The sequence below is a fragment of the Plecotus auritus genome (assembly GCF_963455305.1).
Source record: "Plecotus auritus genome assembly, chromosome: 4".
Taxonomy (NCBI): domain Eukaryota; kingdom Metazoa; phylum Chordata; class Mammalia; order Chiroptera; family Vespertilionidae; genus Plecotus; species Plecotus auritus.
Window position 1 is genome coordinate 116,429,361 of NC_137775.1, and position 132,444 is coordinate 116,561,804.

A 132,444-nucleotide genomic window follows, 5' to 3' on the forward strand; every position below is an offset into this window, starting at 1 on the left:
GTTTGTGTTCCATGCACAGCCCGTGTTGTGTTCTCCTTGCCCCGTGGCCATGCACACTTCACCTGGTGAATCAAACCTGTGTGCTGAGTAGACACAAGTAAGTGGCACCCGGAGTAGGTGCTGAAAATGAGGGAGAAGCGGTGCCTCGAAGACATTCCCATCACACAGGTAGGCTTCTGCTCTGCGATAGTGACAGCGCGGGCTGTGCTAGGAACTCACCTTGGTGGGGCGTGCGGGGAGGGCCTAGACATGCGTTTGAAGGAACTGGTCTTGCATTTCTGCCTTTTGAGAGTCAAGAATGGCTGAGGTCGAACAGACGAGAAATGTCTGAAGAGAGGAAATGTCCAGCGACCTTCAGGTGTGTCTGTATTTCGAGTGGTAGCTGTAATTCTCTAGCAGGAGCGAAAAGGACAGAAAGGACACCATCTCTCTTCCCCTTTCTCTCTAGCTTGTCTCTTATGTCCAGCTGTAGCCGATTGCACAGTCCCCTGGGGCCTCAGCCTTGAAGTTTGTGTGTGACCAGCCTTAGGCAGAAAACTCTGGAATTGAAAACCTCAACTGACCATCATCAAAAGGCAAGAAAAGCTCAGTGTGTGTGCTTGTCTAAGGAAGGGGCAGTACGTTACAATTTTAGAGAGTGAACAAGGAATGGAACTTTAAACAAAACCGTGTCCTGCTTGCCCGTGACAGTGCCGTTATCTGAGCCTGCACTCCCCCTAAAGTCTGGTGGCTCTCTGCCTCTGCGGCTCGCATGGGCTGTGGGACCTGGGTACCCACCTGCGCCAGGCCCCCCATGTGTACCTAAGCCACCTTTTCTAAGACCTAGGTGCTGCTCACAGACTCACACACCGTGCCCCATGCCTCTCAGCTTCTCCGCTCTCCCTCTGGCACACCCAGGACCGTCTCTATAGTGGGAGCAGGTCCTTTTTTGATAGTTATCTGGGGCAAAGAACTGCAAAATCTGTACCTTTAACTGGAAATGATAAAGGAAGACATCAGGGATAAAATATGAATGAACATCACAAAGATATGTTGTCCCTCAAATCAGTGATAACCTCCTGCACATCAGCATAAACTCGCTCATTTGTTCACTCTTTCCTTTACTCGGTTCAATGGACTAGGACCCACTTTGTGCCAGGGGTGTCATCACGTTCTCCTGACGGCACTGTGTTTCACTTGTTCACTCCTGCCTCCCCACTGGGCCACAGGGAATCCGAGTTCCACATTATGATATTCATCTTCACGCCCTTGTGATCTAGAACAAGCTATTCTCTATTCTAGAATAGTAAAGCTCAACCAATGTTTGCAGGAAGGAAGGACAGATGGAGTAGAGAAGAGGATGGTGCTAAAACAGAAGTGAGCATTGTTTTACAGAAATCTGTAAAACAGACTTCTAGGGGAAATATTACAATGAAATAACATTCATTCTATTTTGGAACAGCCACTTTTAATGAGGAGCTTTTGTAAAAAACGTTGCCAAATCGTAATTTTATTGGGAACGTATTATTTCTTTGATGTTCCTCAAATCATCATTGTTCTTTTTTACTGAGCATCAGGTACTCGTGTGCATGATTGCTTTCAGTTCTCCAGACCCCTCTGTGGGGTCGGTGCTAATGCCATCACCACTGCGCAGCTTCGGAGGTAAGGAGGTTTGAGCCCGAACAACTGGACACTAGCCAGGACACAGCCTCTACCTCCCTGCCTGGCTGGTCTCACAGCTGTGAGCTGATTACTCAGCAGCTGATCTGTGACACTGCAGAAAGCACCCCAGGGACACTGCTTCTCAAAGACCCGGGAAAGGTGCGAGCCTGAGCAGATCTCAACAGAAAAGGTGACTTTGCCTTTTTCTTCACCACGTGTGTTATGATAGGAGATAGGGAGCTAATGTTTCTAGAATACACAACAGCACAAAAACAAGTGGAATGCTGCGTGGATTTGAAACAGGAAGAGGATCCCTGTAACCAACACAGACAAGCGTTTCCCACATGGGTGTGAGAAACGTTAGTCTGGTAAAATGCTCTTTTGGGAAACATTGCACCTTTTGCCATTCTCTTGGAAGTCACAGTGTGAGGAAGTCCTGAGAATAAAGAAGTCTGTTCAACTAGCAGTTCTGATAGATCATAGGCACGTTTCTCCTTTCTGAAGATTACTTATGAATATCTCACAACATTTATTTTGGAAGACATTGGATAAGGCCAATGCTGAATCCAAAGGAGGGTCCCACAAACAAGATGTGTGGTCTCTCTTGAGCATCTTGCCCGTCCTGACCAGGTGGGGCCTGCCAGACAATTTCAGGAGGAATCCAGGCTGTATCCAGCTGTGAGATGATGTCATGCTCCCCAGCTGGGCATCGTGTACTCTACTCCCACTCCTGGCCTGCCTGCCAGTTCCACTGGGACTGGTCATGGACTCCCAAGAGGGTCCTGGGACCTTATAATTTTCCATGGATACCAATACAGCTGAACAAAATAGAGACGTTAAGTACTGGTGCAGCCGTGCAAGTGCAAGTGTTCTGTTCTTTCTCCAGTCATTCAAGGACATCTCAGTGATGGTGTCTGAGAGAGCCTGTTAAGAGCTGATTTTTTTTTGGCCACAGCGACCAGTTAATTACTATCACACTCCAGGGGCCCCACCAAGTGGGGTTTTTCACCAACCCAAGCCTCCGGGTCTTATAGATAACAAATTATATTTTACATTATTTTTCAAAAGCTGGCTAGTGACAACTTAGATGGTCCCTCTGCAATTGGAATCTAATGTCGGAGTGAGAAACTTGCCCGTTCACGGAACTCCCATATCACTCATGCTGTATTAGTGATATTTATTCCTCCTCATTGTTTTATCCTTTAAAAATGGCTCCCCTGGTTGCAATATTAGTTCAGCATATTACAGGTTACTCCAAAGTCAGTTCATATATTACAGGTCGTTACACTCCTGGGTATACATTTCTGAACAGCGATCACTCCACAGTTCCAGTTCCACATTGAATACGGGTTGCCAAGAAGGTTGTCTGTTCATTTCTGGCTTCTGGTTTTCCCTGGGAAAATTCTTCCCCCTCTCCTTTATACTCCTCGGGGAAGATGTGGCCTCTAGTAAGAACAGTCTACCTGGAGAAGGTAGAAAGTATTTTTCTCTTAGGTTTTCTGTAGGTGAGGTTAGAAAGGGGCAGCTGTTTGGGGCAGTGGGCTTGGAGCATCCATGGAGGCCAACAACTGGAGCATGAGTGGCCACACTGATTCCAGAGGCAGGGAATGGGCATGCCAGCATCGATCAAGACCACTGACCAAGAGCCACACCTTTTTACAGCAACACTAACATCAGAGTGAGTTTTGTCCTCTTTTGTGATAGGGTTTTTGTCTTCTGACATGCTCATAAGCACCAATGTTGTAGCATTATTAATAGACAGTTTTAGGAATGTCACATGGTCTAATCTTTTTTGTCACTTCAATAAAATCCATAATGATAACATATTTTTAATCCTGTCTGCTTCAAGATCCAAGCACAAAACTCTAATGAGCCACCAGCTTCTGTCTTTGCTCCATGCATTTATTCATTCAACATATATTATGCATTGAGTTCCATCAATACACAAGAAAAAAATCACCATGCAGGGGTCACAGCCCTTGAGGGGAAGTGTCTGGGTTGTAGCAGCGGATGCCAGGCAACACCAGTGACCCGCCCCTCTGGTGTGGCTCTTCTGCGGAGTAAACAAACAGCATTGGGTAGCCAGCATGTCACGCCCGTGGGGGCGTATGGAATTATTCTCAGTGGGTCCCAAAGACTCCAAGGTGAACAAGTGAGGAGCCACTTCTCTCCTGGGCAGGTTTGCCAGTTCTGACCTCCCCACACAGCTCCTTTCAAACTATCTTAGTCGCTGCCCTACACAGTGTGACAAGCGCCAGGCACCTCTCTTCTTCAAGATAAGGGAGAGTCTTCAGTGGAAAAGTGACGGCCACGGGGCCAGGGTACGAGAGCCTCTGGAGCCCACAGCGTCGCCCTCAGCCGCAGAGGCAAAGGCCTGAGACCCGTGAGAAATAAGGATCAGATTGTGTCCAAATACATCGCAACCTCTTGGGCTGTCTGTGGCCATATAAGGAGCTGGCCAAGAGCTGTTTATCAGAAAGGTTCTTGAAGGCAACGAGAACCTACACGGCACTTCAATTGGCTGAGCAGTCCCCAGCTCAGCTTTCGTGTGTCTATAGCTGTCAGCAGGAGGGACATTGGCGATTCAAATGGCACCGCTATGATTTCATATGCAAGGACTGCACAGGGCCCCTTTCTCTCGCCTCACTTCTTTAAGCATCTTTGCCCATATTTGCACAGGGGCTTGGATGCCAGGAAATGGTCTAAAAATAGCCAAGCTATAGGCAGGTAGGTGTTTTAATCACCTGCTTCAATCAAAGTATCAAAAAAGATTGCCCAACAATCACTGGTCACCAGAGCCAAAGACATGTCTTCAAAGGGTCACTCAGGTAATCTACCTGCTTTGCCTGTGCGGTTCAAATGAGAACAGAGAATGGGAGTCATGACAGGTGCCCCAGGCGCTCATTTCTCTGCCTTGCTCCACTGCGATTATATCCACTGACAGCCTCAAACCCAAGGGGCCTACGGCGTTGCCAGCAAGACTAACCAGTTCTGTTTGAATAACAGTAAGAAATGTTTTCATAAATGCAGTTTTTCAGCACTCATAAGAATATTTACCTTCAAAAATATCCCTCTCAATGGCTTTTAGTTCAGAAAGGGCTCACCTGGTAGTTAAAGAGCACACTGGATCATCAAAAATCAGGCACTCCACACCCCTCGCAGTCCGTGTTTGCCGCAGGAAAAACTGAGATATTTTTTCAGTTTTATGTCTGAAGGATGCTTTCTCCATCTCGCCTATGAAATGTCTGGATACTGATTCATTTGCCCTGTCATGTGAAGGAAGCTTTTTCAAAAATTCTCTCTCTGGCCCCAGCTGGCGTGGCTCAGTTGGTTGAGCATCATCCTGTGCACCACAAGGTCGCTGATTCAATTCCCAGTCAGGGCACATGCACATACCCAGGCTGTGGGTTCAACCCTCCCCCGCCCCCTCAGGGTGCATGTGGAGGCAACCAATTTATGTTTCCCTCCCACTCGCTTCCTCCCTCCCTTTCTCTCTCTATAAAAAAAATCAATAAAAACATTTTTTAAAAATTCTCTCTCTGTTGATACCATTATAGCAGCACTCAAACTTAGCATGTTAATGTCTCTTTCTATCCTCCGATCAGATTTTGAACGTATTTATCTTTGTGTTCCCAATGTTCAGCACAGTGTTTGCATTGGTGGTGGTCAGTAAATGCCGAGCAGAAGGAAGGGGGGAGGGTAGAAGGGTGGTTAGGGTCAGAGAAGTATTTTCCTCCCACAGTGTCTCATGTGGGAGCTTAAGCTCCTGGGGTTCGTGGCTTGGGTTCTGGCACCCTTTGTGCAATGTTGTTTGGTAGTCGAGATGGAAATATTTTATTCGATGTGTTCAGAGCCAACTTACAGCAGTCACCTGAAGATTTTTTCCACATGTGAGTGGTAAAGAGCAAGACCGGCCTAAAGAAAGGTGTGAGGCTGGGGTTCTTTAAAAATCCCGGATCCTTTGCTCATTTCCCACATCTTATACCTAGCCCATATCCTACTGTAAACCGCAGGCTTCTGGCACTGGAAGACATATACTAGTAAATAGCATGGAAGGCAAACAAAAATGAAAAGGAATAAAATACTTAGGAATAAACTTAACCTAGAGATGAAGACTCATGCACTGAAAATGACAAAATAATGATGAAAAAATTAAAGAAGACATAAACTGGAAAGACATCCCATGTTCATAGACTGGAAGACAATATAGTTAAAATGTCCATACTGCCCAAAGTGATCTACAGATTTCATGCAATTCCTGTCAAAATTTCAATGACAATTTTTACAAAAATTTTTTTAAATCCTAAAACTCATGGAATCACAAAGGACTCCAATGTAGTCAAAACAATCTTGAGAAAGAAGAACAAAGTTGGAGTCATTACACTTTCTTATATCAAAATATATTACAAAACACAGTAATTAAAACAGTATGGTCTGTAAAGACAGAGATATAGACCAACTGACCTGAATAAAGAGCCCAGAAATCAACCTGTGCATATTCAGTCAGTTGATCTTCTACAAGGGTGCCAAAAATACACACTGAGGAAAGGATAGTTTCTTCTAAATGGTGTTGGAAAAACTGGATGTACACATGTAAAAAATGAAATTGGACCCTATCTTACATCAGACATAATAATCAACCCAAGATGGATTAAAGACTTAAAAGTAATACCCGGCGTCCGAGGACCTGTGCTCCAACAATTGGCGTAGTGGAGCAGGATCAAGGAGGAAGTGCTCCGACAGAGGGTTGTTGCTCTACCCGGTATCCTTTCTCCTCTAGGTAAGAGGAACATTTTGAAAGGCCAGACTACTGCAGCCATCCTACCATAGCTTCTTGCTCAGCTGGAGGACTCTTGCCCTGGGGCGAGCCAGTTGGTTCCCTCAAGGCTGGGAATGCAGCCTCGGGGCTAACATGGGCTAGTATCCTACACAGTGTTCATGCAGCCTCGCCCTGTCCTTCTTGTCTGTAGCCCAACTCCTGCCTCCTTGATCTACCATGGCCACCCAAGGTGTAGGCCCTGCCACCCAAATACTTTATCCTCTTCCTTGGGCTCTCTGTCCTGTCCTCTGCCAAACTTCCCTTAGGTCTTTTTCACTATGAATTTCTTTAGGGACTTCCCATACCCCCTCCACCTCCGGATTAGTGAAGTCTTGACTTTCCTCTTCAGCGACACACGCCCAACATTTCCATTCTGCCTCTGCCAAGTGTACCTGAACCCTAGGATGCTTCCCAGGAAAAGAGACACCTGGCCTCTATGCAACCAACCCAGAGGGGGCAAGAGTCCCTTGACATGCCTGGTGAGAAGGAATTAGTTGCTTTCTCTCACTGAACCAGGAAAGGGAGAGAGGGACAGGATGTGAGAAGTGTGAGGTTATGAGGAAGAGTTGGAGTCAGCAATCATGTTGGGCCATGTGAAATTTAATCAAGTGAAAGAAGAGGCTAAGAAAGAGGAAGAGAAAGCTGAACTACAGAGAAAAGCAGAGGGGTCATCAGCATGAATGAAAAGTGAAGAGTAGCTACCTTAGTCTCCAACATCTTTCTCGAAACAAATGCCAGTTCATTTGAAATCCAGCTGAACTTTGCTTCCCGTTGAGAAATTCTGTCAGAGCTCTGTATTCTTACAGTGACCTGCTGTGTTTTTGGATGTGTGTGTTGCTGTTTTGAGTGGATTTCTGTTTGTTGCCATCAAAAGAGTATTTCTTGAACATTTATGATGATTATATTGCCTTCAACATCTATAAAGTGGATATTTCCCCCCCATGCCCAGGAAGTATTTCTCTCATCCCGCAGTGCTGTTTCCTAGATGATTCTGCAACACCTTTTAAAAATATATATATTGTTACTGATTTCAGAGAGGAAGACAGATAGATAGATAGAATCATCAATAATGAGAGAGAATCATTGATTGGCTGCATCCTGCACACCCCCAACTGGGTTTCGAGTCCGCCAACCCAGGCATGTGCCCTTGACTGGAATCAAACCCTGGATCTTTTAGTCCACAGGCTGATGCTCTATCCACTGAGCCAAACCAGCTAGGACAATGCCTTTTTAAAACAAACCAACCTTCTATTTAGGTCCATGTCCAACATGAGGATGGACTATTCTCTTCCCTGTCATCCACTGGTATCTTGTTCCCTAATAAACATAGGAAGTTCCCTAGCCCTTCCTTCCCTTGCTATCATCTTGGGCAACCTCAGTGTCCACAGGGATAATTCATGCACCAGGTAAGCCCTAGAGTTCAACACATCTATTCCAAAAATAATGAAAATAATATGTAAAAAAGGATTTGTATTTTATAGCTTAGGAAATACTTTCCTGGTCATAATCTCATTCTGTTTTGATTTTTGAACTATACTCCCAAAGCCAAACCTTATACAGCCTTATTTCCAAAACCTGATGTCATAATTTTCCTTGCATTGAGGACCATTTCTTAGGCTCCTATTCTTTCCCTTTAGTTTCTCAGTCTCTTAGGATTCATCAAAACCCTTTGTCTTTAATCTTTTCTAATCTCATAGGATCCCAGCTCTTTTGGGGTTTCCTTACCAGGCCAGCCAGAATCCCAGGGTTGGCCTTTGAAATGCTGCATGGCCAGCACGCAGTCTCTCGTCCCTTGATCTACACTGCACTCACTTTGTTGATCCTCGAAGTTTGCTTATTGCAAACACCTGCTCCTGCTGCTCAGCCTCTGCCCATGCAAGCTCATCGTTCTCTCTCTCCTCTCAGCTGGGCCTTCAGTGCCATTTACAAATATTTAATTAAGTTTCCATTAACTCCTAATCTTCATTTTCTTCTTCCAAATCTTGCTCCTTCTACCTGCACTCTAATTCTCCTCACTCCAATCTCCTCCAGGTTTTACATTTATTTTTCATCTCTTTCTCTACTGTTTCCCTAGCAGGTCCCCCCGCCCCTCCATCCCCTTTTTCTTTGGTTAATCCTCACCCAAGGATATTTTTTTATTGATTTTTAGAGAGAGTGGAAGGGAAGGGGAGAGACAGAGAGAGAGAGAAACATTGATGTGAGAGAGACACATCGATTGGTTGCCTCCTGCATGTGCCCAGATTTAGGCTGGGGATTAAGCCTGCAACCAAGGTACATGCCCTTGACCGGAATCAAACCCAGGACCCTTCAGTCCAAGGGCCAATGCTCCAACCACTGAGCAAAACCAGCTGGGGCTCAGGTCCCCTTTTTATTGCCCTAAATCAGTGGTTGGCAAACTGCGGCTCGTGAGCCACATGCGGCTCTTTGGCCCCTTGAGTGTGGCTCTTCCACAAAATACCACGTGCGGGCACGCACGTACAGTGCGATTGAAACTTCGTGGCCCATGCACAGAGGTCGGTTTTTGGCTCTCAAAAGAAATTTCAATCGTTGCACTGTTGATATTTGTCTCTGTTGACTAATGAGTTTGCCGACCACTGCCCTAAATGAATGGTCAAATATTTTTCATTTGTTTTTATTTTCCTTATTATTGAATTTATTGCGATGACACTGGTTAACAAAATTATACAAGTTTCAGGTGCACAGTTCTACATCACATCATTTGTACACTGTATTGTGTGTTCACTATCCCAAGCAAGTCTCCTTCCACCACCATTTATCTGGACTGTATTCTCACCCTCCTTCCCCACCCCACCTTCTCCTGGAAATCACCACACTGTTCTCTAAGACCATGCGTTTGTCTCTTTTTTTCTTCTTTGTTCAATCCCTCCACACCCCCCAACCCCACCCACTGATAGCTGTCAGCCTGCTCTCTATCTACAAGTCTGTTTCTATTTTGCGTGGTAGTTCATTTTCATCATTAGATGTCACATATGAGTGAAATCATATGATACTTGTATTTCTCTGATTGGCTTATTTCACTTACCACAATGCTCTCCAGGTCCATCCATGCTGTGACAAAAGGTAAGAATTTCTTTTTTTAAAAAATATTTTTTATTTCAGAGAGGAAGGGAGAGGGAGAGATAGAAACATCAATGATGAGAGAGAATCATTGATTGGCTGCCTCCTACACATTCCCTCCTGGGGATTAAGCTTACAACCCAAGAATTGAAGTGTCACCTCCTGTTCATAGGTCGATGCTAAACCACTGAGCAACACTGGCCAGGCAAGATTTCCTTCTTTATTATGGCTGAGTAGTGTTCCCCTGAGTAAATGTATCACAGCCTTTTTATCTACTCATATACTGATGAACACTTGCCTCCAAATCTTGCCTATCCTATCTAATAAAAGAGTAAGATGCAAATTAACCATCACTCCCTTATGCTACCAGCCAATAGTAGTGAGTATGCAAATTACCCAACAAAGATGGCCACGCCCATAGCCCAGGCAGCGGCACCCAGCAGCTCCAAGCCCTGCCATGCCAGCGCTGGAGCTGTGGGGCCGGATGGGGACACAGACCCGCAGGGAGGCCGGCACTCCACAGCCCCAAGCCTCCCCATGGCGGCGCTGGGGCTACGAGGGGCCAGATGGGGGACAAAAACCTGGATCAGGGACACAAACCAGCAGGGAGTCCGGCACCCACAGCCCCAAGCCCTGCCATGGCCGCACTGGGAATGCGGGGGGCTGGATCGGGACACAAACACGCAGGGAGTCCGGCACCCCACAGCCCCAAGCCCCACCATGGCAGCACTGGGGCTGGGGGGGGGGGGCGGATTGGGGACACAGACCCGTAGGGAGGCCGGCACCCCACAGCTCCAAGCCCCATCATGGTGGCGCTGGGAATGCGGGGGGCCAGATCCGGACACAAACCCTCAGGGAAGCCGGCACCCAGCAGCCCCAAGGCCCGCCACCATGGTGCTGGGGCTGCTGGGGGGGTGGGGGGGCAGCGGAAACACAAACCCGCCAGAAACCTGTGGAAAGGGAGATAAACTATCATAACTTCATCTCCCTTTCCACAGGATGAGAAAACTGCCCCTGGACTATTTAGTGATGCGGCCCACACCTTTCTACAAGCACAGGGTATGTTATGACCACTCCCAGGAAGGTCTGGTCAGAATACTGTCTCCAGGGAATAATGCTGCTGTGGCAAATCATCTAAGAGAGGAAACAAGCTTTTGTTGGGTTTATTCTGAAGGTCAGAGAACATGCCACCCCAACATATGCTGTGTTGTTATATTGATGATCTTGAGCTGCAGATGCTTGAAAAACAGCAAATGCATGCAGAGGCTTTCACTGAAGTCTCCTGATCTGCCTAAAATCGGACCCCCCAAAAGGAGCTTAAATGTCATAGGTCCCTTTGATGGGAGAAGTGTCATCAGGCAGAGAAGACTGACTCCTGTCACAGGACAGGAGAGTAGAAGTTGACATCACACCCAAACTTTGTTTACAAACTATCTCCCCCCACACCATTCATCTTTCCTAAATATCATTTACTCCCTCTAAGAGGCCTACATCTCCTGTCCCCTTTCCCTAGGAAGAAGGTATTTAAATCTGGATTCTAAGCCACCTTGGGGAGTTACTCATTTTTCCCTGGGATCTCCCACATATACACGAGGTACACATGTTAATGAACTTTTGTTTTTTTCTTGGTGATCTGTCTTTCATTACAAGGGCCTCCACTAAGAACTCAGAAAGGTAGAGGAAAACTATTTTTCCTCCTCCATAATTCTATCTCAGGAAATCAAGGCCCCAGCTGAACAACGAGGTTGGCTCCAGTACCAAGCAGTCCCGGCTGACGAGAGGGAAGCTTCTAGGGAGAAATCAATGATATTGGCACCAAAGTGGGATGGCAGGCACACGCATGGTTGATGGTGGGAGTTTAAAGTGGTTCAACATTTTTGGAGGATGATTTGGTAAATTCGATAGAAATGTTCAAGGTACATCCAAGAGTCTTCTTCTAGGAATCACATCTGCTGAGATAAAGCACAAATGCATAAGCCCAGGTCAGAACCCAGGATGCTACTGTGGGCTCCCCTTCCACAATAGGAAAACCTGGGAACAACCTGCATTTTTAGGACAAGGTGGCATCTATACTAATAAAAGGGTAATATGCTAATTAGACTGAACATCTTCCAGACAACCTTCCTGACAAAGCCATGTTGGCAGGGCCAAGGCAGAGGAGGTTAGAGGTGATCAGGCAGGCAGGGGAGAGCAGTTAGGAAGATCAGGCTGGCAGGCAGGTGAGCAGTTAGGAGCCAGGGGTCCTAAGGGGTCCCAGATTGGAGAGAGTGCAGGCTGAGTTGAGGGGACCCCCTTCCCATGCATGAATTTCGTGCACCAGGCCTCTAGTCCTATATAATAAAAGGCTAATATGCAAATAGACAGAATGGCAGAACAACCGGAACAACTGAACAACCGAACAACCGGTTGCTATGACATGCACTGACCACCAGGGGGCGTGCGCAGAACATGGCGGGTGTCGGCCACAGTGGGATGGTGGAGCAGGTGAGCAGGGGTGCTAGACCAAGGCAGGGCACTGGTCGTCATCATCGGGGTGAGCCTCTGGTGGTTACTGAAAATTCTTTGCTCCCAACCAGTGATTGCGCCTGCCACCAGCGCCAGCCGTGCTCACACCTGCTGCCAGTGCTGGAGCCGCCCACCACTCGCACCCACTTACAGCACCCGGCGCTGGCCTCGATCACTGGGCTCTGTCAGTGGGTGTGAGTGGCAGCTGCCGGTCCCAATTGCCCCTGGGGGCTTCTCCACCTCCCCCTGCTCCTGAGGGGCGATCGGGGCTGGCAGCTGCCTCTCATATCCGCTGCCGGTGACGGCCCTGCTCTTACCCGCTGCTGGTGCCTGGCGTGGTCCCGATAGCTTGGCACCATCAGCGGGTGCGAGCGGCAGCTGCTGGCCCTGATTGCCCCTGGGGGCTTCTCCACCTCACCCTGCTCCTGAGGGGCGATCGGGGCAGCAGCTGTTGCTCACACCACTGATGGCACCAGCCCCGCTCGCACTTGCTGCTGGCACCAGCCCCAATCGCTCCACACCTTCAGCGGGTGTGAGCGGGGCCAGTGCTGTCAGCGTGTGGGAGCGGCGGCAGGAGCTGGGCTGCCGGCAGACAGGGGACTGGAGGCCATGGCAGGAGGGGCCAGGCGGGAGCACAGAGGATGGGCCAAGACCAGCCCCTGTGCCTAGCACAGCCTCACAGCCCACAGTTCCTTTCAAAGTACACAAATCCGTGCACTGGGACCCTAGTTGTAAATAATGCTGCAATGAACATAAGGATGTACATATTCTTTTGAATTAGTGTTTCAGCTTTCTTTGGTTAAAATTCCCAGAAGTGGAACCACTGGGCCAAACAGCAGTTCCATTTTTAATTTTTTGAGGTAACTCTATACTGTTTTCCACAATGGCTGCACCAGTCTGCATTGCCACCAACACTGAGCAAGGGTTCCTTTTCTCCACCTCCTCACCAATGCTTGCTGTTTGTTGATTTATTGATGATAGCCATCTGCAAGGTGTGAGGTGATATCTTATTTGCATCTCTCTTATTAGTGACGTTGAGCATCTTTTCATATGTCAATTGGCCATCTTTGGGAAAGTGTATAGTTAGGTCCTTTGTCCATTTTTTAACTGGATTGATTGTCTGTTTTTGGTGTTGAATTTTATAAGTTCCTTATACATTTTGGATATTAACCCCTTATCAGATATATCATTGGCAAATATGTTCTCCCAGTCAATGGGTTATCTTTATGTTTTGTTCATTGCTGTGCAAAAGCTTTTCAGTTCGATGTAGTCCCATTTGTTTATTTTTGTTGGTTTGTTTCTCTTGACCCGAGAAGATATATCAGAAAAAATACTGCTATGAGCAATGTTCAACATTTTACTGCTTATGTTTTCTTCTAGGATTTTTATGGTTTTGAGTCTAACATTTAAATCCTTAATCCATTTTGAGTTCATTCTTCTTTTTTTTTTAATTTAATAAATCTTTATTGTTCAGATTATTACAATTGTTTCTCCTTTTTCCCCCCACAGCTCCCCTCCACCCGGTTCCCACCCCACCTTCTGCCCTTAGCTCCCTCCCACTGTCCTCATCCATAGGTGTATGATTTTTGTCCAATCTCTTTCTGTACCCCCCACACCCCTTTCCCCCTGAGAATTATCAATCCACTCTCATTCTGTGCCCCTGATTCTATTATATTCACCAGATTATTCTGTTCCTCAGATTTTTTATTCACTTGACTTTTAGATTCACTTGTTGATAGATATGTATTTGTTGTTCATAATTTTTTTTTAATATATTTTATTGATTTTTTACAGAGAGGAAGGAAGAGGGATAGATAGTCAGAAACATCGATGAGAGAGAAACATCGACCAGCTGCCTCCTGCACACCCCCCACTGGGAATGCGCCCGCAACCAAGTCACATGCCCTTGACCGGAATCGAACCTGGGACCCCCCAGTCCACAGGCCGACGCTCTATCCACTGAGCCAAACCGGTTTTGGCTGTTGTTCATAATTTTTATCTTTACTTTTTTCTTCTTCTTCCTCTTCTTAAAGAATACCTTTCAGCATTTCATATACTACTGGTTTGGTGGTGATGAACTCCTTTAGCTTTTTCTTGTCTGTGAAGCTCTTTATCTGACCTTCAATTCTGAATGATAACTTTGCTGGGTAGAGTAATCTTGGTTGTAGGTTCTTGCTATTCATCACTTTGAATATTTCTTGCCACTCCCGTCTGGCCTGCATAATTTCTGTTGAGAAATCAGCTGACATCGTATGGGTGCTCCCTTGTATGTAACTAACTGTTTTTCTCTTGCTGCTTTTAATATTCTCTCTTTGTCTTTTGCTCTTGGCATTTTAATTATAATGTGTCTTGGTGTGGTCCTCTTTGGATTCCTTTTGTTTGGGGTTCTGTGGGCTTCCTGAACTTGTAAGTCTATTTCTTTCACCAGGTGGGGGAAGTTTTCAGTCATTATTTCTTCAAATAGGTTTTCAGTATCTTGCTCTCTCTCTTCTTCTGGCACCCCCATAATTCTGATGTTGGTACGCTTGAACTTGTCCCAGAGGCTTCTTACACTATCTTCAACTTTTTGGATTCTTTTTTATTTTTGCTTTTCCGGTTGAGTGTTTTTTGCTTCTTTGTTTTTCAAATCTTTGACTTGCTTCTTGCGTTCCTCTAGTCCGCTGTTGGGTCTCTGTATAATATGTGTTATTTCAGTCAGTGTATGTTTAATTTTTAGTTGGTCCTTTTTCATATCTTCGAGGGTCTCGCTAAATTTATCTGCCTTTTCTAGGATATTCTTGAAAAGCCTTATAACCGTGGTTTTGAATTCTTTATCCAGTCATTGTTTTCCTCCATTTCTTTCATTTGTGATCTGTTTCTTTGTCTCCACATTTTCGTTGCTTCCCTGAGTTGGTAGGGTAGCTTTGGTGCTAGGTTTCCTATATGGCCCAGTGGGTCGGCCTCCCCAGTTAAGCTGATGTGGACTCTCTTGGTGCACCCCTTTGTGGACTGTGTGTACAGCCTTGTTGTAGTTAAGTCTTGATTGTTGTTGGTATCACTGGGAGGAATTGACCTCCAGGCCAGTTGGCTGTGAGGATCAGCTGTGTCTACGCTGGGAGAAGTTCGGTGCTGGAGACAGCCTTATAGAATTAGACTTGCAAAATTGCAAAAGCCTCTGTGCTCAGCTTGGATGGGTTGGAGCCTCAGGGTGGAGCAGACAGTCTTGGCTTCCCGTCGGCCCTGCCCTTGCGTGCGCACCTCCAGACCTCTGCCTTCTGCGGCTCCCCTGAGTTTCTGCCTGACAGTCCAGATTCCCCCCATAAGAGCATGGGTCCCCAGGGGCTCACCTGGAACTACGGTTCAGTGCAGTCGGAACTAGAGTCCAGTGCAGTCAGGAGCTTCTGATTCCCTTCCGCAAGGAAATGCCTGCAGGAACCTCCGCATTCAGCCTTCTCTGCGAGCACTCGTGCAAGAGCGCCTCCAGACCCCTGCCCACCGCAGCTCCCCCGGGTCTCCGAGTCTCTGGGTGCCTTTCTCTCTACCTGACAGTCCAGACTCCCCCTGTATGAGCCTGGGTCCACGGGGTTTTGCCCGGAACTGGGTTTCAGTGCAGTCGGAACTGGGGTTCAGTGCAGTCAGGGGCTTCCTTCCCCCTCCCGCCAGAGAAAGTCAGCCAGGCACTCAGTCACCCTTCCTCTCTGCATGCGTTTCTCCATACCTCAGCCCTTTGCCGCTCCTCTGATTCTCTGTGAGCTTTTCTCTTTCCTTCTAGTTGTAGAATTTCCACTCAGCCAGCCTTCCTGTGGTTCTGGATGATGTCCGTTCTGTCTTTTAGTTGTAGTTTTGAAATTGTTGTGCGAGGCAGCAGTTTAGGTGCTTACCTATGCTGCCATCTTGGTTTCTGTGTAGTTAAGTCTTGATTGTTGTTGTTGTCACTGGGAGGAATTGACCTCCAGGCCAATTGGTTGTGAGGACCCGCTGTGTCTATATTGGAAGAACTGCTGCACTGGAGACACACTTAGGTGGCAGGACTTGCTTCAGTGGGGCTTTGGTGCTCACTGAGTCTGCCTCTTGAATGTGTCACTTATGGATGTGAGTAGTTGAAATCTGGTGTCGTCTCACACTGACCCCTAGGTACACTAGCTTCTGGATCTCCAATGGGGTGCTGGTCAGCTACTGACTGAGGCCACCCAGCAGGAAGTACAGTGAGAACTACAGTTTTCTCCTCTTTGCTTGGGGTTTGGAGGTTTTGGAGCTGTCTGACCAGAGCTGCAGTTTGTTTGGCTAAGCTGTGATAGGGCAGGCCATTTATATGCAAAAGCCACTGTGTGCAGCTTGGGTGGGTTTGTAAATTGAGTGGGGTGGGGTCTCAGGGAGTCACTCAGCTAGGGTGTGGCAAACAGCGATGGCTGCCAATCAGCTGTCTCTGCGTTTCCGCGTTTCCAAGTCCCCGCGTCCCGCGCCCCAGCGCAGTAAACAATGATTGCTGGGCACACCTCTGTAAGAAAGTCACCCTCACTTTCTGATCCGATGGTAGACAGTCCAGCTTCTCCCCGTAGGAGTTTGGGTCCCCAGCGTCTCTCCAGAAACTGGAGCTCAGAGTAATCGGGAGCTTGTCTCCCTTCAGGTTGAAAGAAGCAGCGCACCCAGACACCCACCACCAGCCCAATTCACGTGCCTCCGTACCTCAGCTTTTTGGCACTTGTGCATGTCTCAGTGCTCTTTTCTCTTTCCTTCTAGTTGTAGAACTTCCACTCAGCCAGCTTTCCCGTGGTTCTGGGTGATAGACGTTTTGTGTTTTAGTTGTAGTTTTGAAATTGTTGTGCGAGGCAGCAGTTTAGGTGTTTACCTATGCCGCCATCTTGGTTTCTCCCCTGAGTTCATTCTTGTGTATAATGTAAGAAGGTGGTTTAAATTCATATTCTTGCATATATCTGTCCAATATTCCCAACACGATTTATTGAGTGAACTGTTTTCATCCCAGTGTAGGTTTTTGCTTCCTTTGTCAGATATGAATTGACTATAAAAGTATGGATTTATTTCTGGGCTCTCTATTCTTTTCCATTGACTATATGTCTGTTTTTATGCTATTACTATTTTTATTACTATGGCCTAGTAGTATAGTTTGATTCAGGTAGCATGTTTTCTCCAACTTTGTTCTTCTGTCTCAAGATTGCTGTACCTATTTGTGGTCTTTTGTGGTTCGATATAAATTTTTGGAATATTTTTTCTAAGTCTGTAAAATACATCATTGATATCTCAATAAGAATTATACTGAATCCATAGATTGCTTTGGGTAGTATAGACTTTTTAATTATGTTAATTCTTCCAATCCATATACATGGTTTATATTTCCACTTGTTTGCATATTCTTCTATTCCTTTATTCAGTGTCCTATGGTTTTCTGGGTATGAGCTTTTTACTTTCTTGGTTAAGTTTATTCTAGGTATCTTATTTTGTTGTTGTAATAGTAAATGGGATTGTTTTCTTGGTTTCTCTTTCTGAGAGTGTTATCCTATATAATAAAAGGCTAATATGCAAATTGTTCCCTTAGGAGTTCGACCGACCAGGAGTTCGACCACTCGCTATGACATGCGCTGACCACCAGGGAGGGGATGGTGCGGAATGAAGGAAGGTCCTGGCTGGCAGCTGGGGGAAGGAAGACCCCTATTGGCCCTGATCGCCAGCCAAGCCTAGGGACCTACCCATGCATGAATATCTGCACTGGGCCTCTAGTTGGTGTATAAAAATGCCACCAATTTTTGTATTAATTTTGTATTGTGCTATTTTGCTGAATTCATTTATTAGACTTACTAATTTTTTGGTGGAGACTTTAGGGGTTTTCTATGTACAGTACCATGTCCTCTATGAATAATGACAGTTTTACTTTCTCCTTTCCAATCTGGATGCCTTTATTTCTTCTTCTTGTCTGATTGCTGAGGCTAAGACATCTGGTACTATGTTGAATAAGAGTGGTAAGAGTGGACATCCCTGTCTTTTTCCTGATCTTAAGGGAGATGTTTTTAGTTTTTGCCCCTTGAGTATGATACCTTTGCTGAGAGTTTTTATAATAAATGGGTTTTGGATTTTATTGAATGCTTTGTCTGAATTTATTAATATAATTATGTGATTTTTATCTTTCGTTTTGTTTATGTGATGTATCATATTTATTGGTTTGTGGAAATTATACCAGCTTTGCATCCCCTAAATAAACCCCAATTGGTCATGGCATATGAGTTTTTAATGTATTGCTGGATTCAGTTTGCTAGTATTTTGTTGAGGATTTTGGCATCTATGTTCATCAGGGATATTGGCCTATAATTTTCATTTGTTCTATTGTCTTTATCTAGTTTTGGAATTAAGATAACATTGGCCTCATAAAAAGAGGAGAAGTGTTTTCTTCTCTTGAATTCTTTAGAATAGTTTGAGAAGGATAGGTATTAATTCTTCTTTGAATGTTTGGTAAAACTCCACCTGTGAAGCCATTTAGACCAGGACTTTGTTTGCTGAAAGTGTTTTTATTTTTTATTTTTTATTACTGCTTTAATTTCGTTAGTTGTTTTTGGTCTATTCAGGTTTTCTGATTCTTCCTGATTGAGTTTTGGAAGATTGTATGTTTCTAGGAATTTGTCCTTTTGGCCCAGGTTGTCCAATTTGTTGGCATATGTTGTTCATACTATTTTCTTATAATCCTTTGCATTTCTGTGATGTCAGTTGTTACTTCACCTTTTTCATTTCTGATTTTATTTATATGGGTTCTCTCTGTTTGTTTCCTGGTGAGTCTGGCTAAAGGTTCACCAATCTTGCTAACCTTTTCAAAGAACCAACTCTTGGTTTCATTGATCTTTTGTATTTTTTTGTTGTTGTTAATCTTCATGCAAGGATACTTTTTCCCCATTGATTTTTAAGAGAGCGGAAGTGTAGAGGCAGAGGGAGAGCCCAGGGGTCGGGGAGGGGGGGTGGGGTTGGGGTGAAGAGAGGAAGAGAGAGAAAAACATTTGTATCCCACACATGCCCTGACTAGGGCCTGGGATTGAACATGCAACCCAGGTTTATGGCCTTGACTGGAAATTAAATTGGCAATCCTTCAATGTGCAGCCAATACTGTAACCACTGAGCAACACTTGCCAGGGTGACTATTGTATAGTTTTTTAATTTAAAAAAAAATTTATTCTTTTTATATTTTATTTTAATTTCTTAATAATTCTTTACTGTTGAAAGTATTACACATGTCCTCTTTTGGCCCCCATTGTTCCCCTCCAGCCCCCTCCTTGCCCCCCAACCCCAGTTCCAGGCCTTCAACACCCTATTATCTGTGTCCATGGGCCATACATATATGCATACAAGGTCCTTGGTTGATTACCTCTCACCCACCCACCCTCCCCCGCCTTCTCTCTGAGATTCCATACTCTGTTCCATGCTTCCATGTCTCTGGATCCACTCAGTTCATCAGTTTATTTTGTTACTTAGATTCCACATATGAGTGAGATCATGTGATACTTGCCTTTCTCTGACTGACTTATTTCACTTAGCATGATATTCTCCAGGTTCCTCCATGCTGTCTCCAAAGGTAAGAGATTCTTCTTTTTTTACTGCTGCATACTATTCCATGGTGTAAATGTACCACAGCTTTTTTATCCACTCATTTGCAGATGGGCACTTGGGCTGTATCTATATCTTAGCTATTGTAAATTGTGCTGTTATGAACATAGGGGTGCATACATTCCTTCTAATTGGTGTTTCTGATTTCTTAGGATATTTTCCTAGAAGTAGGATCACTATTTAAAATGGCAGTTCCATATTTAATTTTTGGAAGAAACTCCATATTGTGTCCACAGTGGCTGCACCAGTCTGCATTCCCACCAGCAGTGAAGAAGGGTTCTTTTTCTCCACATCCTCACCAGCACTTTTCGTTTGTTGATTTGTTGATGGTAGTCATTCTGATAGGTGTGAGGTGATACCTCATTGTCATTTTAATTTGCATCTCTTGGATGATCAGTGACTTTGAGCATTGTTTTGTATGTCTCTTGGCCATCTGTATGTCCACTTTGAGAAGTGTCTATTTAGGTCCTTTGCCCATTTTTTAATTGGATTGTTTGTCTTCATTTTGTTAAGTTGTATGAGTTCTTATATATTTTGGATATTAATGCTTTATCAGATGTATCATTGCCAAATATGTTCTCTTATACAGTGGGCTCCCTTATCATCTTGTTGATAGTTTCTTTTGCTTTGCAGAAGCTTTTTATTTTTATGTAGTTCCATTTGTTTATTTTGTCCTTAGTTTCCTTTGCCCTAGGAGACGGTATCCATAAACATATTGCTACTCGAGATGTCTGAGATTTTGCTGCCTATGGTTTCTTCTAGGATTTTTATGGTTTCCTGACTTACATTTAGGACTTTTATCCATTTTGAGTTTATTTTTGTGTATGGTGTAAGTTGGTGATCTAGTTTCATTTTTTTGGCATGTTTCTGTCCAATTTTCCCAACACCATTTATTGAAGAGACTGTCTTAACTCCACTGTATGCTCTTGCCTCCTTCGTCAAATATTAATTGACTGTAATGGCTTGGGTCGATTTCTGGGGTCTCTGTTCTATTCCCTTGATCTATATGCCTGTTCTTGTGCCGGTACTAGGCTGTTTTGATTGTGGTGGCATTGTAGTATAACTATATCTCTCCACCACCATCTTGAAATCCCCCTGAAAATGTCTTTATTTTATCTTTGTTCAGATGAATACAGTTATAGATTGATATTATTTTCTTTCAGGGTTTTAAAAATATTATTCCATTACCTTCTTATTTCTATCATTGCTTTGGAAAAGTCTACTTTTGATAACTTCTCTTTTTCTTTTAGTCTGTACTTTGTATGCAATATGTTTTGGTGTGTATTTATTTTCTTTATCCTAATTGCAACTTCTGCTTCTTAAATCTGAAAGTTTCTATTTTTCATCCATTCTGGGAAATGCTCATCTTTCTCATTTTCTCTCTTCTTTCATTCTACCTTCCATCTTTTTTGCCTCCTTTCATATTTTACATTTCCTTATATCTTGGGCAGCATTCTGAGTAATTTTTTTAGATCTATATTTCGCTTCACTAACCTCTTTAGCTGTATCTACTTTTCTGTTTACCACTGAGTTTTTTTAAACACATTTAATCAGCTTCATGATCAAATTATTACATTTAGCAATCAACAAGTGAACAAAAAAACCCTTAAATTTATTTTTAAATTAAATTTAAAAACCCTTAAATTAAATTTTTGTTGTTGTCATGCTTTGCACTTTTCACAGACAGAAACTAAAATACCTGTTTTATAATTAGTAATAAATACTCCTTATTTTTGTTGGAACCATAGGAGTATTTTCTAAAATATATCTCCCTGTAGCAGTTAGGTTTTGCCACTGTTTGGAAACTGGTTGTAACTTGTAGTTTTTCTGTCACTTCTCTGTCTCTCCTCTTCTGATAAGGTTTTTTTTTTTTTTCTTTCTTGGAAGTAATTAAAATCTTCTGCCACTGCCATATTTACTGGTGTTGCTGAAACACCCATAACCACCTTGATTTGGGGGTTTGGCAAAGTACAGACCTATACCACCATAAAGAACAGAGCTTCTGCTTCCAAAACATTCTCGCTTCCTGGGTCCAGAATTTGAAGACTGAATATTGTAATTGCCAAAGTTGTAGCTTCCACTACCTCCAGAATTTGAAGACTGAATATTGTAATTGCCAAAGTTGTAGCTTCCACTACCTTCCATCATGACCCAATTCACTACATCCACCAACACCATGGCTGCCGCCACAGCCATCACAATCACCGAAGTTTCCTTCATAACAAAAGTTGTCATTCCCTCTAAAACAGCCTCCACAAACCACTGCCAGTCTTCAGGACTACTTTTTTTTTTTTTAAATATATATTTTATTGATTTTTTACAGAGAGGAAGGAAGAGGGACAGATAGTCAGAAACATCGATGAGAGAGAAACATCGATCAGCTGCCTCTTGCACACCTCCTACTGGGGATGTGCCCGCAACCAAGTCACATGCCCTTGACCGGAATCGAACCTGGGACCCTTCAGTCCGCAGGCCGACGCTCTATCCACTGAGCCAAACCGGTTTTGGCAGGACCACTTTTGATGAGACTCAGCCATCTCTTGCTTATCCAGGGTTCTCCTTATTTCACAGTTATGGCTATTCATGGCATGGTACTTCTGAATGACAGTCTTACCATGGAGTTATCACCGTGACCAAAGGTTACAAAAGCAAAGCCTCTCTTCTATTCATTGCCTTAGTCATTAATAATTTCAATCACCTCAGTCTTCCTGTGCTGTTCAAAGTCTCTTACCGGATGTTCTGCAGTGTCTCATTTCATGCCACTGTGGTATAGGTAACTGGGCACCTGGCCTTTGACACCTTCTCTTGAGACAGCCATCTTTGGTTCCACAGTGCTGCCATTTACCTCACGTGGCTTGCATTCATGCCTATGTCTGCTTGCACCACAGTGGCATATGTGACAGACTCAAAACTCCTGGAATGCTTGGTGTTTGGATCTTCCATTACCACACACTCTGTGAGTGTTCCGCTGGCTTAACATGGCTCCCTAGTCTCTGGTTGGTTATCTTAAAGTTCAGACCTTTAATGAAGAGTTCCTGCAGCTCTTTGGGAAACTTCGAATTAGACACAATGGCAGCAGGAGAAAAGACTTCAACTCTGTTTCCTCTGCTGTGGCCACAGGCAGAAACTCACTAAGTCTGTAAAATCAGTGGTTATATTTTTCATTTATGGATGTACTTTTTACTTTTTCAAATATCTTTTAGCTTAATTTTCCCTTTAAATATTAAAAATCTTATTCATGTTTATTATTCCATTTGAAATTTTCTTTTATCATGCCTAGCAGATTTGTTTTATTGTCTATGAATAATAATTTTATCATCTGATATTCTTGGGAGTCTAAATTTATGGTTTGTTTTTCCTTAATGCTCAATCTTGATGGCTTACTTTTGGGTGTGTTTTGTAATTTTAGATTATGAACTCAGGTTTGGTGAAGCTTTGTCAGTGAAAATCCTTGTAGCCTGGTTAAAAATGTGACCCTCAAAGTGGTTTTGTTCTTGCATCTGCCTGGCATCTCAATCTAGAACTGTTTTGTTTTGTGGAGGCTATTTTTTTTTAACATTATTTTCCTGCTTACACAATTTCTGAAGCATACAAATCATGTAATTCTAACATCAAGCTAAGGTGAGGAGAGGCTGGGAGCTGTAAATGGTCAGAGCTGTAAGTGCATTGTAATTAAATAACTAATTCATTAATTTACTTTTCCCTACCCTAATCCCATTTCATAACAAACTAGTTCCCAGTTTATTCCATGTGCTGGTGGTCAGATTTTTCCTTTATTAAATGTAGGTTCCGACTTTATTTTTTTAAAAAGATATATTTTATTGATTTTTTTTACAGAGAGGAAGGGAGAGGGATAGAGAGTTAGAAACATCAATGAGATGTTGGACTCTGTTGTAAGCCAGGCACTGAATCATCTTCAGGGAAGAACAGCCATTATTCACTCACCGGGGATGTGCCCGCAACCAAGGTACGTGCCCTTGACCGGAACCGAACCTGGGACCCTTCAGTCCGCAGGCCAACGCTCCATCCACTGAGCCAAACAGCTTAGGGCCCGACTTTATGTGGGAAGGGATGGTGTGGTGCATCCTTATTCCAATCCTTCACTTTAACAAAGCCCAAGACCTTGTTTTCTGCACTGACAGGGCCTTTAGAACCCAACCTTCTAGAAAGGAAGATTACCAAAGCTTGAGTTTTTAGCTTCCTCTTCATTTTTTGGCCTTTGGAGCTTTTCTGTATTTGAGGGTAGGAGTAGAAAGAGTTCACTTATACATATCAAAGAATGCTTATTTTACCTGATGTCAAACTTGTAGGGATTTTAGAGTAAGAGGCTTCTTTTTTGGATATTTAGTTGCCATATTACCAGAAATAGAAGTCTCATTTGTTTCATTTACCTTATTCAATGCTGTTTCCCCAACACAGGGGGAAATATTTAATAGATGAAAAATTGTGCCAGGTGTTTGTTGAATAAAATAATTGTTGGATTAAGGAATAGAATGGAATATTATTCACTTACTTTAAAAGAAAATTTCCTAAAATAGGTTCTTAATCTCTAGGTAGCATTGATGAGGGTCCCCACTTAAGGACCATAAAAAGAAAATGACAAAAAAAAGAAAGAAAATGACATTTGTGGGTGAATTGTTCCCCCATCCAGCCATAGTTGGCAATATAATCTACCCATAGATCTGATTCTGACATAGTAGTTATAAGGAAAAATGTTTACATGTCCAAGAAGTAGGAAAATTGCTTTTGGACATAATAGCATTCTACTTACTGCTCCAAAAGAATGAATTACATTTTAGGCAGGATTATATTCCCCCTCGATTATGTTTATTTATTTTAAGGACCATCTTCTCCATGATCTTACATTTCCTAGCAGCTTTCTCACAAATTAAAATGCATATCTGGGGACAGTTTCTTCCTCGTGAATAAACATAAGTGTAAATCTATTCCACATCCTTCTAGAATAATTGTAATAAAAATTCTCCACCATCTCCCCTGACTCGTCACTTAAGATTCCCTTTAGACAAAGATTCTCTTTCACTTTCTTACACGCATCAGCTATTCATGTAAGGACTTGTCTTTGGTTCCTTACATTCTGAAGAGACGTTTGTTTTGCTGATTTGGCCACCATCACAAACAATCATAACCACAAGGCTGGACTAAGTGAGCAGTCAATAGAGATCAACTGAAGGTCAGTGATAGCAACATGAATTGTTCCAATCCCACTGGGCTGCTTCTAGATCAGAAGATAGAGGAGAGATCACCTGTCACTCCTAGAAATGGTATCTAATAATCTAGGACTATACAAATCTTCCCAGTTTGCTTTATGGAGCGGAAGACCAAGCATACTTCATGTTAAACAAGGTGAAAATATTATTGCTAGTAGAGGCTCATATCCTATTTACATATATTTTATACCTTCAAAAATACACTGAGTGGCCAGATTATTGTGATCTCTGAGCGTATAATAATCTGGCCACTCAGTGTATATCCTATATAATAAAAGGCTAATATGCAAATTGTCCCCTCGACCAGGAGTTCGACCAGCAGGCAGGCTGGCCAACGGCCCATGTCCCCTCCCCCTGGCCAGGCTGGCCAGACCCCACCCATGCATGAATTCATGCACTGGGCCTCTAATATATATATATTATTATGTGTTCAGAGATCATAATAATCTGGCCACTCAGTGTATTTTTAAATATATGGTTACATTTGAATACAATTCTGAAAAAAATAATTCTTTGGCATCATTGCTAAGAAAATTTTTACTGCTCTCTTCTTCCCAGTGTTAACCAATGGTCATTGGTGCCAATCCAATGCCAACAGGAAGTCCCAATTTGGGGTGTAGTGAAGAAGAAAACTTTATTCAGTACAAAGAGCTCAACAGTGATACAGTATGGCTATGAGGACAGCACTGCTGTGGAGACTAGCTCAGTGGTGATGTGGCTCTTCTCCAGCTAGACAGCTCCTTGCAGGTGTGCCAGGCCCCTCTTCAGGGTCTCTCTCTAGCTAAGCAGCTCTATGCTGGTCTGCTCCCTGGTAAGGGAAAGCATGCTTCCCTAGCCAGGGGAACTGGCTTATGTGGACAGGAGACCCCTCCATCCTCATGCAAATGAGGGCTCTGAATCCAGGCAGTTGTGGGGGACCCAAGCCTGCAGGGGAGGGCAGTTGTGGGGGACCAGGCCTGCAGGGGAGGGCAGTTGGGGGGGACCCAAGCCTGCAGGGGAGGGCAGTTGGGAGTATGGAGGGGTGGGGGGAGGGGAGCTATGCAGTTCTGATTGAATGGGGAAAGCCTCAACCCTAACAGTTGAAATAGTTCCAGGAAACCTTTATAAGGGCTGGCTCAGAAGGCAGGAACACAGTGCAGGCCTGCAGTTTAGCACAGAGGTCTCTCCAGGAAGTGCTGTTTGCCTGAGAGACCCCTATGCAGAAATGCCTGCTGGGCTCTGCTTTTTAAATGTGAACCCAGTTAGCCACCAGGAGCCTTTCTTAGTAGGTGTCTTTTTTCCCCCTCATGGTTAACATGGGTAAGAGGGCAAGACGTATGAAAAATATTTTTTAAAATTATTGACATGTTAATTCAATGTGGGTAATCAAACATTAGGTAAGAGTTTGGGGAAAACTCTTAATAAATAAATCATGATTCATGCCATGTTTGAGTTGATACATAATATTTTTGAACCATCTTCAATTGTGTATTGGATCAACACATGGTAAAGTAGATTTCTTATGATGAAGTATGTCAGATTTTCTAGGGGAATCTCAAAACTAATTTATCCTATATAGTAAAGAGGTAATATGCAAATTGACCATCACTCCAACACACAAGATGGCCTCCCCCATGTGGTCAAAGATGACTGCCCCCATGTGGACACAAGATGACCTCCAGGGGAGGGCAGTTGTGGGCGATCAGGCCAGCAGGGGAGGGCAGTTGGGGGTGACCGGGCCGACAGGAGAGGGCAGTTGTGGGGGTCCCAAGCCTGCAGAGGAGGGCAGTTGGGGGGTACCAGGCCTGCAGGGGATGGCAGTTGGGGGCAACCAAGCCTGCAGGGGAGGACAGTTGGGGGTGACCAGGCCTGCAGGGAAGGACAGTTAGGGACAACCAGGCCTGTAAAGAAGGGTAGTTAGGGGTGACCAGGCCAGCAGGGAAGGGCAGTTAGGGGGGACCAGGCCTGCAGGGCAGGGCAGTTAGGGGCGACCAGGTCTGCAGGGGAGGGCAGTTAGGGGTGACCAGGCCTGCAGGGGAGGGCAGTTAGGGGTGACCAGGCCTGCAGGGGATGGCAGTTAGAGGCAATTGGGCCAGCAGAGGAGCAGTTAGGCATTGATCAGGCTGGCAGGGGAGTGGTTAGGGGTGATCAGGCTGGTAGGCAGAAGCAGTTAGGGGCAATCAGGCAGGCAGGCAGGTGAGCGGTTGGGAGCCAGCAGTCCTGGATTGTTAGAGGGATGTTCGACTGCCTGTTTAGGCCCAATGCCACCAGGATTGAGCCTAAACGGGCAGTCAGACATCCCTCAAGGGGTCCCAGATTGGAGAGGGTGCAGGCTGGGCTGAGGGACACACCCCTCCCCATGCACGAATTTCGTGCACCAGGCCTCTAGTCTACACTAATAAAAAAGTAAGATGCAAATTGACCGTACCTTCGTGACACCCACCAGCCAATCTGGAGTGAGTATGCAAATTAACCCAACAAAGATGGTGGGTTAATTTGCATACACAGGCGCTGAGCGGCCGGGAGTTGGTGGGGCGATGATGCAGGCATTCCTCACCGCCTCAGCCGCTCCGGGCCTCTGGGCAGCATGGGAAGGTGGAAAGGTGGTCCAGCCAGAGCGAAGGCGGTGCCGGCAGCCAGGGGAAGGAAGGCCCATTCTTGCACAAATCTTCATGCATTGGGCCTCTAGTTTTAAATAAAAGTACATTGTTACCTGTATAACTAAAAGCCTCTTGCTCCCTGGTAGGACTTTGTTAAACCTGTACCTACATATAACTTACTGTCTGGGATGCACAAAAATGAAAGCAGAAATCCCAGAAATTTCCTTGCAGTGCACCCATCCTCATTTACATTTGGGGAATATGGTCATGAAACCAACAAAGTAATTTTCAACAGCCCATTGGGAAGAATGCTTCTCACTGAGGGATCTCTGGTATACTGGAAAGGACACTGGAATGAGAGTTAGGAGATAAATATTTGAGCCCAGGTTCTGCCTCTTATGAGTCTTTTTATGACCTTGGGAAAATTACTAAATCTTTCTGAAACTTGCCTTATTTCAAAAAAGAGGATAATTACATTTATATCTAAGGGTGGTTCCAAGGATTAAATCCCATCATGCATGTGAAAGGACTTGTAAAGTAAGAGTGTTCATGCTCCATGCCTGCCCTCCCGGAGGCTCTGAGCAAGGGTACTTGTCTTAGTCACTGTTACATTTCCAGTATGTAGCACAGCAGCTGACTCACAGGAGATGTTCAATACAGACTGATTGAGTGAATAATGGCTGTTCTTCCCTGAAGATGATTCAGTGCCTGGCTTACAACAGAGTCCAAACTATAAAATTTCTTTTTGTTTTCCCATGAATCAAATGTGAGGAGGTTGGAATAACTTAATGTGCATTGTTCCTTCCAAATGTGACATTCTGATTCCATGAATCCTCGCTTTCGGGATCCTGGAAGTGTCACGGAACCTCACTGCTCTGCTGAAGTTCCACATCCATATGACAGAACAACATAAGTTTCAGAAACTGTTTAATAATATGTCTATAAAGGCAAACCAGAGGGATCATCTTGACCCAATTTTTCAGTTAGTTCAGAAAAAAAGAAAAAATCCTAGTTAATGAATGGTTAATAACCAGAAGAAGTCAAATGCATTTGTCTGTATAGACAGTCAACTAAGTAATTCTTACTCCAGTTACCAAATCCTGTAGAATAGGGAACTTTCTCATCTATGAGTCATGATTCTAATAAAATCTCCAAGGGCTGGTGGCAACACTTATAAAAACACTAGTGCTTATTATTTCATGAGGGAAGAGATAGAGTTATTTATTCATCCAACTGGATTTCAATCATGCTATATGAGAGTTGCTGAGAGGATGAGATATTGTTTATAGTTACAGCATCATTCAGGGAAATTAATCCTTGCTCCTTCTAGTTGTATTATTATGCTCAGAATATTTGTCTTGATTATTCATGACTTCACGTTGATGACTCCAAGTTCAAGGTCCTTCATTAAGTCGTCATTGCTATTGGAAAATAATGCTCAAGAGGCAGATAACAAAGTTTACATGGGTAGGTAGACTTTTAGAGACTCCGATTCAGATTTCCTTTTCTGTGTTTCCTGCTATTCGACTGGTGTATGACCTTCACCTGTAACAGGAAGCACCTAAACAGTTACAGATGGCTTTGCCAAGCTTCCCAGCCTCTGCTGAAGTAACCAGTGTGAGCAACCCAACTAAGCAGATCCTGGATGCATCTTCATCATTTATTATTTGAATTGGGTGTACGGGCAGTAATGTGAGTCCTCTCATTGGCAGAACGTAGGAAAGACTGCAATCCTATTACCATAGGATTGGGTGGACGGCCTGGGGAAACCCAGAGCCTGTGACTCAAGCACAGGGGCTTTCACCGGGCCAGTCACTACTTGGAAATTAAAAAATCAAGTTAAGAGTCCAAAAATAGTCTGGTCAGTTGATCATGTTGGTTGGATTTCAGTCCTGCTCTATTATCTAGAAGTAGATAATAGCACGAGGGAACAGACCAGTATTTATTCATCCAAGTGTTTCTCATCTGCTCTTCACTTCTATGGGCAATCTAAAATACAGATTCGGTTTGGCCCATAAAAATTTGTCAAGTAAAAGACGACAGGCTTTCTTCGTCCTTCTTTCAGCCAGTTAGCCACCCCAAATTCTTCAGCCCTTGGGGTTACTCTTTATTTGGCCAGTCACCCAGGCGTCCTTCTTTCTGCACTCCACCCCATCTCGCATCCAGCCTGTGCTGCCCCTTCCCACCTTCGTTGGCACATGTTGGACAGCACTCTGATTCCTTCCTGCCACTAAAATATCACCCATACAAGGCTAGTGTTACCTGGGATAGGGACATCTGGCAGTGTGTGCGTGCGTGCGTGCGTGCGTGCGTGCGTGCGTGCGTGTGTGTGTGTGTTGGGGGTTCTTTCAATGAACAGCCCTCCAGATGACCCCCTTACCCCACCTTAAACTGGAAATTCTCACTGTCTCGTTGCTTGAAACTCAGACTTCCTCCATCTCGCAGTGTTCCATCTTTGTTATTACCCTCCTTTCTGTCCTGAGAAACTAAAAATTACTCAACTATATTAGGCAGAGCTAGAGCATTCTCACTCCTCCGCCTTCCAGGCCGTATCTTGGGCTTGTTTTTCCCGCTGAGTGTTGTGAAACTGGGGAGTTCCTAAGAAGAATTCTGCTGCCAGCTCCTAAAACCACATTGTTGTTTCCCTTTGCTAAACTTTCCTCCTTCCTGTGAGTCCCACCGTCTGGGGACACACAGTGCGGCCTAGTGAGCTTTAAGTCTCAGCCCATCTCATTCCGCCCATGATGTGAGGGGTTCTAATACTATATCTTTTCCAAAAGATTTCTTCCCAAATGGTCTGTTACGCTCATACTGAGAAATCATCCCATTAAACTAATATGTCCCAGTGAGGCATTTCTAACTGAAAATGGCAGTTTCACTCTCCCCCTTTGCCACCGCCTTCCCTCACTGGGGACATTTGGCAATGTCTGGGGACACGTTTGGTTGTCACAACTGGGGAACAGGGGAATTGCTTCTGGCATCTAATGGGTAGGGGCCAGGGTAGCTTCTGCAGATCTTACCAGGAGCAGCACAGCTCTCTTACACAAAGGCTAGGTAACCGGGAAATGTCATTGACAATGTTCAGGCAGAAATGTTTGGGGGAAATGCCCTTTGCAAAACACACACAGACACAGGGGACACCACCTCTTCTTCAGACCATCTGAGCATGGACGGAACAATGGAATCCTAGAGAGAGTGAGCAGTCTGACCATGGAGCCACCTTGGGGTGCATACAGTGCAGAGTAAGCACCTTGCTTAGTTAGGTCAATCCCAAAACAGTTCATCAGGGAGGAGAAAATGGGGATGGATTTCCTTTGCTGGGAAGCTTTTATTTCCATATTCTGAGCTTTTGCTGCATGCATATAAGCAGCATACACAATCAGGATGCACAGATCTCAAAAAAAAAAAAAGAGGGGTTTTGTATGTTTTTAATGAAGCTGAAACTATCATTTCAGACCAGAGCAAGCACATACTTGGGAAGCAATGATTCAGAGAAGTCCTGGGGGGGGGGGGCGGGGGGGGTCTGGCTGCTGTGGAGACTTATAAGCACTGCCAAAGCATGCTGGCACCAAGAGGGCATAGGCCCTTGCATGATAACCACAGGGAGACACAGGTTGAAAACCTGGAATAATTTTTCAATCCACTAAATGTCTTGCCCACTCACTCACTAGAATAGTTATCAGTAAGATATGTCAGTGGTCTTCCCTGAAAATCTTTACAAACTTGAAAGACACCCCTTGACCAAGTTGTGTTGAGTGTGGTCCAGAGAAAGACAAGGGGATGATTCCCAGAACCTGCAGGGATTTCTTTTCACCAGAGGCTTTGGCAAAACATCACAAGATTAAAACAACAAAGTCAACACTGAAAAGTCACTTTATTATGTTTTGATTTCACAGAAAATGTAGACTTGTAAATAACAATAGTTCTTTGTAACAATCTGCGTGACACTTTTATTAGCTTGTGGAAGTGGGAGGTTTGGTTAAACAGGAGTCCACGTGAATATCAGGGGGGAAAACCCTAGAGCTGGAACGACAATGATTTAGAAAAATAAGGATCATGTTGGGCTTTGCAAACCACCTGTCAACTCGCTGATCCCCAGAAAAATGTAAAGAACATTCTCATGGATGACTGAAATGTTCTCTGCCGGGGGAAGGAGGTCAGGATCAGCATGCCTCAGCTGTCACCTCCCACCATGCATCGCTCTCAGAAGGTCAGCACAGACCTGACAGAAGCAATTTACCAGCTTTGGAACCAGTGAGATCTATTTGTTAAGAGCATAACTCTTGCTCTTAAGATAAGAAAAGCCAGGTTGAAGTACAGTAAACAAATACAAAAGAATGGTTCTGGTCCATTGGATGCCTCTCTGAGCCTTTATGTTGAGAGTGAGCAAGAGGGGAGATGAATGTTCTTCAGCTGAGTGAGAAAACACCAGCCCTGGGCCAGCCTTTAATGAATGAGAAGTAATAACAAAATCCTGGCCTGAAAATGCCAGCAAGCGCAAGCACATGCACAATCCTGTTGCCTGCCTCGGAGAGAGAAAGTCCATACTGTAGGTCTCATGGAGTTACGTAAGGTTCTTAGTAAGTTAACACGGTTGAGAAATCTCAATGCGAAGGTAGATTTTCTGACTTTAAAGCTCTCTTCTTTGAAAAAGAAATGTGATACCTGACATTTTAAGGCTACATAGTAACTCCAATAAAAAGAAATACGGTTGGGACAATTGAAAACATCTCTTAAAATGAATGTCATAGACTCTAGCAGAGCCACACAATAGGTACAGAGGATCTGGGCAAGGGCCTGAGACTCTGAGCCTCGAAGAAGGTGCTGGGAGGGGACGGCGGGGCGGGGGGCAGGGGTAGAAGGGGGCGGCTGCAGCAGAAGGAAGGGTGGAGGTTACCAACAAGAGCTCAGCTGATCACTTGCCAACAGCTACACGCTCTTTCCCTCTCACTCCCCTTCCCATCATCTGGCTCCATGTGGAGTACATTGCCATTTGATAGATCCTTCCGGGATGCTCATTTCAATCTGGCGACATTTGTATAAGATACTCAGTGCTCTGGGGTGCCCTATGCCCCTCCCACATCCATCCTGAATCCTCTATGGTCTAATAACATGCCAGGCTTCCCCTCCCAAGGGGCACAGGGCCAGAGCTGAGTGTGGTAATTGCACTGGGGGCTTTTGTGCTTGAGCTTAAGGCAGCAGGTAAGCTGGTCTCTGAAGGCAGGGCATCGAAGCTTTCAGAGCATGAGGCTGTCCAGGGGGCTGTAACTACAGTGTACTTGACAAGTGTGTTCCCAGAGAATAGATCAGTCTGCACCACAGACTAATCCAGGGAGGCAAACTATTGAAGAGAACAACCCATTTGCTAAGTCTCAGAGTCACGTGCAGACTTTTATCTTTATTGAAGACACTCCAGTGAATTAGGATCTCCTATGGTGTGGAACTTTTTCAGAGATTGTAGAAAATTAATGGATATCATCTTGGGCCTAAAAAATTTCAATTTATAAATATTTTACCAGGAGGTAATTTGTAAGAGGATTTGACCTGAATAGAATCTCTTATTTTGTTTTGTGTAATTTATGCCATGCATTCCCTTAAAAGCCTCAGCTATCAAGAGTTTAGTACATTTTAGATTCAAGGAATATCAGCCCTCACTAAGCCCCAACAAAACTGAATTTGAATTATCTTCACCATCCCCCCTCCCCATTTTTTCAAATAATGGAGATTTTCTCTATCAGAAGAGCAGATAAAAATACTTCACTCTCTTATGCCCTCCACAATGGCCACATCCACTGCCACTTCAGGTGGTTGGCAGAGTCTCCTTTACAAATTAGGACAATTTATGCAGATGTGAACATGGACATGCCTTGTCCCCTTGCTCCTTGTCAGGAAGGATGCACTTCCACATGAAAAGAAAGTCAGATTTAAACATCCCAGGAACATTGCCTTTGGATGCTAAAATTATTTAGAATCTACTGAGTTGATCCTGAGACAAACTAGTTTCATGTAATAGATAAAGTGCTTAACTTTCTGGAATATTCAGAGCGTGGTCCTGTTTGTAATGGAGCACTAGCGTAAGGGCTGATACTGGCACAGATCTCTGGTCTCCGTTTCCCAGATATAAACTGGGGGCAGCTGAGATGTCCTCTAGGCCCCTTTCCATGTCTAAATACATCCCTGGATCTTTGACTTCACAGTTCATCCAGCAGGAAGAAGGGCTAATGGCTTTGGGATTCCATGAAAGTCCCTTTGCCCTCCCAGCGAGGCATTCATAGCAAGCTTCAGTGTAACAAAGACAGCCCACTTGCCTGGCCTTCCCACTCCCCACAGACCCCACTAAACTCAGAGTAGCTACTGTCACACTCTACTCTTCCCCGTCTAAATCCATAGGATAAAAAGAGGGAAGAGCCTCTTTGGAAAAAATAGACACCTAATTGTGGGGTTTGGGGCTGAGGGAAAAGAGATGGATGCAGTCGTTTTTAAGAGGGCTGGGAGGCGACTGTCACATATGACAAAGTACTCCAGCAGGCTGTTTCCCACAGGCCACCGTCTACATGTCCTGCTGTGAAGTGAGGATAGAGAAACCAGAGGCCAACGACGTAAAGAATGAGCAAGTATTAATAATTTGATGTCAGATGCATGTAAGGAAGCTTCCTGTGACTCAACATAGCTCTGTGAAGCGATCACATTTTGAACAAGAACCAAATTGTAGGAGGGGATGAGAAGGTCCTTCATATATTTCACTTTTTTTTAATGTAATACACAAAATGGGACAGGCAGACTCTCCATTTCCCCCAGATAGTCATCTTTTTGCTCAGAGCAGAAGCCAACCACAACCTGTATATTGATATTCCCATGATAGCTGTGCCTCTTACATATAGTCTCCAAGTTACGATTTGTGTGCAATAGAACATACCAGGGTTACCAACTTTATAAGCAAGGCTACGTGTCATTTGCTTTAGGCCACCTTATTTTGTCATCTCGTCAGCATCAAATGAACACAATTACATATGTCAGGTCTTTAAAATGCATGAAAAGTGGTGAGTACTAGCTGGTCCTCCTCTGCACACGTGGCCAGCCATCTGCTTATGGTAGAGGCTGTCTGGGCAGGACTTAGCTCTGGACACCTCTCAGTCAGCATTTTGGTTCCCTGCTCTTATCATCCCCGAAGTTCTCATTCTCAAAGCCATCTAGTTACAAAATCCCAGAGGTCACATGCATCATCCCGGGTAGGAATTTGGTCCCCTCCCCTTTTCCTTATCTGTACAGACACATTTTCTGATACTCTAGTCCATGGGTGGGCAAACTTTTTAACTCGAGGGCCACAATGGGTTCTTAAACTGGACCGGAGGGCCGGAACAAAAGCATGGATGGAGTGTTTGTGTGAACTAATATAAATTCAAAGTAAAGGAGCGGAGGGGAGAGCAAGAGAACCAGATAGAACAGCCGGATCCGGCCCGCGGGCCGTAGTTTGCCCACGGCTGCTAGTCACTATGTTCTTTTCCTCCATCTTCACTCTACAGTTGTAGAATTCTGACAGAGTGTCCGTTTTCTCAACTCTTCCGATCCTAAGTGAGAAAGAAGGCTCATTCCCCACCAGTTCTTTATATTGAGAGGACAGACATACAAGGCATTCCTTTTCTGAGGCTTCTGCTATTGCTGCTCCCAATGCATTTCACCCCTAAAGTTGATTGAAAGCCGCCCTTCTCCAGGTAATTGCTGATTGCCCCTGGAGGCTGTGGCAATCGCTGCATCAGGAACAAGCCTTGCTTGGTCTTAGAAATGGAAGCTAATTCAGTGGCAGTTGGTCCTGCTTTCCTCCCGTTACCCTCCAGAGAGAAGCATGGGATTTTACATGAGCATTTGTGGGAAACAGAGAAAGCTCCTTTGAGACATTGGTTCCCCCAGGACCCCCTAATGGCTCTGGGAAGAGGAACCGACTGGTGGGTGTAGACAGTGACCTGGGCCCACACCCCTCCCCCTGGAACAGCCTGTTCCTACCGACCAGGAAGAGAGGTGCCTAGAAAGCTGGGGCAGAGAGGGCAGGGCGCGCTCTCCTGCAGCCTGTGGCCCCAGGCCCGGACCCCAGGCAGGCGGAGAGGCTTCTGCGGAGACAAAGGCCTCACGCCTCCTGAGAGAAGCCAAAGGCCCAGTGTCCCTGCGGATCCGGATCCGGGGAGTCCTTGGAGGGAAGGTGGATGGCGACCGCCACTGGGGTCATGTGGGCGCCGCCCAGTCGGCGCTCTTCGGGGCCTTGCACGTGTGCACGTCCAGGGCCTCCAGGCAGTCCTGGCAGCGCACGGCACAGCACCAGTGGAACTTGCACTCGCACTTGGTCATCCGCGTGACGCGGGACGTGTCGTAGCCTCGGCCGCAGCACATGACTTCGCAGCTGTCCATGCCCCGAGAGGTCAGGTTGCACACGCGGCCGGCCGTGCCCAGGGAGCCTGGAAGGACAGAGAGGCGTCACTGGGGAGGTGGGGGTGGCTTGGAGCTGCCTCCAGAAGGAGAGTTACAGAGTCATCCATCCTCCAGAACAGCACCCTGACGCTCCATTCCGGGGGCCAACCCCAGGGGACATCGTGCTGCCGAGGGCCAAGTCCAGGAAGGATGGAGCAGAGCGCAGCTTCGGATCTGCCCTGGGCACCCTGACTCCAGCGCCCCACTTCTGCCTGAGATAAAGGTGTCCGGTGATTCCTACCGAGCCTTGGATTGATGGATCACCGAGTGGGCAAGGCCAGACCAGAATGAAAGAAGGATCTATCCTAGTCCCCTCTCTCCTGACCTAAGAAGCACAGTAAGGAAACAGTGGCCAAAGCTAGCTCTCTCAGGAGGAATTTGTCAGGGTGTGGAGCCCTCAAAGGGCGGGGTTCTGTCCCCAGACCTGGTTCCCAGGGCTCATTAGAATGAGGAGAGAACCCTGGTTGATGATGGGGAGGTGTGAGTATCATTTGTTTAAGACCTGGAGGAGGGAGCAATGCCCAGCCAGGTTGTCTTTGATGCTGTGGTGTCACAGGCCTTCCAGATGTGTGTGAGGCACCTGGTTGAAGCCAGGAGCCTAGACCTTCGATGAACACAATTAGTATAGAAAGACCATTGGAACATCATCTGAGTTATTGAGGGTGATTCATATTTATGAATTTGTTCCTGAAAAACAGTCTCCATGATAGGAAGTCTCTTCATTTGTTCTGTTTTGTGGGAAACACCTGGAATTCTTTCACAAGAGAACCAAGTATAGTGTACATTTTCGGAGCATCTGCTCAACTTATAATGGTCCTTTCTGCTTCTTCCTCCTGGACAGAGATGGGGGTCTGGCAGCCATAATCATCCAACATAACCTGTTCTGTTGGTGGCAGATGATTGGACCAGGGGAGGGCACCTGACTTGCGGTGAGCCAATCAGGTATATTTCCCTGGGGAATTGTGGTGTTTTTTTAAAATTGTATTTTTCAATGACAGTTTGCATTCAACATTATTTTGTATTAGTTTCAGGTGTACAGCATAGCAGTTAGTCATATTCTGTGTGATTATTATAGAGATAATCTTGCCAAGTATAAACGCAGTAGCCATTGGTAGCCACACGCCACAATGAGGTCTGTGGACTAGAAGAGGTCCAGAGAGAGAGACCAGAATGAGACAGATGTACAGTCAGCAAGGATAAGACATGGAAAGAAAATGCTGCTCAGATCCTGGGCTGTTTTCCCATCTACTTCTATCTTTACCTGAGGTCGGGCTGCATTCCAAGCTTTGGGCTCATAGCTTTTACTGGGATGAAAAAGACAGTAACTTAATTCACTTCCCCTTCCTTCATCATGTAACTAGCCATTTCTTCCTGTTCAGAACTCCTCCAGTGCCTCCTGACTCTCTCTGTGTTTATCACAATCTGCACTGCATTCCAATTATCTATACAAATGACATGTTGCTCTGACAGTCACGAATGACTGGGGAAGCAGTCAGGTTCAAGCAGAGTGTGGGGTCAAGAAGAGAAGAGGGAGGGGCATAACTTGCTCTGCGTGATCAGGCCACCGACAGCAGGAAGACAGGCAGAGGAGAGGAAGGATGGCAAGGGCTGGGGTCAGGGTGGCAGGGGGGTCAGCCAGGGACATCCCTGATCCTACATGGTGCTGAAGAAGCAAAGGTTAGAAGAGGCAGCATCTGGGCTGAGATTTGCAGCAACAATCAGGACAGTGCTCAGAATTACTGATTGTGCAAGAAGGACTCACTGCCAAATGCTGCCTCTTAAACAGCACACCCATTTTTTTTTTAGAAAGTTCTTTTTTTTTATCCTCACTTGAGGATGTGTTTTTATTGCTTTTAGGGAGAGAGGAAGGGAGAGGGAGACGAGAGAGAGAGAGAGAGAGAGAGAGAGAGAGAGAGAGAGAGAGAGAGAGAGAGATGGGAGAGGAACATTGATCAGTTGCCTGGACTAGGGATCAAACTGCCACCAACGCATGTGCTCCAATGGGGAATTGGGGCATTGAACCAGCGACCTTTCATTGTAGGGATGATGCTCCAACCAACTGAGCCACATTGGCCAGGGTAGCACACCCATTTTTTAATTCAATAAACACCTGGTGAACACAAACATGTCTGAGACATGTGCTACCTGCTTGGAGAATTTGCGGAAAACCTACTGTAGCCTACAGTAAAGTTTTACACAAAGCACCACTGTAGAGAAAGCTCAAAGGAGGCAAGTGAGGGTATATAGGGCTTGAACATATCAGGGATCAAATCCTAGCTTTGTTACGTATCAACTGTGTGACCTTGGGCAATTAAGCTTCAGTTTCCTCTCAGGCAAAATTGGAATAAATACAGTTCCTTCCTCATCGGGATGAGGATGGAATGAGATAATCACAAAAGTGCCCTGCATAATAAGTGCTCAAAAATATGAACCATTCATTCAATTAACAAGGGTTTACTGAGTGCCTACTATGTGCTAGGCACAGTTCTGAGAGCTTAAAATTTATCAGCAAACAAAACAAAGATCTTGTCCCAAGGATCTTATGTTCTAGGGGAAGTAAGCCAAGCACCCTCCTATATAATAAAAGGCTAATATGCAAATAGACCAAACAGCAGAACAACTGAACAACTGGTCGCTATGACATGTGCTGACCACCAGGGGCGTGTGTGGAACATGGTGGGCATTGGCCGTGGCGGGATGGTGGAGCAGGTGAGCGGGGGTGCCAGACCAAGGTGGGGCACTGGTCGCTATCATTGGGGCGAGCCTCTGGTGGTTCCTGAAAATTCTTTGCTCCCATGCTGCAGTCCTGCCCAGCGCTCAGACCTGCTGCCAGTGCCAGCCCTGCTCTCACCCGCTGCTGGTGCCCGGTGCCGATCCCGATCACTTGGTGCCATCAGCTGGTGCGAGCGGCGGCTGCTGGCCCTGATCACCCCCGAGGGCTTCTCCACCTCCCCCTGCTCCTGAGGGGCAATCGGGGCAGCAGCCGCCGCTTGCATCTCTGATGGTGCCGGCCCCGCTCGCAACCGCTGCTGGCGCCAACCCCAATTGCTCCGCACTATCAGCAGGTGCAAGTGGGGCCAGCACTGTCAGCGCATGGGAGCAGCGGGAGCAGGGCTACCGGCAGACGGGGGACCGGGAGTCATGGCAGGAGGGGCCAGATGGGGGCGCGGAGGATGGGCCAAGACCCACCCTTGTGCCTACTGCAGCCATGTGGCCCACAGTTCCTTTCAAGGTGCATGGATTTGTGCACTGGGCCCCTGGTATTATAATAATACTAGAGGCATTCTGAACAAAATTCATGCAAGAGTAGGCCTTCCTTCCCCTGGCTGCCAGCACTGGCTTCCCTCTGGCACCCAGGACCCGGGCTTCCCTCACAGCCCCGGCTTGGTTTGGAAAGTCGTTCAGTCTAATTCGCATATTATGCCTTTTTATTATATATTTATTGGTATTAATATTAATAGTAGCAATCAGAATCAGAAGAGAAGCTGTTAATAGCAGTTTTGTAGAGGAGATGGCATCTGAAATCCTATATAATAAAAGCCCAGCGACCAAAATGGCGGAACAACCAGAGAGCAGAACGACCGCAGCCTCTTGCCCCAGCCGGCTCTGCCCCCCCGTGGGGACCCCCACCCCAATCGGGGGCATGGCCAGCTTGCAAACCTCCCATGCGGCCCCTCGCCCCAGCCATCCCCACCCATAGCGGGACCCCCACCCTGATCTGGGGTCCCCATCAGGGCAGGCTGGCCAGCCCCCACCCATGCACCAGGCCTCTATCCTATCTAATAAAAGAGTAATATGCAAATTAACCATCACTCCGCTACACCCACCAGCCACGCCCACCAGCCAATCAGGAGTGAATATGCAAATAAACCCAACCAAGATGGCTACAGCCACAGAGAGCAGGAGGGAGGCATGGGTTTCCCCGGCAATGGAGGACGCCAAGCTTTCCGCCTGCCCTTGCCGGCCTAGGCCTCCACTCAAGGCTACAAAGTTTCAATGATAGAAGATACATAAAACCAAACAGAAATGGCGCAGCCACAGAGCTGGAAAGAGCAGGAGGCTAGGGTTGCCCGGGGCGATGGAGGAAGCCAAGCTTCTGCAGCCCTGGCTGGCCCAGGCCTCCGCTTAAGGCTACAAAGTTTCAATTATAGAAGATACATAAATCCCAACAGAAATGGCTGCCTCCAGGGAGCAAGCAGAAGGCTTGGCTCCGCTCCAGGCTACAAAGTTTCAATTGTAGAAGATAAATAAGCCCCAGATACCAGGGCCTCCGCTTGGGTCACCAGGGGGTGTGGCCGGCCTGCAAACCACCACAGGCCCCTCGCCCAGGCCGCCTCACGCCCCAAGGGAACCCCCACCCTGATCCGGGACACCCTTCAGGGCAAGCCAGCTGGCCCCCAACCTTGCACCAGGCCTCTATCCTATCTAATAAAAGAGTAATATGCAGATTGACCATCACTCCAACACACAAGATGGCTGCCCCCATGTGGTCAAAGATCCTGCCGCCATGTGGACACAAGCTGGCCACCACAAGATGGCCAGCAAGGGAGGGCAGTTGGGAGGGACCAGGCCTGCAAGGGAGGGCAGTTGTGGGCGATCAGGCCTGCAGGGGAGGGCAGTTAGGGGTGACCAAGCCAGCAGAGGAGCGAAGTTGGGGGCAACCAGGCCTGCAGGGAAAGGCAGTTGGGAGGGACCCAGGCCTGCAGGGGAGAGCAGTTGGAGGGGACCAGGCCTTCAGGGGAGGGCAGTTAGGGGTGACCAGGCCTGCAGGGGAGGGCAGTTAGGGGCAAACAGGCTGGCAGGGGATCAGTTAGGCATCAATCAGGCTGGCAGGGGAGTGGTTAGGGGGTGATTAGGCTGGCAGGCAGAAGCGGTTAGGGGCAATCAGGAAGCCAGGCAGGTGAGCAGTTGGGAGCCAGCAGTCCTGGATTGTGAGAGGGATGTCCAACTGCCAGTCGGACATCCCTCGAGGGGTCCCAGATTGGAGAGGGTGCAGGCTGGGCTGAGGGACACGCCCCCCCCCGTGCACGAATTTCGTGCACCAGGCCTCTAGTCCTATATAATAAAAGGGTAATATGCAAATTGACCCTAACAGCAGAATGACCAAAATGACTGCTTGACCAGTCACTATGAGGTGCACTGACCACCTCTTGGTCCCTTTCCCAGGCTGGCAGGCTCTGATCATCTGATGGTGAATGGGGAACCGGGGTGGGTGGCAGCAGGGGGCAGGGCCAGCTGCGGGAAGCCGGAGAAGATGGCCCTGATTGCAGATCAGGCCTAGGGACTGTTCCCACACACAAATTTTGTGCACCGGGCCTCTAGTATGATATAAATAATGAGTAGATTAGCAGGGGAAAATGCGTTGAAAGGCATTCCAGACAAGAAAGAACCTCCCACTCACTGAATTAGGGAGTGGGTGGCTGGGGTGTCAAGTAGGAAAAGACTGACAGTGTTCATTTGGCTCAACCAATGCCTTTTGATGAGGGAAGCTATGGATGGGCACAATGGATTGAAAAGTGATTGGGCAGAGAGCAGAGCTGGACACCAAATGGAGGCAATTTTCAAGAAGCCTGGTGATGAAACAGATGAAAAAGTGTAGCTGCAATGAGTGATGAGGCTGGAGATAGGACTTAAAGGTTATTTTAGGCCTTTAAGCTTATTGGCATCTTGTTCACCCGGCTTAGCTTCCGAGATCAGAGGAGATGGGGCGCGTTCAGGGTGGTATGGTGGTAGACGACATCTTGTTAAGTAGCAGGAGATGTGTGACACAATTCTGTGATTTTCATTTATATAAAGTACAAAAGTGGGAAAAACTCGTCTATGCTATCAGAAGTCAGGATAGTTATTTCTCTGAGGGTTGTGTAAAGGGTCATGAATGAGGCTTCTGGAAGACTGGTCCTCTTTGGGTTCTTGACCTGAGCACATGTTCTATGGGTGTACTCATTTGAGACAATTCAGAGTTGTACATATGTGGCATGTGCACTTTGCTGTATGCATTTTATATTTCAATAACAGGAAGATGATGGAGGAGCAAAGGGAGGAGGCAGCAAAGACCAGGAAATGTGTGAGGAGCAGAGAGGTATTAAGCATGGCAGGAATGTGGCATTCAAAGGGGAGAGTGTCAAGAGATGAACTAAAGAGGTGGGTAGGAGCTGCACTGTGAAAGGCCTTGTGTAATAGGTGAAGCGGTTTAAACTTTAACCCAAGGCCAATGAGATGCTACTGAGAGCTTTTACACAACAGAGCGACATGATTTGATCAGAAGAATCACTGTGGATTCTGGGGTCTAATGGGTTGAAGGGGACCAGAGTGAAGGCAAGGAAGTAAGTTAGGCCACAGACTGGCCTCGATGGAGACAGTGTTGGAGGTAATGAAAGAGGCGAACAGACTCAAGCGAAGGTGAGGCAGCGGCACCTTCGGGACATGGTGCCTGATGGGACGGACAGGTGAGAGGATGAGAAGAATCGAGGAGTCCGCCCAGGTTTCTTGTTTCTGTCTTGATTGATCGAGACTGAGTTTATGCTGGTGACCTTCCCTAAGGTGGGGACCACGTGGGGAGGGGCAGGCTTTGAGAAAAGATAATGAGTTTAGTTTTCAGCTTGTTGAGTTTGCTGTGAGTGGTTCATCCAGGGAGACATGCTCACTGGAAACACTCTCTGACACTCAGCAGAGAGGTCGGGGTGGAGGTACAGATCAGGAAATCTCCTCCTCAGAGATGTCCACTGAAGCCGGGTGTGAATGGGACCCCAGTGGGTGTGGAGAGCGCTCTCACCTGCCATCCCAGAGGGGACGCTCAATGTTTACTTTCTCATGTTTTGTTCAGAAGCCCTCCACACACACAAACATGCATCATTTCTATTGAAATGCACATATCAGACTTTGAATATATTCCAATGCAATTAGAATGTTTTTCTCGCCCTTGGGGCTGTGGGGCCCAAGATGTAATGATCTCATTCCTGAATCAGGCAAAGGGCCTCCCCTGACATCAAACTCAGTGGTCTTTCCCCAGGGGTTACAGCCTGAGGGTGTCTGAGCTTGTGACCTAGCTCAGCCTCGAGTGATGGTCACGGTGGTTTTGTCTCCCAAATGCAGAAAAGGAATTGGATTCTGCACAGAAGGATTGCTCAGTGAAGTGATGTCGGCCCCGTCAAACCTCTGAGAGCAGCCTGCAAAGTGATGGCTACTGACAGAGCTTAATGCAGAGTGGTTTCAGCAAAGGAGACAAAGGCTCTGGCAATGGGGTATTTTAGCAGCTCAGTGTTCGGTGACAGAATGCTGGACAATGCAGTTCACCTGAACACGCCATCACAGGGCACGTGAGGCCCATAAGCAGGCAGGAGATGAGAGGGGGTTTTGAAGGCCGAGAGCCACTGATGTGAGAACAGCGGTGGGTGTAGGCGGCAGTGGCAGTGGGCCCTGCGAGGTGGCAGCAGCACCCAGGAACGGGCCACAGCAGAGGGCAAGGGCGGGCTCTGAAGTCCTGGGTGAGATGAGGCTGTATAGTGATGGACCGCACATGGGCCGTGCGTTGGGGTTTGGATCTGATTAGCTCTAATGACAGGCTGAAGGATATAGGGCAGTTCTGACACTTGCTGTCATCTGAGCAAATACACAGCCATTTCATCAAAATGGCTGAAGAGCACATTTTCAGACTGCAGAGCAATGTGATATTTGTTGGTACAGCTTTCCTTTATTGGAATTATAATAAGGACTCATTATAATTGATAGCAATAGGGCTATACTGTCTCCGCAGCCTCTCACCAGTCTTTCCAAAACTGAAAGCATCACCATTATTCTTAAAGAACTAGAGGCCCCGCCCTAACCAGTTTGGCTCACTGGATAGAGTGTCAGCCTGCGGACTGAAGGGTCCCAGGTTCGATTCTGGTCAAGGGCATATACCTTGGTTGTGGGCACATACCCAGTGGGGAGTGTGCAGGAGGCAGCTGATCGATGTTTCTCTCTCATCGATGTTTCTAACTCTCTATCCCTCTCCCTTCCTCTCTGTAAAAAATCAATAAAATATATTAAAAATAAAAAAAAGAACTAGAGGCCCGGTGCATGAAATTCATGCGAGAGTAGGCCTTTCTTCCCCCGGCTGCCAGCACCAGCTTCCCTCTGGCACCCGGGACCCGGGCTTCCCTCTGGCTGCCAGCAGGCACCTGGGACCTGGGCTTCCCTCACAGCCCCAGCTTCGTCAGGAAGGTCATCTGGTCTAATTAGCATACTATGCTTTTATTAGTATAGGTAAGAATCAAGACTACCCATGTGCATAAGTGCACATTCTCTCTATGAGAGGGAGCCACTGAGCTGTATGGCCTGCCCGCTATTTAGTTCTCAACATTTGGGACATATATTTTCAGATCTCTTTTCTAAAGAACATACCCACTTATTAATGAGTCACTCACGCCTGCCTGGGCCACAGGACAAGAACACTTGGGGAAACAGAGCAAGCTCTAACTGTCATCCTTGTGCCCAGAGGGCACACTTCTCACATTTTCAAAACCAAATAGTCTTGAGGTTCATCCACCCCTTTTTTCATCTTTCCCCCCTCATTCTTCTTTCTGCCTTCTCCTCTACCTTCTTTTTCATTGTCTTTCTCTTCTTTCCATTCATAATTGAGCTCAGGATTTATGGAGCACTGCCTTGGGCTGGGCCCCGGGGGAAGCATTTGCCCGCATCATCACATGTAGTTCTCATATGCTTATAAAGTAGGTATTATTTTAATTTTTTGTTGTTGTTGTTAATCCTCACCTGAGGATATTTTCCCATTGATCTGTTAGAGAGAGTGGAAGAGGGAGGGAAAGACAGAGAGAAACATCGATGTGAGAGAAACACATTGATTGGTTGCCTCCTGCATGTATCCTGACCAGGGCCTGAGCCAGGGAGGAGCCTGCAGCCAAGGTACGTGCCCGTGACCGGAATCGAACCTGGGACCCTTTGGTCTGTAGGCGGATGCTGCATCTACTGAGCCAAACCCGGCGAGGGCTAACGTGGGTATTATTGTTATCACCATTTTGAAAATGAAGACATGGAGGCTCAGGGAGCCATCCCACAGCCAGCAGGTGGCGGGGTCGGGATGTGGGGGCAGGTTTGTCAGACTCCAGAGCTGGAGCTCTTGACCATGTGACAGGCAGCCTCTTGGCAGGGCTCGGTCCGATGCCCCCCTCCACCCGGCCCCAGGCAGCAGGGTGGCGTGTCGGGGCCACGGCCAGTGCTCTAGCATATCTCCCGCTCTTTCCCTCATTGTTTTATCAAATGAAGACTATGCAAAGCTCCTGATATGTAACTTGTTTGGAGGGACCTTTTTCTCCAGCTCATGATATGCTGCAGACAATGAAGACACCTCAAGTTACATGGAAAGGTGAACAAGACGAGTTACCATGGTGTTAGCTGCTAAATTAGCAGCTCACACTGCATTTCTCCTGTGCTGAAATGCTTGTCACCTTTTTGATAAATGAGACTAATTATTTTGCAATGCCAAGGTGGCATGTGCAAAGCCTGTGTGCCCTTGAGGTGGTGTGAACATATGTCACTGAGGTGGCCCCGACGTAAGGCTTGGGAAGATCCCTTTCCAAGTAGAACTCTCTGTCTCAGGAAAGCCCACAGCAGCGCAGGAGGTCATCGGACACGGGTGGCAGCCTGGTCCCGTACCTAACTCTCCTCTGACTTCATTCGCATGTTCTCTGAGCCATTTTCAGAAACCAAATTGATCTTTATAGGTCAGATATTTGCATCATACCATATCTACAAAGGCACATCAGGCTGGCTCTAAACATGTTTCAAAGAAGAAATTTCAAAAATAGTTCTGAGTAACGGCCCTATCATTAGTCTCCCAAATTTACATGTTAATAGCATAAACACATATGTAGATACTTCACATTTAATGTCTATTTAAAAAAATCACTCGTATTGCTTAAAAACGTTACCTCTTATTGCACTTTAATCTACTCAGTTCACTTAAGAGAAAGGGACCCGCCCTAACCGGTTTGGCTCAGTGGATAGAGCGTCGACCTGCAGACTGAAAGGTCCCAGGTTCAATTCCGGTCAAGGGCATGTACCTTGGTTGCAGGCACATCCCCAGTACGGGGTGTGCAGGAGGCAGCTGATCGATGTTTCTCTTCCATTGATGTTCCTAACTCTCTATCTCTCTCCCTTCCTCTCTGTAAAAAATCAATAATATATATATTTTTAAAAAGAGAGCGAGAAAGGGACCCATTGGAATCTCCTTTCCCGAATTCCCTTTGCTTTGTGTTTGTAACGTGTGACCAGATGTGTGGACTGCCTGCATGCAGGCCTTAGTCCCCAGATAGAGGGCTGCAGACTCAGGCTTAGCGAGCCCAACCACCTTCTGTCATCTGCACACCACACGGTCCTGAGATCACCTAGACTCAGTGTCGACAAGACCCAGGTAGTCCGTAACGTGTGTGCCCTGGGGAGGTGTGGGTTCCAACCAGATCTACCCCTCCCCTCTCCACAGGTGCTGTCCTCACCATGACTTGCACAAGAGCTCACATAGGCATGGGGAAAGGGAGGAGGAAGAATCGGAGTTTCTAAGCTACGTAAGTGTGTGGCCACATCATGTCCTTCTGGTGGGGCGATGCTGAGGGAACTTCACAGACTCAAGCATCCCATCCCCAGAGCTATAAAATTAATAATGGAGCCAGGGTTCTCAGTACAAAAACATTTCTGTCTCCACCAACATGCATCTTCCTGACAGCCGAGGAGGATGGAGGGCCTTTGCTAATAGTTCCCAGACCCACACCTCCGGGACCCGCAGGAAGGGTGCTCTCTCTGTGGATGGGCCTGTGTCTGTGGAAATTCCTGCCCCTCCAGGCTGACAGGAGCCCATATGTTGACCATTAGGGTGTAAAGCAACATTCACTTAAGCCCGTCATCCAATAGGCTGTTTCTCCTCTGGTTGACTTACACATTGTCATTAATGACACAGATTTATTGAGGGAAGAAAAGAATGTTAAAGAGCAAATGTTAGAGACCGCACATTCATCTACTCATAAGGCTTACCCTTCCTTGCATTAAAAATTGCCAAGTACAGCTAGCAAAGACTATGTCTCCACTTATCTCAGATGATTTTACTTAATGTTTGCATAATAACTAGAAAAAGTTTGACCGGCACAGAAAAGCACATCCCATTAAATTAGCAAATGCCACTGTGAAATTAAAGTTGTTGAGGCCAGACTCTGCAAGGCTCTCCATAGCAGCACTCACTAGCCCACCCATGTTACTTCCCACTGCCCACCTGTGTCCTCTAACCAGGCCATCTTCTCACCGTTCACCAGAGTGACTCTCTGATATCACAGACCTGCAGACTGTTCATAAGGTTACTCTCATCTGCTGCTCCAGACTTTCCTCTGCCTCCTTTAGGTTGAAAATCTTCCCATCCTTTGAGATTCAGGCCCTTCATAGAGCCCTCCCTGATTGCTCCACGCTCAGCTGACCTCCTGAGTCCTATAACGCATGTCATGCAAAAGGGGCTCATATGCTGTTTTGAAATGTTTTATCATTTCTTACTCATCTTGTTTCCCCAAGGACAGAGGTTAGATCTTATATTTCTTCTATCTATTGCATAGTTCTCAGGTGGCCAACATATACCTGGTATTTCCTGATTTATTAAATATTAAATTTAAAACAATTTAAAAAATTAAAATCAGCCTTCCCTTGCCAAATCAGGGCACACTTCTCCAGGGAGCAGCAACCCAGTCCTTAATTTATATATTTACTTATTGAATGTATGGGGATGACATTGGTTAACAAAATTATATAGGTTTCAGGTACACAATTCTATAATACATCATCTGTATACTGTATTGTGTGTTCACCATCCCAGATCTTCAGAATTTAGAAGCAGAAGAGGAGAGACTAGCAACTGAACTTGAGGAAGGCCAGCTGTTGGGGCAGGAGGAAAATCAGGGGAATGGGGTGTTTTAGGAAAGAGGGAGGAGCTAATTACATTGTAAGTTACTAAGATTTTGAAAAGATGGTCTTCTGGTTAATAATTAATATTAACCATACAACATAATCAATTAACTGCCTATGAAATGGTGACTTATAAGCCTCACAAATATGTTTTTCATATTCTCTTCCAGTCTCGCTGTCTTAGCACTTTTAGATATCAATTCATGAATGTCTATAAGTCTCAAAGCAGAAAGGGAGGAATAACTTTTTCAAAATGACAAATGAAGGATAAGACCTTGTGATAGAGCACTGGAGGACAGAAACCTAAGAAACACCACTTTCCTGTCTGGCTCGAGGGCTGTGCCCATGGCTGCCAACCCGGCTTATCTGCAGCCTGGGAGGCCAGGAGGGCATCGGCCCAGTTTGTCTTCCTCATCTTTGCATTCAAGAGGCTTATGACATGTGTGGTATATAGAAGGGGCTCAATAAATATTTGTTCTGTGAAGAACTGAGGAACTTAAGATGTACTGGTGGGAACTGTGCATTTAATATCAAAACAAGGCCCACCCATTGCTATTTGCTCACATGTTGCTCCCTTGTTTTTAATTGGGTCACAGTCACAGCGTTTAGAGGTTCTGCAAAACTGGCCACACCAAAGGGCATGTCTAGAACACCAATCTCTGTCAACCATGGTTGGCATTGTGTTTCCGTGGATTCTAAGCTGTTGGCCAAATATGATTTATGTGAGGAAAACCCTCAACACCTGAACACTTCGACCATTCACAGCCTACAGCTGTCAGCCAGGTACTGACTGGGCTTTTAGCGGGCTAACCGGTTACACAACGGCAGAACTCCATTTGTTTTTTGAACTTGATTGGAGAAGGGTGGAGGGCTGCTTCCTTCCTCTGGCTGATGAGACCTCCGGGTGACCTCTCGCCCAGGTCAGGGCTTGTATATCATAACCAGTGAAAGTGGCCAGTGATTAGGTGCAGACGCTACTCTGTGAGGATAGCAGCATTCCTTAGTGAGAGATGAACCTATCTCTGACTTAAGGGCTTCTTTGATTTATGGATGCCTGGGGCAATAACCGGAGTAGATAACACAGAACTGCCAGCATACCCATCCCAGAAGCCCAGCTTCCAGACCTAGCCTCCCATATGGCCTGCAGAATGTCACATGCGCAACCTCACACGGCTGTCCATGCTCTTCACATCAAGGGGAGTATTTATAGTTGAACATCAGAGCACTCCGTTTTCAATTGAAGACTCGGGGAAAAGGTCTCTAAATGTTGTTGCCGTATCCTTAATCGATTTTTGAGACGATCATTTCTTAGGAATTACTAGTAATATTACCATTCTTCAAAACTTGAAGGGCTTATAATTGACAGGGGAGTCAAGGCACCTGAGCCAAGTGTGGGTGAAGTTGAGCCCGACCACTTTCCATCCCCCACCCCTCCACTTTGTAGGCACCTCATTCCATGATGTCCCCAGGTCCTCACGCTGCCTCTTTATTAGACAGATCTCCCCTCCCCGCCAAACTTCAGGAAGTAAAGTGGTGGAGTAAGGGGAGTATGGATTTCTGTTTTGATTTTTATTAATTTGTTTTGTTTACCACTCACAGGCCACAAACTCTTGGGCAAGTTACGTGGCTTTTCAGAGCCTCGGTTTCCTTTTCTCTAAATAGAGGGAACTGCCATGAAGACTCAGAGAAAATGCACACAAGGTATGTAGTTCAGGGTCTGACTCTGAGTAGGAATCCACCCAGCGTCCCCCTCCCTTCCTCACCTGGGGTCTGCATCTGTCCGCACCCAGGAATACCTCAGGGTCTTGACTCACCCTTCTGCAATTCTCGTCGAACTTTGTCCTGGTATCCTTATGTCAGGACTTCACTGCAAGGCTGACTTGATAACCTCTGTCAAACTGATTCCAGGGAAAGCTCTGAAGGCTGAAATCATTTTAACGTGCTTACTCACAGTAAAGAGGGTTTCTGAAAATGCAGGGTCTGGATGTGAAAGAACACCCTCTGACACTGGGCAAGCCAGGGTGGGGGATATTGTCTGGGAGGTGACATTTATCTAGAGATCCTCAAATAAAAAGCCTTTTCCTTCTTTGTCTTACAAATAAGAGAACCCTCTGCTCCCCACCGCCCCCATCACGTCTCCCTGGATTTCTTCTTACCTAATAATTACGGAAAAATCAGGAGTCATGGATTACCTAAACTGCTTGATATATTTAAGTTCAAAATTCTTACAGAACGTCAGGAACAATGTCCTGAGATTTTAGTTCGATATATTTCTGAAAAGGACCTCACTTTGAAAATAGTGAACTAGACCAGTGGTCGGCAAACAGCGGCTCGCAAGCCAAATGCGGCTCTTTGGCCCCTTGAGAGTGACTCTTCCACAAAATATGACGGCCTGGGCGAGTCTATTTTGAAGAAGTGGCTTTAGAAGAAGTTTAAAAAAATTGGCTCTCAAAAGAAATTTCAGTCGTTGTACTGTTGATATTTGGCTCTGTTGACTGAGTTTGCCGACCACTGCACTAGATGGTAGACTTGATCCATTCCACAAGCCACATTGATAAAACAAGCCGACTCACTCCATTCAACTCGTGAGTTAATTTGAACAGGAAACAGGTGCTAACCAACAGGAGGAAAGACATTCAGTTTCAAGTATCTATTATTTGACCATCTTCAACCTGCTTACCACCATTGTGTTCCCTGTGCTGGCGAGTAAAAGGTGCCTGATACGTTGAATATTAAACATGCCTGATATTACAAAGAGCAAAATAAAACAATATGACCACAAGCAAACAGATTGGGTGGTATGCGATGTGCTCTAGGGCAGTGGTCGGCAAACTCATTAGTCAACAGAGCCAAATATCAACAGTACAATGATTGAAATTTCTTTTGAGAGCCAAATTTTTTAAACTTAAACTTCTTCTAACACCACTTCTTCAAAACAGACTCGCCCAGGCCATGGTATTTGTGGAAGAGCCACACTCAAGGGGCCAAAGAGCCGCATGTGGCTCGCGAGCCACAGTTTGCCGACCACTGCTCTAGGGGAAGGGTATGTCAATTTTAAAGTCTATATATACATTCATTGATTTAAAGTTTACTGCAAACTTCTGACTTATTTGGGAGTTTCCTTTACCAGAAAACAGGCTGTCCCTAACATAGTAAGAGTCAAGTGAAGGGAAGGGTCTCTTGGGGATGTGTTCATTCTGTGACACATGCATGCTGCAAGGATGTTAGCCTTGACCCCACACCTTCCTTTCATGATGAGAGAGCAAAGTTCAGAGGAGGAATGCCAATGCGAGTTAGATGGCGGAGTCCCCCCTTCTCCCAGGTCTCAGATTCTGACACACCTCCCTGCCTCTACAAAGAGAAGTTAGGAGCTACTCCAGGATGATTCTGAACCACACACTTCCATGACTGTTTTTGACTGACTTGCTCGGATGCACACTATGGCCAGGATAAAGCCTCACCTTTGGAAGGCCACAGATCACACAGACAGGTGCAAGTCCCTTAGCAGCTGTGTGGGTTGAAGCAAGCTTTCTCGCAGGAAATCTGCATCTTATACGTGTGGCTATTTGTACATGACTCCAAATATGAAAAGTATACTCTGCCATTGATCTGCACTTCTGCTTGCATGATGTCAAACATGCTGAATCACCAAAGCAATCATTGAGAATTACAATCAAGAGAATTACACAGGAGGGAATAATGGCGGCGGAATAGACAGACGTGTTCCGAGCCTTGTCCCGGAGCAGAAAGAAAGAACAGCTGAGGGTCGCACAAGGAGTGTTTGTTGGCTGGTTGGGAGACAGCTGAATTCCAGAAGGAGGTGGGGGACTGCTGAACGGGGTTCCCCTGACCTGGCAGCACCAACTGTGGCTGGGTCCCCTCCCGGAGCTGCGGGGTTGGACGCGGAGTCTGCGCCATCTTGATCCGGAAAGTGGAGCTTATCTGAAGCCTGAGAATCCACAACGGCGGCACCCCAGGAACAGCTGCGAGCCCCAGAACAACGCTCCCCAACTGGCGCAAGCACAGGGGTTCAGAGGAGCTCTACACTCCACCACGGAAAGGTCAGATTTCGCCTGGGATAAGGTGAGGTCTCTGGTCCCGGCGGGAGAGAGGAACGCGCGTTTTGCGGGAGCTGGAGGACCAGGGAAGTCTGTGCCTAGAAAAATCCGTGGCTGTAGGGGCTGGCGTGATCTGTGATTGTGGAAAGGGGTCCTCAGAGCTGCTAAGAGAAGGGCACTCTAAAAAGCAACCCATTTTGATCTGAAGTGCAGGGACACCCTAAGAATTTTAGGCAGTCCAGACTTACGCGCAGCCCCTGCGTTCCCTGGGTGCCTGGGCTTACGCGGAGTCCCGGAGTACGCACAACTGGGCTTTTTCCTCTTGAAATTCTTGCTTCTGATTACTAAGCCCAATACATAGGATCACCCAGCTGGGGTCACCCTGGGAGACTGCAGGGGAAGGTTGTTTTTCTGGAACCTGGGGATCGGAGCGGGGAGTGACCATCAGAGAGTCAGCTCTGAGGCAGACCACTCCCACAGGCCGGTGACGAGTGCCACAGAGAAAGAAGGCTCTAACACTGCCTAGAGAGGCCATAGATAGACCCGGAAGTTAATCCAGAAACACTGCCACCCAGGGGCTGAATCACAAATCGACTCTTGTGTAATCAAAAATAAAGGAATACGAGAAATTAAGACACACCACCTGCTTAAAATCAGGACTGGCTTACAACACCGAAGAGCAGTGGATCGCAGGGAACTGCAATACTGTCTGGACTGAGAAACAGGCGTGCCAAACAGAAAAACAGAGGAAGTGAATGACCTTCACTACTTCACATTTTATTTTTACCTTTTATTTTTTTATTTTTTTTATTTTTTTTTTATTTTCATTTTTTGCATCTTTTAATCAAGAAACTTTTTTTTTCTTTTTTCATCACTTGATTTTACCTTTTTAATGATTACATTTTTATTTTCAATCCGTATTATTACTACTGCTATTTTACCTTTTTTTTTTTTTTTTTTTTTAAAGTGTCATTTTATTTTCTCTTCATTTTATTTTGGGATTAGGGTTCTACATTCTATTTTTATCTTTCCTTTAGCATCGTTTTATTCTATCTCAACTCTACCTTTAGGCCATCACTCTCTTCCTAACCTCCCCCTTTTCAGTGTCCTGTTTATATTACCCTTTTACTGCTTTAGATTTTCCCTATTCTTTCTGTTTACCCCTTGTTAAAATTTCACCCTACTTACATATCTAATCTCCAATCCTCTGCTCCAAGTCCACATACACCTCTCCCTTCGCTGTCTGAGCTATCCATAAACTTGTCCTTCTCTCTGTCCTTTTGTTGTTGTTTGCTTGAATGTAGATTATATCCAATTTTTATGCTTTTTTGTGAGATTGTTTTGCTTATTCTTCTTTTGTTTATTTTTTTGTTTGTTTTGTGCTTCAGCTTTCCCTTGCCTCACTCCATATTAGTTGGTGTGGTAGTTTGTACTAATCCCCAGGCACTTGTTGCTGGCATTTTCTGGGATTAGTGATTGTTCTATTGGAGTTTTATCCCCAATATATATAGTCTGTTCCCCTTTCTCTCTTAGTCACTTTCTTGTCTCTCTTACTTTTTTTTTTTCTCTTTACTTTCCCTTTTCCCAATTTCATTTTCACACTCCTTTTTTCTTTTTTTCTTTCTTTCTTTCTTTCTTTCTTTCTTTCTTTCTTTCTTTCTTTCTTTCTTTCTTTCTTTCTTTCCTTTTTCCTCTTCTTCTTTCTCTCCTATCACCTAATTTGCCTTTCTCTGGTGGTCACCTTTATTGGAGGTTATTAATATCGTGAATACATTCCTGTTCAGTGCCTTGTGAGTTGTACCTGGTAGTGCTGTATTTTGTGCCTTTAAATCAAACCAGGAGAGAGAGAACTACATAACCAGACACCCAGAGAAGAGAGACCATGGGGAGACAAAGAAGCAGCCCGCATATGAAAGAAAAGCAGGCATCACCAGAAAAGGAAGTAAACGAAATGGAGGCAAGCAACCTTCCAGAAAAAGAATTCAGAGAAATGGTCATAAGGTGGCTGAAAAGAATGGAAGACAAATTTGACAATATGAGCAAGAACCAAGAGGAAATGAAGAAGAACCAAGAAGAAATGAAAAATGACATCGCTGCCGTAAAGAACTCAATAGAAAGCATCAAGAGTAGACTAGAAGAAGCAGAGGACCGCATCAGTGAGCTAGAAGACAAGATGGAAAAAAATACCCAAGAAAAGCAACTTCTAGAAAAAAAAATTAAAAGGCAGGAGGAGAGTCTAAGGGAACTTTGGGACAACACGAAACAAAACAACATCCGCATAATAGGGGTTCCAGAAGGAAAGGAAGCTGAGCAAGGAATAGAAAACCTCTTTGAAGAAATAATGACAGAAAATTTCCCAGATATAGGGAAGAAAACACACACACAAATCCAAGAAGCTCACAGAGTCCCAAGCAAAATGAACCCCAAAAGACCGACACCAAGGCACATTATAATTAAATTGGCAAACACCAATGACAAAGTAAGAATCTTAAAAGCAGCAAGAGAGAGACAGAAAGTTACATACAAAGGAACCCCCATCAGACTAGCAACTGATTTCTCAACAGAAACTCATCAGGCCAGAAGGGAATGGAATGAAATATACAAAGTCATGCAAAGGAAGGGTCTGAATCCAAGAATACTGTACCCAGCAAGGCTGTCAATCAAAATTGAAGGTGAAATCAGGAGCTTCACAGACAAAAAAGGACTAAGGGAATTTATTACCACCAAACCAGCAATGCAAGAAATGCTAAAGGGTCTGCTGTAAAAAAAAAAAAAGAAAGAAAGAAAGAAACAGGAAGCGAAGAAGTAACACAGGGGTAAAGAATAGGAATGGCGACAAATAAGTACCTATCAATAATAACTTTAAATGTAAATGGATTAAATGCCCCAATCAAAAGACATAGGGTAACGGATTGGATAAGAAAACACGACCCATATATCTGCTGTCTACAAGAAACCCACCTCAGAAAAAAAGACGCACACAGACTGAGGGTGAAGGGATGGAAAAAGGTTTTCCAGGCAAATGGAACTGAAAAAAAAGCTGGGGTAGCAATACTTATTTCTGACAAATTAGATCTCAAACTGAAGGACATAACAAGAGATAAGGAAGGCCATTTCATAATACTAAAGGGAGCAATCCAACAAGAAGAAATAACTCTGGTAAACATATATGCACCCAATACAGGAGCACCCAAATACATAAAAAAACTCCTGGAGGATATCAAGGGAGAGATTGACAGCAATACAATCATAGTAGGGGACTTTAATACCCCACTATCACCACTGGACAAATCCTCTAAACAAAACATCAGCAAAGAAACGTCAATCCTAAATGACTCACTAGACCAGATGGAATTAATTGACATCTTCAGAACATTTCACCCCAAAGCCACAGAATATACATTCTTCTCAAGTGCACATGGGTCATTTTCAAAGATAGACCATATGTTGGGACATAGGCAAAGTCTCTTCAAATTCAAGAAGATAGAAATCATATCAAGCATCTTCTCAGACCACAGTGGCATAAAACTGGAAATCAACTACAATAAAAACAACCCAAAGAAATCAAACACATGGAGACTAAACAGCATGCTATTAAACCATGACTGGGTTACCAGAGAGATCAAAGAAGAAATAAAAAACATCATGACAACAAATGACAATGAAAACACTACAATCCAAAATCTATGGGACACAGCGAAAGCAGTCCTGAGAGGGAAGTTCATAGCTCTACAAGCCTACTGCAAAAAAACAAGAAACAGGGGTAATAAATTACCTAACCCAACAACTCAAAGAGTTAGAAAAAGAGCAACAAGAAAAGCCCAGTGTAAGCAGAAGGAAGGAAATAATAAAGATCAGAGCACAGATAAATGACATAGAGACCAAAGAAACAATACAAAAGATCAACAAAACCAAGAGCTGGTTCTTTGAAAGGATAAACAAGATTGATGAACCTCTAGCCAGGCTCACCAAGAAGCAAAGAGAGAGGACCCAAATAAACAAGATCAGAAATGAAAGAGGTGAAATAACAACAGATCCCGCCGAAATACAAAGGATTGTTAAAAAATACTACGAACAACTCTATTCCAACAAACTGGACAACCTGGAGGAAATGGACATATTCCTAGAAAAATATAACCTTCCAAAACTCAATCAGGAAGAATCTAAACATCTCAACATGCCAGTAACTATGGAAGAAATTGAAGCAGTCATCAAAGAGCTTCCAGCAAACAAAAGCCCGGGGCCAGACGGCTTCACAGGAGAGTTCTACCAAACATTCAAGGAAGAACTAAAACCTATCCTCCTCAGACTATTCCAAAAAATTCAAGAGGAAGGAACACTGCCAAGCTCCTTCTATGAAGCCAGCATCACCCTAATACCAAAACCAGATAAAGACAACACAATGAAGGAGAATTACAGGCCAATATCCCTCATGAATGTAGATGCCAAAATCCTCAATAAAATTCTAGCAAATAGGATCCAGCAGTACATCAGAAAGATCATACACCATGACCAAGTAGGATTTATCCCAGGAATGCAAGGATGGTTCAATATCCGCAAATCAATAAATGTGATACATCACATAAACAAATTGAGAGATAAAAATCACATAGTCATATCAATTGATGCAGAAAAAGCATTTGACAAAATCCAACACCCTTTCTTGATAAAAACTCTCAACAAGGTGGGAATAGAAGGATCATACCTCAACATAATAAAAGCTATATATGATAAACCCACAGCTAACATCATACTCAATGGGCAAAAACTAAAACCATTTCCCCTAAGAACAGGAACAAGACAGGGATGCCCACTCTCACCACTCCTGTTTGACATAGTACTGGAAGTATTAGCCACTGCAATTAGACAAGAAGAAGAAATAAAAGGCATCCAAATTGGAAAAGAAGAAGTAAAGCTGTCCTTATTTGCAGATGACATGATATTGTACATAAAAAACCCGAAAGACTCCATCCAAAAACTAACAGACTTAATAAATGAATTCGGCAATGTAGCAGGATACAAAATTAACACCAAGAAATCTATGGCATTTCTATACACCAACAATGAACTTACAGAAAGAGAGACTAAAAAAGCAATCCCATTTTCCATCGCACCAAAAAAATTAAGATACTTAGGAATAAACCTAACCAAGGAGGTAAAAGACCTATATGCGGAAAACTACAGGACACTGAAAAAAGAGATAGAGGAAGATGTAAACAGATGGAAGAACATACCATGTTCATGGATTGGTAGAATCAACATCATTAAAATGTCCATACTACCCAAAGCAATCTATAGATTCAATGCACTCCCCATTAAAATACCAACGGCGTATTTCACAGACCTAGAAAGAACTCTCCAAAAATTCATCTGGAATAAAAAAAGACCCCGAATAGCCACAGCAATCCAGAGAAAGAAGAATAAAGTAGGAGGGATCTCAATACCAGATTTCAAGCTGTATTACAAAGCCACTGTCCTCAAAACAGCCTGGTACTGGCTCAAGAACAGACATATAGATCAATGGAACAGAATAGAGAATCCAGATATCGACCCAAACCAATATGCGCATTTAATATTTGACAAAGGAGGCATGAGCATACAATGGAGTCAAGACAGTCTCTTTAATAAATGGTGTTGGGAAAATTGGACAGATACATGCAAAAAAATGAAACTAGATCACCAACTTACACCATACACAAAAATAAACTCAAAATGGGTACAGGACTTAAATATAAGACGGGAAACCATAAAAATCCTAGAGGAATCCACAGGCAGCAAAATCTCAGACATATGCCAAAAGAACTTTTTCAGTGATACTGCCCCTAGGGCAATGGAAGCCAAACAGAAAATAAACAAATGGGACTACATCAAAATAAAAAGCTTTTGCACAGCAAAAGAAACCATCAACAAAACAACAAGAAACCCCACTGTATGGGAGAACATATTTGCAAATGGTATCACTGATAAAGGTTTAATTTCCAACATCTACAGGCAGCTTATACAACTTAATAAAAGGAAGATAAAGGATCCAATAAAAAAATGGGCAACAGACCTAAATAGAATCTTTTCGAAAGAAGACAGAAGGAAGGCCAAGAGACACATGAAAACATGCTCAAAGTCACTAATTATCCGAGAGATGCAAATCAAAACAACAATGCGATACCATCTCACACCTGTCAGAATGGCTATCATCAACAAATCAACAAACAACAAGTTCTGGCCAGGATGCGGAGAAAAAGGAACCCTCGTGCACTGCTGGTGGGAATGCAGACTGGTGCAGCCACTGTGGAGAACAGTATGGAGTTTCCTCAAAAAACTGAAAATGGAACTCCCATTTGACCCAGTAATCCCACTCCTAGGAATATATCCTAAGAAACCAGAAACACCAATCAGAAAGGATATATACACCCCTATGTTCATAGCAGCACAATTTACAATAGCTAAGATTTGGAAACAGCCTAGGTGCCCGTCAGCAGATGACTGGATCAGAAAACTATGGTACATCTACACAATGGAATACTATGTTGCCGTAAAAAAGAAGGAATTACTACCATTTGTAGGCACTTGGATGGAATTAGAGAACATTATGCTAAGTGAAATAAGCCAGTCAATGAAAGAAAAATACCACATGATCCCACTCATTTGGGGATAATGAAAAACATTATAAACTGATGAACAAAAAGATAGTTACAGAGGCAGTAAAGCATCAAACAGACTGTCAAATTACAGGGGTAAGGTTAGGGAGAGTTGGGGGAAATAAGAGATCAACCGAAGGACTTATATGCATGTATATAAGAGTAACCAATGGATGCAAAACATTGGGGGGTGAGGGCATGTATGGGAGTGGGGTGGGGGTGGGGGGCAATGGTAAGATATGTACACATATAATACCTTAATAAAAATTTGAAAAGAAAAAAAAAAAAAGAGAATTACACAGACAACAGCGGGGTGAGGACATGAGTTGGGAGGATGGGGGGTAATGGGGAAATAAGGACACATATGTAACACCTTAATCAATAAAGAAATTAAAAAAAGACTAATAAGAAAACATTATAAACAATTATGTAATAAATTCAACAATTTGGATGGACAAAAAAAAGAGAGAGAGAATTACAGCCCTAGCCTCTTTGGTTCAATGTATAGGGCATTGGCCTTCGGACTGAAGGGTCCTGGGTTGGATTCTGGTCAAGGGCACACGCCTGGGTTGCAGGCTCAATCCCCAGTAGGGGGTGTGCAGGAAGCAGCCAATCAATGATATTCTCTCATTGATGTTTCCTTCTCTCTCTCCCTCTCCCTTCCTCTCTGGAATCAATAAAAAAATATTACCTTTTTAAAAAAGGGGAAAAAAAGAGAATTACAAAGAAATATTGCAAGGTTTGCATATGGATGACTTTGGCATTTTGTTAGGTTCAGCTCAAAAGGGCATTAAGTATTGTTCAGGTAACTTATGAATAATCTAGGAATGTTACTGGAATTCTGATCTAATACATTGGAACTAACTACTTAAAAAAAAAAAGAGTAACAGGGTGGTTCCTGATTAATCAACACCAAAGGTTCACATATTTGCAAGTCAGCTAAGCTAGAATAAGCTTAGGGAGAAGAGAAGTACGTGAAGAGAATGAATAAATTATATTGCTTCCCTCAGAAAGTCACACTGCAGCAGTGTGCTGTGTGGCTGGCACATCTGGAGGCAGAGTAACGTGATTACAAGAATGGATGAACTCAGGTGCAGATCCCTGCTCTGCCTGCCTCTTACCAACTGAAGGTCCTTGGGCAAAATCCATAACTTGTCTGTCAGAGCCTCAGTCTCCTCTCCCATAAAATGGGATAATAACATACCTACCTTACAGACTTCCCATGAGAATCAAGGAGAGAATGTAGACCAAGCCCTAACACATGGCAGGTGCTACGGATGTGTTTGTTATTTTAGGATCAAGAAACAGAATTGTGGTCTCATATAGGGAGTAGAAAAAGCAACATGTGCAAGAATAACAGTATCCTGAAGTTGCCTAATCTCCTCGTGAGGAAGAAAAAGTAAGGTCTTTGTGTCATTGAATATCCAGGAGGCAGTTAAATGATCCTCAAGCATAACTGTTTACTTTACTGTGCAAACTGCTTCAATCAAAACAAAACAAAATAAAAACGAAGTCCCAGGGAAGCAGATCCTCTTACATTTGAAATGAGGTTTTTGCTTCACAAGGCCTGTTCACGTGCATGCCCTTGGAGACAGGTAGGGACAAGTTACAGTGTCAGGGTCAAGAGCACAGGCCATGGAGTCAGCCAGCCAGACATCTCTCCCCTCCAAGACCAATGAGGTCTTGAGCTGATCCTTCACTTTTCTCATGTGTACAATTGGGACGATGACCTCTGGGGCTGCTTATCTGACTAAAACAAAGCTGTGAATTTGGCTCTTGGTTGATCAACCAGAAGCCACCCTCTTCTTCCTTCTTCTTTTTTTTTCAGGAAACCAGTTCCAATGCACTGATGTCATAGGGCGGCTCAAAAGATGAAATAAAACCACGTGTGCAGTGATCTTAGTCCAGTACCTGGCATATAGTGGTCAATGGGTAGCTCCTAAAATGATCCCGATATCATTATCCCCATGGTCTGCCCCAGGACCCTGAGATTAAGCAGCTACTTAACAGCAGAGAAGGACCCAAACCTCTGGGACAATCTGTATCAAAGCACAGGTTTCATGGGGATTCTGCTCAAACTGTGGCCCAGAAGGAAGGAAGACTTGCTAGAGGTCCCAAAGCGCGTCAGGAATGCTGCAGGGCACAGAAGCGGGCCCTCCGCTTGGCAGTTATTAATTCAGAGACTGCATGTACGAACCTGCTCAAGTGCTGCAAAGAGCTAGCTCATCAACCAGGAAGGAAATGCATCCTCTCAGGTCAACTAAGAGGCCCTGGACTTCTGGTGACATTCCCTGGTAATCGTGCTTCTTGGTCAGTCTAAGGTTAGGGGCTGGCGGCCGTCTGCACTGTTTTACTGGTTCCTTTGCAATTACTTTGGAATGAAAAATAAACTGGGAATTTACGTTCAAGGATGTTTTTCCTGATCATGGGTTCCCTTGTTTTCTACTAAGTCTGAGAAGTTGGCTCGAGCCAAAGTTGGCTATGGGCTCCCTATCACCTTCTATCCACTTCTACTCATTCTTATCTTGTACCAGATTCTTTGCAAAGACTGTGCTACGCCTGGAGTTCAATGCTGAGCAGGAGGGGTGGGAAGTGGGCACAGCACACTTGCAAAACACACCAAGGAACAGCTGTGCTGAGGTTGACAGAGCTGCTCCTGAGTGGGTTCAAATAGAAAAGGTGCTGTGTGCAAGGGGAGGTGTGGCCTCAGTAGCCTAAGTGTCTCTTACACAGCCCTCATCAATCGCTCACCGGCAGCCACGCCAGTGGAATGAATTTTTTCTCTAGTATTTGGCATCTTCTGAGCATAGTGGAAAGCGCAGAGGAGTGTGAAGTACGGCAGATTTCAAAAACGGGTGAACTTGAAAGCCCTGGGACCCAGAGGTTGGATCTACAAAGGGGAATATACACTGCAAAGCTATGCTCCTCTCGGCTGCAGAACCACAGGAAAGGCGTTGCGATGCTATACACAGTGCAGGTTAACCCACCAATTCCAGTTTTGTCCAGGCAGAAGAATTTTCCTAATCTGCATATTTTGACTTTTTTTAAGGTGTATTTTATTGATTTCAGAGAGGAAAGAAAAGGGAGAGAGACAGAGAATCATCAATGATGAGAGATAATCATTGATTGGCTGCCTCCTGCATGCCCCCCACTGGGGATCAAGCCTGAAATCTGGGCATGTGCCCCTGACCAGAATCGAACCTGGGACCCTTCAGTCTGCAGGCCGACGCTCTATCCACTGAGCCAAACTGGCTAGGGCCATATATTGACTTTTTGCCACAAACATTCTTGTTAGGGTCCCATTTCTCCAGGATCTTAGGAGAGCTCTTTGTGCACTTTTAATATGAATGATAAGAACATGAGCTTTGCGCCTGAAGGCAGCAGCTGCACTCCCAGGACTGGGGAGCTGAAAATACAGAACTGCCTTTACCCGGGCATGCTGACCGCTGGAGAATTACGTGCAGTGAGTAAAGTGTTTTAAACTTACCTGCATCTCGGTCCCTGATACAGTAGTCTGGAGAATTCTCAAAATACACGAGGTCATTTTTCGTTGGCTTCTTAAACCTCTTGTTAGCCACAGTGAAACCAGTGCCGTCCTGGTTCATGACCACCTGGATGGCCCCGTTGTACTTCTTCCACAGGTAGTCGCCTGTCCTCCTGAAGTCGGCCATGGCCAGCCAGCACGTCCTCAGCGTACAGGAACCGCTCACGCCGTGACACTTGCACTCTTGCTTCAGGAACCGCTTCACAGCCTGTGGGGAAAGACAGGCTGTCCAGTGGAGCTGGACTCAAGTGCATGACATGTGCTACAACTTTCTGAACAACACGAAGTGATGGAAGACACAGGACCCCGGAGCTAGCACAGGGAGATGTCTGTGGTCACTGGCTGGTCACGTCAGCCACACTGCACTGACTGCATAGCATGCAGGGAGGTGGGGAGAGAGTGGGAGGCATTGCCTGGCTATGAGCTCCATTAGGCTACCTGTATAACAAAAACCACACTCATGTGAATTTAATAGGGAACGGGGCCAGTTTGAAGAGTAAGGCAATGAATTAGAATATTCTCTACATAAATCTAGCTGTATTCTATTAAAAATGTATGCTATTATGCAAATTCGGCTAGGTCTGCATCATGTACTAAACCAATTCTAGTGATTGCTACTATTTATGGGTGCTCTGCGTGTTCCAGGCATTGTGCTAAGGCCTTCTGCACTCTATCTCAGTGACCTTGATCTTCACAACAATCCCACGCTACCTACTGTCCTTATTTTTCACATCTTAGGAGGGGAAGCTCCTGGACAGGTGGGAGCAGAGGGGGCAGAGTTGGGGAGCCAAGATGGCCCTCCTAGGGTTGTGTATGTAGCCAAGGCCTGCCATCCAGGTCACCCAGTGAGCCTAATACCCAACACCCAAATATAAAGATATGAGGGTGAGGGCATATGGGGGAATTGGAGTTCCAGGAAAGTTCATTCTGACATCCTTAAAAAACGCCCAGGTCTTTGTGACCTGGTGTACCAAACTAAAGCCATTCCCCCTTCTCACATCTCTGTCCTGGCCCTCCAACGCTGCCTCATGATGACAAGGACAGATTCCAGATGTAACAGGGCTCCATCTGCCCACTATGATGAGCTAGGAGGGAAACACCTAGGTGACGAGCCCAAACTGGGAAGGGTGCGAGTGGATTAATTTACAGCTGTTCATTCTTGGCTCCTTCAGCTCCAGAATGATTTTGACACATTTTCCAAGCATGTGAATAAATTAGGACTGACTTTCTGGAATGAAGAACATTCCTGCACACTTGGTTCTACTAGAGCCTTGGTCAGCAACTAAGTCTGTGGAACAGGCAAACCAGGTTGGAGCACCAGGAGTAAGTTACCTGGGGTGAGGCCCTGGGGAGGTAACCTGGAATATTGGTATCGTGTGTGTTTGGGGTTGGGGGGTAAAAGCGGGGTGAGCATAAGTGCTTCAGGGAGCCTCCCACTCACATCCCACACCCACCATATTATGCCAGAATCTCCGGAAGTAGGCAAAACAGGCGTAAAGCTACACTCCAAGTTCTTAGAAATAATGTTCTCAATGTGTTACGCTAAGAATTTTGTTCAAAGTACCAGCTTGGAAAATGTCATCAAGGGGGTTCCCTGCCCCCTCTGTCTATACCCCCACCCCAGATACCCTCTGTCTTGGGGATCCAAATTGAGGAGGGGGACTGTCAGCAGGGTGGTTTCTCCTCCTCTGTTCTGCAACTGAGCCAAGGATGAAAGCCAGGGTCCTGTGAGATCTCCAAGGCTGATCACCTCATAGCCCTCCTTCTTGTCACGTTGCTTTGAGTGTCTGATGGGGACAGGCCCTAATTGTCAGTTGTGATCTCTCTCGAGCTTGGGAATGGATTATGAATGCTCATTCTTCACAGCCTTTTCCTTTTAAAGCTGAGTTATTTACTCATAAGTTAATACTCCTAACTTTAAAATGATCAGATAGCCCTGGACAGTGTAGCTCAGTTGGTTGGGTGTCGTCCTGTGCACCAAAAGGTCACCGGTTCCATTCCTGCTCAGGGCACATGCCCAGGTTGTGGGTTCGATCCCCAGTCAGGGTACATGTGGGAGGCAACCCATCAATGTTTTCCTCTCTCTCTCTCTCTCTCTCTTTCTCTCTCCCCCCCCCCTTTTCCTTTTCTCTTTCTCTAAAATCAATAAAAATTTTTTAAAAATAACAAGATACAGTACTGCCCTTCCTTTGTAATGCTAAGTTCCCAGGTTGCAAACTTCAAAGTTGCTATTTTTATATGTTTAATTGGATTATTTACATATTAATTTAAGATTGGATATTAAAGATACACCTTATAAATCCTTAGATATGCATGTGGCAGTGGTACACACAATTGATCATCACTCACTATTGAGTGGAAATAGCCACTGTCCTTTTTCTTCCTCAGTTTTGTTTAGGTGTTGGCAGCCACATGCTTCAGAGGTAGCCAGGTCTCTCTCTGAGCCCAGAGCAGACCAAATCAATAAGGGGACTTTCATGGTCCTGCCACTGACTCTTTCCAGCAGAGGGTATGGGATGATTCCATTTGGGCCAATATAATGTCAGGAGTAGTCTGCCAGGGACTTTTAAGAAAGGTTTCTTCACTCTAAAAAAACATTTAAAATCTTAATATCAATGGCACTGTGCTTTTCTCAAGTTTTGAATTATGCAAACTCTGCTTCCTTCATTGTTTTGAATAAGACAATAATTAATGGGATAATATTACAGACCTATTATAATAGGGAAAAAGAGGGAGAGAAATATGGAGGATTACGCTGCATCTTCCAAATAGTCATCAAAACTCTATTAACCAGCCATTCACAGAAGAAACACATAGTACTAACAAAAAGATGTTTAACTTTGCTAGAAATTAGAGAAATGCAAGCTGAAAAAATACAACACTATATATATATATATATATATATATATATATATATATATATATATATATACATATCTCACACATATATATTATTTTGCCTAGCAGATTAGCATATAGTAAAAAGATTGACTATAAGAATGTTGGTAAGGCCTAACTGGTTTGGCTCAGTGGATACTCGAGCGTCAGCCTGCGGACTGGAGGGTCCCAGGTTCGATTCCGGTCAAGGGCATGTACCTTGGTTGCGGGCACATCCCCAGTAGGAGGTGTGCAGGAGGCAGCTGATCGATGTTTCTCTCTCATCGATGTTTCTAGCTCTCTATCCCTCTCCCTTCCTCTCTGTAAAAAATCAATAAAAATATATTTTTTTAAAAAAAAGAATGTTGGTAAGAGTATGGGAAAGGAGATGCTTTAACAAACTGTTGGTGGGAGAGTAAATTGATGTGCCATTTAAATGGAGAGCATTTTTGCAATACTGTAAAAAATTTCAATATACATATCCTTTAACCTTGGTGACGGCATTTTGGAAATATTTGCACAACTTCTGAGGAATTTACACCCACATGAATGTTCACTGCAGTATAATTAGCAATAGCAAAATATTAGAAAAAAAAACCCAAATGACATCAATAGGAAAATATGGTTAAGCACTTTATGGTATATGCTTAATAATACAATATTATGTGGTCCTGGAGTAAGTCTTTAAGTCTCACAGCCATAAAAGGAAGTCAAGTGATAGAAGCGCAATGCAGAACAATGTATGTGGTCTGGCCCACTTCTTAAAGGCCTGCCTATGTGTATATGCACAAAGAAGAAAGGGAAAGAGTGTTCTTTTACAGTCGGGCTGCAGTCTGAGGGGCTGCATGGTCTGGAAAAAGAGGGAAAAACAAAAAGTCCAACTATCTGCACAGTAAAATATATACAGGAATGTGGGGCTTGCTTCCTGGCACCTGGAGAGTGCAGAGCCGGGGTTCTCATTCGGCTGCACATTAGAATCAGCTGGGATGTCTCTAGCACACACAGCTGCCTCTCCCTGGACTGAATACATTAGGACCTGGACTTGGGGGCGGGGCGGCCTTGCGGGTACTTCGGCTCTCAGGTGCATTTTTTCTTCTTAATTTTATTGTTGAAAGTATTACAGAGTCGCTGTTTTTCCCTCCAATGACACCGCCCCACCCCCATCTCCCTTTAGCCGCCCCCCCGCCCGCCCAACCCTGCTCGCGTCCTCCCCCTCTCAGGCCTCCCCAGGTGCTTCTTATATGCAGCCAGGACTGAGACTCCTCCAAACCCAGAACGCTGCAGAGGAGGAGCGCGGGCCCACGCCCCGGTTCCAGCCCACAGAGGGCCGGAGCAGGTGAGCCACGCCCGTGGGCGGGCGGCAGGATGGTTCTGGGAACAGAGACATCTGACTACTGAATTAGAAGTTGTGTCCGACCCTAGGTCTCCTGGGGAAAATAGCGACAAGCAACAATGTGCCCTGGTGCTGCATTGGAGGAAATGAAAGATGGGGACGGCCAGTGGAGGGAAAGCCCAGCGCTTTTAGAGGAACAATTGGCAGAGGAGGTTCCTGTCTGAAAGAGTGCACCCACCCTCTCCCTAGGGGTCTCAGAGGCGCTGGGTGAGGGGCTGGTGGGCCCCCACACAGGCCCTTGATGGAGCAGCTGCACACATTTTATTTGCTCTGCAAAGCAAGTACTGAGCAAAGAAGAACCTGGGGACATCCCAAGGGCTACCAGTCTGAGAATTCTTGGGTTTGTTTTAATTGTTACTTTCAAATTCTTAAATTAAGGAAATATGGGAGTTTTAAAAACTCAAATAGTCTCCAGTGGTTGGCAAACTCATTGGTCAACAGAGCCAAATATCAACAGTACAACGATTGAAATTTCTTTTGACAGCCAAATTTTTTAAACTTAAACTTCTTCTAACGCCACTTCTTCAGAATAGACTCGCCCAGGCCGTGGAATTTTGTGGAAGAGCCACACTCAAGGGGCCAAAGAGCCACATGTGGCTCGCGAGCCACAGTTTGTCGACCATGGGCTAGGCCCTAGGGATTCCAAGATGGTGGAGTATTAAATGGAAGTTACGCTGACACTCTCCCAGTACCAATTACAACTAAAATAAAGGAAAATCATCTAAATAACCAACTCAAGACTAGATGGAGAGAAGCTGTGTAACCAAGCACATAAGCAGAGGCCACATGGAGACTGGTGGGAAGTGTGGAGGCCTGAGAGGGTTGACTGGGCTTCCACAGGCAGCAGCTGAAGTTCTGAAGGAATATCTCAGCTGTGGGGGGAGGGTCCCCCCTTAGGGGTCTGGGGTCAAACCCCAAGCTGGAGGCCTAAGCCCATAGTAACAGAAACGGGAAAGATGCCGACCTAAATCTGGCTGTGAAAAGCAGCAAGGGTTCTGTCCAGAAGGGAGAGAGGGCTAGATACACAGGCCCCCCCTTAAAGGGCCAACACTCTAAATTTCATTTGCATCCATTCACTGTAGGCTCCGGCAGAGGGAGGGAAGAGTGGACTAGAGCTGCTTGAGGAGAGTCTGGGGTTGGTGGCTCTGGGGAGAGAGCTGAGAGGACAGCTGTGGGGATCACTGTGCTGAGTCATTCCTTCATGCTGCAGAAACAATCTTAGCAAAGCTTTCCCATCAACAGCTTTTTCGGTGGGGTGGGGGTGGGGGGGAGGTAGAGAAACAATTGCTCCACCCATTGAAAACCCTCTTACCATACCCTGTGGAGTGTATGCCCTGCTGAGGTCTATAGCCTGAAGCTGATTAAGTGGCTCTCTGGGTGCACTGAATCTTTGCCAGACCTGGACTCTGGAGGCTTTGATTCTTTGCCTGACCTGCAATATCTGGGTACTTTGAGTCTTTTTTTTTTTTTTAATTCTTTATTGTTGAAAGTATTACATATGTCCCCTTTTCACCACATTGTCCTCTCCCAGCCTACCCCTAGCCCCAGCCTTCACCCCCACCCCCCACATTGTGCCTGTCCATTGGTTATGCTGATATGCATGCAAGTTCTTTGGTTGATCTTTTACCCACCCCCCCCCCCCCCACCGCCCACCCTCCTCTGCATTCCCTCTAAGGTTTTTTTTTAAAAAATATACTTTATTGATATTTCACAGAGAGGAAGGGAGAGGGATAGAGAGCTAGAAACATCGATGAGAGAGAAACATCGATCAGCTGCCTCCTGCACACCTCCCACTGGGGATGTGCCCGCAACCAAGGTACATGCCCTTGACCGGAATCGAACCCGGGACCTTTCAGTCCGCAGGCCAACGCTCTACCCACTGAGCCAAACCAGTTTCGGCTCCCTCTAAGGTTTGACGGTCAATGATTCTCTGTCTCTGGATCTATTTTTGTTCATCAGTTTATGTTGTTCATTATATTCCACAAATGAGTGAGATCATGTGATACTTTTCTTTCTCTGACTGGCTTATTTCACTTAGCATAATGCTCTCCAGGACCACCCATGCTGTTGCAAATGGTAAGAGTTCTTTCTTTTTTACAGCAGCGTAGTATTCCATTGTGTAGATGTACCACCATTTTTTATTTTTTGTTTTTATTTGTTTTTTATTGTTTAAAGTATTACATATGTCTCCTTTTCCCCCTATTGACTCCCCACCAGCCACTCCCACACCCCACTACCCCAAGCCCCAATGTCCATGTCTATTGGTTATGCTAACATGCATGCATACAAGTCCTTTGGTTAATCTCTAAACTGCCCTCCCCACCCTCCACCTTCTCTCTGAGGTTGGATGGTCTGTTCAGTGTTACCTTGTCTCTGGATCTATTTTTGTACATCAGTTTATGTTGTTCATTATATCCTACATATGAGTGAGATCATGTGATATTTATCTTTCTCTGACTGGCTGATTTCGCTTAGCATAATGCTCTCCAGCTCCATCCATGCTTTTGCAAATGGTAAAAGTTCCTTCTTTTTTACAGCAGCATAGTATTCCATTGTGTAGATGTACCACAGTTTTCTAATCCACTCATCTGCTGATGGGCACTTAGGCTGTTTCCAAATCTTAACTATTGTAAATTGTGCTGCTATGAACATAGGGGTGCATATGTTCTTTCTGACTGGTGTTTATGAATTCTTGGGATATATTCCTAGAAGTGGGATCACTGGGTCAAATGAGAGTTCCATTTTTAATTTTTTGAGACAACTCCGTACTGTTTTCCACAGAGGCTGCACCAGTCTGCATTCCCACCAGCAGTGCACGAGAGTTCCCTTTTCTCCACATCCTGGCCAGAACTTGTTGTTTGTTGATTTGTTGATGATAGCCATTCTGACAGGTGTGAGGTGGTACCTCATTGTTGTTTTGATTTGCATCTCTCAGATGATTAGTGACATTGAGCATTTTTTGGTATGTCTCTTGGCCTTCTATATGTCTAGGTCCTTTACCCATTTTTTCATTGGATTGTTTATCTTCCCTTTGTTAAGTTGTTTGAGTTCCCTATAAATTTTGGAGAGTAAACCCTTATCAGATGTAACATTGGCAAATATGTTCTCCTATGCAGTGGGGTCTCTTGTTATTTTGTTGTGGTTTATTTTGCTGTTCAGAAGCTTTTTATTTTGATGTAGTCCCTTTTGTATATATTCTCCTTAGTTCCCATTGTCCTAGGACAGTGGTCGGCAAACTCATTAGTCAACAGAGCCAAATATCAACAGTACAACGATTGAAATTTCTTTTGAGAGCCAAATTTTTTAAATTTAAACTTCTTCTAATGCCACTTCTTCAAAATAAACTCACCCAGACCATGGTATTTTGTGGAAGAGCCACACTCAAGGGGCCAAAGAGCTGCAGGTGGCTCGCGAGCTGCAGTTTGCCAACCACGGTCCTAGGAGATGTGTTGGTAAACATATTGCTATGAGATATATCTGATATTTTGCTGCCTATGGATTCTTCTAAGATTTTTATGGTTTCCCGTCTTACATTTACTAGTAAATCTTTTATCTATTTTGAGTTTATTTTTGTGTATGGTTAAGTTGGTGGTCAAGTTTCATTTTTTTTTTTTTTTGGATGTATCTGTCCAATTTTCCAAACACCATTTATTGAAGAGACTGTCTTAACTCCATTGTATGCCCTTGCCTCCTTTGTCAAATATTGAGCATAATGATTTGAGTTGATTTCTGGGTTCTCTGTTCTATTCCATTGGTCTATAAGTCTGTTCTTGCACCAGTACCAGGCTGTTTTGAGAACAGAGCTTTGTAATATAACTTGATGTCTGGTATTGTGATCCCTCCAACTTTATCTTTCCCCCCCCTCAGGTTTGCTGCAGTTCTTCGGGGTCTTTTTTTATTCCATATAAATTTTTGGAGAGTTTGTTCTAGGTCTGTGAAATATGCCGTTGGTATTTTAATGGGGATTGAGTTGAATCTATAGATTGCTTTGGGTAGTATGAACATTTTAATGATGTTGATTCTACCAATACATGAACATGGTATATTCTTCAACTTGTTTATATCTTCCTCTATCTCTTTTTTCAATGTCCTGTAGTTTTTCGAGTACAAGTCTTTTACCTCCTTGGTTAAGTTTATTCCTAGGTATCTTAATTTTTTTGTTGTAATGGTAAATGGGATTGATTTTTTAGTTTCTCTTTCTGTGAGTTCATTATAGGTGTGTAAAAAGGCTATAGATTTCGGGATGTTAATTCTGTATCCTGCTACATTGCCAAATTCATTTATTAAATCAACTAGTTTTTTTATGGAGTCTTTGGGGTTTTCTATGTACAATATCATGTCATCACTGAATAATAACAGTTTTACTTCTTTTCCAATTCAGATGCCTTTTATTTCTTCTTCTTGGCTGATTGCTATGTCCAACAGGAGTGGTGAAAGTGGGCATCCCTCTTCTTAGTGGAAATGGTTTTAGTTTTTTCCCATTGAGTATGACTTTGGCAGTAGGTTTGTCATGTAAGGCTTTTATTATGTTGAGGTATGAGCCCTCTATTCCAACTTTGTTAAGAGTTTTTATCAAGAAAGGTTTTGGATTTTGTCCAGTGCTTTTTCTACATCAATTGATATGATCATGTGATTTTTGTCTTTCAGTTTGTTTATGTGATGTATCGTGTTTATTGATTTGCAGATATTGTGCTAGCCTTGCATCCCCAGAATAAATCCCACTTGGTCATGGTGTATGATCTTTTAAATGTATCGTTGGATTCGATTTGCTAATATTTTATTGAAGATTTTAGCATCTATGTTCATCAGGGATGTTGGCCTGTAATTATCTTCCTTTGTAGTGTCTTTATCTGGTTTTGTGATTAGGGTAATGGCTTAATAGAAAAAGCTTGGAAGTGTTCCTTCCTCTTGAATTTTTTGGAATAGTATGAGGAGGATAGCTTTTAGTTCTTCTTTGAATGTTTCGTAAAACTCCCCTGTGAAGCCTTCAGGACCAGAGCTTTTGTTTGCTGCAAGATTTTTGATTACTTCTTCAATTTCCTCAGTAGTTATTGGCCAATTCAGATTTTCTGATTCTTCCCGATGGAGTTTTGGAAGATTGTATTTTATTGTTTTGATTGTATCCATTTCTCTAGGTTGTCAAATTTGTTGGAATAGAGTTGTTCATAGTATTTTTTCACATTCATTTGTATTTCTGTGTGATTGGTTGTTACTTCACCTCTTTCCTTTCTGATTTTATTTGGGTCCTCTCTCTTTGCTTCTTGGTTAGCTTGGCTAGAGGTTCATCAATATTGTTTATCCATTCAAAGAGCCAACTGTTGGTTCTATTGATCTTTTGTATTGTTGTGTGTTGTTGTTTTTTTCGTCTCTATGTCATTTATTTCCACTCTAATCTTTATTATTTCTTTCCTTCTACTTATTCTGGGCTTTTCTTGTTGCTCTCTTTCTAATTCTTTAAGTTGTAGAGTTAGATAATTTATTAACAGTTTTCTCGTTTTTTGAGGTAGGCCTGTAGAGCTATGAACTTCCCTCTCAGGACTGCTTTCACTGTGTCCTATAGATTTTGGCTTGCTGTGTTTTCATTGTCATTTGTTTCCAGAGTGTTTTTTTATTTCCTCTTTGATCTTTTTGGTAATCCAGTCATTGTTTAAAGCATGCTATTTAGCCTCCAAGTGTTTGATTGTTTTTTATTGTTTTGATTATAATTGATTTCCAGTTTGATGCCATTGTGATCTGAGGTGGTGCTTGGTATGATTTAAATCTCCTTGAATTTGAATAAACTTAGCCTGTTTCCTAATCTGTGGTCTATCTTTGAAAATGTCCCATGCGTACTTGAGAAGAATGTATAACCTGTAGCTTTGGGGTGAAATGTTCTGAAGATGTCAATTAGTTCCATCTGATCTAGTAAGTCATTTAGGATTGCTGTTTCTTTGTTGATTTTTTTTTTGTCTAAAGGTTTATCCAGTGATGTCAATGGGGTATTAAAGTCCCCTACTATGATTATATTGCTGTCAGATCTCTCCCTTGATATCTTCCAGAATAATTTTTTTAATGTATTTGGGTGTTCCTGTATTGGTTGCATATATGTTTACCAGAGTTATATCCTGTTATTGTATCGATCCCTTTAATATTATGAAGTGTCCTTATCTCTTGTTATGGCCTTCACTTTGAGGTCTATTTTGTCAGATATAAGTATTGCTATCCCAGCTTTTTTCTCATTTCCATTTGCCTGAAAAATATTTTTCCATTCCTTTACTCTCAGTCTGTGTGAGTCCTTTGTTCTGAGGTGGATCTCTTATAGACAGCACATATATGGGTCATGTTTTCTTATCCATTCAGCCACCCTATGTCTTTTGATTGGAGCATTTAATCCATTTACGATTAAGGTGATTGTTGATAGGTACTTGTTTGTTGCCATTTTTATTCTTTATGCCTGTGTTCCTTCTTCCCTTCCTATTTCTTCTTTTTACTAGTACAACAGTACCTTTAGCATTTCTTGCATGACTTTCTTGGTGGTAATAAACTCCCTTAGCCTTTTTTTGTCTGCAAAGCTCCTGCTTTCACCTTCAATTTTGAATGACAGCCTTGCTAGATAGAGTATTCTTGGATACAGTCCCATGCTTTGCATCACTTTGTATACTTCATTCCATTCCCTTCTGGCCTGATGTGTTTCTGTTGAGAAATCATTTGATAGTCTAATGGGAGTTCCCTTGTAGGTAAATTTCTGTCTCTCTCTTGAAGCCCTTAAGATTCTTACTTTGGAGGAGAAACCAAGATGGCAGAATAGGTAAGCACCTAAACTGCTGCCTCAGACAACAATTTCAAAACTACAACTAAAAGACAGAACAGACACCATCCAGAACCACAGGAAAGCAGGCTGAGTGAAAATTCTACAACTAGAAGGAAAAAGAAAAGCTCACAGAGAATTGGAGGTACAGCAAAGGGTCTTTGTGCACGCAGAGAGGAAGGGCGGCTGAGAGCCTGGCTGACTTTCTCTGGCGGAAGGGGGAAGGAAGCCCCCGATCGCACTGAACCCCAGTTCTGACTGCACTGAACCCCAGTTCCGGACAAGCCCCTGGGGACCCACGCTCTTGTGGGGGGAGTCTGGACTCTCGGGCGGAGACTCGGGAGCCGGGGAAGGCGGAGGACTGAAGGTGCACACGTGCCAGTGCGCACAAAGGCTGTGGAGGTTGCCACAGGCTTTCCCTAGTGGAAGGGAGTCAGAGGCTCCTGACTGCACTGGGCCCCAGTTCTGACTGCAGTGAACCCCAGTTCCAGGCGAGCCCCTGGGGACCCATGCTCTTGGGGGGGGAGTCTGGACCCTCGGGCGGAGACTCGGGAGCCGGGGAAGGCGGAGGACTGAAGGCGCACACGTGCCAGTGCGCACAAAGGCTGTGGAGGTTGCCACAGGCTTTCCCTAGTGGAAGGGAATCAGAGGCTCCTGACTGCACTGGGCCCCAGTTCTGACTGCAGTGAACCCCAGTTCCAGGCGAGCCCCTGGGGACCCACGCTCTTGTGGGGGGAGTCTGGACTCTCAGGCGAAGACTCGGGAGCCGGGGAAGGCAGAGGTCTGAAGGCGCGCACGTGCGCCCAAGGGCAAGGCTGAGGGGAAGCCAAGACTGAGGCTCCACCCCATCCAAGCTGAGCACAGAGGCTAGTGCAATTTGGCAAGTCTAATCCTATAAGGCTGTCTCCAGCACCGAACTTCTCCCAGCATAGACACAGCTGATCCTTACAGCCAACTGGCCTGGAGGTCAGTTCTTCCCAGTGATACCAACAACAATCAAGACTTAATTACAACAAGGCTGTACACACAGTCCACAAAGGGGTGCACCAAGAGTGTCCACCTCAGGTTAACTGGGGAGGCAGACCCACTAGGCCATATTGGAAACCTAGCACACAAATCTACCTTACCAACTCAGGGAAGCAGTGAAAATGCGGCGTCAAAGAATCAGATCACAAACGAAAGAAATGGAGGAAAACAAACGACTGGATATAGAATTCAAAACCACGGTTATAAGGCTTTTCAAGAATATCCTAGAAAAGGCTGATAAATATAACAAGACCCTCGAAGATATGAAAAAGGACCAACTAGAAATTAAACATACACTGACTGAAATAAAAAATATTATACAGAGACCCAAAAACAGACAAGAGGAACACAAGAATCAAGTCAAAGAATTGAAATACAAAGAAGCAAAAAACACTCAACCGAAAAAGCAAAAAGCAAAAAAAAAAAAAAAAAAAAAAAAAAAAAAAAAAAAAAATCCAAAAAGTTGAAGATAGTGTAAGAAGACTCTGGGACAACTTCAAGCATACCAACATCAGAATTATGGGGATGCCCGAAGAAGAGAGAGAGCAAGATACTGAAAACCTATTTGAAGAAATAATGACCGAAAACTTCCCCCACCTGGTGAAAGAAATAGACTTACAAGTCCAGGAAGCGCACAGAACCCCAAACAAAAGGAATCCAAAGAGGACCAAGACACATCATCATTAAAATGCCAAGAGCAAAAGACAAAGAGAAAATATTAAAAGCAGCAAGAGAAAAACAGTTAGTTACCTACAAGGGAGCACCCATACGACTGTCAGCTGACTTCTCAACAGAAACTATGCAGGCCAGACGGGAGTGGCAAGAAATTTTCAATGTGATGAATAGCAAGAACCTACAACCAAGATTACTCTACCCAGCAAAGCTATCATTCAGAATTGAAGGGCAGATAAAGAGCTTCACAGATAAGAAAAACTGAAGGAGTTCATCACCACCAAACCAGTATTATATGAAATGCTGAAAGGTATTCTTAAAGAAGAGGAAGAAGAAAAAAGTAAAGAGAAAAATTATGAACAACAAATACATATCTATCAACAAGTGAACCTAAAAATCAAGTGAATTAAAAACCTGAGGAACAGAATAATCTGGTGAATATAATAGAATCAGGGGCATAGAAAGGGAGTGGACTGATAATTCTCAGGGGGAAAGGGGTATGGGGGGTTCATGAAGAGAATGGACAAAAATCATACACCTATGGATGAGGACAGTGGGGGGGAGGTAAGGGCAGAAGGTGGGGTGGGAACTGGGTGGAGGGGAGCTATGGGGGGAAAAAGGAGAAACAATTGTAATAATCTGAATAAAGATTTATTAAAAAAAAAGATTCTTACTTTGTTGTTAATGTTTGCCATTGTAATTATGATGTGTTTTGGTGTGGGTCTTTTGGGGTTTGTCTTGTTTGGGACTCTGTGCTTGTGTGACTTTTTTCTTCCCCAAGTCAGGGAAATTTTCTGTCATTATTTCTTCAACTAGGTTTTCTATTCCTTGCTCCTCTTCTTGTCCTTCTGGCACCCCTACTTTGCAGATATTGTTTCATTCATATTGTTACAAAGCTCCCTTAAACTCTCCTCCTGCTTTTTAATTTTTTTCCCAATTGCTGTTCAAAGTGGGTTTTTTTTTCTACCCTGTCTTCTAACTCACTGATTCAGTCTTCAGCTTCTTCTAGACTACTGTTGAAACCTTCCATTGTGTTCTTTATTGCAGCTAAGTCATTCTTCATTTCCTCTTGATTCTTACTCATGTTGGTGAATTTCTTATCCAAGTGGGTGAGCATCTTTGTAACCATTACTCAGAAGTCTTTCTCTGACAGACTTCTTGCCTCCATTTCATTTAGTTCCTTTCCTTTTCTTTCCTTTAGGGGATTATTTCTTTGTCTCCCCATTTTTGCTGTCTCTTTCTGGCCCTGTTTGGAGTCCGAGAGATTGAAGACCCTAGTGGTCCAATGATCCGGGTCCCATTAGCCCAGAGCTGGGTATGCCTTGACTCTCATGCCTTTATTGTCTCTGCTCTGAGTTGTACCCCATTCTCTCATGGATTTGGTCCCTCAGTTGTTCACTTCAGATGCTTGGGGTCAGCCGGGGCGGGAGGGTGTGTGTCTACAGTTCCTCTGTTGTGTGACTCCTTGTGAGGGCCCAGAGCCCTCTGGCATGCAATTTGCTGTGCTGCCCCAAAACTCACGGCACGATGGCACCATAGGTCCCTCTGGCAGCACACTTGCAGCTTGGTCCTGTGACCCATGGCTGGGTGCACCAGCTTGCACCAGCAGCACAGTCCCAGGGCCTAAGGCAGGGCATGCTCCGGGTGGCTCTGGGTAGCAACAGCAGTGTGGACTTGTGACCCAGGGCTGGAGGCACCAGGTGGCTCCAAGTTGCAATGGCAGCATTATCCTGGGTCCAAGGTGGGGCTGGGGCATGGGGCCTCCCTGGCTTGCACTCATAGCTGGGTCTGGGTGCACGGGTGAGAGGGTGCAGCGCAGCACAGGGGGTCTCTCTGGTGTGCACTCACTGCAGCCGTCTGAGAGCCCACAGCAAGGTACTGTGCCACTCACAGCCAGAGCCAGTGGTGGTCACACCCGGGTTATGACTGGCAAACGGCTCCTTGCGTGAGTCTGGGATGGTGTTCAAGGCCAGTCTGGGTGTCAGTGTGGCTGCATTCCTGGCCTCCGCTGCTCCCCTTGACAAGATGGCGTGGGCTTCATGCCAAAGGTGCGCCCAGCCTGGGAGTGCCTGTGGTGGTAGCAGGGGCTCCCCATCTAGGAGACCCCGATCTGCCAGTCCCCGAGACTCCTGTGAGATCTAACTGTCACACACACACACACACACACACACACACACACACACACATCACACACGTCCACACACTTCTCTCTTGCTCCTTTATTCACTTACACTCTCTCCCTCACCAGCTGCCATGTTGGGATCAGGTGCTTTGAGTCTTTGATCTGCTTCTGGGCCCAGGTCTAGGAAAAACAGATCTTGGTACGCAGCTTGGACATTTCTACACACACCCAGCCTGAACCAAGGGGGCCACACACTAAAGAGTTAACATCCTTAAAATATCCATACTACCCAAAGCAGTCTATAGATTCAACCACAAAAAAGTTTCTACAAGTTCAAGAATATTGAAATTAGATAAAATATCATATCAGATCACAATGGCATGAAACTAGAAATCAACTACAATGAAAACACTCTAAACATTCAAACACATGGAGGCTAAATAAAAAATTATTAAACAACTAGAGGCTCAGTGCATGAAATTTGTGCACGGGTAGGGTCCCTAGGCCTGGCCAATGATCAGAGCTGATTGGGCCCTTCCTCCCCTGGTGGTCAGCACATGTCATAGCGAGCTATCAAACTCCCGGTCTCCCAGTCGAACTCCCGAGGGGACACTTTGCATATTAGCCTTTTATATATATAGATAAATGTGTTACCAATGAGATCAAGGATTAAATTAAAAACTTCCTAGAAAAAAAATGAACACAAAACAACCCAAAATCTGTGGGACAAAGCAATCCTGAGAGGGAAGTTCATAGCAATACAGACCTACCTGAAGAAACAAATTAGATATCTCTAATAAGACATCTAACCCTACAACTCAAAGAATTAGAAAGTGAACAACAAGAAAAGCCCAGAGTAAGTAGAAGGAAGGAAATAATAAAGATCAGAGTGGGGAAAAATGACATAGAAATTTTAAAAACAATACAAAAAATCAATGAAACAAAGAGCTGGTTCTTTGAAAAGATAAACAAGATTGTTGAATCATTAGCCAGATACATCAAGAAATAAAGAGCGAAGTCCCAAATGAATAAAATCAGAAACAAGAGGTGAAGTAACAACTGACCCCACAGAAATACAAAGGATTGTAAAAAAATATTACAAACAACTATATGGCAACAAATTGGACAAGCTGGACAAAATGAAAAAATTTCTAGAAACACACAATCTTCCAAAACTGAATCAGGAAGAATCAGAAAATGGGAACAGGCTAATTATTAGCAGCTTGGACATTTCTACACACACCCAGCCTGAATAATAACAACTAATGAAATTGAAGTAGTAATCAAAAACTCCCAGTAAACAAAAGTCCTGGTCTGAATGGCTTCACAGGGGAGCTTTATCAAACATTAAAAGAACTAACACCTATCCTCCTCAAACTATTCAAAAAATTCAAGAGGAAGGAACACTGTCAAGCTTTTTTTTATGAGGCCAGCATTATCCTAATTCTAAAACCAGATAAAGACACTATAAAGAAAGAAAATTATAGGCCAGTATCCCTGATGAACATAGATGCCAAAATCCTCAACAAAATATTAGCAAATTGTGTTTAAAATATATTTAAAGGATTATTCACCATGACCAAGTATTATTTATCCCAAGTATGCTAAGATGGTACTATATTTACAAACCAATAAATGTGATACATCACATAAACAAAATGACAGATAAAAATTATATGACCATATCAATAGATGCAGAAAAAGCATTCGAAAAAATACAGCACCATTTTTTATATATACTCTCAGCATAGTGGGAATAGAGGGATCATATCTCAACATAATAAAGACCATATATGAAAAATCTACAGCCAATATCATACTCCATGGGCAAAAACTAAAACCATTCCCCTTAAGCTTAGGAACAAGAAAGGGGAGGTCCACTTTCACCACTCTTATAGTACTGGAAGTCCTAGCCACAGCGATCAGTTAAGAAGAAAAAATAAAAGGCATCCACATTGCAAAGGAGGAAGTGAAACTGTCATCATTCACAGATAACATGATATTGTATATAGAAAAATAAGGACTCCACACAAAAAAATCCACTAGATTTAATAAATGAATTTGGCAAAGTGACAGGATACAAAATTAACAACCAGAAATAGATGGCATATTTATATAACAATAATGAACTCTCAGAGAAACTAAAAATACAATTCAATTTACTATTGCAACAACAACAAAAAAGACACCTTGGAATAAACTTAACCAAGGAGGTAAAAAAACCTGTACTCAGAAAACTATAGGACATTGAAAAAATAGAGGAAGATAAAAAAAAAAAAATGGGAGAATATACTGTGTTCATGGATTGGAAGAATTAACATCATTAAAATGTCCATACTACCCAAAGCAATCTACAGATTCAACACAATCCTTATTAAAATACCAATGGCATATTTCACAGACCTAGAAAAAATACTCCCAAAAATTTATAAGGAACCAAAAAAGACCTCGAATAGCCTCAGCAATCTTGAGAAAGAAGAACAAAGTATGAAGAATTATAAAAATTATACTACAAAGCCATTATAACAAAACAGCCTGGTACTGGCACAAGAACAAGCATATAGATCAATGGAACAGAACAGAGAACCCAGAAATTGACCCAAGCCATTACACTCAATTAATATTTGACGAAGGAGGCAAGAGCATACAATGGAGTCAAGGCAATCTCTGTAATAAATGGTGTTGGGAAAATTGGACAGGTACATGCAAAAAAAAAAATGAAATTAGACCACCAACTTACACCATACACAAGAATAAACTCAAAATGGACAAAAGACTTAAATGTAAGTCATGAATCCATAAAAATCCTAGAAGAAATCATAGGCAGCAAAGTCTCAGACATCTCTCATAGCAATATGTTTGTAGATACATCTCCTAGAGCAAAGGAAACAAAGGAAAAAACAAACAAATGGGACTGCATCAAAATAAAAAGCTTCTGCACAGCTAAAGAAACCATCAACAAAATGAAAAGAGATCCCATTGTATGGGAGAACATATTTGCCAGTGCTACATCTGATAAGGGGTTAATTTTTAAAATATATAAAGAACTCATACAACTTAACAAAAGGAAGATAAGTAATCCAATTAAAAAATTGGGCAAAGGACCTAAACAGACATTTCTTCAAAGAGGACATACAGCTGGCCAAGAGACATATACAAAAATGCTCAAAGTCACTGATAATTAGAGAGATGCAAATTAAAATAACAATGAGGTATCATCTCACACCTGTCAGAATGACTACCATCAACAAATCAACAAATGACAGTTGCTGGCGAGGATGTGGAGAAAAGGAAACCCTAGTACACTGCTGGTGGGAATGCAGACTGATGCAGCCATTATAGAAAACAGTATGGAGTTTCCTCAAAAAATTAAAAATGGAACTCCCATTTTACCCAGTGATCCCACTTCTAGGAATATATCCTAAGAATCCTGAAACACCAACCAGAAAAAAATATATGCACTCTTATGTTCATAGCAATTCTATTTACAATAGCTAAGATTTAGAAACAGCCCAAGTGCCCATCAGTGGATGAGTGGATAGAAAAGCTATGGTACATTTACATAATGGAATATTATGCAGCTGAAAAAAAGAAGGTGCCCTTACCCTTGAGACAGCATGGAGAGATCTGGAGAATATTATGCTAAGCAAAATAAGTCAGTCAGAGAAAGACAAGTATCACATGACCTAATCTATATGTGGAAATTAATGAACAAAATAAACTGATGAAGAAAATAGATCCAGAGATATGGAAGCATGCAATAGAGTGATGATTCTCAAAGGGAAGAGGCGGGGGAGAAGATACTAACCAAAGAACTTATATGTATACTAGAGGCCCGATACACAAAATTCTCACAAGGGGCTTGGCCCTCACAGCCACGGCAGCTTGCCTTGGCCCTCACAGTCCCGGCTTCATCCAGAAGGATATCCGGACAGATGTCCAGAAGGTCATTCAGCTGTCCAGTCTAATTAGCATATTATGCTTTTATTATTATAGATATGCATATCCCACAGACATACACAATAGTGCAGTGAATGTCCATGGATGGGCCAGGAGTGGGATGGAGGTGGACCATGAAGGAGAAAAGGGAACATCTGTAATACTTTCAACAATAAAGATAAATTTTTAAAGAAATAAAATAAAATAAAAACTCACATAATCCAGAAAGGATCAAGGTGATAAGCAATAGCCCCCTGCTGTACCCTTGTCCTCATCTCTCCTCTCCTTACTCCCCTTCCTGTCTGCACAGCCCAGCCCAGAGGTGGTTACTTTTAGTGAATTCTGCTTTTAGTCCTTTGATGGCTACCTAAATGCTTCTAAGCCAGTTCTGACCAGCCAACCGCCAACCGTGGTGTCAAACAGGAAAGGGCATCCCAACCTCAAGACACCTGATGGACATCTGCCAGAAAATCACCATCATAACTAAACAAATGTACAATAACAAGAGGTAAGCCCAGCTGCGTGGTTCAGTGGTTGAGGGTCGACCTATGAACCAGGAGGTCACAGTTCGATTCCCGGTCAGGGCACATGCCCCGGTTGCAGGCTCAGTCCCCATTGTTGGCATGCAGGAGGCAGCCAATCAATGATTCTCTTTCATTATTGATGTTTCTAACTCTCTCTCCCTCTCCTTTCCTCTCTGAAATATCCTATCTAATAAAGAGGGAATATGCTAATTGACCCTCATGCCATTGCAAAGATGACGGCACCCACAGCCAATAAGGAGGGAATACACTAATTAAATGCCCCACCCTCAAAGATGGCAGTGCCCAGGGCCAGCCTGAGGCATAGGCAAGCCTCAGATGGTGGCTGCCCAGCCGCCCAGGGCTGCCCAAGGCTCAGGTAACCAGGGCCGGCCGAGGCTTGTGCTTCCAGCAGTGGCAGCACCAGAGGTGTGATAGGGTGTCGCCTTCCTCTGATTGCTGGGTCACCTCCCACCCCTGAGGGCTCCCGGACTGTGAGAGGAGGCAGGCCGGGCTGAGGGACCCCCCCTCCAGTGCATGAACTTTCATGCACCAGGCCTCTAGTATCTATACTAATAAAAGGGTAATATGCAAATTGGTCATGATGCCCTCACAGTAACAACCGAACAGCAGGCTGCATGGGGCAACAAGGCCAGCAGGGGTGTTAGTGAGGGATGACCAAATGACTGAACAGCAGGCTGTGTGGTGTATGGGGTGAACAGGCCGGCGGGGGGGTGGGGGGGCAGTGAGGGGTGACCAGGCTGGCAAAGGGGGGCAGTGAGGGGCAATCAGGCCAGAAGAGGGGGGGCAATTGGGGGCAACCAGGTTGGTGGGGGGGGGCAGTTGGGGGTGACCAGGCTGGTGGGTGGGGGCAGTGAGGGGTGACCAAGCCAACAGAGGGGGGTAGTAAGGGGCAACCAGGCCAGCAGGGGGGGAAGTTGAGGACAACCAGGCTGGCAAGGGGGGGCCAATTGGGGGCGACCAGGCCGGCAGGGCGGCAGTTAGGGGTGATAAGGCTGGCAGGCAGAGGCAGTTAGGGATGATCAGGCTGGCCGAGGGGCCAGTTAGGGGTGATCAGGCAGGTAGGCAGATGAGCAGTTAGGAAGCAGCAGTCCTGGATTGTGAGAGGGATGTCTGACTGGGATCGGGCCAAAACCGGCAGTCGGACATCCCCTGAATGGTCCCGGATTGGAGAGGGTACAGGCTGGCCTGAGGGGACCCCCTCCCCCGTGCACGAATTTTGTGCACCGGGCCTCTAGTATATATATATATTTAAGAGGTGAATGGAGCCCTCTGGAGGTGTGTGGTATAAACCTGGCACAACTGAATGTGGCAGCTCTGCATATCAATGTTTATGTACTTTTCAATGAAAGTTCCATATTTCTTATTATGGAGAGTGCGAGTTTCACTCAGTCCTTACTTGCCTCCCCCCAACTCCCAACATGTTTTATCAGGATTCTGGTGATCTCTGCAACTTCCAGGAGCACACTTACACCTCATTTCCTGTTCCAGAAGTCACAGGTGCTATTTCTCAGGAGGATATTGCAGTCCCTCCTCCCCTTCTACCCCAATCTCAGTCAACAGTGCCTGTCCTTTTGTAGCAACAAAGATGATATGCATCAAAGTCCTATTCTGGGCCTGGCCGGGCAGTTCAGTTGGTTGAAGCATCATCCTGTACACCATAAGGCTGTAGGTTCGATCCTAGTTATGGCACAATCGGGAGGCAACCAGTCCATGTTTCTCTCTCACACTGATGTCCCTATCTATCTATCTATCTATCTATCTCTCTATCTATCATCTCCCCCCTCTCTAAAAAGAAGTCAATAAAAACATATCCTCTGGTAAGAATTTTTAAAAATGTTTTGTTCTGTAACTATAGTTAAGTCACCCACTAAATATGTCTAGACTTTTATTCTAAAAACTCAAAACAGTAACTATCTATGTAATACTGTTAACTGCACAACCACAGACAGTGCCAGGACTGAGTTTTATAATCTACTAGTAGCCCATCGCGTGATATTGCGCGCAGTAGGCTGCCCACCGCTTCCGCGGGAGCCAGCAGGAACTGCAGCGCGCCTCTGGGAGCCGCGCCGCTTCCACGGAAGCTGGGAGGGAACCGCGCTGCTTCCATGGGAGGCAGGAGGGAGCTGCGACGCATCTGTGGGAGGCGGGCCTGCCGTCTCCTCTCCAGGCCTGCGCTCAGCCACAGGCCGGCCCCTCTGCCCCCTCCGCGGTGGCAAAGCAAGTATTCCGCCAGGCCGCTCACGCTGTCCGCTCTCAGTGGCCGCCCCTTCCTCCCCCCAGGACTGGGAGATTCTAGCAGGGCTGAGGGGACTGGGCGCTGCCATCTTTGTGATGGAGTGATGGTTAATTTGCATATTGCCATTTTATTAGATAGAATGATCCAATATTACAATCTCTGTGCCAAAGAAGAATGTTCTTGGACTGAAGTTTGGTGTTTTCTAATTTTACTTGCAACCAATTGCATTTACTGTAACTTAATCCTTTCCATCCTCTTAATCGTTCTCCCTACTCCATCACTTCCCCTTGTTTCCTGGGGGCTCCATAGTCTTCCATCTTCTTATTCCAGCCTGGCCTGGCTACACAGCTGAGACCTATACCCTGCTCTCCCACGTTGGACATGCTCTGCGAGGTGCCATGTTTTCTCCTGTTTCCCTCCTTGATTCCTTCGCTGCAGCCCCTGCTTGAGGGTGCTCAGGGGATACATTTCCTGAATTCTCGCATATTTAAGATGTCTATTTAGCCTTAACACTTGATTGAGAGTTTGGCTGAATATAGAATTCTGGGATGAAAAGAATTTTCCTTGAAAACTGTGGAGGTATTACTCCATAGGCTTTGGCTTGCAGTATTGTGGATGGGAAGTCTGATGTCTTACTAAATCTTTCTAAACTGATTTTTTTTTTTCTACATGAAAGCTTCTAGAAACTTTCCATTATCTTTAGTGTTTGAAATATCCCAATGAAATATTTAGGATTAAAAACAATCCTACTCAGCCTTTGGTGGGCCCTTTCCATCTGGAAACTCATGTTCTCTGGCACCGAGACATTTTCTCTGCACTTTATTTCCCTTACTTCTCATTATAGCATTCTAATTAGTCAGTTGCCGCATCTTCTGAATCCATCCTCCATGTCTCTTATATTTTCTCTTTACTATTTTTAATAGTTTCTTCTTGGCTTCTTCAGGAAGAAATTCCATTAGAGTAATGCTCCCGGTTCTCTCCTCCCCCTCACACATTTCTCCCCCCAGGGGAAGAGAAGCGACTTGTCCAACTGGTGAGTTTAAAGGAAAGAACAGGACTTGTGTGCCTGAGGGTCCTTCTCTTTGGGCATCTGCCAGCCTTGTACTCAGCTCCTGCCCTCCAGCAAGTGGCTCCCTGCAGAGAGCCCAGTGCCCAGCCAGTGACTGGGTAATAAGTCTGCCCAGTTCAGGGGGCGGGGGGAGTGTGGGAAGCACATCGAAGTTCTGAAGCTACATCCTTCCAGGCAGCTTTCTTCTCAGTAGTGTGACAGGTGCGCTCCTCCATCCACCGCCTCCCTTGTCCATTTTTCAGTTGGTTTCAAATTCAAGTGGTAACGATGGGTGTTTTTATGGATCTCCTTGAGCGCCATTTGTCGTTTAAGCTGCTATTTTACTTTCTGGGAGAGCTCTTTGGCTTTCTCTTCCAAGTTCTTCCTTGTTCTCTTCTTGTCAGTTTTTCAAAGCATCCATTCTTATTGTTTATGGATGTTACTACTATCTTCTTGAATCTCTGTAAGTAGACTAAGTAGGCTTTTTAAATATCCTCTTCTCATCCCTGATTTATTGATTTTGTTTTCTCATGGAGGGCATTTTTCCTCCCATTTTGGGCCTTTTTTTTTTTTCCATACTGCTGAATTTGCTCAAATATATGGTAATCCTTGGACAGTCTCTTCATATCTAAGAATGAAGTCATAATCAGAAATTCTGGTTATATGGGTGGAGCCTGTGGGACAGAGAGGTTTACTTTCTGGTGAGTAGGTAGGACACTGGTTGTTATGCTTGAAGCTAACTCCAAAAAGCTTGTGAGGTTACGCCAGACTTCCAGGATTCTGCTCGAGGGTGGAGAGGAGGGCATGGGATTCAGCATTCCATCTACGAGTTTTTCAGTTAAGCCCAATGTTCAGGCCTATGCTTCTCTCCAGTGCTCATCTGTATATAAAATTTTCTCAGGGCATCTTTGTTCCCACGTTGGATATTGCTCCACCCGCTCTTTCTTTTTCCCATCTGCTGTGGCTTCTCCATCCCTCTTTATCAGTTATAATGCCTTCATTTGCTTTCTACTCTCCTGAAATTTGTTGAGCTCCCTCAATGCTTTGGCCATTCTCTTTACTGTTGACTTCAATCATTTTTTTTTATTCCATTACTATGTCTTTAATGAGGTTTGGGGAGGCAGAGGTGTAATAGTATATGTCCTGTCCACAGCCTTGAGACCGCTTACACTGTGAAATGTTCTGGAAGGAGACCAGGATTCTGAGGAGATGAAATGGTCCATTTTATGATACACTTCTGCATGGCTCAATTTGTTACTTTTGTTCATGCAAGTATTATTTTCACAAAAGAAATAAAGAACACAGGAAAGAATCTGGTACAGTGACTTGCTGCTTCTCTCCAATGAGTGATGCTGAGAACATTTTCTGGAGACTTAGGCCACAGTCCATGCACGACACAGGTCCTATTTTCTATTTTGTCTTGAATCTTTTCTAAAGGATCTCTTGTTCTATTTCCTTTTCTTTAATTCTTAAAGTAGGCTGCAGTCAAGGTGCCATTTCCAGCCTTCCCTTTTGCTCCTCTCTTCACATCCTCACAGCCCTCAGGCTTTTTATATCACCATCATGGCCAGCTCAATTCTTCATCAACCCTTCTCCCCACACCATTTGCTTAACCCCATCTAATGTTTACTCTGTGGCATCCTGTCAATACATCCTTGCTCATTTGACATGACTACTTTTTAAGACAAATAAATTTGATTGCTAAGGACTCTTGGTGTTTAGCCTCATAGGAATCATTCTTAACTTACCATCTAACTTTTCTCAATAAAAATTTTCAATAAGCTCCTAATTGCTTCAGTGCTAAAATCTTGGCAAAGTTTTGATGGACCTTAAATCTTTAGTTTTTAGCATTTTAAGCCTTCAGGTCTACAGAGGCTATTCTCTACTCTTAGAATTTAAGAAACTTATAAATATTATATACCACAGAGACATCTGAATTTAAAAACAAGCGGTGGAAGAAGGAAATGCATGCATTGTTCAGGCTAGAACATCCTATTTTATATTAATCTGCCCCAGTTTACTGTCCGAGCATAATAAGGAGACATAACATCATTAGGCTCCTACCATATCAAACCATACTCAATGCCCACAAGCATGGAAGGTATATATTATTTTCAACCCATTTCACAGATGAAGTTATTCAGACACCTACAAGCTGAGGACCTTGCTCTCGTGTCTCCCAGCCAGTGTGGCTAAGGCAGAATGTAACCCACGCCTGCCTGACACCAGGCTGACACCTTAAATCACTCTACCAGTGTTTTTAAAATGGGCGTTGGTCAACTCCCTGGAGTTTATGGTCTCTCGGTTCAGTGGAGTCTACAAAAGTATTTACACTTAGTGTTTGCATATCTAATTAGTCTACAAAGAATTGTTTTGCCAGTTATAAAGACAAACTTCTCCAAAGGAGAATGAAATTTGGGTTTCTTAATTCAGCTTTTCTGAAGACTAACCCCAGCAATGCCAGGGTGTCTTTGTAAGACTTCTTACATGAAGATGTTTTTGTTGTAAGTTCCTGCATTTGGCTAAGTTGAAAAACCCCTGTATTGTGTCCTATGGATTCTCTTCCTGTCAGAAAAAGGGCAGTCCACCTGTTTGAAAGGTATGCCAACTTAACACATGACCTTGACTTAGAAATCCTACCTAGAATTTCTTTTAGGTTCTTAGATGCTATGTTTTAACAAACTTATTTAGTTAACTTGAGCATTCAAAGGAGTGTTAATATTTCACTTTTTATTTGGGTGTATGCCATAAAGCAACTAACATACTTCTGCACCTATATCAATTTTCCTGAGTGAAACAAACATTAAAACATTATTTAATTTTCAGATGCTGGCCTAAAGCCAAATCCTATATAATAAAAGCTTAATGTGCTAAGTGTCCGACGATTTGTTCAAATGTTCGACCAGTCACTCTCATGTACACTGACCACCAGGGGGCAGACGCTCCAACCTGTAAGTTAGCTTGCTGCTGGGGTCCAGCAGATTGGGACTGGGAGAGACGGGCCGGACACACCCTGGAGCCCTCCTGTGGTCCCTCCCCAGCCCCGGTTGTGCACCAGTGGGGTCCCTCGGCCTGGCCTGTGCCCTCTCACAATCCAGGACCCCTTGGGGGATATCAGAGAGCTGGTTTCAGCCCGATCTCTGCAGGCCAGGCCGAGTGACCCCACTGGTGCAGGAATCCGTGCACCGGGCCTCTAGTACATTTATAAACAGTTAAATCCTTTTGACAGGTCAATGCCTCTGAGTTACTGAAAATCAGACCAACTTATATCTTTCAAATATATATGCTTTGAAACTAGGAAAACAAGGAATATTTATTACTGGACTGTGTAGTTAATTGGCTTATGCAATAACTTATTAACTTAAATAAGACATTGTGATTTCTTGAGCACTGTCATTCTTTGAAAACAGTGACTGTGGGTGGGCTTAGCTAGGAAATATAAGGTGTGGAATTTTTATTTGTGGAATTCAAGAACATTACTCTTGACTAACCATATATAGGCTGTCCCCCAAAAATGTATACACACACTTTGAATAATTAAAAAGACAGCGTTTATTTAAAAACACATTTCATTTTCAAAACTGAGCTACCAGCTGTTAATGTGTGTATACATTTGTCGGGGGGTGGGGGGGCACAATAATTCTCACTGACTAATGAGGCCAGTCTAAAAAACATTTTTCTATGAGTAATAGAACTTTACATGGAACTGTAAGCACTTTAAGTTATTCTCTGCTTTGGGACTTTAAGCCTGGGTAGTTTTTAATTCATATGCTATAAAAAGATCTATAAGCACATACTACTTTTGAGTCCAACAAGACAGCAGTAAGGCTGGTAGAGCTGATCTCATTTCTCAAAAGGCATTCAATTTTATGAACTAAGGAGACTAATCAGAAAACACATTTATACTAAGTGAAGGTTGTGCCTCATAAAGATGTTGAATGCTGTTGAAGGGAGCGTTAAGATGAATAGGAGGTTAAAGCAATCTGGCTCTGTAGTTCAGTTCAATGTTATCATTTCTTCTCTATTGGTAATTCCATTTTAAAGTGATTTCTTTTGAATCCTGCCCAGTTCTCTTGGCTCAGATGCATTGTTTATTATGTATATTAAATGGCATCACAGGACCTATTCTTGGAAGTCTTTATTAGGCCCTCAGTTTACTTGCCTATAAGGTCGTGTTTACATCTTGGACGATATCCATTCCTGTTTACTTTGGAGGCATTTCCTGAAGAGAGAACTTAGAAGTATCTGCTTTGTCTGCGTGCCCCAGTGCTCCACAGTGCTAATCTTGAGTGGTGCTGGATTGGATGGGGCATGAAATAGAAACTCTGGATCTCTTCACCCTCTGAACTTCTTCCATATAAAATACAGGATGTCAAGGTAAGCTTGAATTTCAGATAGCAAATAAATTCAGTTTGTTTGCTAATTCTGGCCACCCTATTATAGACCTTAGTCTCTTCATTTGCAAAATGCAGTTAATAATCCTACCTACTTCTTAGGCTTGCTCAAAACTCGGTGCATGTGTGTATATATTTTATTTTGGATAGCAATTCTTGTTAGGTAACCTGTCCAAGGTCATGCTCAACTATTAGAACTAGTGTTCTCATTCCAGAACCCCAGCCTCCATAGTACCTCAGTCAAGATGATGTAAATAGCTAAGAACCCCTAACAAGTAGCCAATAATAATGTAAACGTTATATTAAAAATATAAATATCAACACAGTTGCCATGTGTTAATTTTGTTATTATTAAACCTCACCTGAGGATATTTTTCCATTGTTTTTTTTTAGAGTCAATTGAAGGGAGGGAGAGGGACAGAGAGAGAGAAACATTGATGTGAGAGGGACACATCGATTGGTTACCTTCCGCATGTGCCCTGACCCGGGCCAGGATCCATCCTGCAGCCGACATACGTGCTCTTGACCAGAATCAAATCCGGGACTTTCAGGCCACAGGACAATGCTCTATCCATTGAGCCAAACCAGCCAGGGCGCCCTATGCCAATATTTTATTAATAAACGTTGGGAAGCTTACTATCCACATCAGTCCTTCTATGTTTATTTTATGGCTGAAAATAAAATTCAGGGAGGTAGACATTTCTCATAGTTTTTCTAGTAAGTCTATTTTTAAGTCATTAATTCAAACATATCACAGAAGATTTGAACTCCAGAACCTTTCACTGTTTTAAAGTGGACTCTAGAAAAATTAGCAGTGCATAAGCATGAAACCTAAGCATTTAATTTCTCCTGCAATGCGCAACACCTGCCGAGTGCTTCACAGGGACATTATCCGAGGCTCTCCAGGTCTGGCTGAGACTCGAGTTGCAGCCTCAGCTCCTAGTACTTCCCAGTCATGAGCTCCACCCTAGAGCCCTCGTCACTCCTCCACTCTGATGTCCTTTCCGTCCCAGCGTGTTCCTTGGTTTGGTAGTCCCTCCATCCTGGAAAGCACTCTCCCTGTCTCCCCCATGGGAAGTCTTTATCTCTAACACGAACACCCAGTTTTGTGATACAGCCTTTCTCTCCTCAGCTCACTGGCCCTTCGGCTGATTTTCCTATTTCACACCTAGCGTGTTGCTTGCCTCCCAGTTGTATTTCACGGGTCTCCTTGACTAAAGTTTAGTTTCTTATGGTCAGGGGCTTCTTCATCTTATTCTTTTCCTCATATAACTTAGCGCCCCAAATAGCTTTTCCCAAAGTAATTCAATAATAAATTATCGGTTGAAACAAGTTTAGCCCAGCAGCACCGAGGAACGGTGTTCTGAACCGTGCAGTGTCATTAGTTGAAATTTTGTGAATCCACTGAAAAAGGCTACGTGGTGCTGAGCTGTTCACAATCATTAGCAGTTACGTTTCTACATTTAAAACATTTTCCCTGTTGCTTTTTAAAAAAAGATACATATTTATTTTTAGAAAACTTGTAAAATAAAGACACACACAAAGGGGAAAAAATAATTCCAAGGGCAGTGGCTGCTGCTACTGCTCCTTTGTTTAAAATAGAGAAATACTGTGTGTGTGTGTGTGTGTGTGTGTGTGTGTGTGTGTGTGTGTGTGTGTTTCTCAGAAATTCTCAACAGAGACAACATGGAAAGGTAGATGAAAACATGGGTGACCACAATTGGACTTGAACCCACCAAGCCCAGCACTTCATGATGTGTGACCCTGGTCAGTCCCTTCATCTCTCTAAAATCCAGTTTCTCATTTGAAAAATAGGAATACTAATACTGTTTTTTAAATTCCCATATGGGTTTTTGAAAGATAAAATTATAAAACATTTGACAGTATTTTGCACAGTAGCAAATAATATTTATTTATCTGCTTATTTATTGATTGGTTTTAGAGAGAAAGGAAAGGAGGGGGAGAGAAACATAGATGTGTTGTTCCACTTATTTATGCATTCATTGGTTGATTCTTATATGTGCCCTGACTGGGATCTAACCCCCATCCTTGGTATATCGGGACAATGCTCTAACCAACTGAACTACCCAGCCAAGACCTATGTGCCTGTTTTTTTATTAGTATGTTAAACTAAAGCATAGATGAGTCTATGGATACCTGTAGTGATCAGACTGAATAGTTCAATCTGAACTAAGTAACAGCTCAAATTGAATTTGTGCCTATCTCTATTAACTACGTTACAGATAACTTCATGAAAGGGAAAAGAACGAACTTTTATTGAGCACCTACTACGTGCCAGGACCTCCGCTATTTGCCTTATGCTTGTCTTCCTGGAGCACCATATAATACACTTTTACACATGATAGAACCTGAAATTCAGTGAGCAAAGCCACTGGTATTGCATGGCTAAGACTAGTGTGGGTCTCATTTCAAATCCCATGTTCTGTCTTTACCATAGGAAGAGATACCTTTTAGGGAAAGTATTTTTTATGGAATCCCTCTTGATCTTATTATAGAAGTGTCCAGCGATTAAAAGGCAGAATTTTGCTGGATAAATGATTTTGATATATATTCTCTCTTGAAAGGTAAAAGAAGTTGTGATTATTTCATATTAGGGAAAGAGTAGACTAATTTTAAAGCCATTTTCAACCCCCAGAAGGGAACAAATGGTGACTATCGGCCAAGTAGCTTGTGCTTGTAATTCGCCTCACCTTATCCTAAAATGTAACTCAGAGGCTTTCCTCGCATGGCTTCTCTACCCCTAAAAAGAGCCACTGAGAGCAGCTGTGGGATGTCTTTCTGGATAGAAAGTTTGTGTTGAACAAGGTAAATTTATCTTTCTAGTATTCTCTGGAGGTAGAAAACAAGGCTCCATCAAGGATGAGTTTCAAGTAAACATGAAAGAAAGAAACATCATCACAAATTCTGCTGAAGCAGTGAGTAAAATGATACAGTCGCACCGCAGATCTGAAATGATATTACCATACAAAGACACATGAGGGTGCTCTAACCAGCTGTTATAATGAGTGAATTAAACTGCTCAAATATTAGGGGAAAATTAAGGTCTTTTGTGAATGGCAGTGTTGAATTACGACTTATAGCATTGGCTAAACAGAATCATCTTAGAATAGATGTGTTTTAAATAAAATGTATTGCCCCCCACCACCACAATTTTAAAAAGTATAAGATATTCATATTAGACAACTGGGGAAATACAGAAAAGCACAAAGAAGAAATAAAATGGAACTAATGTTGTGGTCAGCCCTGAGTGGCTGGGGTGTGCTAGAATCAGGCCCGTTGGAGATTTAACTCAGGAGGCCTGCCTTCAACACAAGCCCAGCCTGTTCTCATTTTGATTCCACAGACCTTCTGCTTGTACGAAGGGGGAGTCGGGAGTGGGGGTCTAACGACAGCAAGGAGAGAATTAGAGACGCATGTTTATCTCAATACATTCACTCTCATTAAAGTTCATACTCACTGACATCATGCATCTCCTTGAAAAAGTCTGCCCACCCACCATTAATTAAAGCCACATTTTAAAAAGTCAGCGTGTGCACTTTTATTCCAATCAAAAGTAGCCTCCTCAGTTTTGCAGAGTAGGCAGGAGAATATCTGAGGCCTGACAGCTGTTCACCTCTGCACAGTGAGAATCATGTGATTTACATTACAAGTCATGTTTATTCAGGGCCTACAAGATAATAGCTAAGATCTGCTGTCCTAAAGACCTGGAGCATTCAATATCTAATGAACTATTAAGCATAATTAATATTTATTTTGACGAGTCAACATGCTCTTGGATACAGTGTGTGACCTTTATCTGTAATCTAAGAGATCTAACGATATTTCCTGCTTCAGTAATTAAGCAGCACACTCCTATCAAAGACACCACCCTTTATAACTTATGCAGGCGGGCGGTATCAAGTCAAAACAAAGTCACTGTACATTGTCCTCTATCCAAACTATTGCACAAACAGTCATTACCAACAGTCGTAGGATTGCACAACCAGAGCCTATATTTTTGGCAGTAGCCACTATAAATTCATAAATTAATGAACATAAGGAATGTTGACTTTTAAAGTTCAAGAAAGGTACTATTTGTAAACAGTTCAGGTCACACTCATCTTATTCCTTGTACTAAGCAAGAGTTCTTTCCTTTCAACTCCTGTTAAATGACATTTGGTCTCTCTGTGAGCTTAATAAGAGAGTTTTCATCCAAACAGATCCGCATTTTTTTTTATTCTTTTTTTATGTTAAAGACACCCCACCCCCCGACCTTTCAATTGTATGCTGATCTTTCTTTATATATTTGATATTAATTTTATGTTGACAAATGACAAATTATGTTTATCTCTTCTCACTGGCAATCCGATTATTCTCGGATGGCCCTAACTATTTGTTTTCATGCGATTAGAATGACACTAGCTTTATTCACAATGGCAAAAAATGGAAACAGGACAATGGAAAAGTCAATTGTGGCGGATTCCCGGGAAGAGGCTGCAGAGGACTTTCTAGAATGCTGGAAATGTGTATCTTATCTAATCACACAAGTGTGGTTGTATCTGTGTGAAAATAAGTATTATAAATATATGAAAATAAATTTCCGAGCTACATACAAGATTAGTGTGCTTCCCACACTTTACGTATCTTCTGCCTTGATTAATCTGACTAAATATTTCATTACCCCAGCCAGTGGGTGCTTCTTACCAAAGGCACAATGTGTAGCATTCAGGTTCTCTAGTTATTCTGGTGATGCCACCATGCCGAAAGACGTGGCTTAGCAATGGATCCAAACACTGTCCTTTTAATGGCTTCAGCCTAGGCCAGTGGTCGGCAAACTGCGGCTCGCGAGCCACATGCGGCTCTCTGGCCCCTTGAGTGTGGCTCTTCCACAAAATACCATGTGCGGGCGCGCATGTACAGTGCGATTGAAGGAGTACCCTAATTAAGTTAATAACAATGTACCTACCTATATAGTTTAAGTTTAAAAAATTTGGCTCTCAAAAGAAATTTCAATCGTTGTACTGTTGATATTTGGCTCTGTGGACTAATGAGTTTGCCGACCACTGGCCTAGGCTACAGAACCCCTGGTCTAGCAGTGGAAAGCTGAGTTCTAGTCTTGAGTTTTCAACTGATTCTCCATGTGGCCTTGAGCACCTGAGGGCCTATTTCCTCATCTAATAAATGAGTGGTAGAGAGTCAATACTGACCAGTGAACTCACAGCCCAGGAGGTTAATAAGGATAGAAGATAAGGGATACAGTACCCCTTTGGGGCCATGTCCTCCCTCAGTCCATTTCTCCAGTAGCAGAAATCCCAAGGTAAGTCAGCATCCCTGACTCCAAAAGAAGCCAGTCAAGTTGCTTTCATGGTGAGTTGCTTTCATGATATGTTTGAGAGAAGATGTTCTGGGTCTTGATATCCTTTAACTACAAGCATTCAAGGTCCCATTAGTATGTGGGATGAAGCACTAGCTAGCCTTACCCACAGATTATACCTTCTGTCTAGAATGACACAGTATCCAGAGGGACCATAAAACACTTAACTCTACACAATGCCAAAAGCAATGGGTGGACTCCTTCAGCTCAGCTGTGGGAAGAAAGGTGGAGCGTGGGTGAGGTATTTCAACCCATTCTGTGGTATTCTTTTGTTTTTGTTAATCTTCACCCGAGAATATTTTTTCCATTGCTTTTTAGAGCCAGTAAAAAAGGGATGGAGGGAGAGGGGGGGAGAGAGAGAGAGAGAGAGAGAGAGAGAGAGAGAGAGGAGAGAGATACATTGATGTGAGAAAGACATCGATTGGTTGCTCAGGGATTAAACCTATAACCCAGGTATGTGCCCTTGACTGGGAATTGAACCCGAGACCCTTCGGTGCACAGGCTGATGCTCTAACCAATGGGCCACACTGGTCAGGGCCAGTATGTGGTATTCTTTAGAACAAACAGCTTGGGGCTGAGGGACCGTGGGGATGCGTGGCTATGCGGCATTTTCTCATCTCTAGGAAAGTGTAAGATCAGCTCAGCTTAAGTGACGGTAAGGCCATGCCGCCTACACGGTGAGCAGCGCGCAGCCCTACCTTCCTGCCGGCTCTGTTGTTGTGCAGGTTCATCAGGGCTCTGGCGTCCTTGCCTTTCCGTTCCTTGGCATCCACGAACGCTCGGGCAAACTTGATCCCATAGTCAATGTTATCACTGCAGCCGCCCCAGTCGAAGGTGCCCTTGCTGTCCTTGGCACTTCCCTTCTTCTTTGGATCACAGGAACAGGATTTTAATTCTCCTTGGCTACAGGCCCTGGTGATGGCAAATACAACTCCAGCTGAGGAGATGGCGTAAACAAAGGCAGATTCCCGACTACCTGAAACAAAAATGCGTTTCTTAAAAGTGGCCTGGAGTTGCTAGTTCTGAATGACTTTCAGATGAGGGCTGGTTAGTCTTTGTTCTGCCTTGGACACACTGCAACACTAGACAAAAAGGGACAGGTCGTCTTGAAGGATTCTTTTCTAGAGCCAAGGCTCGCTCTTTAAAAGGAATCATCACCATCGAATATAAGCTGTTGTTAATTTAGATGCCTGTCTGACAACTGTCCTTACGGTAAACAGAGCAGAAAAGAAAGTACAGCGAAAGCCTGCCTTGCCCAGCTCCCGACTTCACGTCAGTCTCATGCACGTGCTTGCTTAACCCAGAGCCCTCCATGTTCTAGGCGAGAGGAGAGTAACATTTTTGTTTTTTCATCTGTACATACAGTCCGAATTGTACAGTTCTTTCATTACATAATAGATCTTGGCTATTCCATGATACTACATGAATAAAACCTTGAAAAACCACAACTGCCAAGTCTAGGCATTTCTGAGGGCACTCGTATACATTTAATATTTCAAACTGAAATTCCAAATTGAAAAAAAAAAAAAGAATCTAGGGCCTGAGGTGGGAAGAGAATTCAAGGCTGTGACCAGCCCCCAGCGCTAACACTGGAGAGCCCTGGCGTGGCATCGACTTTCACTAGTAATTGGGAGGTTGTTGAAGGCAATATGCAGTATTCTAGTTACATACTACGTCTAACTATGATGGTGAACTTACTTTCTTCTGGAACACCTGCACTAACCACTGGTATTGGGTAAAAGACAGTGAAAAGCTTTCCTTTGGTTTTTCTGGAAGGAAACAAATTTACCGCCTATAATTAGACTTGGGCAAGAACCCTTTGGGGTGATTTCTTAGAATTGTTCTTTATTAGCACACAGCCTACTTTCACTTGCAGGCTGAAAGGTACATATTTCAGTGCAATAACTACATTAAATTATTTTAATAATCTGTAGTAACTCATAACAGTGTTGTGGTACAGTGACAGATATAAGGCTCTTTAGGGTCTGTGTACACCTCATTTTTCAAGTGGAGCTGTATTTCATTGTTATTAGCACGCCTTTTTGTTAATGGTTGCTGCAGCAAATATATTAACAATCAAAATACAGGCTGAATAGCCTCCTGCCAATGCAAGGCAGAAAACAGAGCCATTTGGTGATTCAGTATGTCAAGACAAGTGTGACTTTTTGAACCATACAGCTGGGAGAACAAACCCACCTTTCCGCATCAGAGCCCTGCTTGGTCTGTCTGTCATTCACACTAAAATTTATTATATACATTATATAATGCCCTTTGCAATCTTTACTCTGCTAGTCTCATTATTAAAAATCAGGAAAACATATCTACACCATATTAAATGGCACTTACCTCAGCCCTCCAAAAATATCTGCCCCCAAACCTCTAGCCATCATAAAAAGAAATCAGTCATGCTCTGTAGTTAGGTAAAATCAATTATATGAATATTTGCTATAGGTAGCAGGTGGTGGTCTCAAGAGGAAAATGCTATAGTCATGAGGGCTGTTTCAGAGTCCCAGGTTATAAGGATTACAGATTTTCTAAGTGGAATTGAGTTGTTTTATAAAAGATGGTGACTAACTGAGGCTAATGTGGTTTAATCTCAGTTGTGGCTCTCAGATAAATGAGATTTTTATTATACCCATTTTACAGTTTAGGAAAATACCTTGCCATTAGTTATGCCAAAACCACTGAGCTGCTAAAGCCTGGTTTTGGACTGGAGTTCAGTGTCCATGTTTAGAGATATCACATGGAGGGGAAATTCCCAAGTGCTTAACGTACTTAGTACTAGCCTTATTTTTTTTACTGAGAATGAAGAGAAATTTTATGAGGTGGTCTTTTAGGAGGAAAATATGGACGATGTCAATGATAGAATGCCAGTGGCCAGACAGTATTTTGAAAGTAGTAGAGGAATAAATTGCCTAGGAAAAGCATTCATCCTGGCGTAAGGTACAATTGCATCGACCTGTTGGCTGAAAGAAGGAAATCATTTAAAATCTGCTGCCTTTCGGAAATAATTTCTAAAGCAAAAATACCTTTCATAATATTTGTCACTTATTATTCAAGCACATTACTAAATAGAGAGATGTTTGTTTATTTAACTAAAAATGTAGCACAGGGACTGGTTTTTCATTTTACCGCCAGATGTTTTGGTATCATGTTAGATGTGGCCTTAAGATGTTTTCAGTTAAGTGTCTTAGATGAATCACTAAAATGCTATGTGTGAAATAGTAGCACATTTCAAGAGTTGGCTTTCTAACAAAACAAATTTTGACCTTGGGGCTCTTCTTAGAAAAACGGATTCTTTTTAAAGCCATCATAATATGAAATAAAATCCAAATCTAAATAGTGATATTTAGACTTCCTGATGTGTTACTATTCGTTTCTCTAATTTTTGGGTTGAGATAAGTCAGACAATGTCTATACTAAGCGCACAGGCATGGTTTTTGTTTGCAGTCAGGGATTGTTACCTGGTAGAGCAGAACCCTAGAAGCTGGGCTTGTTGGAAAGTTATGGGTTCAACTCTTTTAAAATGCTTGCTTTAAATTTTTTATTTTTATCTTTTACATTTACAAGGATGAGACCTAATGACCTTTTTAAGGTTCATGCAAGAACTCTAGAGGTATATTCTTGCAGGGATATATGGGTATAAGTTTCTCAGCCTGTGACTGGCGATAGTCTGTTAAGTGAGTGAAATGCAAATGTTACTAAAAATGGATGTCTAACTCTAAGCTGGCTGAAGCAAAAGAGGCAAATGTTCTCCATTTCTCTATGACCCTGGGATGTGTTAGTAACCTTTATGTTATTCCTATAAATGGCATCGCCCTTTGCCTTCCTAGTCATCTATAAGGACACATTTAGGTTTCCAAAGGAAGTTCTTCACAACTCTAAGATGTGCATTTCCCTCCAAGCAATTAATTATAAAAATTTTTGGAAAGCTTTACTGGAATTTCATGATGATTTCCAGGATAAACTACCTTAGGCCAAATTCAGCCCTCCCAGAATCAACGCAAAATCATCACTGACAGTCACAGGAGTTTACATAAATGTCCAGGAAGAAATCTGGCCTTCTATGAAGAATGGAAATAAATTGTGTAGCTTGAGTGTTTTAAGTTTTGAGTACTTTGGCAAAGCATTCAAGCTTCATCTGAAAGAACTCTGAAGAAAACACAAGTTAGAATCTCTTATTTACCTGAGGCCTTAGACTAAGTCAAACTAGTTCCAACCTCTTCCTTCTCAGCACTCCACAGCTCTGAAGAAACAAACACTGTCAAGATTAAGTTAAAGTATTTTATGAATGAACTCTCAGCTTTGGCAGGCCTTGAGGATTAGTGGTCAAAATTAGGTCCTTTGATTTGTGATCTAAAGATTTTCTTCAATATAGAGACATATTAACGGATTTTCGTAGACAGAATTTAGAGGTGATCATTTTATAAATGAAAAGGACATTTAATTTGAAATCATTGGGAAATGGTTGTTAGCACTTTGAAAAGGAAAAACCCTGATGTATCTTAAACACCAAGAGCCTTACATAATTTGTCCAAAGGTATCTTGTGCTAAATATTTGCAAACTTTCTTTGACAAGTTCCGGCACTTTAATTGATTCACTGGCGAGCTAATCTAGGTGAAGTCTGAAAATTCCATGTTGCTGAAATTTACTATTAGCCTTTCAAAAATGTGCAATGTCATATCAAAACTCCAAAAGGAATGCAGAAGAATATAGTTCTTAAGCTAGAGAATAAAATTGCAGAATATGGCCATAAATTTACTTGAGGGATACACTGAGAGTGAGTGCACTACGCCCTGGGGGGATTTCAGAGACATTCAGTTATGCATTTGGCCTCATAAAACCCCAGGGCTGTGATGATTACAAGATAGAAACACCCTCTGTTAAGCATTACCAAGTGTACAGCCTGGATGATTTTCTTAGGGATGGGGGGTGGGGTGGGCAAAAACAAGTGTAAAGTTTCCTGTTTCTGGGGTTCACACAAAACTTTTGTGTTTTCAGTCAGATTTCCCAGTAGCAAATGGACTGTGCTTTTTCTTGGAAAATGCTTATAACACCAGGTTAAGGAACACATTTAAAAAAAAAATAAAATGTGATTTTCAGTTAATTTTCTCTTTATACCAACTCATGAGCTACTTTCCACATTCAGGACTTTAAAAAAATTTTTATGCAATTATATAATGTTGTGGGTTTTTTTAATTTTTTTTTTATTGATTTCAGAGAGGCAGGGAGAGGAGTGAGAGATAGAAACATCATTGATGAGAGAGAATCATTGATTAGCTGCCTCATGCATACCCAACACTGGGGATCAAGCCCGCAACCCGGGCATGTGCCCTAGCCAGGAATTGAACCTTGATCTTCTGGTTCATAGGTCGACACTCAACCACTGAACCATGCCCGCCAGACAATTATATGATGTTTAATGCTCCTAAGTGAAAAAACACACACACACAAAACAAAAGCAACCCAACTATGTATTCATGGTTCACACTCCTACCCTCCATAAATACCCTTCTGCCTCAAGTGTACCTGGGAAATAATAGGTATTCACTACAAGTTCATCCATTCATTCACACAACCATTCAATGAATGAATGGTGTCTGCAACACACAAAGCATCAAGTGAGATGCAGAGAAGGCAGGCTAGTCCAACCTTATAGAATTTACAGTCTACTGGAAAGAAAAAAGCTCAATTTAGATATAGGGTGACCAAAAGCTGAATAGTTGAATGGGAGGTCAAAGGTGGTGAGCAGAGATTTGTCTCTGCTTTTTAATAACATTTACGCGTTATTGTAATAATAGCCATCTATGGCCAATAAGAGATTTGAGCACTCCATCCTCATCTTCTGCTCAAATCCTCTGGAAGGTGCAAGTAAAAAAGTCAAGAAAGCCCTGTGGCTGCTGCCTCCTTTCTCCCAGAGACAAAATTTGAACCTGAAGGAACAGGAAGGGGTGATATGATACTGTGGCAATAATCTGGTTATTATTAACAGGAAAGGAGTAAAGGGAAGACTAGATAATACAGGCATGCCATTTGTACAGCTTTGCTAATTTAACACTTTCCAAGTCTGCTCCCGACTGACTGGACAACAGACGCAAGCCCAGTATGGTCCCAGTGACGTGGGAAGGTGCCTACCTGTCTGTCAGTCACACCTGGGAACAAATTAGTGGCCAGAATAGGTGTGGTCACTGCAAGGGCTGGGAACCTGAATATTTAAACTTCTGAACAAAGGAGCAAGCTCTCTTGGTTTTTACTCTCTTGGCTCTTCCGGAGCGGCTCCCGGCTCTCCTGCTGTAGGGGCTGTGCTCCCCTGTGTCCACATGGCCCAAATTAGCCTGAATGCTGAGCTGGGCCCAGCTGCAACATGGAACGGAGTTCTGGACCCCCAGCTGCCCCTCTTTCAGGGCTGGGTTAAGGGACATGGGACATTGAAACCCGAGGGATGTAACTCCATGCAAACAAAGTCTTTTTCTACATCTCATTCTCCCATGTGGGCTTCTGAAAAGTCTTATTTCAGTGGTACCCCAAGAACCTCACGCTCACTCGTGTCTGAGAAATCTGGTCCACTAATTCCTCCAGCAACAGATAGAGCAAGGAGTTATAAGATGTCAGCCTGGGGTCTACATTCTAATCTATGACCAGCCTCCTACACAACTTTAGGCAAGTTCCTTGATTTTTTAAGTCCTCATCTGTAAAACAGGGGCAATGCCCCTAACAGGACAAGCTTCTGACTGAATAAAATGCAAGGAAAAGATGAGCAGGGACTCCAAAGACCAAATAAAGGGAGGAGTGTGTGAGGGCAGCGCCCGAGGAGGGGCCTGGAGGCAGGAGACTTACTTCGGAGCAGGACCCTGCCGAAGAGGCTGTGGTCCCTGTCCAGGGTGTTGCAGTTCCAGCGGTGCTGCCGGAATTGGTGCTGGCACTCCGCTGTCCACTCTGCCACGCCCAGGCCAATGGCACGCATCACGTCCGGGTGTCGGTGGCACAGCTGCCGCTGGCGGCTCACCAGGCCTGGCACATTGTCACACATCACCCTGGAGGCGCCGCCTGTAGCTCTCATGTACCTGAGAAGGGCCAACACAGAGGTGAGAACACTGACATTCAGGCCCGAAGCCACGTTTCCTGGGAGTTCAAAGCACTGTTTCAAATATGAATTTCTTATCCTTTTAGGGATACTGGAAAGCAAAGGTTATTTAATTTTAGTTCCATGGAGAAGCAGCACAGCAGGCATGAGAAGAAACCAGGTAGAAGCCACCCCAAAGTGGAGCAATGGCTGTCTTGGACATGAATCCAGGGCCAGCAGATGACGCTCTGGGCGGTCAGGGAACAGAGTGAGCAGGGAGGGGCAACATCTTTTGGGAAGAGCCTTCAAAGACTGTTCCCAAGAAGGCTCTGATCTCAATGATGAAATGTGTCTGGACTTGGCTTTGGGGGAAGCCAACCTTTAAAGCTTCTCGCTCGCATTTATTTGACCCGAATGTTTAAGTATGTTAAGAAACTGTCTGTATCTGTCTAATCGACACCTGCTGGTATCTGATGTTACACTCTCCTCACAGACATGCCGTTCTTTCGGATCCTTTAAATACTTCCATTTTCTAGCTCTTCTTGGCCTTTATAGAGAACCTTTGGAAATAGTTCTTTCTATTGTTATTAAGGACACGAGATGTTTGGAAGAATCAAACAGTATTATAGCTCCATAAAGTACTTTTGAAAAGCAACTTTAACAAAAAAAAAATTACATCATCATCTCTGCCCAGATGTTCTCTATTAGTTGTGAAATGTTTAGAAAAGGTACCTTTTATATAACCAAAGCTGCCATAGGTGTCTTTTGAAGCCATCAAACAAGGAGAATGTCTTTTCTTGCATTTTCATTACTTTATATGATCATAAAATCATTATAGCTATGATTTCCAAAAGAAAAACATATTTAAGTGACAGCCGAGAGACAAAGTGACAAAAAGACTGGGCAATAAATAATGTTTAACCATGGAAACAGAAACATCATCTTATTGAAAAAATGGTCATTCTGATAAATCAATCTTTGATCCCGTGTCAGCAATGTCAAGGCTAAACGCCTTCCCATCCAAAGTGCTGGAAGGAGGACTTGAACCCCTCTTCCCATCAGTGCTCTGCCATGCTCCTTTGGAGAGCTCCAGAGTCTCCTGGAGTTCCATGCCCTAATCTTTCCTTAGATTCCCCCAGGTAACAGGTCTTTCAGAATCAGTATTTTAGTGTCTGTTGGGAAACCTCTAGGTGCAAGGACGCCAAAGAGTTCTCCATTCCCTCCTTTCAAGATCATTAGGTAGGAAGATGTACAAGAGTTTCTGGGGGGGGGGGGGGTAGAAAAGCTCCCTTTGTAAGGTGGCTAAGACCTGTTATGTTCACTGTGCAAAATAAATAAGTCGCTGATCAGCGTACAAAGGACAGCAGCACAGTTCCTCTGGGAGCCCCCGCCCCATCCCCTGCCCCGAGCTCCCGGGGAGGCGGTAGTCTCTACCTGGAGGCAGCAGCACAGCGTTCTTCCCACCCATGGGGAGAAGCACCAGGAATGTGGAAGGACGGGAAATAATGCAAAATCACACGCTCGCGGCTCCACAGCCCCTGCCTGCCTGCCTGAATGGCCCCTAGGTTTGTCTAGAGTTTTTTGTGTGTTTTTTTTTTTGGGGGGGGGGTATGGGGAAGTGGCGGGGGTACAACTGTAGTTTTCAGAGTCAACACACACACACACACACACACACACACACACACACACACGTCTCTTAACGGGATAAGAAATTGGCTGATTTTGCTGTCGTTCAGCTGGATCCAAATAACCCAAATATTAGAATCAGAGTTCTCATTTGAGGGAGGTTGTGGGTTTTTTCTTTTTTCTTCTTTTTTTTTTTTTTTAGTTGTCAAAGTTGGAATGGTCTTCAGAGGAAAAGCGAGGGACTCGGGATCAGGGCACTGGGAGAGGGCAGCAGCCAGGGTTGCGCCTGGAACCCGCGGAGAACCGCCGCGAGCAAGGGTTTCCCTGACCAGTGCGGTCCCATTCCCATATGGAAAACCCGCCTCCCACCCGGGCCGGGCTGCGTGGACTTACCACCATGAAGAGCTGACCTCAGGCCTGAGCCAGGTCAAGAGCAGAGGGAGCCAGAGCCAGATTCCACCGAGAGGGCCGTTCATATTAACCCCCTTGCGTCCGCATCAGGTCAGACTCCGTGTCCGGGCGCCATGCGTGCCCCGAGCAGAAGCGCTCAGCACCGGGAGCGCCTGGTCACTGCCGCCAGCGCCTCGCCGCGCCCCAGCCCCCCGCTCGGTCTGCAGCGAGTGGCGAGACTCGCTGATAAAGTTTCCAACGACGAGCAGGGCGAGCGATAAAGGCCAACCCGGCTGCCTCGCCCACAACCCAATTCCCCAGGCGCCGCGAGCGCAGCGGCGGAGAGCTCTGCGCACCTCCCGCGCCCAGTCCGCTCGCTCCCCACCCGCCCGGGCGAAGCCGAGGGAGGGGGCGCTGCGCTGGCGCCGGCGGGGAGGGGCGCGGGGTTTATCCAACAGACGATGAAATGATGGCAAGAGATGTCTGTGGGCGAGATGAGGCGGGGCAGCAGGAGCACCTCTGTGTGGCCTCGAGCTCCCGCGGAGGCAGGTAGCTTTCGGGAAGCTCCCGGCCAAAGAGCATCCGTGGGCTCCCGCCACACGCGCGTCCAGGGTAGGCTAGGCGACCCTCCTGCAAATCCAAGTCCCGGAGCGTGCGACGTGGGGAGTCGGGGTGGGTGGGGGGGGACACGGAGATAACTGTGTACAGAGCGCAGGAACCGGAGGCGGTTTTCAACTCACTGCTTTCCCTCCACTTGTAAATGTGGAGTCTTTGCAGGGCAAGGATGGGGAGGGAGGGGTCGGGCCTCAGGGAGATGAAGACGTGTGGCCTCGATTGCTGGAGCCGGGCTTATATACAGAGCTCGCAGGGAGGGGGGCCGCGAAGGTCCGTGACCCTCCCGACCTCACTGAGGCGTCCTCGGCCAAAGCGTCTGGGGAAGATGCGGTTTTGACGCATACCCAGTTCTTCCCCGGCGCTGCGGGAGCGCAAAGATCCCAGAGGGAGGGACCAGGCAGCGAGGACCCCCCGGGGAGCGCCTCCGGCCGCCCTGGCGCTCAGCCTTGGAGTTTGCGGAGGTGAGGGGACCTTCTCGGTCCTGGATTTGTGCCCCCGCAGAGCCGAGAGAGAGGCACGGGCTGCGGGTGGAGCATCTTGAGCAGCAATTGGCTCGTAGCCCGCCGTTTATCACCGGAAAGGAAGACCAGGAACTCGGGCGTCGGTGAACTGTTCCAATGCTCTTTTCCTGGGGCGGGAACCCGCCGCCCGCGGGGAGTGTGCCTTGGGGAACCCGGAGTTTGGGGAGGGGGGAGCCTGGGGGAGCGCCACATTGTTCGCAAGGCGTGGAGGGGTGACCCTCCGGATGGAAAGAGCCGGCTCTTCCCCCACCCAGTCCTCGGCCAGAGCGGCCGTCCCTCCGGGAGGGAGAGCGGTGAGAGGCTGGAAGGAGCGCAGCTCGGAAACGCCAAAAACCTGAAAGATGCTGTCATCGCCACCCCGTTCCCCCCGCCGGGCCCTGGCAGGTCCGGCCCCTCCCAGGCTGACCCAGATACATCCCGGTTTGGGTCCGGAAAGGGAGGGGAGGGAAACCAGCCCCGCGCCACCCACGACTCGGGAAGAGCAGGGCTCGGAGCCAGGCCGCGCCGCCGTATCGCCGGCCGTGACCCTGGGAAGTTCGGGTCGGTCTGCGCAGGTCGCGAGGGAGGGGCCAGGGCGCTTCTTCTCCCAGTGTGCGGGAGGGGACAAGGGGATGTGATGTGCTAGGCACCCAACAACCACCAATATCGGCATTTACCTCTATGCTCATGATCACAAGCATCTTTCCTGGGTGAAGCAGAAGAATAAGCTACAATTTAATTCCACCCTCCCTTGCCCACAGTCTCTCACAGGGAAATCCAGACACTCGGGACATGTAGAAGAGATGGGTGGCCCCAGAGGAACATAAGAAGCCAACATACCACTTCTCAGTGAAGAATGCAGGGTGTGGGTGTGGATGTGGGAAAATGTAGGCAGTTGTATGTTTCGCTCATGGACAAGGAGACCTGAAGCTACCTAAAAAGCTCCTTAACCCACCGCAGCATATGGTGTCCTCGCAGCTAAGGGGAGTTGGACGCATGGAGCATGACCATCAGCTCGGAGGCCCTGTCTCTCCGCCCAGGGGAGTTGTCCATTGGCCGGGAGATCTGCCCTTCAGTTGTTAGTGAGGCCAATGGAATGACCTAAACCTGAACCAGACCTCCTGGAAGAAGAATGGACCATTCCCCCAAACTAATGAAATCCAGCCCAAAGCCTTCATCCTGGGGCAGGAGGAGAAGTAACACGCGACTTGAAGAGAGGAAGTAAAGCTTGGTGAAAGGCAAAGGGCTGAACATTTCAGTTAATGAGAAGCTAAATCCAGATGTGAGAAAAGGCCCACACAAACACCCCCTCTTGACCTGTCCAGAGGCAGTCTTGGCCAGAGGACTTGTCTCTCCCAGACCTGTGATTCCATTTCCCTCCCATTCTCCACCCCTTTTCACTTACGACCCATTATTAGGTCCATACAACTTCTTTTCCTGCCACACAGGCCCGACTTTCCCCTCTCATCTGTACCTGTTCTCTTGATGAACTGTTCGCGTTGAAGATAGGGTGTTTACTGTTAGAAATTTGGAAATGCTCACAAAAAATTAGGAGGAGAGAGGGTGATTGCAAACCTCAGTTCTCTTGCCATAAGAACTGCCATCCCACAGAAGAGCTAATAATGAAGTAAATTGCACAGGACTCCAGCCTTGCTGTAGCAGATGGTGAGGTAAGGAAAGACAGGGTTAAGAGTGCCTTTAGATCGATGAATTTAATGTCTGATTTCTTGTTTGTTTCTTCAATGAGAAATATCAGAATTGACTGTGAAACTCATTTACAGTATACAGAACCCAATTCTTTTTCTGAAGATTAATGTTAGTTTGCTTGTAACTTCAGTATAGCATTGTAGCCAAATGAGTCAGTCTATTTTCTTAGTTAGATCCATTGTTTGTCTAATCTCCCAGGGTGGAGAGAGAGAACTAATTTACTACCAAACCATCTCCACCCTTTAAAAATGGAGAGTCACTTCTAGAACCAAATAGTAATTTGTCTTTCAGTCTGAACTGCCTTCTTCTTAAGGCAGTGTCTCCTAATTTAGGTACTCATCAACCAATGATTCAAAGTTCAAGTATCTCCAACTTAGCTTCAGTGACCTTTGTGTATATACAGGACAGGTCAAAGATGGGAAAAAAAGAAATATGTACCTTTTGTACTTTCGTCTAAGAGTATCAGATACATAACAATACAGGTTAAGTTTGAAATTTGAAATTTGTCTGCAATGCCCTTAAAACATTGTTCCTGCTGGTTTGGCTCCGTGAATAGAGTGTCCGTCTGTGGACTGAAGGGTCCCGGGTATAGTTCTGGTCAAGGGCAAATACCTCATACCTCAGTTGCAGGCTCAATCCCTGGCTCTGGTCAGGCATGTGTGGGAGGCAACCAATCAATGTGTGTCTCTCACATCGATGTTTCTCTCTCTCTCTGTCTCTCCCCCTCCTTTCCCCCCTTTCTCTCAAAAACAATGGAAAAATATCCGTGGGTGAGGATTAACAAAAAAACAAAAACACTGCTCCCTTTCCCCTTTAGTCACTCCTGAAATTTAATTAAGCACTACCTATTCTTTGTCAGAAATTGCTTTTAGGAAAAGTTCTATTATCAGTGATTTAAATCTCAATGTGCATTTAAATTAATGTGCACCAAAAAGTTACTCCCAGCATGATTTATTCCTCTAGTAAAATAACCTCTAAGACTGGACAAAACTAGAGGAGGCAAATTTTTTCAGGGATCGGTAGGAAACAGCTGTGATCCTCGAGAGAAGGGAACCACATGAAGTGTGTTCCACAACTTTCTCATAATTGCCCTGGTTTTTCTGCAGAAGGGTACTTTTCCTGGGCTGCAAGAAGTGGAATCCAAGCAGAGCAACAGACTCAGTTAAGGAGGAAGAGATGAGAGTTTTTCGCTGTTGAAGTGGCTGAAGTTAGCAGGGTAGCATATCTGAAAATAGGCAGCTGTGAAAAGGGAAGTTCCACAGTCTACATGGAGATTCACCACGGGTCCTTGGACAAGAGCTGGACTGAATCCTATATAATAAAGATCTAATGTGCTAATTAGACTGAACAGCAGAACAACTGTCCGGACGACCTTCCGGATGAAGCCGGGCTGCGAGGGCCGAGCCCCTTGCATGAATTTCGTGCATCGGGCCTCTAGTATAAATCTAACAAGACTCTGCCAGGTCTAGCACAGATTGCCTGCTGCATGGCATGTGGTGTTGAGAGAGATTGGAGTTCCAGCTTAGCAGGGTCAGGAGGCCCCATTGTGCACTTCAGACATTCAACTGAGATGCTAGAAAGACCATCCCTCTAATGTAAGGGTCATGACTTTGCGTAAAAACAGACAGGCCAAGGGGAATTTACAAGAATAAAACCAACGTCCATTAAGTTAAGATGACCTTGTATCATTTATAATCTCAAGCATACAATAAGAAATTAATAGGCAGGTGAAAAACCTGAAAAACGTGACCCATACTCAAGAGCAAGCAGTCAAAAGAAACTGACTCTGAGGTGACCCAGATGTAGGAACTGTCAGGAAGGCAACTTTAAAGTAGCTCTTATACTGTATATTGAACATATAACTATGTTCAGGTACTTAAAGGAAAAAATAGTCACAGTGAACAAATACATGAAGAGTCTCAATAGGGAAATAGAAGCCATAAGAAACAAAGACAAGGAGAAAATATTAGAGCTGCACAAAAAGACATAAGCAGGAACTACTGAAATCAGGCGACAGTGGAATAACATCTTCCAAAGGGGATGCTGCTGAACTGGAATTCTATAATCATTGTAAAGCTCCTTCAAAAATGAAGGGAAAATAAAGATGCCTTCAAACAAAAGCTAAGAAAATAAATATTAAGTCAGTTCTTTAGGCTGAAATAAAATTATACCAAATCGTCTTATGGAAACACAGGAAGGAGTGAGCACCAGGGAGGGTAAATTTGAAGGAAAATATAAAATATTGACTGTTAAAACAATGGTTGTTGTATGTTGTGAGGTTTAAATCCTATAGGAGGAAAACATATGGCATCACTAGTACAAAAACAGGAGGGGACTCTGATTCCAGATAAGATGGCTGAAGTACACCACACCCTGTCTCTCCCTCTGAATGTGCCCATGCAACTTGTACAGAATGCACAGAAAAGCTATTTGAGGACTCTGAAAAGTAAATGGTAGCAGGTGGTTTGAGGAAGACCAGGAATTTAAGTATCACCAAATGATGATGAGTTTCTTATTTGTGTATCTCCTCTGATATTCTGAAACCTAGGCCCAAGGCAGCCAAATCCTCGAAGTGGAAACCTTAATATACCGGCAGACCAACAGGAGAAGTCTCCATAGAAGCCAACTAGTTTTTATTCAAGGAGCACAAAAGGCACCCTTAACATCCTCAGAGTGGAAGAAATCCCCTTGCTTCTGCCCCCTCCATTTATCTCAGACCGCAGTCCCCTGGAATTCCTGTGTAGATGTTGGCAGTAGTGACTGTGGCAGCAGTGAGAGCCCACATGTGCCTAAAACTTCAAAAGATGAGAAAATTCCTCTCTAACCAGAGGAACTGAGGTTCCAAGAAGGTGGAACAAAATTCCATGACTTACTTTCTTTTTCTCTGCTGCTATGTGCTCCAGAGATGGGTGCAGTCACAGAAAGCGTATGGCAGAGTGAGATAACTAAAGCCACAGGTTCTGACCAAAGAACCAAAAAGGGGAGTCCTTGAGGACCAGAAAGTCTTTGGGAAGTAGTGAAAAATCCAGAGCTGGGGAAGTAATTCCATAAAGTTACATGTGAGCTGCTGTTCATACCCCCTGTGCACATGTTGATCATACTAAGGACTTTGAGGACAGAACTATGGGATAGACCACCTCCCAGGTCCCAGACACATGTGAGGCCGGCATGAATACCATTGTAAAGGCCATGAAAAATGGAAAAAAACATCAGAACAAGGACCCACAAAAAGCTGGTCAGAATTCTTGGCCTGACTGGGCTGATTATATGCTAAAATAAGAATAGCAACATTCTCCCTAGGATTGAAACAAAACCCAGAGTCTCTTAACATTCTACTCAAAATGTCCAGGATAGAACAAAATTACCCGGCATACAGAGAAGCAAGAAATTCCAACTCAAATAGAAATATAATATATGGACACTAATTCTTAGATGACACAGATGTTGAAATGATCAAAGACTTTTAAAGTAGCTGTTTTTCAAATGCTCCAAGAAATAAGGGTAAATACTTTTGAAATAAGTGGACAATAGAAAATATCAGCAAGTAAACATAAAATAGATAAGGAACCACATAGAAGTTTGAGAACTGAAAAAACTACTCATCTTTCACTGTGAGATGGTGAATATCTCACTGGATAAGGCCAACATCAAAGTGGAGATGACAGAGGAAAGTATGAGTGAACTTGAAGATAGGTCAATAGAAATTATCCAGTTCTAACAAGAGAATGGCAAAAAAAAAAAAAAAAAAAAAAAAAAAAAAAAAGATTAAAAGGAAATGAGCAAAGCTTTAGAAATCTCTGGAACAATTATATAAGGAATAACATTGTCTTGTGAAATCCTATAAAGATAAACTGTCCATTGCAACAAAAAATACTTGCAGAAATAATGGCTAAAATATGGTGATAGCTTTCTACATTCCACTTGAAGTTATAAAATGTTGGTTCTAATCTTTGTAATCTTAAGGTTAATCACTAAAGAAATAATATAACAAATAAGTTTTTCAATGATCTATTGCTGTATAATAAACCACTCCCAAAATACGGCTTTTTATACATTGAGAAATAATCAGCATGTGACACTGTATTTGTTTTAGGTGTACTGATACAGGTGTACCTTGGAGGTATTATAGTTTGGTTCCAGACCACTGCACTACAATAAAGCAAATATGACAACAAAGCAAATCCAGTGATTTTTTTTTTAGTTTCCCAGTGCATACGAAAGCTATGTTACATTCTACTGCAGTCAACTAAGTGTGCAATAGCATTATGTCTTAAAAAATGTGCATACCTTAATTAAAACACTTTATTGCTAAAAATGCTAACCATCATCTGAGCTTTCAGTGATAAAATCTTTTTGCTGGTGGAGGGTCTCACCATGTTGATGGTTGCTGACTGATAAGAGTGGTGATTGCTGAAAGTTAGGATGACTGTGGCAATTTCTTAAAATGAGACAACAATGAAGTTTGCTTCATTGACTGACTCTTCCTTTTATGAACGATTTCCCTGTATCACACAATGCTGTTTGATAGCATTTTCCCCAAAGAACTTATTTCAAAATTGGAGTCAATGCTCTCAAACCCTGCCACTGCTTTATCAATTAAGTAAATGTAATATTCTATTTTGTTGTTATTTCAACAATTTTCACAGCACCTTTAACAGTAGATTCTATCTCAACACACCACTTTCTTTGCTCATCTGTAAGAGCAACTAATCTGTTCAAGTTTTATTCTGAAATTGTGGCTATTGAGTCACATCTTCAGGCTCTCCTTATAATTCTTGTTCTCCTGATATTTTCACCAAACCTGCAGTTCCTTCCTCCACAGAAATCTTAAATCCCTTAAAGTTATCCATGAAGATTGGGATTAACTTCTTCGGAACTACTGCTAATGTTGATATTTGACCTCTTCCCATGAATCACAAATGTTCTTAATGACATCTAGAATCGTGACTCCTTTCCAGAGGTTTTCAGTTTTCTCAGTACAAGATTACCAAAAACTTTAACTTCATAAAAATGCAATACCTGTGGTTCAGCCAGCATGGCTCAGTGGTTGAGCGTCAACCGATGGATCAGGAGGTCAATGGTTCGATTCCTGGTCAGGGCACATGCAATGCGAGCTCATCCCCAGTAGGGGACGTATGGAAGGCAGCCAGTCCATAATTCTCTTTCATCATTGATGTTTCTCTCTTTCCCTCTCCCTTACTCTCTAAAATAAAAATTAAAAAAATTAAAAAAATTAAAAACACACAAAAAGAATATCTGTGAAGTGCAATAAAGTTAATCATAATAAAGCGAAGTATGCTGTAATGATCTGATATATGTATATATTGTGAAATGGATTGCCACAATTTAATTAACATCCATCACCACACATAGTTACAATTTTTTAAAAAACTTTTAAGATTTACTGTATTAGCAACTTTAAAATATACAATGTCGTATGCTTAACTATAGTCATCAAGTTATACATTATATCCCCAGGACTTATTTGTTTTATAACTGGAAGTTTGTACCTTTTGACCACCTTCATCCATTTCTTCCTCTCCACAGCCCCACCACTGGCAACCTCCAATTTGTTCTATCTATGAGTTGTTGTTGTTTTTTAAGATTCCACATACAATGATCATACAGTATTTGTCTTTCTCTGCATGACTTATTTCACTTAGCATAATACCCTCAAGGTCCATCCATGTTGTCTCAAAGACAGGATTTCCTTTTTTCTGGCTAAATAATATTCCTGTCTGTGATATTTTCTTTCTCCATTCATCTGTTCCTGATCTTAGAGGAAAAGCTCTCAGCTTTTCACCACTAAGTATGATGTTAGCTGTGAGCTTGTCATATATGGCCTTTATTATGTTGAGGTACATTCCCTCTATACCCATTTTGCTGAGAGTTCTTATCGGGAGTAGATATTGAATTTTGCTAAATGCTTTTTCTGTAGCTATCTAAATGATAGTAAAATTTTTATCCTTCATTTTATTATGTGGTGTATCACATTATGTGATTTGAGCATGTTGAATCATCCTTTCATTCTTGGAATAAATCCCACTAGATCATGGTGTAAGATTCTTTTCATGTACTGTTGAATTCTATTAATATTTTGTTGAGGGTGTTTGCATCTATGTTCATCAGAGATATTGGCCTATAATATATTTTCTCGTCTTGTCCTTGTCTAGTTTTGGTATCAGAAATGCTGGCCTTATAAAATGAGTTTAGAAGTGTTCCCTCCTCTTCTGTTTTTTGGAAGAGTTTTTGAGAGGATTGGTATTAACTCTCCTTTAAATTCACCAGTGAAGCCAGCTGGTCCTGACTTTTGTTTTGATTACTGATTTAATCTCCTTCCTAGTAGTAGGTTGGTTAAGATTTTCTATTTCTTCATGATTCAGTCTTAAGTAAGCAGTATGCTTCTACAAATTTATCCCATCCTTATACATTGCCCAATTTGTTGGCATATAATTGTTATTGTCATCTCTTATAGTCCTTTGTATTTCTGTGACATCAGTTATAACATCTCCTCTTTCATTTCTGATTTCGAGTCCTCTTTTTTTTCTTGGTGAGCCTAGGTAAAGGTTTGTCAATTTTGTTTATCATTTCAAAGAACCAGCTCTTAGTTTCATTGATCTTTTCTAGTGCTTCATTTATCACTTATTTCCACTCTGATCTTTGTTATTTTTCTAATTCCTTGAGGTGTAAGGTCAGATTGGGGACATACTTATGATTTCATTTCTTTTAATCTATTGAGGTTTATTTCATTGCCCAGCATATTATCTATCTTAGTGAATGTTTCATGTTCACTTGAAAAAAAAAGGGGGGGGGGCATAAACAGGTGCTCAATTTCACTAGTTATCAGAGAAGTACAAAATAAAATAAAAATAATTCTATTGAGCCCATCGGATAAGAGAATATATGTCAGTTCATATAAGCATTGGTATGGCTGTGGGGTAGTGAACACTTGTGTGTTGCTGATAGGTCTGTAAATTCATATAGGCTCATTGAAGAGCAGGATAGCAGTGATGTAGTCAGGTTATCACCCAGAAAAAAATGGCAGAATAATTCGAGGTTTGCTTTACAAAGAGACTATTTTTGAAGGTGTGGGAAAAGGAACTATTACCCAACCCACAACCAACTGGAAGGGACATGGGAAGGGAGTGAAGGCTGGGATCCAAAAGGAACGAATCTTGTAGGGGTTGTCTTTAGATGAGACATGTCCTTCAATTGAGGGACACAGATACCAATCTTTCAAAGAGTGGAGCCAGGTGAATACCTGGACCTCACTCCCTCAGGTATTCTGCTGGGGTTCCCTATTGGATACATCCTAACAGGAGCTGAAGGATCCATTAATGTAGTTCATAGTTTCACCTTCCCAGGGAGCGGTTGGGTGGAGAGAGGATCTTGGGGGAGACAAACAGAAATATCTCACAACATCAACAGTTAATGAATTAGAAATGCTTGTGCTCTATAACTAGCTACTCCACTGCTAAATACACTCAAGAAACTTTGTCATATGTACATGAGGACAAATTTACAAGTATGTATAGTGCATTATTATTGGGAAGAAAAAGTCAGAAATAACTCAACATTTTATCAGTGTGAGAACAGGTAGGTAAAATTGTGAGATGGACATATGGTGGACTATTACAGATTAGTTAAAACAAATTAATTACGTCTTTACTTCTTAACATGACTGCATCTGAAAATAGTATTGATGAAAGAGCAAACTGCAAAATAAAGCAATATAAGTATAACTCTGTATTAGTTGGGAATACCTTTGTCATCATAAACAGAAAACCCATCCATAGTGGTTTAAGTGAAATGGGGTTTATTTTTCTCACATGGTCGAGTTAGACCACCTGGAGCTGGTGCAGCTGCCCCGGATGTATATACGCAGGGCCCTTTCACTGCTTCATGCATGGCTGCTCCATCTTATGGCTTCCAGGTATTTGGTAGCAGCCCCCTTTCTGTGCTTAAAATTGAACTACTTCAGGTTATTTGGCAATTCCGTTAACCCTGATTTTCCATCCATGTCTTTAGTATTGTTCTAGTATACAGGAAGTAGATAAATATTTTTGTGTGCTTTAAAAATCTTTATTGTTGAAAGTATTACATACATCTCCCTTCCTCCCCCCACCACCACTGACCCCTTCTAACCTGTCCCCTCCCCCTCCCTTCACTATCCTATTGTCTGCGTCCATGGATTATAAATACAAGTTGTTTGGTTAATCTCTTCCCACTTACCCAACCACCCACCCACCCCCGCCTTCCCTCTGAGATTCCACAGTCTGTCCCATGCTTCTATGTCTCTGGATCTATTTTGCTCATCAGTTTATTTTGTTCATTAGATTCCACATATGAGTGAGATTGTGTGATACTTGTCTTTCTCTGACTGGCTTATTTCACTTAGCATAATACTCTCTAAGTCTCTCCATGCTGTCTCAAAGGGTAAGAGATCCTACTTTCTTACAGGTGCATAGTATTCCATTGTGTAAATGCACCACAGCTTTTTTATTCTCTCGTCTGCTGATGGGCACTTGAGATGTTTCCAGATCTTAGCTATTGTAAATTGTACTGCTATAAACATAGGGGTGCATATATTCTTTCTGATTGGTGTTTCAGGTTTCTTGGGATATAATCCTAGAAGTAGGATCACTGGGTAAAATGGCAGTTCCAAATTTAATTTTTTGAGGAAACTCCGTACTGTTTTCCATAGTGGCTGCACCAGTCTGCAATACCAACAGCAGTGTACTAGGGTTCCCTTTTCTCCACATCCTCACCAGCACTTGTCAGTTGTTGACTTATTGATGGTAGCCATTCTGACAGATGTGAGGTGATACCTCATTTTCATTTCAATTTGCATCTCTCTGATGATTAGTGACTTAGAGCATTTTTTCATATGTCTCTTGGCCATCTGTATGTCCACTTTGGAGAAGTGTCCATTTAGGTCCTTTACCCATTTTTTAATTGAATTGTTTGTCTTCATTTTGTTAAGTTGTATGAGTTCCTTATATATTTTGGACTAGAGGCCTGGTACACAAATTCGTGCACGGGTGGGGTCCCTCTGGGTGGCCTGCGGAGATCAGGCCCCAGCTTACGCCCCCAGCCTCGCAGCCCCAGCTCGCACCTACTGCCTCGCAGCCCCGCCTGGCATCCCGCCTTGGCCTGGTGCCACTCCCTCACCTGCTCCACCATCCCACCTGCAGGGCGATCGGTCCCCACCCGGTTCTCTCAGTGCCTGGGAGCTGGGTGGCAGCTCTCCTCCCCCCTGGCACTGCCACTGGTCGCTGTCTGCGGGGCAATTGTTTGGGGCAACCGGTCCCCCACTTGCACCTGTCTTGGCTGCACCGCCTATTCACCTGCTCCACCATCCCGCCACAGTTCTGCTCTTGTCGGGGCCCATTGGGACCGCAGCACTTCCACTGCCACCTGCTGCCAACACTGTGTTCCCAACGCCACCCATGTTCCATGACTCCCCCTGGTGGTCAGCGCATGTCATAGCAAGTGGTTGAAATCCCAGTCTCCCAGTTGAACTCCCAGTCGAAAGACTGCCCAAGGGGACAATTTGCATAATATGCTTTTATTATATAGGATAGCTACCCTTTATCAGATGTATCATTGCCAAATATGTTCTCCCATACAGTGGGAACCCTTTTTATTTTGTTAATGATTTCTTTTACTGTTCAGAAGTTTTTTATTTTGCTGTATTCCCATTTGTTTATTTTCTCCTTAGTTTTCTTTGCCCTAGGACCGTGGTCAGCAAACTGCGGCTCACGAACCACATGTGGCTCTTTGGCCCCTTGAGTGTGGCTCTTCCACAAAATACCACGGCCTGGGCAAGTCTATTTTGAAGAAGTGGCATTAGAAGAAGTTTAAGTTTAAAGAATTTGGCTCTCAAAAGAAATTTCAATCGTTGTACTGTTGATATTTGGCTCTATTGACTAATGAGTTTGCCGACCATTGCCCTAGGAGATGTATCCACAAATATTTGCTATGAGAGATGTCTGAGATTTTGCTGCCTATGGTTTCTTCTGAGATTTTTATGGTTTCATGATTTACATTTAAGTCTTTTATCCATTTTGAGTTTATTCTTGTGTGTGGTATAAGTTAGTGGTCTAGTGTCATTTTTTTCAATTTTTCCAATTTTATGCTCTTGCCTCCTTTGTCCAATATTAATTTGCTCCTTTCTGCAGGCTGATTGTTATTCTCAGTCTCTTAACGGGCCTCAGAAACTCCACAGGGTGGGGCAATTGCTACCCTCCTCCTTCCCTAACCCTCCCACCCCCAGGCAAAAGCTGCGTAGATGGTAAAGGTCTGCCAGAGAAAGATGTCCTCTGCAATGTCAGGGAATGACTCAGCACAAGAAACCGGGGGGTTCTGCCTTTTAAGCTCTAACCCCAGAGTCCCCAACCCTGGCTTCTGCTCACACAGCTCCAGTCCACTCTGCCTTCCCTCTGCCAGAGCCCAAAGTGAGTGGTTGCACACAAAATTTTGTGCATTGGCCCTTTAAGAAGGTGCCTGCATTTCCAGCTATCTCTCCCTGGTAGACAGCAACCCTGCTGCTTTTTACAACCAGATGTTATGTGGCCACCTTTCTCAGTTCTGGTGTTCTGGGCTGGGAGACCCTGCTTGGGGTTTAGACCCCAGAGTTCTCAGTGGGAACCCCCCACAGCTGAGATATCCCTCCGGAACTTCAGTTGCTGTCTGGAGCCTGGCCAGCCCTTTCACGCCTCTGCACTTCCTACCAGTCTCTATGCAAGCTCTTCTTTCTATCCTTGGTTATCAGGGTTCTCTCCAGCTCGTCTTCAGTTGATTATTCAGGGTGGATTTTCTGTATTTTAGTTGTAATTCCAGTTTGGACCTGGGAGCGGTCAGTATAGCTTATACTTACTCTGCCACCATTTTGGAATCTAGATAAATACTTTTAAAATAATTTTAATGAATAAAAAGCTTAGAAAATGTGTACTTACCAGATGGATAAACTCTGGTACCCACCATGTTGTGTAAAATGTTTCAGTGAGATGAGGTCCTCTTTGTGACTGGAGGAGGTGAGAGTGTATTAGGGTACGTATCATCAGACATTCTGATCAAGATTGAGTCACACACCTCCTCACACCATCACCAATCCTCTTCTACGGGATAATAAGAATGCAAAATCTGGCTTTCTCCACTATCATATGCAGGTTTAATAAGTCTGACTTTACGGTATAGACAAGTGGTTTCTGCTTCTAACTTATAGCTGATTGCACATCTACATTTGAGCGTGCTACATACAATCTGTTAAAAAGGGAGAGAGAAAATAGAGGGGGTCTTATCAAATGTTTGTCTGCTTGACCTAGTAACTCTCCTGACCTTGTGAATTGTGAATACATCTGTTTCGGTTTAGAGAATTTAAGTATTTTTGTGTCATTACATGATAGAAAACATTTCCCTTAAAATATGGTCCTGGCAATTAGAAACATCTGACTTTTTTTTCTGTTGTAGAGTATCATTTTTGGTGCAAGGCACTGCAATGCATGCTTTATGATGAATAACAATGATAGAAATTATATACTGGCTACCATTTACTCAGTGTATGCCACATACAAGACAGTGTAGACAACTTTATATGCCTTAGTTCACTTAATAATTATATCAACTTTATGGGTTTAATTAAATTTGTTAGAACATAGGATTTGTTGAAATAGCTAAAAGACTGGTATAAAAGCTGCACAGCTAGTAAGCGGCAGAGCTAAAATTGGAACTCAGGTATGTCTGGCCACAAGTTTGCATTAATTATACAAGTCTACAACCATTTCTATGTCATGGCATTTAACATTCTAATCATAACCCAATCTCAGGATGATTTTTATCTTTCAGATTAGAATACTAAATTTTAGAGGAAATAATTATTAATTATAATCATATATTTCATGACTCTTCTTTTGTGTTTTTTTAAACAAATGTTTATTACCCAAAGTCATGTAATTGGATATTTCTCTGCTTTTTACACAATTATTCTTGCTCTCTACAGAAAGGCTGCTTTTAACTTCTCATCGGGTGATGGCAAGCATTAAAATCCTCAGTGATTTAAGTTGAAAACAGTACATGGGTACATAGCTCTTGCACTTATCAGGGATGTAAAAGTGAATTTTTATTCAAAAATTCAAAATAAAATATCTGTAGGTGTGGACAATAACAGAAGTAACCCACTGTATCTTATCAATTGAAACCAGTAACTAATGGTTATAGTAATTTTCTTAAACATCGGCCAGCCTTTTTCTAAAGTCATTTCCTTTAATTGACTTCTCTGAAGTTATAGGTGAGGAGCACGGCCTTGAGCTTCCTCTCTCAGTTCTCATGAATGATGGTAAAGCACTTGATATGTGATTTTTGTACTGGAACACGTGGTGTTCCCCGGATTCTTTGTCTGTCAGAGTCAAAGAATGAATCCATGAACGGAAGATGGTATAGCAAAGGTGGAGATTTATTGAAGAACAAGTACAGACTCCCACATGGGGAGGGGGAAAGGGTCCCACCAACTTCCTGTTTCCTTGGTTTATAAAGGCTGCAAGTCCCTGTGTCCTGATATCCTTTCTGATTGGTCAATATTCCCTTTTGAATTGGTTACTATAGTAATGCTCGAGGCCCTCCTCCTTCATTGTCCTCCTATTTCTTCTGGGCTTTCTTCCTCCTTCTTTATTTTGTAAATATAGACCTTTTGGCTACTCCCAGTTCCCTTGTCTTATGTAAATGTAACTATTGCTGGTCCCTTGTGTTATGAAAATGTACCTTCTCCCAGTCTGTAGCCCTGTATTTTTTCCATGAACCCCCAATGCTAAAAATTCCCTAAACCTGCCTATATTCCCCTAAAATTCCTATTTCCCACTATTGTAGGATTAGAACATGCCACCTCCCATACCACCTCCATTCCATCCATCCTGCCCTTCCCAGGAGCTTTCTCTTCTCTAGAAATTTCTGTGACTACAACTTCTGCTGTTGGCAGCAACATCCAATAAAGCAGTTTTCACAACCTTAGTCAGATCAATGATTCTTTTACCCACCATATTCACAAAATCTCCAAACAGCATCATAACCAATTTCTGAGGAAGTTTGCATAATTTTCTCAACTATCACCAATCCCTCAATACCTGTATTCTTAGCAATAGTCATTGCAGGAATTTTGTGTGCTTTTAAAATAATTTCTATACCAGTATTTCTTATCTTCATTAACTGGAATTAATGAGCCTAAGGTTGGAATGCACCACCGAAGCAAGGCACAACCTCCTCCCAGAACAATGCCTTCCTCAACAGCAGCTCATGTAGCATTGAGGGCATCTGTTACTCTTTCTTTTCATTCACTTCATCACTTCTCTCACCAACCTTCAGCATAGCTACTCCATCTGAGAGCTTTGCCAGACATTAATTTAGTTTTTCCTTTTCATATTCACTAATTGTGACATTAACTGCTTGATGATTTCTTGAATACATTTTTCAATTAGACCCTTGTCACCTTTTCCTTTCAAGAGCATAGCTTCATCTTTGGTCACAATAACCTCTCCAACTTTTCCTAAGTCATGAGGTTGAACACCCTTAAGAGTTAGAGTCAATCCAATCACTGTACCACCAGTAGCAATAGCCATGTCTTAAGCTGATACTTTCTATTGTCACCAAAAGCTGGAGCTTTGACTGCTGCAACCTGAGGACCAACTTTTAGCCTATTCAAAACAAGTGTACTCAAAGCTTCTTCAGCGATTATGACCAAGGGTTTACAGCGGGCATTGGCAATTTCAAGAGCAGATTCAATGGACTGAACACTAGAAATTTTCTTCCCACTCAGCAGAACACAGGCACCTTAGAATTCACATTTCTGACCTTTTGCTGTATTAATAAAGTATGGTAAATATAACCTCAATCAAACTTCATGCCTTCAATAATTTCTAATTCATTATTCAGTGTTTTTCCACCCTCTACTGTGATGACTCCTTTTCTTCCAATCGTTTTCATTGCATCAGAAATTATGCTGTGAATTTCTTTGTCTCAATTTGCAGATAGTATAGCAACCTGAGCTATTTCTTCAGGGGGTGTCACAGTTTTAGACAGCTTCCTATATTCAGAAATTATAGCACCAACAGCTAACACCACACCTCTCCTGATTTCCACAGGATGAGCACCTTTACTAATCTTCTCAAAGCCTTCCTTGGCAATAGAGCATGCCAGTACAGTAGCAGTGGTGGTGACATCCCAGTCTCTTCATTTGTATTGTTGGCAATACCTTGAACAAGTTTAGCGCCAATATTTTTATATTTATCTTTTCAGTCAATGGACTTTGCAATGGTCACACCATCTTTTGTTACTTTGGGACTTCCCCACTCCATTCAATAATCACTGTTCTTCCCTTTGGCCCCATAATAACAGCTAATAGGTCTATACCTTGAAACATTAAGGCTCAGACATCTGTACCAAATTTTATATCTTTGGCATAAATCTGAGTTAGATAAGAGTCAGCGCCCTGGACACTGGCCTAATTTGGTGAAGGACTCTGTAATCGAAGCATTTTTGTGAGGCAGCGTCAGGGCCTGCAAGCGGTGAGGCAGGCCATCTGCGGTCAGTGATGCCTATTTCATGACACTTGCAAAGTACTGCTGGTAAGTGACAGAAGCAAATACAGTCTAAGATTAGCCTACTAGACATTTACTAGGGAGTGCTCTGTAGAGCAACACCTGTGCAAGGAGAGGGAAGGAAGCAGGATGGGCAGAGGAAGAAGATGGGCTGTGATACACTCGGTGAAGGCCTCAGCCAACCCCACCAGGAGTTCTGAAGCAGGATCCCTGCAGAGTTATCTTGAGTTGCAAGGAGGGCCCCTGAAATTGGAACCTTTAAGTTCCTATATTAACTAGCCATTACTGGGAGTAGACATCATTTTTGGAAGGCAGTTTTCCTTAGTAGGGAAATTGCACAAAGATCACTGTCTGCTAGTCTCATTTCCAGCAGCTGGGGGAATAAGTCCTTTATTCCATCACAGCGCCCACTTCCGATGCAAAGCCTTACTAAGAAGAAAATTCACCATTTTTCTTTCATTCTATGATGCTATTCCTATTTTATATTTTATCTAGAAACTGATTTAAGGACTTTGCATAATAACTAATCTTTCATTTCCACATTTTAAATACAATCTTGGTAAGCCGCAGCTAACCGTGAGTGCTATTGTGATATTACCACTAACATGAGGGTTAATTGTAATATTACCACTAAGTGGATAGTTATAATATTACTACTACAGGTTCTAGGTGTATTATTTTAATACCTTACATTGGGGGCAGGAGAAATTGTACATATGCAAGCCCAAAAATTGGTTTAACACTAATAATTCTTTACTCCATGATGAGTAGTTTACTTTAAATCTGGTCTAAATCTCTTCTGAAAGATTTTACACATTAGGAACTTAGTTGATGTTTCTATCTCTCTCTTCCTCTCCTTTCCTCTCTGAAATCAATAATATATATATATATATATATTTCACTGAAAACTACTTAGTGAGGGGTCAAACTTGTCTAGTAAGCATTGATGTTCTGAATCAGATCCATTTCTGAAGATGGTATTATTCTGATCCATTTAGTCTTAAGAGATCATCTGTTTTGCAGATGAGGAGACCAAGACCCAGAGAATGTACAAGTTATTGACAACAAAGCTAGAACCTAGTACATTCTGCTCTGGCTGCCAGCAGAGAGGTGAAGGGCAGGTTAGGGTTGAGAGGAAAAAGGCAGCATGTAATAGTAGACACAAACTTCAAAATGAAAATAATAAAGATAATTAAAGTGTTAGAAAGATTCCAGGAAGGAAAAGAGTTCATGGAAACAATTATGAAAGATCAGTTGAGAAGAAATGGTGAATAATACTGTCTTATTGAGATAAGTCCAGAGATGGTGTCACTCCCGAAAATGTCCTTATTTTATTTACTCCATCCAAAAATGCCATGCAGTATTAAAAACTTGTTCATTTTGTTTAGAATTTTCATATGATAATATAACTTTACAAGTAGAGAAATATAATAGAGCATTGTTCAAATTATTTAGAATTAGTGTTTCTAATAACTAACAAATGTGTCATATAAGTCCAGTATAACATTTTTATTGGCACTTGAAATAAATGTATTACTCATTAGTGGATGTGCCAAAAGGAAAATCCCCACCCTATTTCCACCCCCATAGAGCTACACATGATTATTTATTAAGTAGTGACAGAGCAACTTGTAGTGCAAAACAGAAGTCATCATGGTTATCTGTGTTCTCAAATAATGAACTTTTGCAGTGTTAAGATTAAAAAAAAGGTTGGCACTCTAAAATCATACCACAAAAAAAAGCCTCAATTTTGATCTGGTGCTTAAAATTGTAGCTGGATTCATTTTTTAATGATATATTTTTATACTTTTAAATATCCCATTTCCCATATTTAATAAATATAATTAATTAGAATTAGGTGTCAGCTGAAATACCTTTCACAGGAAAGCTTTCAAAATTGAGAGTATAGCCTTGCCCATCATTTATTTAGTCCTAGAATATCCTGGTCAAACCTAGGTGGTCTTTGTTCGTTTCCAATATATTTTAGAATTTCAGCACCCTATAATATTAAGCTAGTGCTAGGTAATGCTTACATGAAAATTATTCACCTAATGTCCTGGCTTACAATATATATATTGCACACTGTTCTGGGTGAAGCGCTATACTAAGCACATAGCAGATACGCTAGACATATTAGTTAAGGAGTTTCACTGCCAGAATGAAAGTGTGAGGCGCTCTATGGGTGTACTACCTAGAGAAACAAGCAAAGCTAGAGACAGCTATACAAATACAACCTTTATTTAAAGTCTCTGGAAAGAGTCCTAATGGCTCAGGAAAAAAAAAAAATGAAGCAACAGTTATTCAAGAAAACTTACTAATACTGAGCCATGATCCATTTCCTCCCTTACCACCAAATCTCCACCCCTAATCCCAAATTGGCTCTGCTTGGCAGAAACTCCATTCTGGGCATAATATGGCCAAAAATATGGAGCTCCCTCTCTTCTCAGGTCCCAAACAAGGGTTATCATAGCTCATCTGAAGGGCAAGCAGAGAGCATTTCATATCCCCTCCAACTCAAAGCTTACATGGCTGAATTTTGGTGACTGTGTCTGAGAGATAGAGGGCTCCTTCCACTGAATAGGATGAGGACTATTCAGGAATGGCAGGCCAGGATCCTGACCTCCCTCATCCCAGCTCACTCATAAGGCACAGCAGTGAGAAGCAAACCCAGAACATCAGAGGCTACTGCCCTCCCAGAACCCAGGGTAGTTCACAGATTTTGCCCATAGGGAGAAAGAGTTCATAAGAAAGGAGAGCATAAGAGTTCTCTCCAAAGGAATTGATTTCATTTGAAAAAAATGTGGGGAAAATTAAACCTAAGGGCACACTTGGAGACAAACCTCTTAATTGGGAGCAACAAGCTAAACAGTAGGTCAGCTAGTTTACCAGATAAAATCAGGAAAAGAGACAGCTAAGAAGGGCCCTCTCCTGGTCAGAATAAACCCCAAAAGGTAGCCTCACCTGGCCAGTGTTGCTCAGTGGTTGAGCATTGACCCTTGCACCAAGAGGTCACTGATTCAATTCCAAGTCAGGGCACATAACCGTTGTGCAGGCTCAATCCCCAGCAGGGGGTGTGCAGGGGGTAGCCAAATGATGTTTCTCTATCATTGATGTTTCTCTCTCTCTCCCTCTCTCTTCCTCTCTCTCTAAAACCAACAAAAACATATTTTTTAAAAGGTAGCCTCAAAAACAACACTTACCCAAATTTAATTTTATCAGCTTGCTGAGCAATTCATGCCAAAACAATAAAACAATTAACCAATAATTAGTGGAGCCAGAGGGTAGGGTGAAATGAGGCAAACAGCCTTCCAGAGTGATCAGGGAAAGAGATAGTTAGAAATAGCCCTATTAAAATCACTATCATCCCAGGGTGACTGTGTACTTGCCCAAGAGCACACCCTCTGAGGAGTGACATTAGGGGCTCCATACTTTAGGGGGACCACACTTTACTAAAATAGTCCATCCAAGTCACTCAACAAATAAATGTGCAAATAACAACAAACATTCCTTAAGGGGAGTGATAGAGAAATCACTTTCCAGAGTTGCTATAATATCTAAAACATCCAATTTTTAACAAAAAGTTATGAGAAATGTAAAGAAACAGGAAAGTGTGATCCATACACAAGAAAATGAGCCGGCAACAGAAACTTACTGTGAGGGGCATCAGATGTCATATTAAGCCATTATAAATATGTTCAAAGACCTAAAGTAATTCATATTTAAAAGTATGAAGAAAATGTCTCAACATAGAGAATATCTATATATAGAAATCATTAAAAAAAGGAACAAATGAAGATTCTGGAGTTGAAAAGTTCAATAGCTAAAATGAAAAAAAATCCATTACAGTGGCTCAATAATAGATTTGAAATGGCAGAAGAAAGAATCACTGAACTTGAAGATTAATAAAAAAGGAAAGAAAAAAACATTCAAATAATGGCTGAAAACTTCCCACATTTGATGAAAAATCTTAATCTACACATCCAAGAAGTTCAATGAAACCCAAGTAGGATAAATAAAGAGATCCACATCCAGACAGAAGATAGCAAGAATGCTGAAAGACAAAGGACAAAGAAGAGATCTTGAAAGCAACCAAATGACTTGTCATGTAGAAGAGAACCGTAATGAGGTCAACAACAGAATTCTCATAAAAATACATGGAGACTGCAGTAGGATGGCATATTCAAAGTACTGTAAGAAAAAAATACCTGTTAACTTATAATTTACCAGAGGCCCAGTGCACAAAATTTCATGCACTGGGGGGGGGGGGGGGGGGGGAGGAGGGGGGGGGGACGTGGCCCTCAGCCTGGCCTGTGCCCTCTCACAGTCTGGGACCCCTCGAGGGATGTCCGACTGCCACTGGGAGTGGGTCTAAGCTGGCAGTCGGACATCCATCTCACAGTCTGGGACCCTTCACTCCTTACTGCCCGCCTGCAGTGGAGGCGGAAGAGGCTCCTGCCACCTCTGTGCTCGCCAGCCATGAGCTGGCTTCTGGTTGAGCAGCACTATCCTGTGGGAGTGCACTGACCACCAGGGGGCAGCTTCTGCATTGAGAGTCTGCCCCCTGGTGGTCAGTGCGCATCATAGCGACCAGTCATTCCACCATTTGGTTGATTTGCATATTAAGGTTTTATTATATAGGATATTTAGCTTCAAATATAAAGGCAAAGGAAATTTTCAGGTAAACAAAAACAGGAATTGCTATCAGACTTACCTTATAAGAAATACAAATAAAGTTCTTTAGACAGAAAAGAAGTAAACCTAACTGGAAATCTAAATACACACACACACACACACACACACACACACACACACAGCAGTGGTAAAGGTAATTATGAAAGACAATATAAATGTATCATCTCCTTTCTTCTCTTATTCTATACTAGAGGACCGGTGCATAGATTTGTGCACTGGTGGGGTCCCTCGGCCTGGCCTATGGGGATCAGGCTGAAACCAGCTCTCCGACATCCTCTGAGGGGTCCTGGATTGCAAGAGGGTGTAGGCCAGGCTGAGAGACCCCACGGTTGCATGATCAGGGCCAGGGAGGGACCGTGGGAGGGCTCCAGGGCGTGTCCAGACTGTCTTGCCCAGTCCCGATTGGCCGGACTCCAGCAACAAGCTAACCTACCAGTTGGAGTGTCTTTTCCCTGGTGGTCAGTGCACATCATAGTGACTGGTTGAACAGCTGAATAAACTGTCAGACACTTAGCATACTAGACTTTTATTATATAGGATAATTTTATTGTTGGGCTTATGTCTGATAGAAATGTATTATATTTTAAAGTAACATTGGGGGATTCTAAGATGGCAGAAGATTAGGTGGAAGCTACACTGACCTACTCCCAGGACCAAACTGGAATTACAACTAAAATATAGAAAAATCATCCTGAATAACCAACTGAAGACTAGCTGGAGAGAAGCCTTATAACCAAGGATGTAAAGACAAGGCCACGTTGAGACTGGTAGGAATTGTGGAGGTGCGAGAGGGCTGGCCATGCTCTGGAGGGATATCTCAGCTGTGGGGTGTTCCCCCTTAGAAGTCTAGGGGCTAAATCCCAAACTGGGCTCCTCAGCCCAGAGCATCAGAGCTGGGAATGATGCCTACATAACATCTGGCTGTGAAAAGCAGTGGGGTTTCTGTCCTACAGGTAGAGATGGCTATAAACACTCTCTTAAAGGGCCAATGCACAAAATGTCATTTGCAGTCATTCAATGTGGGCTCCAGAGAAGGAGGGCAGAGTGAACTAGAGCTGCATGAGGGGAGTTTAAGGTTAGTGGCTCTAGGGAAATTGGTGCAAGGACAGCTTCCAGGACCCCTGTGCTGAGCCATTTCCCCATACTGCAGAAGCCTTTCTCAGGGATAGTTTTCCCATCCATGCAGCATTAGCTTGAGGGGAAGCAATAGCCCCACCCATTGGAATCCCTCTCATCCATTCTGTGGACCTTATGCCCTGCTGAGGACTACAGCTGGAGGCTCATTAAGTGACTGCGATTAACAGCTTTCAAGTAGAGGTGGATCTCTGATCTTTTCCTGACCTGCTTCTGGGCCCAGGGCTAGTAAAATCAGACCTCAGTGCATAGCTTGGTCCTTCCCACATGCACCCCAACCCAGCAGAAAGAGCCACTAACTTTGGATTGCTGATAGCTCCAAACAGGTTGCTCAGGCCAGTCACAGTGTCTGACAATGGCCTGAATCAGAGCCTCTACAAAGAGGTATAGAACTTATACACCCAGTGTCCAGCTTCAAACAGCAACAGAGCAGAATCCAGTAAGCTTCACAAGCAGCATATCCACAGGGGTGTATTGGCAGGCACCAGACCCTGCTTAAGTGAATTCTGCTTCATGTGATCAGCACCAACAAGCAGCCTGCATGCTGTGTTGGGAGCTAAGCCTCACTATCAGCCAGGTCAAGACTCTTGTGAATGGGCCAATAGCAATTAAGACTCAATTACAACAGAAGTGTCCACACAATGCTCACAAGGACATTATGAGTGCACCCAGTTCTGGTGATAAAGGAGACTGTGCCACTGGGTGCCATAGGTCACCTATTTCATAGGGCCACACTACCAAAAATGGGAGTCACAGCAGATCTACCTAATACATAGAATCAAACAAAATAGACAGCCAAAATGAGGAGACAAAGAACATTTTTCATGCTCAACAGCATGAAAAAAGATATGGAAACCATAGAAAAGGACCAGTCAAAAATGATGAATGCCAAATCTGAAAAAAGAATACACTGGAAGGAATAAACAGCAGGCTTGATGAAGCAGAAGATAGAATCAGTAATTTCGAAGACAAGGTAGATAAAAACACCCAATCAGAGCAGCAAAAAGAAAAAAGACTTAAAAAATGAGGATAGTTTAAGGACCTTTGAGACAACATGAAGCATAACAATATCCACATGACAGGTGCACCAAAAGGAGAAGAATGAGAATAAGGGATCAATAACCTATTTGAAGAAATAATGTCTGAAAACTTCTGTAACTGGGTGAAAGAAAAAGACATACAAGTCCTGGAAGTGCAGAGAGTTCCAACCAAGATGGACCCAAAGAGGCTCAGACCGAACACATTTTAACACATTAAAATGCCGAAATTTAAAGACAAAGAGTTAATCTTAAAAGCCACAAGAGAAGGGCTTTCTTATAGGAGCTCCCATAAGACTGTCAGCTGATTTCTCAACAGAAATATTTCAGGCCAGAAGGGATTGGCATGAAATATTCAAAGTGATGAAAAACAAGAATCTACAACTAAAGCTACTTTACCAGCCAGAGTCTATCATTTAAAATTGAAGGAGAAATAAAGAGCTTCCCAGATAAGAAAAAGCTAAAGCTGTTTATTACCACCAAACTAGCATTACAAGACATGTAAAAGGGCTTTAAGAAACAGAAGAAAAACAAAACATATGAACATGGTTTCAAAAATAAAATGGCAATAAATATGTACCTATGAATAATCACTTTAAATATAAATGGCTTAAATGCTCCAATCTAAAGACTTAAGGTAACTAAGTGGATAAGTAAATAAGACCCATATACATGCTGTCTTCAATAGATCCACCTCATAATGGAAGATACACACAGACTAAAAGGGATGAAAAATATATTACATGCAAATGCAAAGAAAAAAAAAAGCTGGGGTAACAACACATATATCTAACAAAATAGACTTTACCACCAAGTCTATAGTAGGAAGGACACTATATAATGATAAAGGGATCAATACAACAAGAGGATATAACCCTTGTAAACATTGATACAACCAGCATAGGAGCATCTAAATATGTAAAGCAAAATTTGATGAACATAAAGGGAGAGATTGACAATAATAGTTATAGTAGGTGATTTTAACTTGGCATCGATATCAATAGGTAGAAAATAAGTACATTGAAGTACATGGTGGCCTTAAATGACACACTAGATCATATGGATTTAATTGATATCTTCAGAGCATCCCAAAGCAGCAGAATATACATTCTTTGCAAATGCACATGGAATGTTTTCTAGGATAGACCACACATTAGAACTACAAAATAAGTCTCAATAAATTTAAGAAGATTGAAATCATATCAAGCATTGTCTCTGACCATAATGCTATGAAAACTTAAATCAGTAACAATAAGAAAACTGAAAAACATACAAAGACATGGATGTTAAATAACATGCTACTAAACAGTGAACGGGTTAACAATGAGATCAAGGACAAAAATCAAAACATATCTTGAGACAAATGAAAATGAGAACACAACAACCCAAAATCTGTGGGACACAGGGAAAGCAATCCTAAGAGGGAAACTCATAGCTTTACAGTCCTATGTCAAGAAACAAGATAAAAGCTCAAATAAGCAATCTAACTTTACACATAAAGAAAATGGTAAAAGAACAATAAACAGAGCCCGGGGTGAGCAGAAGGAAGGAAATAATAAGGATCAGACCAGAAATAAATGAGATAGTGTCTTCAAAAGTACAAAAGATCAATGAAACCAAGAGCTGGTTATTTGAAAAGATAAATAAGATTGACAAATCTTTAATCAGACTCATCAATAAAAAAAGAGAGGAGACCCAAATAAATAAAATCAGAAATGAAGGAGGAGAAGTAACAACTGACACCAAATACAAATGATTTTAAGAAAATATTACAAACAACTATATACCAAGAAATTGGACAATCTGGAAGAAATGGATAAATTCCTAGAAACATACAACCTTCCAAAACTAAATCAAGAACAATCAGAAAATCTGAATAAACAGATTATAACTAGTAAAATTGAAGCAGTGATAAAAAAATAAAATAAAGTCCCAACAAACAAAAGCCCTGTACTGGATGGCTTTACAGGTGAATTTTACCAAACATCCAAAGAAGAACTAACACCTATACTTCTCAAACTATTTTTAAAAATTCAAGAGGAGAGAGGATTCCCAAGCTTATTTTATGAGACCAGCATTATCCAAATTCCAAAAACAGATAAAGACACGACAAAGAAAATTATAGGCAATATCCCTGATGAACATAGATGCTAAAATCCTCAACAAAATATTAGCAGACCAGACCCAGCAATACATTAAAAAAATCATACACCATGATCAAGTTGGATTTTTTTCCCAGTGATGCAAGATTGGTACAATACCTGCAAAACAATAAACGAGATACACCACATAAACAAATTGAAGGATAAAAACCACATGATCGTGCCCTAGCCGGGTTTGCTCAGTGGATAGAGCATCAGCCTGTGAACTGAAGGGTCCCAGGTTCAATTCTGGTTAAGGGAACATGCTTGGGTTGCGGGCTTGATCCCCAGTGTGGAGTGTGCAGGAGGCAACTAATCAATGATTCTCTCTCATCATTGATGTTTCTCTCTCTCTCTCTCTTCCTCTCTGAAATCAATGAAAATATATTTTTAAAAACACACACATCTATTAATCATATCAATAGATGCTGAAAAAGCATCTAATAAAAATCCACCATCCACTTATGATAAAAACTCTTAGCAAAGTGGGAATAGAGGGAATATACCTCAATATAATAAATGTACGTATGACAAACATACAACCAACATCATACTCAATGGGGAAAAACTACAAGCATTCACCTTAAGCTGGGGAACAAGACAGGGATGTCCACATTCACCACTCTTATTCAACGTAGTACTGGAAGGCCTAGCCACAGCAATTAGACAATAAGAAATAAAAGGCATCCAAATTGGAAAGGAAGTAGTAAAACTGTCATTATTTGCAGATAACATAATATTGTGTATAAAGAACCTTAACGATTCCACCAAAAAATATTAGAACCAGGTTTCCCAATTTGTTGCTATATAGTTTTGTAATATTTTCTTACAATCATTTGTATTTCTGTGATGTCAGTTGTTACCTCTCCTCTTTCATTTCTGATTTTATTTACTTGGGTTCTCTATCTTAGTTTCTTGATGAGCCTGGTTTAAGCTTCATCAATCTTGTTTATCCTTTTAAAGAACCAGCTCTTGTTTTCATTGATCTTTTCATTTCTATGCCATTTTTTTTTTTTGCTCTGATTTTTATTATTTCCTTCTTTCTGTGTACTCTGGGCTTTTCCTGCTGTTTTTTTCCAGTTCTCTTAGGTGTAGGTTAGATGGTATGCTAGAGATTTTTCTTGTTGCTTGAGATAGGCCTGTAGTGCTATGAACTTCCCTCAAAGTACTATTTTTGTTATGTTCCATAGATTTGGGGTTGTTTGTTCATTTTGGTTTGTTTCCACACAATTTTTTTTCTTCCTGATCTCATTGGTAACCCATTCATTGTTTAATAACATGCTATTTAGCCTCCATGTGTTTGAATATTTTTGAGCTTTTTTTTTTTTTATCATGGTTGATTTCTAGTTTCATGCTATTATGATCAGAGATCTTTGGTATTATTTCAAACTAATTGAATGTGTTAAATACTTACTTTGTGTCCTAACATGTCTATGTGTGAAAATGTTCCATGTGAACTTGAAAAGAAAGTGTATTCTGCTGTTTTGGGATGAAATGTTCTGTAAATATCAATTAAATCCATCTGATCAAGTATGTTGTTGTAGGTCACTGTTTCCTTATTGTTTTTTTTTTTTGTCTGGAAGACCTACCAATCCAGTGAAATCAGTGAGATGTTAAGGTCCCCTATTATGAGTGTATTGCTGTCTATTGCTCCCTTAAAGTCTACCAAGAGTTGTGTGTGTGTGTGTGTGTGTGTGTACACTAGAGGCCCGGTGCATGAAATTCGTGAATGGGGAGGGGTGTGTGTGTGTGTCCCTCAGCCCAGCCTGCACCCTCTCCATTCTGGGACCCCTCGAGGGATGTCTGACTGCCCGTTTAAGCCCAATCCCAGTAGGATTGGGCCTAAACGGGCAGTCGGTCATCCCTCTCACAATCCAGGACTGCTGGCTCCCAACTGCTTGCCTGCCTGCCTTCCTGATTGCCCCTAACCGCTTCTGCCTGCCAGCCTAATCACCCCCTAACCACTCCCCTGCCAGCCTGATTGATGCCTAACTGCCCTCCCCTGCAGGCCTGGTCACCCCCAACTGCCCTCCCCTGCAGGCCTGGTCCCCCTCAACTGCCCTCCCCTGCAGGTCTGGTCACCCCCAAATGCCCTTCCCTGCAGGCCTGGTCCCTCCCAACTACCCTCCCCTGCTGGCCATCTTGTGGCAGACATCTTGTGTCCACATGGGGGCAGCCATCTTTGACCACATGGGGGCAGCCATCTTGTGTATTGGAGTGATGGTCAATTTGCATATTACTATTTTATTAGATAGGCTTAGGTGCTCCTATATTGGGAGCCAATATATGTATAAGGGTTCTATCCTCTTGTTGGAATGATCCATTTCTTATTATGCAGTGATCTCATTTGTCTTTTAGGGCCTTTGTTTGAAAGTCTATTTTGTCAGATATAAATATTGCTGTCCCAGCTCTTTTTTTGTTTCCTTTTGCATGGAATATTTTTTCCCATTCCGTCATTTTTGTCTGTGTGAGTCT

The 132,444-nt window shown here is 43.5% G+C and overlaps 1 protein-coding gene and 1 pseudogene across 2 annotated transcripts; both read right to left on the reverse strand.

Annotated features, from left to right (window-relative positions):
- Positions 1–35,648: 35,648 nt before the first annotated feature.
- On the reverse strand, positions 35,649–103,804 carry WNT2 (Wnt family member 2; the record flags this gene model as incomplete). The annotated part of the gene is made up of 5 exons (XM_080665525.1): positions 103,559–103,804; positions 101,314–101,540; positions 95,174–95,451; positions 62,006–62,270; positions 35,649–35,878 (listed from the first exon to the last, which is right to left on the reverse strand). The coding sequence occupies exons 1-5, from the start codon at positions 103,639–103,641 to the stop codon at positions 35,649–35,651; spliced, it is 1,083 nt and encodes a 360-aa protein (XP_080521651.1). The 5' UTR covers positions 103,642–103,804.
- Positions 103,805–119,243: 15,439 nt separating this feature from the next.
- Positions 119,244–121,038, reverse strand: LOC308246798 (60 kDa heat shock protein, mitochondrial-like; annotated as a pseudogene). Its single transcript has one exon. The product of its transcript is annotated as a 60 kDa heat shock protein, mitochondrial-like (transcript).
- Between the last annotated feature and the right edge of the window lie 11,406 nt (positions 121,039–132,444).